The sequence below is a fragment of the Panthera uncia genome, assembly GCF_023721935.1.
Source record: "Panthera uncia isolate 11264 chromosome C1 unlocalized genomic scaffold, Puncia_PCG_1.0 HiC_scaffold_3, whole genome shotgun sequence".
Classification (NCBI taxonomy): Eukaryota; Metazoa; Chordata; class Mammalia; order Carnivora; family Felidae; genus Panthera; species Panthera uncia.
The window spans coordinates 6690269-6832658 of record NW_026057584.1 but is presented as its reverse complement, the minus strand read 5'-3'; the positions used below and the strand labels follow the sequence as shown (position 1 = coordinate 6832658).

Below are 142390 nucleotides of genomic sequence, written 5' to 3'. Positions count from 1 at the left end.
CTGTCGGCCCTGAGGTGGTTATACCCGCCTTGGGTAAACCAGGTTGTGGATAAACGATGAAACCTGGTCTTCCAGATGCGGAGGGCGGGTTACAGCAGTCGTGCAGGAGCAGGGGGCAGGAGCGGGGGTGGTCGAGCTCTGGTCCGCGGACCAGTTCCCACCTGCCGCCTGTTTTTGTACCACCTGTGGGGTTAAGAATGGTTTGTACATGTTAAGTGGAAAAAATCAAAAGACGACAGTTTTGTGACATAAGGATCTTGTCACATTTAAATTTCGGTGTCTGTACATGGGGCATGGCCCGCGGTGGCCCTCGTGCTGCCGGGCGGGGTTGAGGAGTTGAGGAGTTGGGTCAGAGCCTGTCCTGGGTGCCGGTCTCACTGTGATCAGACTGTACACGCCCCGGCTGTTCAGTGTACAGCATGGGGAGCGCTCCGTGTTCGGTCCCAGTGGTCCTGGAGGAGCAGGGCAGCCGCCTCCTCCAGCATGGGAAGCACCGTCGCGAGTGGGGCTTGAAGGTCCGGTGTCTGTTCTCTCACAGTGTGCAAATTTAAGGCCCACAAACGGTGTGCTGTGCGTGCAACCAACAACTGCAAGTGGACCACGCTGGCCTCCATCGGGAAGGACATCCTCGAGGATGAGGACGGGGTACGCATGGGGGCCCTGTGCCGGGCTGCCGACCCTGCGCAGACCTCCCCGCCTTGTGCTGGCGCCGGCCAAAAGGAGCCCCGTCCCCAGGCCCGCGCTCGCTTCTCTGGCTCGCAGGCTTTCGTGCGTGTTGGGGGCCCGGCATGGTCCGGCGCGCCCCTGCTCGTGGCCGGCTCCTGCAGGAGACCCCTGCAGGCCCCGCCCCGCCCCCGCTTGTGTTGTGGAGGAGGCCGCGGTTGAGTTTATTTGAGGACATTTTTGCCTGAGGGCTTCCTCGTCTGAGCGCCCACGTCTTTGCGGTTCGCAGATCGCCATGCCGCACCAGTGGCTGGAAGGGAACCTGCCCGTGAGCGCCAAGTGCACGGTGTGCGACAAGACGTGCGGCAGCGTGCTGCGCCTGCAGGACTGGCGCTGTCTCTGGTGCAAGGCCATGGTGAGCGTGTGCAGGCCCCGTGCCCGATCCCATACACGCCCGGATGGGGTCGGCAGCTCAGCCGGTCCTGGAGCGCCCACTCCCGTGGTGGCAGGGACAGTCGCGGGGGATGCGGTGACCCTTGTCATGCGTGGGTTCTTGTTTCAGGTGCACACATCATGTAAAGAGTCCTTACAGACCAAGTGTCCGCTGGGCCTGTGTAAGGTGTCGGTCATCCCGCCCACAGCGCTCAACAGCATCGATTCTGACGGTGGGTGCCTCACACTCTCCTGCCTCACCTGTTTCCTTGGCCTTCTTTCTCCATGCCCTCTCCCCTCTGCCATGCCGGCATTGGTCACACCGGTGATGTGGGGATGTGGTCGGGAAGAGGTCAGGCCGGGCCGCTGTGGGGAGAAGATACGCGCAGAGGTGGTAAACGGAGTCCTGATGGCTGCGGGGCACATGCGGACGGGAGGCGGCGCACTCGTGCTGTCCCATCTGCTGGCTTATCCGGCAGCAGAAGTGGTCAGCGTGCTGTTCCGTACCTGCTCACTGTCCAGATGGGAGATGATGATGTATGCTAGCAGGTGTTGGTAGAAAGGTGGGAAGCTGGGGGAACTAGCTCCTCCAGACTGAGAGCAAGAGGGAAGGACAGTGGTGAGGTGCACGGTCATGTAAACGTAAGGTCAAACCGGATGGGACTCCCGTCCTTCTTCGTGGGGAATGGCGATGTGGAGATCTGTTTATTGCTCTCTTGCTGGTGACTGGACGTGTATGTGTAAGTCACAGGTCTCTTTGGGGTGTCTGCTGCTTTTTATATGATTGACTGTGCTCCCGGAGTCTTTGATGGCCCTCTGATTTTCTCCCCTCCCTTTCCATTCTCATGTCCAGGCTTCTGGAAGGCCACATGCCCTCCGTCCTGCACGAGCCCGTTGTTGGTCTTTGTCAACTCCAAAAGTGGGGATAACCAGGGTGTGAAGTTCCTCAGAAGATTCAAACAGCTGCTGAACCCTGCCCAAGTGTTTGACCTCATGAACGGAGGACCACACCTTGGGTAGGAAGCTTACAAAATCGATCTTTCTTGGAGTTCAAAACAATTTTGAAGATAATGCATGCTTATGAAAAAAACATTCAAAGATAGAGAAAAATTTAAACAGGAGATGAAAATAGTCTTTGTTGAACCATCCCCTCCCTAGATTCCATCAGCGGAGGTACACACGCTTAACAGCGAGTACAGCTGCGGGGCTTTCCAGCTTTCAAAAGCGTGTTTCGCTTGCGCAGACGCACTTTTAAGCCGGGTTACCTACCGTTGCCTCCTGTGTACCGCCTGCTCTTTGCGTGTGTCGGCATGGACATGTTTTTATGTCACTGGTTACAGATCTGCCTCGTTCTTTTTAATGGTGCATAGTACTAAGGAGGATATTTTCTCCAGTGAGGCCACAAGGGAGATCCTTTATTTTGGGAGGGCACCAGAGGTCTGTTACCTTACAGGTGCAGTGACGCATGCAGATATGTGAAGTCCAGTGTATGGGGCAAACTACCGATGCCTTTTATCCGCCAGCTGGAGGTCTGATGGGTGTTCTTTCTACTTGTGCACATTGTACAGTTTGCGGAGAACATTTGCTGCTGTAAATGGTGTCATTTGAATGAACTCTTAGCTTCTGTGCTTGGCGGCGTCAGTTCAAGGTAGCGGCTCTAAGAGGCAGCCTTGCCTGGAAGGGGGATTGTCCAGGAAGTTTGTCGGGGAAAGTAGAACGCGTTCTCTGGTGTGCATTTGCCTCCGAGGCTCCTCGGAGTGTGCTACTTTGCAGCCAGATGTTGCTGGAACAGGAGCCTGGGTGCCTGGCGGAGGAGAGGAACGTGCCCACTGGCCCGTGGGGGTCTGGCATGTTGCTTTTGCCCCCTGGCAGCAAGTCTCTGTTGGGGAACAGTCACAAAGGGCAGCTTGCTAGCCTGTGCCCCAGAGGCGGTGCTCCGTGGGTTTCTGCGGATAGACCGATGGACTGAGAGACGCGGGAGCGTGTTCACTATTGGCTTGATAAAGAGTCATTAAAAAAAAAAAAAAAAAGTCATTTTGGTTAAAAAGGGGGCAGGCGCAGGATCACAAGCCCTTGTATCCCAGACAGGGCCGGCCGTTACCCAGCACGGCCCCAGGGTTGTTGGGTGGGTGCTGGGGGGTGACGAGGGGCACGGTGAGCCGTACAACACAATCAGGGAATGGCCGTGTGCTCGTCTTGGCGAGCCCCCAAGTCCCCGCAGGAGTCAGCTGGAGACGAGGCGGCTTCAGAAGCCCCCGCAGAGGTGCAGCGGGGGTTGGTTTAGTAAATTCTGGTTGCTGGGAAGCAGCCTTGACCTCCTGTTCCTCACCATGAAACTTGGAGGTATGGCTGCATTTTTCTGACTCCCAACCTGGATGTATCACGTCTTCTCCAGAGAAAGAAGGCCCGAGAGAGGTCAGTGTTCCCAAGGGAACGCCCCCTGCCCATTTCGCTCGCAGCTTGAAGGTCAGGTGCAGCCTTGTTGCTTCAGAACCTCAGCTCTGTTGTGTATACCCGTTTTGTGCAGTGTCACTCACCCCTGCTTGTTTTCTGGGGGACTTCTGGCTTGGACTCTGTGCCAGATGCAAGGCTGAGTGAGGTGGGGTCCCTGTCTTCAGGGTGCACGGCACACATACAGGTAGTCAAGGTCACAAGTCCGGGCGATCTGTCCCTGGCCATGCTGATGGGCACCTTTTTTGGGAACCCAGGAAAGAAGCGTATAAATTAAACTGGAGAGTCTCAGTTTCTGTGCTGAGCTGGCATTTGAGGAGAGTTAGTGTTGTAATGGTAGAGAGGGAGGCAGGGTACCTACTAGACAGAGGGTGCTGTGTGTGTAGGGGGTGTGGACATGGTGGGGTGGCTGGTGGAGTGGGGGCAGGTGGCACTGGCTGAGAGGTTTGAACCTTTCCTAGAAGCGAGTGGCAACTTCTAAAGCTAGACCCCGGATGAGACTTGTTTGGGGAAGGTCATGCTGGTGGCACGAACTGAAGGTGCCCGAAGGAGACACGAGGTAGGTCGGAGGCTCTTGTAGCGACTACGAGAGAGGCGCTCCACTCCGAGGGACGATGGGGTCTGGGCCTGTAACCGAGGTCGATGGTGCTGCCATTCCCCAAGAAAGGAAGCCTAGGACGAGGAGGTGCCCATGGGACACTGGCTGGTGCCTTCTGGCGGACAGGTGCGGGTATTGTCCTTCAAGAAGGCCTGGAGGTCATCATCATTCAGGGTCATCGCTATCTGTGTGGCCCCTGAAAGCCAAAACGTGGATAAGGTCTCTCAGGAGGAGGGCGGGGTGTCAGCAGAAGGCTGTGGGGTGTCCTGAAGGGCCATGCATGTAGTGGGGGGCGACCAAGATGAACACAGGAGGGAGACGGAGATGAGCTTTGCGGGGAGTGGGACGGGTCTCCTGCCCAGGACGGAGGGGCCCATACAGTCCTGCAGCCTGGGGCTCCTGAGCCATGTGAGTGAGGGGCAGTGGGCGCAGAGGTGTGGGTGGGTGGCCCTGCAGGCTGAGGCTCAGCACATGTGGGCACGGGCTCCAAGAGGCTTATTCACGGCAGGGGTGCAGGTCGGCCTCGAGTGCAGGTGGGGCCTCTCGGGGCAGGACTGACTGGCCGTCATTTGTCCTTTAGAACGCACCTCATTCCTTTGGCTTTCTCTTTTCTCTGCAGCTTACGCTTATTCCAGAAGTTTGACACATTCCGGATTCTGGTTTGTGGTGGGGATGGCAGCGTTGGCTGGGTGCTCTCTGAGATTGACAGCCTCAATCTTCACAAACAGGTGCGTGGACGTGGAGGGGCCCAGCCAGGGGAGAGGGATGCTGCGGTGACAGGATGCCCCATGGCCCTCGGCAGGGCACAGCCAAGGGCTCCGAGGGAAGGGCAGGTAGCTTGGTGGCCTCTCAGGGCCCAGGAGCTGTGATGTGGGGATGGGAACTTCACAGCTAGAAGTACAGGGAACTACCAGAGAGCGTTCCTGTCCCCGGAGGTCCCAGGCAGGAGCGAGTTGGGTGGTGTTGGGGCTGCCATCCGAGGTGCCCCCGCTGGCTTTTGTTGGATGGCGATAGATCTGCTGCCTCATGCCTCCTGCCGGGGGGGAGGGGGCGGAGGTAGACTTGGGCATCAAGTCGGGACTTAGGATTTTTGTTGTTGTTGTTGTTGTTTTGCTATTAAATTAAAAATAGATTTTCCTGATTGGAAAAGTGTTCATTGATTTTCCACTCTCTGCTCTGTCATCCTCAACCCACTCCCCAAAGTGAACCACTGCCACTAACGTCTTGAGAACTGTCTTTGAGACCTCCTGTCGACGTACATACACATATGTATGTATGTACATAGGGTAGAAGGTTGATGCGGTTTTAATGTAAACACACTCCCATTACCCATGCTATTCTGTTACTGTGTTTTGCCTTGTGATCCACGTCTGTAAATAGCCCAGCGACGGTTTTCCATCAGGCAGAGCCACGCGGCTGGGTCAGCTCGCCTACCGGCTCTGGCTCCTCCTCCGTGCCTTAGGCTGCTCCCCACCGGGGCCTCGCCCCTTCACGCTCCTGGTGCCACAGAAACCAGCCTTTCCCTTTCAGTGTTGTTCACCTTCTTAGTTTTGCCTAAGTAGACAAGCAAAGATATGTTTTATTTTTATTTCTTTAATACTGTTGAAGTCAATATGTGGATTTAAAAAAAAATTTTTTTTAAATGTTTATTTTTGAGAGAGAGAGAGAGAGCATGTGCACCCTCAAGCGGGGGAAGGGCAGAGAGAGAGGGAGACACAGAATCCCAAGCAGGCTCCAGGCTCTGAGCTGTCAGCACAGAGCCCAATGTGGGGCTCGAACCCACGAACCGTGAGATCATGATCTGAGCTGAAGTTGGATGCTCAACCGATTGAGCCACCCAGATGCCCCCAATACATGGATTTTTAAATGAATCACATGTTCATGTTTTTTGCCTAGTTTCTTTTTTGAAAATTTTTATTTGTTTTTGAGAGAGAGAGAGGGAGGGAGAGAGAGAGAGAAAACGAGAGTAGGGGAGGGGCAGAGAGAGAGGGAGACACAGAATTGGAAGCAGGCTCCAAGCTCTGAGTTATTAACACAGAGCCTGACGCAGGGCTTGAACTCACAAACCTGTGAGATCATGACCTGAGCTGAAGTTAGACACTTAACTGACTGAGCCACCCAGGTGCCCCTTTTGCCTAGTTTCTTATTGGGTATTTGTCTTTTTTAAATATTTATTTTTTAAAAAATGTTTATTTATTTTGAGAGAGAGAGACAGAGTGTGAGCGGGGTAAGGACAGAGAGAGAGGGAGACACAGAATCTGAAGAACGCTCCAGGCTCTGAGCTGTCAACACAGAGCCTGATGCAGGGCTCAAACTCACTGAACGTTAGATCATGACCTGAGCCGAAGTCAGACGCACAATGACTGAGCCACCCAGGTGGCCCTAAAAAATTGATTTCTAAGGATTGTTATATTAGAGATATAAACTCTTTGTTGGTCATATTTTTCCTAGTTTGTCATTTGCTTTCAGCATAATTTTTTCCCAGGTCTTCTACCTGACTTGAGCATATTTTTCAGAGACTTAGCTTTCTCTCCTGACTCTGGTTGAACTTTTTGTGGTCTGTATTTAGCCCTGGGCTCAGGATGATGTTGGAAAGTGGACAGTCTGAACCAGGCCTGTGCAGGTGAATTGCTCAACTCAAGCACATACTGCTCCCTAGTGGTGAAATTGGACTAATACACTTGGCCCAATTTTAAGTTTTGTGACTTCTAGGATTATTTGTAAGTTCATTATCACTAGTCAAGAGGATGGGGCGGGGGGGGCGGGGGGACCAGTCATTTGTTTTCATCCATTCAGAATGCTGAGTTCAGTGAGCATTCAGCTCCTTCTGTGGCTTCTCTGTGGCACTTGGTCAGTCCCCCACTTTCCTGGCTTCCCTGAGACCCCACTCTCACCCTTCTCTTTTTCCTGGCTGCCCTCCTGCCTTCCTAGATGCCTCGTAGAGCCTCGAGCCTGGCATTTCCAGCACTGAGCCCACCACACAGCCCCACCTACCCCTCATTTCTTTCCTTGGAGTCTGAAAATCTCATCCACCAGGCACTCAGGCCAGAAATCTGACAGTTGCTCTGGGTTCTTCCCTCGCCCTCCCTCATTTCTAGTGAATCACTGGGATCATCTGCTACCTCAGAGTGTCTAGGCCACCCACTGTGTGCTGCTGGGTACACCTCAGCTGACCCTGGGCCTCTGTCCGTCTGCTCCTCCATGGGGACCTCCCCCAGGGGCAGTGCCACTCACCCCCCCCCCCCCCCCCCCCCCCCCCCCCCCCCCGCCCCCAGCATTCCTTGATGCCTCTTTGGCTTGAGGATAAAGTCTAGACTTTAACATGGTTATCAGAGCCCCCTGGGGTGTGGCTCCTTCTTCCTTCTCTGCTTCCCTGACTTCCTGTCTCCTGACTTGGCAGGCGGGTCACCTCTCCACCTAGAACACCGCTGTGCCTTCACTGCACTGCCCGCTCCTTTTCTCTAAGGCTCCAGTGCCAGGTCCCCTCCTCGTGGCTTGCTGGGCTTCCTTGTTCTCACCCTCGGGCAGGCGGGGCCTTCCGTCTGACTTGCTGGCCCTGGCAGGGTCACAGGTGGCCCTGTGGGTGGCCACAGGCTGTGCTTCGGGAGGACCGATAGCTCTTTGACACGCTGTGTGGTGGGGCTGGAGGTGGAGATTCTGGGCATCCAGCGTCTGGGGGGCTCCCTGAGACCAGACCGGCCCGATTAGAGTTCCGGGTGGAGGTTGGGCCTGAGCAGTACCCACCATTGCTCGGGGGAGGGTCTGGCGGAAGGCTGTAGGCAGGGCGCTGGCACGTGTTCAGGTTTGGCGACCAGACTGTGGGTGCTCTGGCACCTGTTTTTGGTAGAACTTAGAAGCACTGAAGGTGTGTGTTTAGTGGGGTGAAAGGACACTAGTGATATTTTTGGAAGATTAACTTGGCATTAGTAAGATGTAGTGGATGGAGAGGTGGTGTTGACTCAGAGAATGATTCTCTGTGGGGTTCAGATACTCACAGGGAGGGACAGGACTGTGGCCAGAACAGTGAAAAGGGGAAGGGAGGAGATTTTGGAAATCTACGTCAGAGAGGTCCTAGAGGATTAAGTGTCAGGATGAGAAATGGGTGTGGGAGAGGGTGGGTCAGATGGTTCTGGAATCTTCTCTCAGGTTAGAAGATGCCCTGTCTTGTCCAGCGGGCTCTGCCTAGAGCCTGAGCGCCATGCCACTGTAGATGAGACCTCTTGCTGCATTTAACCACCGTTGTAGGTAACCAGAGAAGGAGAGTGTTCAATGCTGTGTCTTCTCCTCTGTGTCTTGTCAGTGTCAGCTGGGAGTGCTGCCCCTCGGCACCGGGAACGACCTGGCTCGTGTGCTAGGCTGGGGCTCAGCCTGTGATGATGACACCCAGCTCCCGCAGATCTTGGAAAAGCTAGAAAGAGCCAGCACCAAGATGCTGGACCGGTGAGTGGAGGGCGTACTTGTGCTGAACAAGGCAGGCCACCTTGACCAGGTGTATGTCTTGTCTTGTCTTGTCTTGTCTTTTCTTTTCTTTTCTTTTCTCTTCTTTTCTTTCATTTTTGATAGAGGGAGAGAGCGCATGCAAAAAGAAAGGACAGAGGTGGGGGTGGGGTGGGGGGCGGACAGAGGATCCGAAGCAGGCTCTACACTGATAGCAGCGAACTCAGCATGGTGCTTGAACTCACGAAATGTGAGATCATGACCTGAGCGAAAGTCAGATGCTTAACCGACTGAGCCATCCAGTTGGATGCTTGAATATGGGTCCTGTGCAACTGTTTGTAGAAATTGGACCTGAATGAGGAGTGTTGAATCAGTATGTTGTACACCTGAAACTATCCTAACAGTGCGTGCTGTTACAGATCTGAGATGTAAATCCTTGCCCTGTCACAGGGAGTTACATGAACTTGAGCAGTTTCCTCTTCTTGTCAGTAAAAGAAAAATAATCCCAGCTCTTGTTGAGAGATTAGAGTTCGTTCATTTGGTCAGTTCTAATATTTTTTTGTTGTTGAAAAGAGAAAAAATTGGACCTGAGTAGGAATTCTTTTTTTCTAATAGTTTTTAACTTTTCATCAGATTAAGCAGAAGGTAAAAGCCAACAGAACAGATTAGGAACCGAGCGCTTGTGAGTGGTCCGGTCTCGAGAGGCCTTCAGGGCTTTGGAGAAGGCGGCTCTGCCCCCTTCGGACACCTGTCGGCAGAGTCGCCCTTGTCGCATGGCTGAGCGGTCCCACGTTACCGTGTTGTGTTCCCAGAAGAATCTGAAGTTCTGGGTGACTGTCCTGTATGGGTTTAAAAATACTTCGGCATCCTTTTTGAGCGAGCTGCTTTTAGTTCTGAGCTAGCTGTGGGGAAGCCTGCTAACTACATACCTGTGGTGAATTGGTTTCGCCGAAAACTTCAAAGTCTCAGGAAGGATCTGGTAGTTGCGATTCACAGCATGAGTCTGCACACGCTCTGGCTGCCCCTGCCACGTCCTCTCTCTTGAGGGAGGTGTGTGTGCCTTCGGTGCCTGTGGAGCGCTCCCACCCGGCGAGCTGGCCGCTGGCCGAGGGGTGTTCGCACCCTGCAGAAGCGGAGCCCGTTCCTCGCAGAGGCAGACGGTCGTTTGTGGGATCCCTTTCCCCTCCTTCAGGGATGCTGCGGGGCCTTGTTCGTGAAGGTTGTTGTCAGCTAAGGGAAGGGAGGCAGAGTTGAGAGGAAGGGCTTACAGATGAAGTTCGAACCGTGGGCTCGCCTGGGGGCCGGGCCACCTGCCGAGAGCCGCCTTCTTGCGTGCAGGTGGAGCGTCATGGCCTACGAGACCAAGCTGCCCCGGCCGGCCTCCGCTTCCACCGGCACCGAGGACTTCAGCGAGGGCTCTGAGGTATTTGCTGTCGCGCCCTAACCCCCTGCCCCGGCACTATCTCACTGGCCCGCTCACCGGTTCTCGCCGCCTCCCCCACCCTTTGGTGATGAGCCGCTCCTTAAGTGTCCTGCCCTAGGTCAGACCCGCAGGGGGGCAGGGGCAGCCCAGGGGTGCGCTGGACCTGAGTGAATCCTGACTGCCTCGCGGGCTTCAGGGTCGCTTGGGGGCTTCCTGGCGCTACCCCAGGGTTCGGGGGCCCTCATGACAGTCTCCTAGGACTTCCTGCTCTTGCAGTGGACACTGCCGAGGCTGCGCCCCCACTGCCGTTGTCCCCCGCGGGCCCCAGGCGCTCTCTCTAGTCCCACATCCTCTGTGACCACCCTCCCTCCTGCAGCCCGTGCAGTTAGGCTATGCTCGTTCAGTGTTCAACTCTTCTCTTCATTTTACGGATTTAACGGTCCCCTCAGGGCCTAGGTTTTGCCCAGGCTGGTGCAGCGCGGGGCCCTCGGCTGTGCTCCTCCCCACTGGAAGAGCTGGCTGAGCGGAGAGAACACTCTGCCAAGATTTGTCTCCCCATCGGGAGGGTTGGGGACGTGGGGCTAGGGCCTATGAGCAGAGAACGGTTTGTAGGTTTTGAGAGAGGAAGGATGCACGTGCAAAGACTAAAATAGTTACCGTCTGGCTCGTCCCGGGCTAGGGCCGGTTTGTCGCACAGTAATCCCGCTTCAGCAGGCAGCGCTGAGTGGCGAAGGGGGGGGTAATTTACACCGAGAGAAGGAGAGGGGCCAGGGCCAAGTTCCCAGCCAGAACGAGAAACATGTTGTCCGCTGTGAGTGGAACCTCCGTGAGTGAGGCCTTGCCTGTCCACCTTGCTGCTGTAAGGGGCTGGGATGAAAGCCTGCAGTGCCCAGCACCGGCTGGTGGTGTGGAATCAGACTAAAAGCAGCACGAGCTGTTTGCAGGCTTTTATTGGCGTGGCGTTTTTTGTTAAGATCTGTCTGTCCACAGCTTGGGCAAGCTTTTGAAATCTTTGAGCCGGCGCTGGCGAATCTCAGGTTGGCGTGTGAAGTGGACTTGAGGCCCCGGGCTGGCAGGGAGAGTGGGCGAGGAGCTCACTGGGAGCATTCAGTCACCGCACCCCCTGTCTGGGGATAATTGCAGGTGCAACAAATCCTCTTCTATGAAGACTCAGTGGCGGCCCACCTTTCTAAAATCCTGACCTCAGACCAGCACTCGGTGGTGATTTCCTCAGCCAAGTGAGTACCCGGTGGCTTTGGGGGAGCCGGGGGTCCACCTCGCAGGGTGCCTCGTTCCCGGCCAGAACTTTCTCTGAAAGTGTCTTTCCGTGTTTCCTCCCACAGAGTGCTCTGCGAGACGGTGAAGGACTTTGTGGCTCGGGTGGGGAAGGCCTACGAGAAGACCACAGAGAGCTCGGAGGAGTCAGAGGTCATGGCCAAGAAGGTCTGTCCCTGGGCTCCTGGGCGGGAGGGCGTAGGACAGAGAAGCACTCCGCCCCATTCCGTTTGTTTCCCGCCAGTGCTCAGTCCTGAAAGAGAAGCTGGACTCTCTCCTCAAGACCCTGGACGATGAGTCCCAGGCCTCGTCCTCCCTGCCCACCCCGCCCCCCACCATCGCGGAGGAGGTGGAAGATGGAGATGGGGCGGGCAGCGGCTGCGGCTCCACTGGGGAGCGCTCGGTGGGGTCGACGTGCCCCTCCCGGCCGCAGATATTCCGTCCACGGGAACAGCTCATGCTCAGAGCCAATAGCCTGAAGAAAGCCATCCGGCAGATCATAGAACACACAGAAAAAGGTAGTAGGTCGCTTAATGATGAAGTAACTTTCTTAGGCAAGCACTGGCACTCTCTTTCCCCCCAAACGGTGACAGACAACCCACTGTGTAGGACGAAACCAGATGCCCAGGGGTCACTGGCAGCACCTTGTATCCGAGAGCCTGCTGGGGAACATTCTCCCTCTTCACTGCACTCGCTTCTGATGGAAGGACTGGAGGGAGCAGAGAGCGTCCCCAACTGGGGAAGATGCAGACCGGTCCTTGGGTGGGGGTCCGCTCCCTGGAAGGGGCTTGGCCCTGCTGTCACTGCCCCGACCCCGGGCGCAGCTTGGCAGAAACGGGCGGGCGGTGGCCCCAGCGGTTCAGCGACTTTGTGGAGGGGCGGGCCCTGTGGGAGGAGGGCGGGGTCGGGGCCGTGGCTGAGGCTGTCAGCTGAGAGATGGAGAGAGAGGCTGGGAAGTGGAGGGCGGGGGTGGGAGCAGTAGGGGAGCCGTGGGAGCACCCGCACCGTGGGGGCTGATGTGTGGCGGGCGCCAGGCTCTGGTGCCGATGGTACTCGGGGCCTGGCGGCCAGGCTGCTCACTCTACGACAGGCCCGTGGGCCGTGGCGGGGGGTTGGGGACCGGCTGGGTCAGATTAAAGACTTGCCGGCTGGTCACTCCTTTTCTAGACTTGGTTTCTGAGCTTTGAAGGGAACGCTGCAGGCGCACGGTGACGTGGGCGCTTCCTTGCCTCCAGCCGCACTCGGACTGTCTCCTTCTCCGTCTGTGTATGCTCCCGTTACCCTCGGAAATCCCACCCCGTTGCCACTCACTCCATCTTTGTCCTCCAGTGAGAATGATGGGTTGTGACCCCGCACCGGTGTGACCCTCAGGAGGAGGCCCCTTGTCACGTCCCCTCTGGGCACTGTGTGCCCTCACTCCACTCCCCTTTTCCACGTCTTCCAGCCCTCGGCTCTCCCCCTTCTCCCCAGCCCGTCCGCATGGATGCCCAGGTGCCTGGCACTCTTACGGGCACTTGGAGAACAGTGGGGACGGGGTGGCAGTGTCGGGCTGTGAGCCTTCCGCTGAGAGGATATGGAAGAAAGCTCACCGAGTCCAAGAGGAACCTGTGCACAGCAGGCACCGTGTCACTAGACGTCGTCGTCTGTGCACTCCGTGGCTGCGTGCTTAGCTGTGGGCGTTCTTTCCTTGCAGCTGTCGATGAGCAGAACGCCCAGACCCAAGAACAGGAGGGGTTCACCTTAGGTCTCTCTGAGTCGGAAGAGAGAAAAGACCCGAAGGATGACAGAGTGTGTCCCACGGAGAGCTGTGGGGTTGCCAAGGCCAGGAGCCTCCGCAAAGGTACCGGCCGGTCTTGATCCCAGTGCCATCATCAGCCCCTTGGGTTTGCAGTAGTGGGAAAGCCTGCCCCGGAAGTTTTAGGGTGCCTTCTCATAATTGCTTTGGCCGCGGGCAGTATAAAAAGTCACAGACACATGGCCTGTTTCCGTGCACCGCCTCCCTGGCCTGGGGGAGACCCGGTGGGACCCCCGTAGGAAGGCGTGCGCTTTCCTCAGAACCTGCTTGTGTACGCCAGACCCAGCAGGGCTCAGGCCTGTGGTCCTTTCTGCGCACCGCAGCTCCCGACCTGGGGCCCAGGCGTTCCTGGCTGCAGCCTCCGAGCTCTGTGCACCTGTGCAGTTTGCTCCAGGCCAGGCTGCCAGGAATTTTGGCCGGGGCACCACCTAGCCCTTTGGGCGGTCTGCCTGGGGATGCTTATCCCTTCTGGACCGGCCCCCAGCGCAGACTGCCGCTGTGGAGAGACACGGCCTCCCCTCTGTGTGCAGCCCCCTCCCTCATAGCCTGTACCAGCTGCTGGGAGGTGTCTTCCGGAGGGGGGGTTTGCTCTGATCTGCTCTGAGCTCCACTGGGCCCCGCCTGTGACCGGGAGCGAGCCCCTCCTGCCCATCCCAGCCTCAGCCTCGGCTGCACCTGTGTTCCCCCCAGAGGGCGTCCAGACCCACTTGCCTCTGTGTCCCCCTTCCCGTTCCCCTCCTCTTTCCTCTTGCACACTCTGCAGGGGGCTGACCAGTGGCTGGCAACTGTTGTCCAGTCCCCTCAGCCCTCGGAACGGTTGTTTCTCTAATGACCATTTCCAGTACTTGAGTAATGTTCTGTTTTGGACAGTTTTATGGGTTTTGGTTCTGTTTTATAATTTTATAGTGTCCAAATCCCCATGTGAGAAGCTGATAAGCAAAGGAAGTTTGACACTGGGCAGTTCTGCCTCTCTTCCTCCCCAGTCAGGAAACCGGGATGGGCTGCCTGCACTGAACACCAAGATCCTGTTCTCGAGTGAGTGTCCCCCGTGGGTTGGCTGAGTGTGTCTGTGGGCCGGTGCGCGTGGGGCGATAAGCTGCCAACTAGCGAGGTCCAGGATCTGTCGCTTTGGCACTGAGTTGTGAGAATGAATATGACCGGGTCCCTGTTCTCTAAGAGTTTATATACAGGCCTGTGGCAAACAGACAGGATTCCAAAGTTATGTCATGGTGTGAAAAGTGCCCTTATTTAGTGTAAAGGGCAGCAAACACCCATATTGCTGCTTGGGGCCCCAGGAAGATGTCGTTGAGAGGGCAGTACCTGAGCTGGGTACTGAAGGATGAGTAGGAGTTCTCCTGAGAAAAAGGGGAGGGGAGGGTTGTGATGGGGAGCCAGTCGAGTCATCCCATCATTTCTAGCATGATGGTGGGAGGGCACAACTGGCCACCAGGGGAGTTGGGCACAGTCCACTTTTCTGTCTTTGCCTTCATTTTTCCCAGCATTCCCGGCATAGGGTTGAGGCTGACCATACTTTGTGCGGAAGGAAGGAGTAGCACAAGGGGTTGAGATTGCCAGTAAGAGCCCCTTCACCAGCTTCAGGTGACTTCCTGAGGCCTCCTGGGCCTGGCAGAGCCCATGCCATACCATCTGCTCCCATAGTGATTTAGCAATTTCTTGGTGAATCTCAATTGAATAGAAAGAAAATTCCAGAAGTCCTTGGGCGATGAGGCTAACGAGACATATTTGGTTAACGAGAGACATAGATGTTACTGGAAGGGGTGGATTGGCAGAAGGTTTAAAAGCAGGGTTCTATCTCTGCCTTTAAAACTTAAACACAGTTTTTTTAATGTTTATTTCAGAGAGAGAGAAAGAGCACGAGCAAGGGAGGGGCAGAGAGAGAGAGAGAGAGAGGGAGACAGAATCCGAAGCAGGCTCCAGGGGCTCCAGGCTCTGAGCTGTCAGCACAGAGCCTGACGTGAGGCTCAAACCCATGAACTCTGCGAGAGTATGACCTGAGCTGAAGTCGAACGCTTAACTGACTGAGCCACCCAGGCACCCCTGTGACTTAAGGGTGCAGGTTCCTTGAGGGTTCTGGCCACCTGGGGTGTTCCTTGATGTTTCCGTCTCATGAATTTAGCTTCGCACAGCTGTAGGACTGAACGCTGAGATCACTTGTACTGAGAGATCATTTTGGTGCAGCTTCTTACACATAATGAGAACCGTCTTTTTAAGCTGTTTTTTGAACTTTTAGGTGATGGTTTCTACTATGTACCGTGTTTGATTTTGCTCCATGAATATGGCTTTATGATGGTGATTTTTGACCTGAAACACTTAGATGTCAAAATTTGGATCTGTTTATACATTATTTAGAAATATTTAGTCACAATAGTGTTTTGGAGTATGTGTTCCTTAGCCTTGAAGACATGAGCTTCTCTTAATTCATCGAATCCCAACTTGCTCTCTCTTCCTGTTCTCTCCCCTACAGACGTTCGGGCTGGGATGTCTGGTTCCTTGCCTGGAGGTTCAGTCATCAGTCGCCTGTTAATTAATGCTGATCCCTTTAACTCGGAATCAGAAAACCTGTGAGTATGGGGGTAAACCAGGCAAGCGCGATGTTAAAAGAATGTTGGAGCCCATGAGGCACCTGGGTGGTTCAGTCGGTTAAGTGTCCAACTGTGGCTCAGGTCATGATCTCATGTTCCTGAGTTTGAGCCCTGCATCGTGCTCTGTGCTGACAGCTCAGAGCCTGGAGCTGCTTCAGATTCTGTGTCTTCCTCGCTCTCTGCCCCTCCTTCGCTCACCCTCTGTCTCTGTTCGTCTCTCTCTCTCTCTCTCAAAAATAAATAAATGTTAAAAACAGGCAACAACAACAACAACAACAACAACAACGAAAAGAATATTGGAGCCCAGAAAACAGATTTGGAATTGGCCAGAGGAATTCGTGTACAGATGACTAGGTTGTCCTTTTCTAGCTTTGGTTAGCTCATAAGGAAAACCTAGAAATGCCTCAGCTAAGAGTCTGGTTGGAAATGTGTGATGGGCATAGCCTGTCCCGGCTCATCCCAGCTTCCCATGAGGTCACGCGTCTATGGCTCCTGAACATCCCTCCTGGTCTGAGGTTTTTGGCAGGTTCAGAAACTCCTGCTGGGAGCTGACTTGGTCCTTGTTCTCACTGTCGCTCTCCCGTACCCAGCTAGCGCTGCGTTGGCACCTTGTCCCGACATCCTTCCTTCCCCCGCTCTGCCCTATTGGTGCTGCAGTGGCCTGGATTCTGGGGCTGAATCTGGGAGATACCGTCCAGGTTTGCCATCACAGGGAAGAAGGTTCGGTGCTGCTCTGTGGGCTGGTGCTGTGTCCTCTGCCCTGTTTCTCAGGTGGTGGGGACTTTGATGAGGCAGTTTAGTGGACTTCGTTCTTGTGTGTATGGAGGCCGTTATGGAGACAAACGGTATTTTGAAAATCTGGTCTTCTAGATTTCCCTTTCTGCTGGTTGATGGCAAGTTCTGGGCAGTGTGGCCGGTGGCAGTGGGTTGCATGTTCCCAGCCGCGTGTGTCTGGTATGCTGGGGGAGGGGACACAAATGCGCAGCTTGCACGGACCCCGTGGTTCTGAGAGCAGAGCTGGAAGTGTGCAGAGTGGCCGTTTCTGCCGCCCCGATTTGCCAGGGTGGCCTCAGTGGAGTTACCTGCTGCCAGCCTCTGGCCTGGCGAGGCACCTCAGTGTCCCTGTCCCGGGCCCAACACTGCTTCCTGCCTGCCCCACGGGGCTCTGGCCCTGACGCTCCCTGGTGCCGTTTTCCTTAGGCCAGAGCCGCAGCCTTCCGTGAGCAGCGCACACAGGGCCCCCTGAGCCAAGTATTTCGTTTGTTCCCTTCCCCTGAGACCAGAAGTCCCGCACCTGGCAGCATCCGTGTCTTTTCCTCCTCTCCGCTTCAGGAAGCGGGAGCCTAACCCGGGGAGGCCAGCTGCTCTCCTCCCTCCGCGCAGGGCGGTGTGCTGGGGCTGTAGCTTGGGGCCCCTAGACTTGTGGTCATTCTGCCTTTGCCTGTGGTGGCCCCTGGGGCCTGGCCATCCCCCACTTCCCAGGCCCCTGCGCCCGGTCTCCTCATCCCCCTTCCCCTGTCCCCATGCTGGTTCTGTGAGTTGGATGCCTCCGTTTTCCCAGGACCTGTAGATACTGGTCAGCACGTGGTCGTCTTCTCAGAAAACAGTTTCTCCCTGAGCTTTGCTCTCACTAAGCCGGTAGGCACTCGGATTAGATGTGTCCTAAAAACACGTCCATGTGGTGATGGCTTCCCAAATCAGGCTGCACATGCCTGTTAACCTGAAATTAACCTGAAATTAAGCTGAAACCTCGAGTTCTGACCCCAGACGTGTTCCCTGCAGAACCCAGGAGCGCCAGGCACGGACTTTCCTCCTTGCTGCTTCCTCTGGGTGGAGGCTCAGGGACTCCTTCCTTCAGCCAGCCTCCTGGAAGGAAAGGAGGGCCCTGGAGCCCCGGTGTGGCCCTGGTGGCCACAGTGATTGCGGGGGAGGCCGAGAAGCTGGAATGAAATGAGTCTTGTGGGCAGCGGACTCGGGAAAGGGCTGTGCTGGCCCCGGGCCTGGGATGCGCTGCTCTGATCGGATCTCGGGAAGGAAGGAGTGTTGGGAGGCCTTGGGTTGAAGACGCCAGAGCGCGTGTGCCATAGATACGGTCAGGTTCACGCTGCTGGTGGGAGCGTGAGATGGCGCGGCTGCTCTGGGACCCGGTCTGGTAGTTCCTCACGGTACGGTTTCCACGCGGCTCAGAGCACCTGTGGGGCCACGGCCGAGGAGTGAGAACATGTCCACGACAGCGTGCGTGTCGGTGCTCACACGTCTACGGCAGAGTGCCGTTTGGCCATCAAGAGGGATGAGGTCCTGAGCACGGATGCGTTCTGAAAACCTTATGCTCGTGGATTCCGTTTATACGAACCTGGCAGAGTAGGCGCACCATGGAGACAGCAGATCTGAGTTGCCAGGGCTGGTGGGGGGGTTTGGGAGCTGATGGCGAAGGGCTGCGGACTTGCTGTTGGGGTGATGAGATGCCCTAAAATGCATAGTAGTGCACAACCAAATATGTTAAAAATCACCGAGTCCTGGGGCGCCCGGGTGGCTCAGTCGGTTAATGTCCAACTTCCGCTCAGGTCATGTCCTCACGGTTTGCGGTTCGAGCCCCGCGTCGGGCTCTGTGCTGACAGCTCAGAGCCTGGAGCCTGCTCCAGATTCTGTGTCTCCCTCTCTCTCTGTTTCTCCCTCGTTCATGCCCTGTTTCACTCTCTCAAAAATAAATAAACATTCAAAAAAATTTCAACCAAATATCAGAGTCTTAAGTTTTAAGTGGGCGCCTCAGGCAGTATGTGAGGTTGAGCCTCAGTAAAGCTGCTACTGAAGGAAAAGCCACGAGTTTGCCCTCAGGGAGAAATGCTTGGAGGGGGAGGCTGTGAAGCGACCTGCGGTTCTCATGGGTCCGAAACCCCCTTTGCAGAGAGTATTACACGGAGAAGTGCGTCATGAACAATTATTTTGGCATCGGCCTGGATGCAAAGATATCCCTGGACTTCAACAACAAGCGTGACGAGCACCCAGAGAAGTGCAGGTAGGCGGTGTGGCGGGCTCGTGTGCACAGCTGCCCCTTCGTCCTCACTTCCCCTTCCGGGTAGCGAGGGAACCGCTCGAGTCAGCGAGGCAGTGGGTGTCCAGAGCGCGGAGGCAGAAGGCAGATGTGAAAGCCAGGTGCCTCATTGTTGGAAAGAGAGGTGCTCGCACGAGATGTGGGTGGGACCAGGCTGGGGGTCTGGGAGGCCAGCCTGGAGGGGGGTTCCAGCCCTCAGGGTTGGTGTGGTCAGGACAAATTCCACATGAGAACATGAGTGACCGCAGTCAGTCAGAAGGGTCTGCGTCATAAGTCGTGGTGGTGCTGTAGAGGGACAGGTGACAAGTCTGCTAGGAGGGTACTGTGCCAGGTACGTGAGACCCCGGCGGCGTCGGGGGCGGCCCGGCTGCCTCCCCACCACGCCCATGAGGAGACACCCCTCTGTAGGAAGACAGCCACGTGAGAGGCCCGAGGGGTGTCCTTGGGGATGTTCCTTTTTTCCCCCTAAATGACGTCTACTCGTCCCTCCCCGCCTTGGGAGGGGATGCCGAGAAATGGGCAGCTTCCTCCTGGGTTGAGGTGGAGGTTCCGTCTCCCCTGGGAAAACACGAGAAGTGAAGCAGGGAGCTCGCGTCTCCCACCCCACCCTTCAGTAATCACCTGGAGGAGGAGACCGTTCGGCTTTGACATTCTAGAACTGGCAAAGGAGAAGCTGATGTGCAGTTTGGCCAGAGACAGCCGCTGATGCAGGAGTCGGGGCCCCTTGCTGGAGAGCCTACAAACTTGTTCGTCGTCCCATCTCGTCCATGTGCCCCCTGCTTCCTTGGCGTCGTTGTCACTTGGAAGGGGACGCTGGGAGAGCTGGGTGGGAGGGGCTCCCACACCTGAGGAGTTGCCCTGGTGATCACCCAGGTGCTCTGTAGGTGCACATTTCTCAGAAAACAAAATCAAGCTTAAGAATTCAAGAAACCTTTGAATGCTGGGGTTCTTGAGTGGAGGAAAGTGTCTCAGAAGCCCCCCAGGGACATCTCTGTTGTTCAGCACATGATGGCGAGCCCGACTCCTTTAAAAAGGCCCCCGTTCGTTCAAAAATAACTGAAAAGGCATGAAAATGCGTGCAATTTAACAGAGTAAGATAGTGAGTGACAAAGCCATGTGCAATACATTTTTAGAACTGTGGGCCCCTGCTAGGATAATCCCTGAGTTTGTATCAAGAGCTTTGAAAAGGTCTAAGAGGAATTCCATTTCTACGAGTCTATCCTAAGAAGTAACGAAACATTTGCAGAGAGGTGTGTGCAAAGGGGCCACTGCCACGTGACTTACGGAGCCTGGGACTGGGAACCGGCTGGGTCCAGTCACAGGGATTAAGTGGACAAGGGCCCGTAGGGAAAGGCCCCGCTGTGGTCAGTCCGGCGTCTGGACGCAGGGTGCAGGGCCAAGTGAGCAGAGTCGGTCGGCGGACCGTAAACTGGCTGTTTCCCCCGTGAGTCAAAGACTTAGAAAAGACTGAAGAAATACACCAAAGTTTTCACCATCAGGACGCACAGCTGTGGGGATTAGGAGGATTTTTTTTCTCCTTTGTGCTTTTTTGCACTCCCCAAATTTTCTATGCTAAGCATAATTTTCTAGCTGGAAAAAAAAATCATTATCGGTTTTTTGTGAGGTTTGTAATGTCTTTTTTACCTTTTTAGGTAAAATTACTTTCTTGGGAATGTTACTTTTCAGCAGAATTTTCTATCACTAAACGTGTCTCTTTATGCACGTCTTACATCGGCACATAAGGAGGAAATGCCCTTCCTTATTGAGATGTCGGGGCTGTGAGTGGTTGCCGAGTCTGACTGCTGTGTGATGGGACGTCTTCCTGCGGCTGTGGCAGTGGCTGCCGTTAGCCGTATAAAGAGAGCGGGGGTCCTGTCACTTCTTTGCTTTCCATCTCCAGGAGCCGGACCAAGAACATGATGTGGTACGGAGTTCTTGGAACCAAAGAGCTGCTGCACAGAACCTACAGGAACCTGGAGCAGAAGGTCCTGCTGGAGGTGAGCAAGAGGGTCTCCTGCAGGCAGGCCAGGGCCCGCCTGGTCTCCTGTGAGCCCTTCTCCTCACTGGGCGTGGGCTCCCGCCGCCCTGAGGTCCCTCAGTGAGAGCCCAGCTGTGGTGGTGGCCTTCTCCGCCCCGGGCGGGCGGGCGGGCGGGCGGGTTGCCGGTGAAGAAGGACCAGGTTGATGCTGTCATTCCCTTGTTTCCTTCTCCGGCATTTCTGCCGCACAGTGTGATGGGCGACCCATCCCGCTCCCCAGTCTCCAGGGGATTGCTGTCCTCAACATTCCCAGCTATGCCGGAGGGACCAACTTCTGGGGGGGCACCAAGGAAGATGATGTACGTATGGGGGTTCTGGGTGGCCGGGCCCAAGCTGGGTGTGGGTGATCCCTTCAAGGAGTGTCCACCACTTCAGGCCCTGATGGAGCCTTCTGGCTCTTGGGGCTCTGAGGGTGGTGCGGAGGTGTGGGTAGAACTCCTCCCTTGTGCGGGTGGTCAGAGGACAGTGGAGAACGAGACAGAGATGGTCCCCCGCTCGTGAGAAGAGAGGCCGGGCAGGACAGATGTGGTCAGGGGCACAGGTGTGATGCCAGCAGCCAGGCCCGACTCCGATTTGGGGTGGTCTGGGCAGGCTTCTCAGAGGAGGGGACATCTGCACTGAGACCTGAAGGGAGACGCAGGATTGGCCAGGTCCGGTCGGGGGAGGGTGCAGAGGCTGTTCCAGGTAATTGCTGGAACAGCACATGTGAAGGCTTAGCGGGGAGACGGGTGTGGAGGAAGCTCTCTGACGGCGTGTAGTGGGCGGAATGCAGACAAGTCCGAGCCCACGTGGGGTTGTGTAATGCACGGAAGAAGTCTGGGATTACTCTTGGAAAGCGTTTGCTTTTAACCACGGATGCAGCTTCCGTTGTACGTAATAGCTAACAAAATAATGAACGTGAACTGCGCGCTCAGGATGTTCTGGTTGCCGGGGTGCCGGGCTGGCTCAGTGAATGGAGTGTGCAACTTTTGATCTCGGGGCATTTGAGCCCTACATTGGGTGTAGAGATTACTGAAAATTAACAACGAGAAAGATGTTCGGTTGCCGTTCTAAGCACTGTGCGTGCATTAACTCCGTCCTCTTGAGAGCCTCTTGGGGAACACGCTAATTTTGCCCGAAACTGAGGAGGAGAAAATTAAGTACCTTGCTCAAGGTCGCACTGCTAGAAAGTGGCAGATCAGAGATTTGGTCCCAGGCAGCTGGTTCCAGTCAAGGTCTCACTAGAAACCCCCTCAGTGACACAGTCACACCGCAGCTGCTTCTCAGGACACACCAGCCGAGTCGTGCGCCTGTCTGTAACCAGAGCAGCAGCCCCGAGAGTGAACAACAGAGGGCTGTGCAGGGAGGTTTGGAGCAGGGGTCAGCTCCTAACACTGGCCCTTTCAGACTTTTGCAGCTCCGTCATTCGATGATAAGATTCTGGAGGTGGTCGCTGTATTTGGCAGTATGCAGATGGCCGTCTCTCGCGTCATTAGGCTGCAGCACCACCGAATCGCCCAGGTATCGGCCGTGGGCCCGCGGGTGGGAGGGACGTGGGAGGCAGCGTGGCTCACGCGTGTTTGGAGAGGCCGGGCCTGGCCCAGAACCAGTCTCCTCTGTCAGCAGGCTCCTGCTGCACAGAGCCCGGGAGAAGGGGTGCTTTTCCAGGACCGCCCACGGCCCCACTTGCCGTATTTGACAGTTAACAAACACTCTTACAAAACGGGGGCCAACTTGAATCCTGCCTGAGCCCCCTGCCGTGACTTTCTCTGCGGGTGCCAGCCGTGTTGAGGTGGGATGTTGAGGTGGGATGAGATGAGACAGGCCCCACTGAACTCGGCTTGTGGCTGCAGCTTTCGGGAGCCGCATCCTGAGTTTGGGAATGGAGGCCGAGCCTACGGGAGCGGTGGAGAAAGTGTGGCCTCGCGCGGCTGGTCTGAGGCCCACCTGGAGAGGGGAGAAGGGGAAGGGGCTTCCCTGCTACTGGCGATGGGCTGGGGAGGGCAGTGTTCTTAGGCACAAGGAAGCAGGGAGGCTGATTCCTTAGCCCACCCAAGTCCCGGGCTGTGATGTTACGGCCCTTCCTGCCTCAGTCTGTCCCTGCGGAGCGTAGGGTGTTTGAATTTTAAGATCGAACTCTTTGGCAGTGTTTCTCTGTTGAAAAGAGAAACGGTACATCGCTAACCACTTGTTGGGACTGGTTTACCCTGTTCTGGGAGTGTTTGCACGTGAGCAGGGCCCCGTGGCTCTTGCTGGTCGTGAGTCCCCACCCTGGGCCTGGTGCTTGTGTCTGACCACCGAGGTCTCACTGCGGTCACAGATGCCGTGCTGGGTGAGGGGGATGGTGAGGAGGGACAGATCCTTGGGCTTCATGAGCTGTGCCCTGGACGGGGATGCTCTGGCCGCACTGGTGGTTGGCCGTGGGCACGGCGTCACCCCAGATGTCAGCTGGCTTGTGCAGGGGCGTGTGGGACAGGAAGGCTCCTGCAGGGCTGAGATCTAGCACCTTAGCTCCTTGGTTCAGCGCGGCGCACGAGTCACAGCTGTGGTGTTTTCTCAGTGTCGCACGGTGAAGATTTCCATCCTGGGGGATGAGGGCGTACCTGTGCAAGTGGACGGAGAGGCCTGGGTCCAGCCTCCGGGATACATTCGGATCATCCACAAGAACCGGGCACAGACGCTCACCAGAGATCGGGTAAGAAGGGCTGCGTGCGGAGACCCGGAGGGACGTCCCGGGGCTCACCTGCAGGCACACCTGTGCACCTCCTGTCAGGAGACCTGGAGTTTCCAGTGTTTTGTTCTGGGAATTTGCTTTTTCCAGACGCAGAGATTAAGTGAGCAGGGGTGTAATTTCCGGGACGATTCGCCCTCCTCAGTGTAAAAAAGAAGTCTGTGTCTCCTTTTCTGGCTGTCGTCCAGCTGGCGTCCCAGCAGCGTTTGCGGTTGAACACGTGCTCGCCTCTTGAGAGAGGGTCGCACAGTGTGACACCAGGTTTCCGTGCCCTAGGCGTTTGAGAACACCCTGAAGTCCTGGGAAGACAAGCAGAAGTGTGAACTTCCTCGCCCTCCGTCTTTCTCTCTGCACCCGGAGATCCTGTCTGAGGAAGAGGCCACGCAGATGGACCACTTCGGGCAGGCGGCGGGAGCCCTCATCCACAGGTGGGCCCTCGCCTTCCCTGCGTGCTGGGCCTCCCCCCGGGTCTTCCTTGCGGGCCGCCACCGCCGCCTCGAGGGCCCTCGGATAGGGTTTATTTCGCCTGACTTTCCGAGATAGCTCGGGGTGTATGTAGATGGAGGCCTAAAACCCTAAAACCGCCAGCTCACAGATTTTAAAGCCTATCCGGAATTCTTCAGAATCGCTCACTTACTGCCTCTTCTCCTTTATCCCAGACAGCAGGTTTGTTATTAAAACACCTCGTAGGTATTTAAAAAACAAAAAAAGCCAACAGCCGGAGGCATTTCCTGCTCTTACTCTGCCTTGGAGAAGTGGCTCCTGGGACCCTGAGACTTGGAGCACAGAGGTCCCTCTGCCCCTCTCCATCCTCCCCACCTCCCCGGTGTGCCTGCTGCTGGCGTGCCTCACTCCAGAGGGGTCTCTCGGCCGCCACATCCTGCCATCTTCAGTGGTGCCGTTTATGGCTTCCTCTTCCGCTGTCCTCGCCGGGAGCATCGCTGCCCTGCGGGCTCTGGGCTCTGGGCTCTGTGCGCCCTTTGGGGCCATTCCCTTGCCCTTTCCCCAGGCGTCAGGCTCTTGGCCCCCGGCTCTCCCGGGAATGCTGTGGGCACTTCTGGTTCTCGGGGTCCTCCTGGGTCCCCCGAGAGCACGTCCTGTGCTGAGTTCTCTGTCTGGAGCAGCCAGCGCCACTTTTGCAGCCCCCGTTCCCGTGACCAAATCAGTATCCGGGCCTGATGGCTTCGCTTCTTACACTTTTTCTCGGTTCCTTGGTGTGCCACCCACTTCTGGCTTCCTTCTGTCTTCGTTCTTGTCCCCTCAAAGCCTGTGGCAGCCCCACAGATGGGGCCCTGCATCTCACCGTCTTGTTTGAAGTCCGGCAGCTGCTCCTCGTTTTCCCCAGGGCAGGACGAGTGGTTCCCTGGCCAGCTTCCCTGACTCTCATGCTCCTTCTGTCCCTGGCGCTCTGGCTGTGTCTGACCCTGTCACCGCCCCCTCCCTGCCCGTTTGGGTCCCTTGGACAACAGGCTGCTGCCTGCGGCTACTTCCTGGGATCCGAGCCGTCTGAAGCAGGATGGTCCCCACAGAGGAGGGTCCTGTCGTTCCCGTTTATAGAGTGGGGCAGGCCAAGTCCCCTCTCACAGACGATCAGCTGCCAGCTTGCTATTTTACAGGGTGTGAGTCTCATTCTGGGGATTTTTCTCCCTGGTCAAGTTTCTGGAAAAACTTGGATTTTGATGTCATGGTTCCCGTTTAAGACCTTCTCTGTTTGCCATCGGTGAGGGAGTGCCGGTCGGGGTCATCCTGTGCTCGTTCTCATGGCTGGGCTGTGTCTGCATTGGCCCTCTGGGCTGAACCCGGGTCTGTGTTCGAGCGAGGTGATGTCGTAGGCTGCCCTTTGGCCTGTTCTGATGCGTGCCATGTCTCTGTCTTTCTCTAGTATCCGGGAGGTAGCTCGGTCCCATCACGACATGGAGCAGGAACTTGCCCACGCCGTCAATGCCAGCTCCAAGTCCATGGACCGGGTGTACGGCAAGCCCAGAGCCACAGAGGTGCCTGTGCTTTTCAGGTCTTGCTCCCTGGGAGTCCTGTAGCCCTGGGGCCTTCTACATGGCTGTCGTTCTGGTTCCTCTCAGGGGCTGAACTGCAGCTTTGTCCTGGAAATGGTGAATAACATCAAAGCTCTGCGCAGCGAGACGGAACTGCTGCTGGCCGGGAAGATGGCCCTGGTAAGCTGGGGCAGGCTGGCCTCGCGCTCTGCGTGCAGTGACCGTGGTGCCCAGGGCAGCACGTTTTAGTCGAGAACTGCTGGCCGGGGGAGTTCTAGACTCAGTGGAGGAAGGGGCCTTGGAGGTCATCCGATCTGGCCGTATGGTTGGTTCTCAAGCAAACTCTCTGGCCACATCTCAACCACGTCGTCTCTGGTGTGTTAGACTTCTGTGGACAGGACCACCTTTGTCGCTGTGCTCAGAATTCTGCCTTAGAAATCTGCGGGTGTGGAGCCATCTGCCTGCGACCAGGCACGTGGGCCTTGTTCTGAGACACGCGGCACTGTCACCCTTCCTCGTTCAGCCCTGCAGACCTGGCGAGGAGTCCGCCCTGGGCGAGCAGGCAGGTCGGGTCTCACTGAATCGCAGAAGCCAGAATAGGGAGGGCCCGAGGGAAGGTCTGGCCAGCCTTCTTGCTTCAAAGATGAGGACGTGGAGGCCAAGGAGGTGGGGCGACCCGCTGAAGATCACACATCTGGAGAGCCACCCCAAAAGTCCAGTTCCCCGTCCTCTGCTCTTCATCCCCAAATACTCTGCTTTTCTGGGTGTGACAGCCGCCCCTTTGCCGCCTGCTAGCATTCCCTGCACTCTGACGTGGGCCCGCTGGGCCTGTCCTCTTTCTGACACAGGGGTCCCCAGGTCAACCAAAGTAGGCGAGACGTCAGCTCTGCCATTGCAATTTTCAGACCAGCTTGGTTCATTCCGCTCTTTACGAGAGGAGAGTTTTAGTTCCTGCATCTCAACCTACTTAGAAGGAGAGCTTCTGAGCTTGGCCCCTTAGCCAGTGCTGTGTGACTTTCTATAGGAGTTCTTGTAAGGACTCTCTGAGACAAACAGACCACTTCTGCTGGAGCAGCCTGCACGCCTGCGTGGGGGCTTTGCCGTGGCCCCAGCTCCTCACCGCCGATAACCAGCTGTGTTTCTTTTCTGCCCGGAGCAGCAGTTGGATCCCCCTCAAAAAGAGCGGCTCGGGGCCGCTCTTGCCGAGATGGACCAGCAGCTCAGGAAGCTGGCGGACACCCCCTGGCTGTGCCAGCCCGTGGAGCCCGGTGATGAGGAGGTAAGGGGGTCACGGGGCTTCAGCTTGGGCACCGCGGGATGCAGTGGCTTTCCCTTCAGTACCTGTAATCACCGTGACCTGTGCGGCTTTGAGATTAAGTTGGTGGCCATCTTGCAGCCCCTGATACGGCTTCTCAAGACTCCTCTATTAAAACGCCGTGGAGGCGTGGAAAAAGACTGGCAGCGAGAAGGTTGGGAGTTAGTACTGAGCATAGTCCTTGATGACTGGGGCACTCATCATCCTCAGAAACAGAATGGCAGGGCTGGCCAGGAAGTCCCTAGAAGGCTGAGCCTGGCCCCGCTGTTTGCCCCCGGTGCGAAGACACGTTGGTTGGATAAATGGCAGCTTCTTAAGTTTGTCCTCGTCAGGGATGGAGTCGGTGTGTTTTGCTCACAATCACGTTTTTGTTTTGCACGTATTTAGAGACTCCAGCTTGTCACAGGTCCTGTAGCCAGGACAGACAGGACCCCAGGCATATGGCAGCCTGGGATGTCGTTGCCTCCTGCAGCAGGACAGGCAGGAAGAGCCCCGGAGAGGTGCTTGTTGGAGGGTCAGTTTTGTGGGCAGCATCCTGATAAAGACGAACTGTGGATTGCCTTTCTTCTCAGGGGTAGAGCAGAGGTGGGCCTGGAGAAAAGTTCATCCTAGGCTAGGGTTCTGCAGTCTTGCCAGAGAAGTAACTGTTAGACGTTACACGTCTGGCACTCCTATCGCCAATTTTGTTTGTTAGAACCTGTTGGCAGCAGTTAGGTGATGGTACAAAGGAAAGTTCCAACAGTCTGTCCTGCTCTGCTCTGAACATGCAGGCATTTGTTGACAAACGCAGAGGACATTTTGGTTTAAAGGGATAGGCCAAGCTCATCAAAATTAGTTAAATTGTGAATTATAAATACAAAAATTTCATTTAAAAGAAAATTCCTCAAATAATAATATATAAAATAATAGCCTGTAGTTCCAGACTAAGTTACCAAAGCCTGTGAAGTGGACAGTGAGATGGGAGGCTGGGAAGAAGACGGACAGAGGAATGAAGGCCATTAAATTCCTTTAAGGTGGAAGGTTTAAAAAAAAGTTCTTGACTTTGATAATTAGGGAAATGCAGAGTTAGTAATATCTTTAAAAACTTAAAGGTAGTTTCTAACAATTGAAAAGGTGTATGTTTTTCCAAATCACTTTTCTAAAAACAAAAACAAAATATAATCTACACTGTGAAAAAATAAGAGACCAATAAAGATGTAGCTAACAGTGTAAAAGATAAAAAATGGTGTAGCTTCTCCTCTGAAAAGCAAATTATCATAAGATTGTGTTAAAAAGGAAATCTAACCATATACCAATCACAAGAGTCTAACTTTCTCTCCCTACTCCCAGCAAAAACTTAGACACAAAAAGATCAAAACAATTTCAAGAAAACACATAAAATCTGAAGTTACAATATTAATATAAAAATAGAATTGCAATAAATGATAAAAAACGATCACTTGGCAAAATATATTTTTATAATAATAAAATTTATTTTTGTCTTCTTGATCTATCAGTTATTTCTAAAGTCTCTAACCATGAGTGTAGGTAGCTCAGTTTACCCTTGTGGTCTTATTTTTGCTTTCTGTGTTTTGAGGCTATATTATTGGTTGCATGTAGATTTTATCATTATGTAAAGACCCTTAGTAATTGTTTTTAAGTTTACTTGTTTGGTATTTTCATCTTTATACTTTTACTTTCAAGCTTTATTTGTAGTGTCTCTCTTATGACTAGCGTATTGTCAAATGTTGGATTTTTATCCAATCTGTTATTTTCTGTTTTAACTGGAATGTTTGGTCTATTTATATTTATTGTGATTATTAATGTATTTATATGTATATTTTGCCATATTTTGTGTTCTGTATTCTTCTTTTGTTTCTTTTAATTTCTCCTTTTTGATTGAGAAGTCTCTCCTTCCTCCTACACAACTCTCTTTGACCCCTCTAGTAGTTTGGAAATATATACTGTCTATTCTTTTAGTGACTAACTTCCAAATTTTAATTTATATAAAATCTGTAAAGCAAAAACTTCTTGAAATGAGAGAAAGGGACAGAAACCAAACTGTAGTGTGAACCATCACTACCAGTCCATGATTAATGAAATAAATTATAGCATATGAAGAACAACAAAAAAAACTTGGAAAAATACATATGTATAGAACATATATCTATCATGTGTCTACAGAGAGAACTTTATACTCTGTAAAGAGGGCATATATTTTTTCTTGTTGCCCGTAGGACATTAAAAAGTACTGACAGTAGGAATCTCTTTGTTATTCTAGAAATTGAGAGGGAGCGTTTAGAAACTTTTAAGCAATTAACAGAATTATATTTCTGTTGAAAATAATAAAAAATTGAGGTTTATGTTTTATATGTCCTTTTTCGGTTTCATTTTTTTAGTAGTTTATTTTATTGCATTTCATGGGAGTACCAGTCCACTGTGGCCTGGAAATTGTTAAAGTTGGTTCCTTTCCAGGAGTGGTTTCAGCAGCCCAGTGCTGGGCCACAGGAAACCCCAGGTACCATAGCCGTCAGCTGTGGGCCCTGTGTTCCCACGCCCTGCCCGTGATGGGCAGCTCCCCCTCTCCGTGCAGATTCCCTCTGAAGACAGCAGAGGGCTAGGATTTTCCTTGGTTCGTGGGCAGTGTGGCTGCTGCTGCAGCAGGAGGCTCGTGGCCTAGTGCCTGGTTGCAGGGTGACCAGTCAGCTTGGTTTGTTTGGGGACTTTCGGGTCTCAATACTAAAAGCTCTTATTTCACGAACTGCGGTTCCAAAGCTTCAAGCATAAAAATGTTTCAAAACAAATATCACCAAATGTACAGTCACTGCAGAAACAAACCAGCGTGAGTCCCCCCCCGCCCCCCGCCCCGGAGGTCTGACCTAATGAATCCTTCAAGCCATGTCTGTAGGGGCCCTGGTTTCTAGGGTTCCTGGTTGTGAGCTCATGAGACGGTGCAGAGTAACAGGCGGGAAGTTGTATAGATGACTCCACGGGCCGGTTTAGCTGCAAAACCAGAAACCCTCTGGAGCTGGCCAGGGCAGAGCAGGGAGGGCTGGGGTAGTGTTCCTGCAGGCATTCATCTTGTGGAGCCCAAGGCCGAACCTGCAGCCAGGTGTCCTGGGAAAGAAAGGAAAACCACACTTGCTCCTGGGGCCTTCTGGGCCTCCCAGGGCTCCTGCCTTCTCCGGCCTTCTTTGCCGGCTGCCGTTTGGCTCCGTGTTCCCGCCCTGTGGGACTCCGGCTCTGGGGTGGCGTTCAGTGGGCAGAGAGAAGCAGGGGCAGGGCACGGTGCCACATTTCTACTGGCATAAAAATAGGAAAATTATTCGAGAGCAAAAAAAAGTTGACAAATCTGTGAGCTAGTTCTTTGAAAGTACTGACCCCTGAATAATACGGTTTGAACTGCGTGGGTCCACTTACATACATACTACATAGTGCAGTACTGTAAATGTATTTTCTCTTATGATTTTCCTAACGTTTTCTTTTCTGTAGCTTTTTAGTAAGAAAATAGTATATAATACATGCAAAATATGTGTTAATCAGATCATTCAGACTCTTTGGGGAGTCAGAAGTTACACTGGAGTTTCAGTTTCATGGGTGGGGGTTGGCTCCCGTAACTTCTACGTTGTTCAGAGGTTCCCCGTAACGTGCAAGAAATTAATTAGCCTGTGGCAAATATAATCAAGGAAAGTTTGAAAAAATGAAGTGATAAAGGTCATGTAAGAATAGATAAGGAAATAAATCAAGTTATACTATCTTCAAAGAAATGCTGATTTAAAAATCTTGATGAAACTGTTGAGTCTTCAGGAAAAATTTAAACTATACAGATTGAAATCTGAACATATTTTAAAAAGAATAGCCACAGGACAACTTGAAGAAATAAGTATCATCTGCAAAAGAAAAATGTCAGGGAATGTGTAATTTCAATATATAAGGAAGAGTGTCAAAGTTTTTAGAAAACGATGGACATTGTTCCAGTCCTTTTTTTAAATTCTTAAACGCGTAAGATCTGCCATATTTGGGGGTGGCCTGGGTGGCTGAGTCGGTTAAGCATCTGACTTCAGCTCAGGTCATGATCTCACGGCTCATGAGTTCAAGCCCCACATCGGGTTTTGTGCTGACAGCTCAGAGCCTGGAGCCTGCTTCGGATTCTATGTCTCCCTCTATCTCAGCCCCTCCTCCACTCACACTCTGTCTCTCTCTCTCTCTCCCTCGAGAATAGATAAACATTAAAAAAAATTAAAAAAAAAAAGATTTACCATATTTGTTGTTTTTAAGTGTATGGTTTAAGTAGCATTAAGTATGTTCACAATGTTGTGAAGCAAATCTTTGAAACTTTCAAACCGTTCATTTTTTTTAGCACATCTGATTTCAAAATCCAGTATTATCAGGAGATTCGTAAAAATAATTTCTTTAAGTCAAATAATTGAAAGCAGTTCTTTATAAAAGCTTTCTGGCTGGGATGTGCACAGGGATTGAAAGGCCATCCCCCCACCCCCGCAGTGGGAAGTGCTTGATTTCCAGGGGATCCTGGGTGGGTAGCTCTACCTGTGGTGTCCCCCCCGCCGAGAGAGGACAGCATGTCTCCCCTGTGGGGAGGAGGGCAGCGGCAACACCACCGGTGACCTCCTCGTGCCTGAGAGTGGGAAGCCGGATGGAATCGGCAGCTCCATGTGTGGGCGGGAGGGACAGGGGGCAGCGCGGCCGCTCCCCAGGGCCGGCAGGTGGTCAGAGGTCACAGTAGAAGCTGTCTTACAGGACAGACAGCTGGTTTGGAGGGCCGCAACAGCTGAGTGTCACTTGTGGCTCTCATGACGGTCCTGATTCAGACAAACCAGCCATGAGGATAAACCTTTGCAGTGGTCGGGGAGAGTTGATGTTATTAACTGTAAGTGAATTCTTGCTGGTGTCACGAGTGACGATGGTGTTGTGGTTAGAGGCTTTAAGAAGAGAGTATTCCCATCTGTATGGGTGGCATGTTGAAGTATTTGTGAGGGGAGCAGATTGAGGTCTTAAAAGGGAGCCGAAGTAAGATCACATGTTGATAATGAGGCTTGTTCTGCTGGTCTCCCCATTTTATGCGTGGATGAAAATATTCCTACTAAAAGTTAGAAGTAAATGTAATACTCCTGTATGCGTTAAAAAAAAAAAAAAAAAAGAAAGAAATTTTGAGGTTAGGAGTAGGATTTTGTTTGGGCCGTGCTGCGGAACAGCTGCCTGTCCCTGCGGTCGCCGGGCCCCACGGAAAGTGTTGGGGAGCGAGGTGGGCACCAGCCAGTCTCAGGACAGAACAGCCTGGTCACGTGGGAGCTGAAGGTCTTTAATGGAGCTGTTAGAATTGACAGTTGAGAGTTTTGCCAAATGTAAGATGTTTGTGAAAATGGTTCCTGAGCGCTGCAGTCATTGGTTAGAAAATTGTAAGAGGTTTCTTTTGTTAGTTAAGAACCTGAAACATGAAATGCTTCTGATTAAGAGATCCATGAAGGGGCCATCGGGGGCACAAGGAAAATTGGAGGTACGACAGAGCACATTTCCAGACGTGAGGCTGTGGATTATTACCCCGTCTAGGTTTGGTCAGTCTAATGAAAATCCCTTTCAGATCTGGAAGTGCCATAAAGCCGAAAGGCTGACTGTGTGGGTTGGTGTGGGGACGTCGGTAGACGGGGCTCTGGGGCAGGAAGAAACAGGCACAGCTGAAAAATAAGGAAATTATGCTTTATTTGTGAATACAGGGGTGGTACGTATACACAGGTTATAAATACAGTTAAGTGCATTGTGTGTGCAAACATCCTTCACTGCAGAGACCCCTGTCCTAGCTGGCGTGAGAATATCCTCCGACAAGGTCCACAGACCAGCTGGGAAGGGGCAGCGTTAGCTCCACCCGTGTCCTGGGCGGCTCTGTGGGGAGGCGGCTGCCAAGTGGGGACCCGGTGCCCCTGTCCCTCTGGCCCCCTCCCTCCTCGCTACTTCGGGGAGTCGGTCCCAAGGAAAGAGCGCCAAGGGCAGGAAAAGCTTTGTTTAGAAAGATACTCCAGTACCGATGGTCCCCGCCTGCCAGTGTAGCACTAGGTCGGCTGGGAGCCCACTGGATGATCTTTGTACAACATGCTGACATTTAGGTGATATTTATGAAGCTTTTTAATCGTATGAGAAACACGTTATAAAATGAAAGCCGAAGGTGAAGATAGACACTGTGCAGTCACTGCACAACCGCTTTTAAAAGGCTTCACAGATCAATAAATGCCAAGACTAGAAACTGAGGGAAACCGAGTAAATGAAGCAGGGACCGCAGCCCCTTGGCCAAGCTCCCCGCCTGTCTGACTGAGAAGTGGGCCTGACCAGGTCGGGGTCTGACTCTCCGTGTCTCCCGCTTTCCCCACAGAATGTGATGCTGGAGCTTTCCAAACGCAGCCGCAGTGGCAAATTCCGCCTGGTGACGAAGTTTAAGAAAAACAGCAAGAACAGAGAAGCCCGCAGTAGCCTGGGAGCCCCGGGTACCTGCCCTCCCGCTGTCCTCTGGCCGTGTGCGCCTGCTGCGTGCGCCCTCCCGGTCTCCGCTCTGTCCGTGGCCTTGTGGCTCTTCCCCAGGGTCCCCGCCTGCGCCGCGGCGTCCCGTCTGTAGCTAGAGAACCGCGCCTTCTTGAGTCCCATGCCAGGAGGTCGCTCCTGCCCGGAGTCGCTCCCCGTGCAGATTCCTCTGGCGGCTGGCACCGCGCTGCCCGTCCGCCCTGGATCGGGGCTGCAGGGTGGGAGGAGGGCAGCAGAGGTGACAGGACACCCGGAGACACAGAGCTCACACTCGGGTCTTTGTGCTGGGCCCACCGGGCCTGCCTCTTGGGAGGGGCTGCCGATCCCCGGCTAACGAGTCCTTGATCCGGGCCCCGGGCTGGAGCCCAGGTCAGCAGCGACTGTGGTTGGCCAAATCAATAGAACATGGCACTCGAGGACAGTTTTGAGGGAGAGTCAGTAGATTGGGCCTTAAAATCTCTGTCTGGAAGGTCGGCTCTGAGCATGGCTGTTTTCAGTGCCCTCCGGTGCCCGGCAGCCCAGGTTTGGATTTGTAGGTGGTGGTCACTCCCTTTGATTTTTCTTCTTCGGATGCTTGCCCAGCAGTTGGGTTTCTTTTAACGATAGTGGCTCTGTAACAGTGGTCGCTCTGACCACGTGAAATCTCTGCCTGTTTCCCTTCCTGCTGTGGACCAGAAGCGAAGCGAACCCTCTAGAAAGGAGGGCAAGCTGACTGCAGCTGCGCAGTCAGATTGGCGTTTTCCTCGTATTTGGTGGCATCCAGTCTCCCCTGGGACACATGGCAAATGTCCAGAAGGCCGATGGCCAACCTGGCAGGAACAGATAGCAGCTCCTGCTGTGGCTCATGTCCCCTGAATGCGGGTGGCTCCCCTGCTTCTTCCTGCGGAGCTCTGGGTGGTGCGTGTGGCTGAGTGGCGGGTGCCGGCTGCTGGGGCGTCTGGGGAGCCAGGTGCTGGGCCATCGTGGAAGCCGGCTGCCGGGGTGTCTCACGTGCTGGGTGCTGGGACATCTCAGGAGCCAGGGGCCAGGGCATCTGGGGAGCCGGGTGCCGGGGTGTCTGGGGAGCCGGCTGCTGCGCATCTTGGGTGCCGGCTTTGGGGGCGTGTGGGTGCCTGCTGCCGGGGTGTCTGGGGTGCCGGGTGATGGGGTGTCTCGGGTACCGGGTGCTGGGCGTCTGGGGAGTCGGCTCTCGGGGCATCCGGGGAGCCGGCTGCCGGCATTTTGGGCGCTGGCTGCCGGGGCATCTGGGTGCCTGCTACCGGGGTGGCTCGGGTGCCGGCTGCCACCTGCCTCGCACTGGGCTCTGGGCACTCACTGCGTTCGTGCTTTTCCATCTCCGACAGTTCACCTCTGGGGGACAGAGGAGGTTGCTGCCTGGCTGGAGCACCTCAGTCTCTGTGAGTATAAGGACATCTTCACGCGGCACGACATCCGGGGCTCCGAGCTCCTGCACCTGGAGCGGAGGGACCTCAAGGTACTTCCACAGCGGCTCCTGGGAACCCGTCCCGGGCTTCCCTGCACTCCCTTCTCTGTCCCTCCCTCTGACCTGGCCATGCTCTGGTGTCGTCGGACTCTCCTCATGCATGGCTCGGGGTGACACGTGGCAGTGGCCGAGAGGCCACCTCTGCCCCCCAGCAGTGATGTCTCCACCCGCCACAGCCAAACAAAGCCAGAGCAGGAAGTAACAGAGGGGACCTTGCTTTTCTTTACCTGCTTGGACCGATGAACTATTGTAACATTAAAAACCCTGTTGCCGGGCGGGGGGGGGGTCAGTCGGGGCTGGCTGGCTCAGTAGGTGGAGCATGTGACTCTTGATCTCAAGGTCGTGGGTTCGAGCCCCACATCGGGGGCGGGGGCTACTTAAAAGTAAAAAAAACAGCCTGTTGTGGGACACGGCCCTGTGCTAATTGGCCAGCGAAGGGCTGTGTGTGATGACGGCCCCCAGTGCGCGGGTCCCTCTCCCTTTGGAGCCCACACACGGGCACACCGAGCCGCCGCAGAGCACTGCGAGGAAGCGAGTCCCGTGAACTCCTTGGTTTCCTGGTGCGCGTGAGGGTCAGGTTTCTAACACGCCGTAGGCTCCTACGTGTGCTGCGGCATTAGGTCTGAAAAGCGTGCACACGTTAGCCTAAAAATACTTGCTCGCTGCAAAATGCTGTCTGTCATCTGAGCTTTCGGTGAGCCGTCATCACTGGTCACGGGTGACCGTAACAAATTGAACGGCCAAAATGTCTGAAGTATCGGGAGAATTACCAACACGTGACACAGAGACTCGAACAAGTGCCGTTGGGAAAACAGCCCCGGGGGGACCTGCCGGACGCAGGCCGCCAGGAACCCCGAGGTGCGGGGCACGGCGGGGGCAGTGAGACGAGGCACGCCTGTGGCCGCTGAGCCCCCGGGGGGACCAGGCGCCAGGACCGCGGGCGGAGTCCCCTGGGGCCTGCCTGAGCCTGGGGGGCGGGGGCCGGGGCCGCGCCCTGAGAGGGCGAAAGGCCCCCCCCGGGACGTCCTCACGGCCGCGCTCTCGAGTCACCTGCCTCCACCTGCTGCCGGGGGGGGGGGGGGTCTGTGTCTGTCTGGCACGAAGGCGCCGGCGCCTCTGTGGCTCGCGGGAGGGGCGTGGCGGGCGTCTGCACGGCTGTGTGTGTGTCGTTTTCACCTCGCGTCACCGTTTTCGTCCTTCTCACCGCGTTTGTGTTCGGAAGGTCGGGCGGGAAGGCCCGCGGGGGCCCGGCTCCCTGCCCGGCGTCAGGGTGCTGTCCTCTTGTTGCAGGACCTCGGCGTGACCAAGGTGGGCCACGTGAAGCGGATCCTGTGTGGCATCAAGGAGCTGAGCCGGAGCGCTCCTGCCACCGAGGCCTAGCCGTGGCCCTGTCGGCCTGCGTCCCCCGCTCGCCCCGCGACTGAGGCCGGGGACCCGCTGCCCCTTCTCATGGTGCTACTTCCCCTGCTCCGGACGGGAAGCCTCGCGGACGCCCGTTCCGTGACCGTCCCGGGGTCTCGCGCACACCAACACAGCTACCTTCGAAACGACACCTCGTCCGGCCCCGACACCGCGTGGGGCGGACCGCCACCACCTCTCCGCGCCTGCCGACCCGGGACCCGGGACCCGGGACCCGGGCCGGGCCCGGCCTCCGGGCGCCGGGTTGCCCCGTGGAGGCGGCCCGCCTGGGCCGCGCGAGCTCGTCCCGCGGGTCCCCGCCGCGAGCCCCGTGACCGCGCGCCGCGTGGCCTCCCCCGGTGTGCGGACCCCGGCCCGGCCGGCAGCCTCCCGCGCCGGCAAGTTCCGTGTCCGCGGGCCACCCTGGTTCTCCGCGGCAGCCTTGCGAGGCCCCCGCCTGACGTCCCCCCCCCCCCCGGTATTGCGGAGTCTTTGGCCGAGACGCTGCCTCTCCTGCTTTGAAAGCGGCCCAGACGCGCTGCCGTCCCGCCCGTGTTCGCGGCGCGCGGAGACGGAGGACGAAGCGCGCTCGCCCTCCTCGAGCCGAGCGGACGGACGGTGACGACCTCGGGCTGACAGATCCCCTCTCCGGTTGCCTTTGGCCTCGTCCGCGTGGTGCCCTCCTCTTGAGCTGCTGGCGTGGAGACGTGGTCCCTCTGCCCCCGAGATGCCATAGCCTCCCGTCTCCCCGCAGACAGGGGGTGTTTGCGTGGGCTCGGTGTTGGCGAGCGCGAGTGCGTCCCGGGCGCTGGGGCGATGTCTCGCCCCGTCCTGGGGGACCGTCTCTGGCCCTGCGGGCGGCCGTCTGCCTCGGGCCGCTCTCGCCCACGTCCCCGGCCCTCCCCGTCTCCCCCGTCGCCGCCACAGCCCACCCTGCGGGGCTCTGTAACCCGGCCCAGCTGCCAGCCGGGCCCCCGCGCCCCTGCCCTGTAGCTCGCTTCACCCCTCATCCTCGTGAGGGGATTGGGGGGGGAGCTGCAGGTGTCATCCGGCCACCCTTGGGGGAATCTCAAAGGGGGGGAACCTTTGGGGCGCCGAACAGCATCTGCCTGCTGCTCCCTCTGCAGGCCCCTCCCCCTCACTGGGGTGCACGGTGGCCCCTCCACCCCCGCCCCCCGTGAGCCTGGCCGGGCCTCTGCTGCCGGTTTTGGGGCGCTCCTGCTGGGGCCCTGGCGGGCACCTGGCCTGCTCCTGTCCCTGAGGGTGTGGTGGCGGGCGGGGGGGGGGGGGGCGGCCTGTGCTCTGCAGCGTGCTCAGCTGTTGTGCGTGGCCTTCCCCACCCCGACGCCCCCTGTGCCATCAGACGATCAGACGGCTGCTTTGGACCCGGGAAGGCAGAGAGGGATCATCTGGCCACCGGCAGTCACCGGCTTTCAAGGTAGAACAGGCTGACAAAGGAGACCGTGGGGTCCTGAGCCCGCGGTACCAGAACGGCGTCTGCTCTGTCACCTCTGGCCGGGCCCTGGGCTCCGAGGTCCTCGGGGCGAGCCGGGGACAGGCACGTGCTCGGTGAGGAGGGGAGCGGCGGCCGGTGCTGACGCTGTGGGGCCGTCCGGTACCCTCCGCGCCCTCCCTTGGGAGAGCCCAAGGGCTGGGTGAAGCATGGTGTTTAGAATTAGTATGTCGTCAGTGAGTAAAACAACACTGTTTACGTAAAAACCGTTTTCTGATTCTAGTAAGTTAGAGGCGAATGGAGTAAACGTGAGTGTTGCATGGAAGCGTGTCGGCGTCCGGCCGGTGCCGCATCTGCTGCGGCGGCCGTGTCGGTTCCCGTGAGGCCGCTCTTTTGCCTGCCCCCCGACGTCCCTGCCGAGGCTGGGCGCTGTCCCGCGGGGACCCCGGTCCCGTCAGCGTGGAGGGAGGGAGGAAGGGTCCTGGGGAGTCTTGGACGAAAGGTTTTGTGCCCTCGGGCGGGGCTTACCCCTCATATTTATGATCTTAATTTATACGGTGCCCGCCGTGGAAGCAAATGCCTCCTGTATTGCTGTGTACAGACCCAATCTGGGGTTGTAAATAGGTTGTTCTGTGTATAAATAAAACCTGCCATTGTCAGATTTCTTGTCGTCATTCCTCGTCGCCGCCCAGATCTTTCCAAACCGGATTCAGGGTTTTGTATCTTAGCTACTCTGGAAGTAAGTGGGCGTGGCTGAAAAGCAAAATGGAAAGCCACTGTGTCTCTTAGGGTGTGGCCACTCGCATCTGTGGAATTGAGAGCCCAGCCAGGAGGTGGGGCGCCGGTAGGGCAGAGGTTCAGACTTCATCACAGGAGCCCGGCCCAGCCTACCGAGGGAGGGTCATTGAAGCAAGTAGTCTCATCCTCCTAAATCTTTCATATAAAACCAGACCACAGGCTCTTCTGTTTACTCCCAGCACCTTTATGCCAAGGGAGCGGCCTCTCCAAGGTCAAGGTCACTCTGTCATCTCCCGGTTCCCGGGAGGGCAACGAGGGGGAGGGCTCGAGTATAATCCGGTCGCAAGACTCGCCGACGCGGTGCGTGCAGAGGGCGGAGCGGCTCCCGGCTGGGAATTCGTCCGCCCAGACCCCCGAGCTCTCCGCCGTCTGGCTGATGCCATCTCCCCTGGCGAGCTGGCGAGCTGCCTAAACAAGTAAGCCCTGGAGTGCAGTGGCTCAAACCAAGTGTTTTTCTGGTTCCCAGAACAGTCACGGGGGGGTGGCGCTTCAGGCACTCGGGCACCCCGGCCGCGGCCCCCTCCACGTGTCACTTGGGGGTCTGGCCCACGCGGCCACGGCGGCTCCGGTCACCTTCCTGCCGGGGTGGGGGGAGCGCGGACGAGTGCGCGTGAGGTTTCCTGAGGCCACCCGGAAGCGGAAGCCCAGCTGGGGGCCCAGCCGCGCCAGGTGTGCGGGGGGAGGGGCCCCGGGCCGCTGTCACCAGCCGACTCTGCCCCGGGTCCCTTCTGCCTGAAGGTCCCTCCGTTAACGCACGTACCTTGCCCTGCTTTCCTCCCTCAGGTGGTTTCCAGGTGTTCGGAAGGAGGGAGGCCCGTGTCCCTGAGGGGAGAGGAAGGGCGCCCTCCAGCCGCAAGCTGACCCTTGGCAACACCCGGTCGGCAGCGTTCCGTCGGCCGGTGTGGCCTTTACCCGCTGCCCGGGATGCTGACCTTGTACCGGAGGTTGACGTCTGTGACCCAGGGGCTGTCCTTGGCCCCGGGCACTGTTTCTGGTGGTTGGTTTCTGGTGGCTCTGTGTTGGCGGGTGGCCTCGATCCCCTGAACTCTGGCCTCTGGCACAGGCACCGGGGCCACGCTGCCGGCTCCCAGCTCCACGTCTACGCCCCGTGATAGCGGAGGGTGGCGTGGGGGAAATTAAGCTTTGGGCAGGGGGGCTAGAGAGGAAATTGAGGCACATCTAAGCACTTTGCACCCCCCCCCCCCTTCTGTGTCCGACAATCCTTTATGGAATGGAGAACTTGGATTCTCGTGGTTTCTTCTGACCCCGACTGAGTTCGTCCTCCCCGCTAAGGGAAGGCGCTGGGGACGCAGCCGGCACGGCGGGTTGGACGTGTGCTTGCAGGACTCGGAGTTTGTTCTAAAGATAATACCGAGGCTGGCAGGACTTTTAACTTGTATTGATCCTGGTTTAAAACTTTAATATTTTGTTCATTATGGATTTTTCTGCATTAATTTTGATTTCTAAAAATGTTATTCAGTACCGCTGTGTCTTGATTACTGAGTTTTTTGGGCACCTTCAAGTTTTGTGCCCGAGGCCTCCGCTTGCCCAAGTCCCAACCCTTCTGTCGTGTAATCTAATCTTGAACGTTAGACCTCAGACTCTCTCGGCATTTGTAGAAGCCACTGCTTGATGCTTATAAACATCAGTTTCCTGTCTCCTGCCCCACTAACAGAATCCCCGCGCCATCTGGGTGACGCGTTGTGCCCAAATGCGCCCCTGCAAGTGTGACCACATTCTCCAGCCTCCTCTGCAGTTGACCTTAGTGATGTGACCAAGCTTGGGTGAAAGACATACAAATATTAACTGAAGTTTCCAGAAAGTTTCCTTTAAAACATGGATGCCTTTTTCCTCCTGCTGCTGGCCTGGAGGGTGGACCTGATGGGTGAAGCTCTAGCAGCCAGCCGGGGCCACGAGGTTGGAAGCCTACTCCTCGCACCTCCGTGGTCTCCACGAAGCTCCTGGACAACCCCCTCCCCGTACCTGCCACACTTGTATGTGAGTGAGAACTGCATGTGTCTTGTCTCTATGTTGAACCTAATCCCTGTAGCGTTCCTCCCATAAAGATTTTGTATTTGGAAGGCCAAAGCGAAAGCATATAGACACGAGTTACACCTATTATACAGGTGTGAGGCCAGAGAAGGGGGACCCCCGGGGATGGGTGAAGTGGTACGAAGAAAGCTTTGGGGCAGACTGATGCGCACAGGGGGCGGGTGTTTGGGGGGCGTGGAGGCCTCTCTGCAGCCGGGGTCCGAGAGCGTGGCCTGGACGGGGGCCCGCTCACACCAGGGGAGGCCGCTCTGACCCCACCAGACCGGGCTGCGGTGTTGGACGGTGTGTCCGTATCAGGCAGGAACTGAGGCACCGCCCATTCACGGTTTTCATCCCAAAAGCGAACCAGGTTTGCAAAACTCGTAGAGGAAAAGCAGCTGGCTGGGAGTCAGAGGCTCTGTCGCTCACGCTGTTGATGGAAGCGGATCGACCACGAGCCTTCCGAGCGCTCTCAGAAATCGTGTCGCCAGGTCCCTCGCTGGCCGGCAAAAGCCTGCGGTCGCTCGGCCCCAAGGTCATCAGTGCCAGGCCTCCAGGACGTGCACACTCAGGAAAGAGTGCCCAAGTGGCGTCACCCCAAAGGAGAGTCCTTCCGACGTCCAGGTCAGGTGTGCCCACGGGGACAGCTGACCCCGAGGTCGGAGCGTGGCAGGGCGAGCGAGGCTTTGCCTCCTCGGCAGGACGGGGAGCTCGCGGGTCGCTGTCTAGCTGCGCGGGTCCTGCCCGATGCATTCGCGGCCTCCGGAGAGAGCCTCGGTTGTGGTCCTCTTCACCCCCCGTGTAGACTGCTTTCCGCCCCGATTTCCAGGGCTCTTTTAGGCACCAGCTGCCGAACCGTGAGAAGTCTGGAGACCTCGGACGTGGGACGGGAGCAGGGACTGCGTGTAACCGAGCTGCCTCCCTTCGGGATGGGGTTGGGGGACGCGAGTGTGGTTTGGGCGTAGGTGGAGGAATCCTGGGTATCAGGTGGGGCGCCGTCAGCCCCGAACCATCCAGCGGTTCCCCTCTGTGGGCCTGATCTCGGCCCCGTCCGAGGGCTCCTGGCGTTGCCCGAACCAGCCTGGCCTGGGTTCGGTCACCCGGAAGTGAAGGGTCCCGGCCACTACGCCGCGCAGCCAGTGACACGGGCCGCCGTGGTGAGTGGGGGCACAGGAGGAAATGGAGTCAGAAATAGCTCTTCCTCTCGGGTACACTCTGCCTTGGGAGGTGAGCGAATTTCCAGGATGTAAACACACCCGTGGTGAATTTATTTTGCTGACCTGTGCCCCGGATGGGCATGTCACAGAGCACAGAATGTGAGGGGCTGTCGGTGGCCTCTGGTCCTTCGCGATGAAGTCTGTTCCAGAGAGAAACTGGCATCTTCGAAGGCATGATTTTTGATCATCGGGAAATTCTGGTGCCCCACTGCCCTCCCCTTTTGCCAGAAAAATGTCCTAGTGGAATAACTGTTCTCTGTAATGCAACCACCACTGCCCCTTCTCCAGAAACTTGCAGTTTCTTCTGGTAGTCTTCCTCAGGAGTCCCCAGAATTTAAATTTCTGAGGCAGGACTGAGACAGCATTTCTAAATATAAACGTTTAGCCTCTGAAGTGGGTTCGGGAACAAAAGCGGGTGGAGCAGGAAACAGCAGGTGCACATCAGACGTGGAGACGACAGTGAAGAATGGTTTATTGAACAAGGTCTCACAGCACCCCCCCCCCCCCCCCCGGGGCCCCACTCCACCCCCATGTGGAAGGATGGACAGGAGGAAGGCAGGCTCACCGCGGGCCCACGAAGGCACCGTCTGGCAAGGGCTCGGGCTTCTCCACAGCCAAGCTTTTTAGTTATTACGTCACCATTTTATGACCTTACCACGAAGGGACCGACCACGGAGCTCGTGTGAACGGAACAGATTCTACGCCGAGGGGTGGGCTTCCGGCCACGGCCCCCCTCACGTCTAGCGTTGGTGGCTGCGCAAGGTGCATCCGTGGAGCCCGTCTACACCCTCGGGCAGATCCAGCCCCTGGGGCCCGACGCCAGACACGCGCACGGAGGCCCAGGTCTCCCGCGGCGGCTGGGACCGTGCTAGGAGCGGGGCGGGGCCAGGCCGCTCGGAAGCGGCCAGCTCTGTGGACACGCGGCTCGTGCCGCGGCCGGGACGCTGGCCCGCACCTGTCCTCCCGCCACCTCCAGCCACCGAGTGCGGTGGCGGCAGCGGCAGCGGCAGGGAGGGGAGGCGACGGCCTCGCGGCGAGGGCTGCCGCAAAGCCTCATCTGAGGTAAGAGAGCACGTTACCTTCTCGGGAACCCTGCTCCGGCCCAGCTGGAATCTGCGTGCACCGTCCCAGTGTCCTGGTCAGCCGGCTTGGGGACAGATGTAGGTCTGTCACAAATACCGCTGAGGTCTTTGATTATTAGCCAAGCTTAATTAGGAGGAACAGAATCCTGGTTTAGGTTTTCTGTTTTGAAGAAACTCGGGACCATCAGCCCACGCCAGGCCCGTCTGCCGCGGCCGGGCTTCCGGACACACGGAGGCTCCGGCGTTCGCAGCAGCAGCGAGAAGGCTCTGATCACGGACGACACGGGGCGGAGGGCACCTCAGGGCTGCCGAGCTGCCACCAGTGTGGCCACACCCGAGGCTTCCTTCTCTTCAGCAGCGTCCACCGAGCCCGGGAGGCCACCCTGTCTCCTCATCCTGGAAAGAGAGCTAACGCTTTAGAATCGGTTTTAACTCCGGTCAAAGGGGGGGATCACGTGCCGCGTGGGGGCCAGAAACACCCTTTGTGTCCCAGCGTGAGCCTGGCCGGCCCGTCGGCGTGAGCTGAGCTGTCAGAATCCTTGCTGACGCGGGGACAACCTCGTCTGAACCGTGAAGACAGAAGAACGTGAGTGCTTCAGACGGCGGACCCGTCGGAGGGTAGCGACGTGCCTGCAGTTCACGGGGAACGGGTGAACTTTCTCATACAGATGGCAGCCGGGGTCAGGTGTGGTGCAAGGGCAGCGTGGGACCAGCCGCTGTGGGACACCGCCAGGTCTGTGCAAGCCCCCCAGGTGGGGAGGCAGCTCGGCCACGTGATAAAGCGCGCCTCGTCTGGCCGGGGATGGAACGTCCCTCTGCCCGTAATAAACGGAGGGTCTGGAATCCCGTCCGCAGGAGGCGGAAAACCACACGCGTGCGCGCACGGCAGCACCCGGGGAGCTGTGGGGGGAGCAGCGCGCCCACGCCCACCACCCGCCAGTACCGGCACCGCTGGGGTGCGGAGGCCACGGGGACGTCGCTGGCTGCCCGCACTATCTGAAACTCCCGACGTGGATGGAAAGAGACGCTTCTGGTGCTCGGGGCCGGGCCGGCGTCTTGACACCAGAGAAGACGTCACTGCTCTGCACACGGAGGGTTTCTTGGCTGCGGGAGACAGGAGAGGCTGTCATAGACTCACGGTCGTGGACACCACAGGCCTCACCGGGTTGGGGGATTTGGAATGACTCTGAAATTCATTCCAGCTTTTTAAAAAAAAAAACTTTTTTTTTTAGATATTTTTGAGAGAGAGAAAGAGAGACAGAGTGCAAGCGGGGGAGGGGTGGAGAGAAAGGAAGACACAGAATCCAAAGCAGGCTCCCGGCCCTGAGCTGTCAGCAAAGAGCCTGATGCAGGGTTTGAACCCACGAATCCTGAGATCATGACCTGAGCCGAAGCTTAACCAAGTGAGCCACCCAGGCACCCCCGTTCCAACTTCTTGGGGTTAAGTTACGACGGGCCACAGGGACGCGTGTTTGCAATTTGGACAGGTATTTACAAACTGTTCAGTCGGAGGACCTCAATTTATGCCTCCCCTGCCCCCACCTCACCAACCCTATGTCAGGACAATGGGCTTTTGCATGTTGTCCACACAGCGGGTCAAACTTGGGGCCTTTTCCAATCTGCCAGATGAAAACGTCTCATGGCAGAGTGATCTTTACCTTTTGAATCAACGTGTTAAGATCGACAGACGCAAGGATCTGAAACGTCCAGCCCCGTGGACTGCTGCGGGTGTGGTGCCAGAGTGACACTGCCTCCCGCTCGGCCCTCTCTTCCTTGTGGTTTGTTCCGGCCCCGCCGGGTGCCCCTGGCAGCATGCCTGACACATCGGTACCCAAGGCGGGGACGGGTAGGAGGAGGTGAAGAGTAGGAGGTGAGCAGGGGCTCGGGCAGGTGGGTTACGTCGAAGGCTGCAGCAGTAACTCGGGTAAGAAGCAATCAGAACAGGGAAAAGCCAACTGAGGACTCAGACTTCAGGAGCCTGGAAGCAGGGAGCAGATCGGGAGGACCGTGGTGCCCCTGACAGGGCCTGCATGGGGGTGACACGGATACGGGGGTGAGAGCCCTGTTCAGGCACATGGAGTCTCAAGTATCAATACTGATGGAACATTCCAGCAGATTCTGGTAAGTGTACCTGGTTTATGGGTGGGGGGGAGAGGTGAGTGCCACGAAGAGGAACGAGAGTCCATATTGGCAGAGTGGGGAGAGAGCGGGGAGAGAGCGGGGAGGGCGCGGGGGTGGCGTGAACAGGGAGGTGCTGGATGAAGGGCAGTGAGCGGGCAGGCAGAGGCTGGAGCCGCTCTGTGACAGTGGTGCTCATCTGTCCAGGAGACCCAAGGGTGCCGGCGTCTGGAGGAAAAGGCCCAGCAAGTGGCAGAGAGGAGGCGGGAGACCAGACCAGGGTGCAGGGGGAGGGTTTCCTCCTAGTGACTTGTTGCCCATGTCGCCCGGGCTGTGTCCCTGTTCCCGGAAAGCCTGTCAGGAGGTGACCAAAGGAGCGTGTACAAGCACGGACAGCGGAGAAGGATCCCTGTCCGAGCCTCGATCAAGAGCACAGGTGGGAAGAGCTGCCATCAGGGCCTTCGAGGGGACGCTGCCCGCGTGAGAGAAACTGGCCGTACCTTTTCTGTTTTCCCAGAGCGAGCTGCTTCTGTGTCTCTTTTCCCAGGTCATCTCTGACGGTACTGAAATCTTCATCATCCTCAACCAGGAGATTCTACATTTCAAAATAACGAAGGAACAGTGTTTTCGGATCTCTTCTTAGCCTACTTTTAAGACGTATGCAAAAAAATACATCAACAGAAGGATATCTGAATTGACGTAAATTAAACAACGAACGTAAGACATGCTGGTGCTGGAAATATGCTCGGCCAGCAGTGGAAATGTCGCGCCGGCCTCTGAGCGAGCACACAGCCCCACTGATGGCCGGCACAGGGGCTCCGACAGAGGACGACATAGGCACAGGGTCCTCCCCGGCCAGGAGCACAGCTGTTTCAGAAATCCTGTCACAGCGGCCACCTGCACACCTCCACAGTGACACCGTGGGCGTCTGTTAACTCTCCGGTGTCCCCAGATGCTGTCCCCACGTTCTCCCGAGGGACCAGACCTCTCCACTCCTGGCACGTGCCATCGGCTTCGTACGTGGACATCATTTGCCATGAGCCCTGGCCACCCCCCCACCCCCCCGTCCCGGCTTAGCACGTGGGGACACATCACTTGGGTGACAGCACACGGCTCTGACCCTGAGCAGTGCTCACAGGAACATGTGTAGCGCAAAGTGGCCATTCTGACGCTCGCCACCTGCCACCGTCTTGTGTGACTGACCACCTCCGTCGTGTGCCTTTGGGAGGGGCAGCTACGTGCTAAGATACTGAGGACACGCAGGAGGGTTTTGCTGCTTTTACAAGTAGCTCTCAGGTGAGAAAAAGTAACAAATACGATACGATTTCTGTTCCAGTAAGTGCTGCACAAGGAACCTTTATTCAGGTAAGTGGCGTATGATGTGCTTTTTAAAAACAGAAAAGCTGACTGCAAAGTTAAGAGGAAATACAGAGGAAACGGGCTGATGTCCACGTCCTCAGAGCGGTACCTGCAAGACCGCAGGCGTGCGTCCCGAGACCCCTACTCCTACCACGGTCACGGGGAAAAACGGAGGTGAACGTATGCACGTGGACGGTGCCGCGTAGATGAAAAAGCTGCTCAGTGACCGCTGTTAACACCACTGACCTTTGACCACATTTGCACATTTGTTTTCCAAGGAAAACTCATATTCTGCCGCTGGCCCCCCCACCCGTCAGAGGCCAGTGCTCCGTGGGGGTGAGCCTGGTTGTTGCCGTCCTCCCTCCGCCCCGATTACTACCCAGGACTGTGACCCTCAGGGACCCTCCGCATTTTACAAGGCTTTACATTTCCTGTAAATGACCACTTTGTGACTTTGTTTTCAACCCTAAGTAACTGGAGGTCTGTCCGCGTTAACATACGTCGCCCTGATTTATGGACTTTAATTGCCGTGTTCTAGATCACCACGTTAATACCTTTCTTCGTTTTATCTGTCCCCTTTCTGAGGATCACTGAAGTTCTTCCGACCTATGCTGAGGTGAGCCCTCCGCACGTCTCCTCACTCGTGTGTGAGCTGATTCAGGTTGCGTCTAGGAATGGCCAGGGTTTGCTGCGCACAAGATCGTCCTGCCCGGCCTGGACTTGTCTCCGGTGCCAGCCCGCGTGCGCCCCTGCCGGAGGCGGGCGGTGCCGGCCGCTGCTTCACCTCAAAGGCCCTGTTTCCTGGCCAGTCTCCTCCCAAGGGGGGGGGGGGTGTTCATCCTCGCCCCGGTCTCCCCTGTCGGGCTGTCTTTCTGTAACTGACTTACACATGTCCTTCACATTCTGGACCATCATCCTTGTGACCGATCTTGTTCCTCTTTGTGGCTTGCCTTTTTCACTGTCATTTCCTTTGATGAACTAAAAGTTTTACTCTTTGTTTACAGAGAGAGAGAGAGAGAGAGAGAGAGAATCTCAAGCAAGCTCCACGCTCAGTGCGGAGCTCAATGTGGGGCTCGACCCCACGACCCTGGGATCGTGACTTGATTTCAGCTCAAGAGTCAGACGCTCAACTGACCGAGCCCCTCAGGTGCCCCTGTAATTTTTACTTTTAGTACAGATTTATCCATCCTTTTCTTTTGGTCTGTGCTTTTTGTTTCTTATGTTGAGAAAATCCTTATGACTTAGGTTAAGAAGGATTTCTTAAATCTTCTAAAGGTTGGAAATCACTGCCTTTCACATTTGAGTTTTCGTATTCATGTATCTGGTGTGAGCAGAGCTGGATACAGATTTTCCGGGGCCTGAAGCTCAAATAAATTTGGGGACCCTCTTTATGAGAATTTCTCCTGTACGAATAACCCATTTTCCCAGTACCAGTTACTGAATAATCCGTTTTTAATGTCGCTTCAAGTGCCCCCCTCCTGCCTGCCCTTGTCACTTTGTACCTGGTGAGGTGAGCACCCGGACTGCGGTCTTTTATTTACTTATCTACTGTTGGTTTATTTTTGAGAGAAAGAGAATGAGTGGGGGAGGGACAGAGAGAGGAAGACAGAGCCTCTGAAGCAGGCTCCAGGCTCCTTGCTGTCAGCACGGAGCCCGACGCGGGGCTCAAACTCACGAACCGTGAGATCATGATCTAAGTTGGACACTCAACCAACTGAGCCACACAGGTGCCCCTGGACCGTGGTCTTTAAACACCTCAGCTCTCTGCCCTGTGCTCCTGCACGTGAGTTTATGTCTCTTACTGACCAGCACTAACTTCACAGACATGGGAAGCATTCCGCTATCTTTGTACTGTGAGGTGTAATATTGCTGTGTGCCTAACTGAAGCTTCAATACTGCTCAGTGTTTTTGTGATCTCTGGAGAGGTCTTCTAAATCTTTCGACTGGATGCATTCCCGGGTACCTTGTAGTTTTATGTATACCGACCTTGCAGTCTTTTGAACTCTCTTGATCTGAGGGTTTATCTGTACAGTCTCTTGAATCTCCTTTGTAGAACTGCATGTAACGGTTTCATGCTTTCCTTTTAGAATTTCCTTTATTTACTGTTCTTTGGGAAGGGTCCCACTGTTTATTACAATGCTGAATGCAAGTGGTGGGTAAGGGAGTACTGGTTCCTTGATGTGAAAATATCAGTCAGCAATTTAATCCTTAGTCAACTTAATATCTGGAAGTTAATTCTTAAATCAAGGATCGAAATGACTAATTCTTAACCTAGAAATATTATAGTGTGAAAAGTAGGTTTGTCCAAGGCAAGCCAGGTGGCTCTGTCACTTATGTAGGAACAGGACACCAGATGAGAGGTGGGAAGCTGTGAAGCTAATTCAACAGGTGCAGACACAGTAGGGATTTGGTATCACAGTGCTCATTCGGGATGAAAAGAAAAGGAGCAAAGTAGGAACGGAAGGAAAGGTCTTCCCCTAATACAGGAACCTACGAACACCTACGGCAACACACTGAACGACACAACTTCAAAAGCATTTTTTTCATGTGAGTCAAACCCAGATTAAGGTTTTGATACTGAGGTCCTACTGACCTCATAACGAGCTGCCTGGCTTTCTCTCTTCTGCTTCCCATTCTCTGAAACAATTTCTAGAAGACGGGATTATCTGAGCCTTGAAGAACTGATACAACTTCTCTATAAGATCACTTGATCTTGGTGTTTTACTGAAGTGGTACATTTGCTGTTAAGTAACTTACCTTGATACCAACAGTGTCTCCATCTTTCAAGTAATAAGGTGCTCCCTGCAAATTATCTTGCTTTTTCTTCTTCTTCCTCTTGGTAATTTGCTGGTTCTATAGAGAAATCAAGCATCTTGAATAAAGAAAAGTCAATCTCAGGTTCTCACTAAGTTCCCTATCTGTGGGAAAGCGCACGTGGCCTAGTGACTACATTGGCGAGGCCCAGACTCTCTGAGAAAGGCCCACAACTTTACCCAGCTGGAGACTGGAAGCCACTCGAACTTTTCGGGGAAGTACTTGGCGATTTCAATTTTCTCCACGGGAAGAGAGCAGAAGTGGGCGATGCGCTGCCTCAAGGAGCCGGCGGTCCAGCCGCAGGCGGTGTCCCACACCAAGTCCACGTGCGGGGCGTATGCCCTCTTGCCGGGGATGCGCATCTGTGTTCTCAGCACCACGTCGTGGGGCCTGCGCCAGAAAACAGTCGAGTGTCAGACTGAGCAAAGTGAGAACACAGTAACCATGGGGGAGCGTGACGGGCGAAGCCTCCCCTCCCACTCTCCTGGTTTTTCCCAAGACCCTCTAATACTCTTCCCTACTCTGACTTCCTTCGGTGCTGATCCGGCCCCGAGCGGGGCGAAGCTCCCACGCCAGGCCGGGCCGGGCCGGGCCAGTGTGCCGAGGTTGCCAGACAGAGCTATGGAACAGGTGCCCGAAGGCTGAGCTGCTGCGGGGCAGCCAGGGAGAAGCGAGCAAAGGCTTGGCGTGGGGAAGAGGGGCCCAGGGAGACAAACGCAGAAGGATGGGAGGAGCTGGGCGTGTGGGGTGGTACGGGACATGGGGTTCCAGCTGGAAGGTGGGGAGGGGAGAAGCGGGCACAACTGCTGGGCATTTAGGGTGCTGAGACCATGTGGGATTTTAAGTGACACGTTTCTGTTGTGTGGATGCTTTCACCAAAAGAAGGGGTGACATGATGGGGGAACAACTGGGGGCAGTGGCACAGGGAGGGTGCAGGTGTGGTGAGGCTGGGGGTGGGACTCTGGGGGCTGGTCAAGGACAGGGAGCCACCAGGGAGGGGGTCCAAGCAAGTGCACGGCCTGGTCTGCAAAGGGACATGTACCACTTACAACAGATGTGACCAAGGGTCAGTGTCACTGAGAAAGCACTCACAAACCACTTTTTCATATGACCCCGTTATAAAATCACACAAAATATATGAATTCACACTCGCAAAATGCAAATGGCTTATAATTACAAGCCTTTGAGAAATACCCAGTCTTACCAGCAATCAACGAACTGAAGCAAATGAGAGAAGACAACCATTTCTCATTTATCAGTTTAGCAAACATTCAAACCAACACTGAATACTTGCAACTGAGGGCAAAGTAAAGTAATACTACTCATAGACACTGCCCGTGGGAACAGCAATTGGTGTAACTCACCCGGAAAGGACCCTAACTTTTAAGAAGTGTAAAATATCCATACCATCTGATCCAGAAATCCCCCTCCAGGGAACTACTCCTGGTCATATGGTTTGTATTAAGAATGTACTGTTACGGGCGCCTGGGTGGCTCAGTCGGTTAAGCTTCTGACTTTGCTCAGGTCGTGATCTCACAGTTCGTGAGTTTGAGCCCCGCGTTGGGCTCTGTGCTGACAGCTCGGAGCCTGCTTCGGATTCTGTGTCTCCCTCTCTCTCTGCCCCTCCCACTCAAAAATAACCGTTGAAAAAAATGGTAAATTAAAAAAAAAAAGGATGCACTTTTATAAACGCAGAGGGGTTAAATGAAAGTCCTGTCGATGGAGGGCTCCTGGTTACTACACAGCAGGACGAACAGCAGGAATGGTGTTCCCATCACATCAGGTAGAAACAACCTATTTTATGATACTGATAGAAGGTCTTATAAAATATTTTATATTTTTTAATTTATTTGAGAGAGAGTGAGCGGGGGAGGGGCAGAGAGAGAATCCTGAGCAGGCTCCACACTGTCAGCACAGAGCCCCACATGGGGCTCGAACTCACAAACTGTGAGATCGTGACCTGAGCCGAAACCAAGAGTTGGACACTTAACCGACTAGCCACCCAGGTGCCCCTAAAAGACTTTCTTGTAATGAGAATCAAGAAATAGGAAGGTTGATTACAGACCCCTTAGGGGTGTTTCTTTATCCAATAATTAGTGACCACGACGCACCTGTCAGTAACTTGTGTTACTGCGGCAAGAGCAGTGACCAAAACACAAAGGATGTGTTCTCACAAGGCTTACATCCCAGCAGTGGGAGACCAGTAACACACAATTCAGTACGTGTATGTCAGGCACTGTGAAGACGAAAAAGTAGGGTGGGGGGGGGCAGTGACAGGTGCTGTGCTAAGTCAGTCTGACAACACACTATCTCAGTGCACTGGTGAGAGCTGGGAATGAGCAGCTTCTTACACTTTGAGATCATTACGGAGTCAGTATGCATTTGTGACTCACTGTTTTCATGGAAAACTGAGTTCTAAATTCCAGACACCAGGCATACAGACATATTTGCAGAACACAATCTGGTTTAAGCTGCCATGCTACTCAAGCAGTGGGAAAAAACCCTTCACTACTGATCACATTGTTAAGTTTTTCAGGAAACTACCCACCTGACGAGACATGTACATGGAATAGGATGGCTTACCCCAAGTTTTCTTCCTTCTGAAGGGGCTCTAGACAGATCTCCGTTTTCCTTCCCAGTTTATACTCCCTGATAAATGAAACAAAATACTATTGAGTGACATTTAAGTTTTTAGATTTTTGGGGGGAAAATTCTAAGTTTTCTCTTGAGCAAAAGAATATACTAAATAAGAACACTCAATATTTGGGAGGCAACTATGAACAAATGGATGCCAACAAACTGGACAGGCTGGAAAAAAATGGGTAAGTCTTGGAACATACTAGACTTAGTATGCACTAAATAGAAAATCTGAACAGACCAACTACTAGCAAGGGAACTGAACCAGAAAAGTCCAGGACCAGATGGTTTTACTGGTGTGTGTGTGTGTGTGTGTGTGTGTGTTTTTAAATTTTTTAATGTTTATTTTTGAGAGAGAGAGTGCGTGCAAGCATGAGTTGGGAAGGAGCAGAGAGAGGGAGGGAGACACAGTAGGCTCCACACTGTCAGCACAGAGCCCACCGCAGGGCTCAAACCCACGAACTGCAACATCATGACCTGAGCCGAAGTAGGATGCTTAACCGACTGAGCCACACAAGCGCCCCACACTGGTTAATTCTAATAAACATTTCAAGAATTAATACCAATCCTCTTCAAGCTCTTTCAAAAAACAGAATAGGGAACACTTGTAAATTTCTATTATGAGGCCAGCCTTACCCTGATACAAAACCTGACTTAGCAAACCAAATTCAACAGTACATTAAAAGAATCCTACACCATGATCAAGGAGAATTTATTGCAGGGATGTAAGAGTGATTCAATATCTGCAAATCAATCAATGTGATACAGTAACAAAACTAAGGGTATATATCTAATCATCTCAATAGAGGAAGAAAGAGCATTTGACCAAAATTCTACATCCTTTCCTGATAAATATTCTCAACACAATGAGTAGAGACAAAACACAACTTGACATAATTAAGGCCATATATGACAAGCTCACAGCTAACATGCTGAGTGGTAAAGTCTGCAAGCCTTTCCTCTACCGTCAGGAGTAAGAAGACGCCCGCTCTCGCTGCCCTCGTTCAGCACAGTCCTGGAAGTCCTTCCGAGAGCAATGAAACACGGAGTAGAAAAGGCATTCAAATCAAAAAGAAATAAGTAAAACTGTCTCCAGTTACAGAAGACATATTATATATAGGAAACCCTAAACACCAAAGAACTATTAAATGAATTCGGTAAAGTCTCAGGATACAAAATCAGTATACAAAAATCATTTAATGTTTTACACACTAACACTGAACTATCAGGAAGACAAATTAAGAAAACAGTCCCATTTACCAGCATTGAAAAGAATAAAATACGCAGGAAGAGATTTTAACCCAGGAGGCAAAAGATTGATATGTTGAAGACACTGATGACAGAAACTCTCTGAAGAAACAAATAAGTGGAAAAGAAATTCCACGTTTGTGAATTGGAAGAATATTGTTAAAATGTCCACATTACCCAGAGATATCTATAGACTCGATGCAATCTCTATCAATTTCAATGGCATTTTTCACCGAAACAGAAAACCAATTCTAAAATTTGTACGGAACCACAAAAGATCCCAAAGAGCCAAAGCAATCTTGAGAACAAAGCTGGAGACATCACCCTTCCTGATTTCAAACTACAGTAACCAAAACAATATGGTTTTGCCATAAAAACAGACACAAAGACCAATGGAGAAGAACAGAGACCTCAGCAATGAACCCATGCACGTACGGCCCATGAGTTTACAACAAAGGAGCCAAGACTCCGCACTGGGGAGAGGAGAGTCTCTTCAACAGACGGTGTTGGGAAAACCAGCCAGCCACGTGCAAAAGAACGGAACCGATCGCTCTCTTACGCTGCGCACAAAAATCAGCTCAAAAACTCTTCCTTGGAAGCCGAGCGGCTTCGCTCGCTTTCTGCCGCCACCTCGAGGGGAAAAGCAGGTCGTGGGGGCAAGATGCGGGCCGCTGTCTGCTCTGTGCCACGGACAGCTACCGGCACAGCTGGAGCCTCGCGTGCCCCCGCGGCTGGGCGCAGCGCGGCGACATCGGCCCTGTCCTGTTACACCGAGGGCGGTGTGGTCCTGTGCCCAAGTGACTATGGCCGGTGATCTGGGAACAGCAGAGCCTGCAGCGCTTAAGGACAGTCGATTCCTGCACGCAAACTGGGCCCGAGGCGATGCATATCATCTCAGTGTCTTCCGTGGTCCCAGGAGATCGGTTTCACTGCATCAGTGGCAGTTTATTTTGTGGACGTGATAGACCCACAACTCTCATCGGTGGCCATTTACGTTCACTTCAGTGCCATCCACTACTGCCAGACCCGGGATGCTGGAAGGTCAGAGTAACGCCAGATGCGTTCCGACTGCGTTCGTCACAGTGGACCCCGCGTTGTCTTCAGTAGACAGTCGCTTTGGTAGCCCCAGTGCCAGCTCCACGCCACCGCACCTCCGTCAGACCTGACTGCCCTTCCTACATTACCGGTATATTAAAATGACTGAATACGAACATTAAGCACCCCACGAACCTGGGCTGATGGAGAGACTGTAGAGAAAATGAAAAAAAGATCCACGGGGGGCACATCTTGGGTGGGGGGAGCATGGGAGGAGGGAAATGCCTCATGAAGCTAATTAAGAGAATTAAGAGGAGAATTCAAATCTGCTTTCTACTCTCATTAACAATTAGCAGGGCACTGGCCAGAGTCTGTACCCTGTGTTTTACCTTAACAACATTCTACTTACTCTTTGTATATTTAAGCGTTGTAAGGAAATGTGTTTCAATCAAAACTGAACATGAGATAAAGGAAAGAGATGTGGCGTTTGCAACACTCTATCTATCGCAAACGCTTTTGTTGTGTCTCTGTAAAATACAGCGTATGTATGCATGTAAGTGTTCTCGTCCTGATGTTGCTACTTCCATGACAAGAAAAAAAAAGAATGAAAAAAAAAAAGAAAAAAAATTGGAAGAAAGAAATCAGGCTCATAGCAGCTACTGTGTAGAAATTTCCCCCTACTTCTAATTTGCTGAAACAAGAAAAAAAAATCTTTTATTTGTGATATTTTCAGAGACAAGTGCTCTAATATGGTGTATTTAAATAATACAAACTTAAAAAAAAAGCAACTCAAAATGGATTAAAGACTTGAATGAAAGGCCACAAACCACAAAACTCCTAGAAGAAAACACAGGAGGTAGGCTCCCTGACATTGGCCTTGGCGATGACTTTTTTGGATTTGGTACTGATACCAAAAGGAAAAGCCAAGAAAAGCAAAAATAAGTGGGACTGACTGCATCAAATTAAAAAGCTTTTGCACAGCAAAGGAAACCATCAGTCAATGAAAAAGCCACCTATGAAATGGGTGAAAATACCTGCAAATCATCTATGTGATAAAGGGTTAAGAAAGAACCCAGAAAGCTCAAAAGCAAGAAACCTCTGAAACAGTCCAGTAAAAAAATGGGCAGAGGAACCGAATAGACACTTTCCTGAAGAAGATCTACAGGTGGCCAAAAGGCACGTGAAAAGGTGAACATCACTCCTCATCAAGGAAATGCAAATTGCAACCACCCTGAGATGCCACCTCCCACCAGCATCAGGAAGACGAGATAAGTGCTGGCGAGGGTGTGGAGAAAAGGGAGCCCTGTGCACTGTTGGTGGGAATGTAAATTGGTGAAGCCAGTCTTCTGGAGGTTCCTCAAAAAATTAAAAGAATTGCCAATATGACCTAGCACTTCTGGGTATGCACGGAAATGAAAACAAAATCTCCAACAGGTACTATTCACAGCAGCATTATTCACAACAGCCAGGATTTGGAGACACCTAAGTGTCCATCACAGACAATGACGTGGTGTCTATACGTGTAAGCGACAGACTATCATTCGGCCACGAGAAAGGAGGACAGCCTATCGTCTGTGACAACATGGATGGACCTTGAGGCCATTATGCGAGTATCGTGGAGTGAGTGAGACAGAGAAAGATAAATCCTGTGCGATCTCACAAATATGTGGAATCTGAAAAGGCCGGACTCCTAGGAACAGAGAGTACGTGACGGTTTCTAGGGCTGCAGGAAAAGAGGAGATGCTGATCACAGAGTCCAAACGTCCGGGAGGAAGACAAGTGAGTTCTGAGGCTCTAACGTACAGCCCAGCTCTTCCCGTTCACCGTGCTGTATCCCATATTTGAAAGTTGCTAGGAGAGCAGATCTTGAATGTTCTTACCATGAAAAAGAAATGGTAATTATGTGATGCGATGCAGGTGTTTGCTAACGCTATGGTGGCAATCATTCTAAATTTACACAGTGCTAACATGTCAATTATATCTCAATAAAGCTTGAAAAAAACCTCAAAATTCTGTTCACGGTAGCTGAAGCACAGTAAAAACACACAAAGCTACATTTATGCTTAATGTGGCAAACTAAAGGCCCAGAGTTTCTGCTTCAAAGCGTCTACCTGACAACAGGCTACCTGCCTTCTCCCCCGGCCTCTCACCACCTGGTACCACAGCGGTGGAGGAAACGGAAGACAGAGTATCGAGGGGGAACCTACTTGAGTTGCTGCAGGTTGGTCCGTAAAAGCCTGCCAGGGCGCTTACTTTCCAAGGTCCAGGCTCTAAGGAAGGCTGGGGACGGGATGACGAAATCAGAGGAGGACAAGGTCATGGCCTAGAAAAGAAACAAGACGTTTCTCCAATGGTGTGAAAAAGCACTCCCGCAACATGTATTGTTTTGGACGAAACTGAAGCCCTACACAATGTCATCTGAGGGAAAGAGTATCTCGCATAATGATAAAATCTATCAAAAAAAAAAAAAATCTCAGGGATATCGCTTGAATGAAATCAGTCCAGTTACTGTTGTATTCCTCTCTAGGAAAACCAGCTTGTGGGATAAGTGAATTTTCTATTGAGCCATAAGCTCCTTCTAAATCATGTTTTAGAAAATGAAACTTAGAAATTAATTTCTATGAGTATAACTCACAAGAGCTCCAATGAAAGCAAGGAGTTCATCATCCGCTTTCTTTACTGTTAACGTAGTTCTTCAGAGTTTCCTCAGTCAGTGAAAGAACTTGAATTTGAAATGTTTCGGAATCTTTGGATGCAACTGGTAGGCCTCAACTTCTGCACTAATTTTGCAGGGGCTGAGAACTATTTATAGATTTAGGTTGTAGTATATAAAATGGCCAGTATTGGGGCGCCTGGGTGGCTCCGTCGGTTGAGCGCTGACTTTCGCTCAGGTCACAATCTCGCGGTCCGTGAGTTCGAGCCCCGCATCGGGCCCCTGTGCTGACAGCCAGAGCCCAGAGCCTGTTTCAGATTCTGTGTCTCCCTCTCTCTGACCCTCCCCCATTCATGCTCTGTCTCTCTCTGTCTCAAAAATAAATAAACGTTAAAAAAAAAATAAAAAATAAAATGGCCAGTATTCATTTTTTATCTAAAAACAGCAATTTTGGATCTCTCAATCCAATATAAGACAAAAAAGTCTCCCCTCCTGTCCCTCATGGGAATAAGACCATTTGCTGCTTCTGAGGAAGGTTATTTCATATGCCGAGGACACAACAGGAAAGTCAAGATCAGCCACTGATACTCAATTGGACACCCCAATTTTTTTTTTTAAGAGAAAGGGATGCCCAGTAACAGTAAGATGCTTCTTAAGCATTTTGTGTTGTTTTCAATCCAGCCTTTCCATTTGGACCGAATGCCCTTTCTCTACTAATGTTAATACAGAAGAAAATGATACAGTATCCAGTTTGACCCCCTACCGTAAAGCTGATGTCTGGACCTGGGAGACGGATAACACGTCTTTCAACGGACAACATTTAACACATGGATCACGATGATACAAAAACAATGTAAATAAAGGGGTAAAGTGAATGCTTTACAGATGTTTCAATAAATCATGTTTCCTTACAGACATCAAAATGAACATAAGCTGCAAGTCACTGAGGACAAATTGAAATGAAAGCACACAGCATGCCTGTCAGAGTGGGGGGAAATGAAAGGCACAAGGCCAGTGGCAGAAACAAACACCAGGGGCCGTCTGAGCCATATGCGTGAGTCGCCTGTTGGGTACTTACCACTGAACATGGCATATAACACATGCCATATCAGAACAGACTGTAAGTGAGGCAAAAGGAAATAGAAGAAGATATTAATATCTCACTGGAAGAAGCCACGCCACCACTAACGTGCGCCACGGGAGCAAGTCTGACCTGGGACTTCAGCTCCAGCAAGGTGGCCTCTTCTGAGATCTCGAGGTCCCCCACGTGGCGGAGGGAAGCCTCTGCATACAGGTCACCTGGAGCGCCTACGAGGGACAGAGCTGGAGGTTAGAGAGGAGCTTTGCCGTGTGTTCGCTTCCTGTTTCTGAAATATACGCCATGTTTTGATATTACAAACAGGGTTAGTATAGCTCCATTAGAGAAACTACGAATCCGAGTTCCTCAAATTGGGTCCCTGGGGACTTGGGAAGGGAGGAGGCCATGCCTGGTACACTGGCAGGGAGGGAGGATGCTGTGGGCACAATGCCACGGTTCTCTCACTGCAGTGGGTTTGAGGAGTCTCACACTTGTGATGTCCACCTAGAATATTCTTCTCCACATTTTCTCCTTCCTCAGAGAGAACTTTACTGGTAGGATCCTCAGCCCTTACTATTTTACCTTCTTGTTTCTCTCGTAACACTTACCCCAACATGTTTTGTCTGTTTTCTTGTGTGTATGGCTTTCCTACTCTGTCTCCCCAAGACAATGGTCATTTTCCACAGAGGGCAGGCATTCTCCATCTATCCTGTCGGTCTTTCCAGTGTCTGGGATTGGTGGACGCCACATAGTAAATGGCCAGTAAATGTCTACTGACTAAAATTTCCTTGACAGTAAGAAGGACTTTCTACATTTGTTTTAAAAAGGCAAAACCAAAATGTTCTCTTATCTAAAACTCTAGACATAAAAATTGGTAACTAAATTTAAAACTCATTTTTGCTTTGTTGATTGCTGGGCACAGTGCTGATACACAGTAAGATATCAGATTAAGTAAATGAAGTAAAAAAGCTCTTTGTGAGTGGTTCTTCTGTCTTAAGTACACCACGAGCTGATGCCACCAGAAGATACTTTTAGGAAACTCTCAGGAACGAAAACATATTTCCCATATATTGTGATATAGAAGGACTATCAAAAAATGAACTATTTTGGGGGCGCCTGGGTGGTTGAGCATCCGACCGGCTCAGATCATGATGTCACGGTTCCGGAGCTCGAGCCCGGAGTTGGGTGCTGTGCTGACAGCTCGCACTCTGGAGCCTGCTTCAGATTCTGGCCCCCCCCCCCCCCCCTCCCCCCCCCCCCCCCTTTTCCATCTCTCTCAAAAAAAAAAATTCAAAAAAAAAAAAACTTTTTTCTTTACTTTCATGGAGAAAGACACTGCTTTTTAAGTTTGTATCCAATTCTCTATGTAATTAATATTCTACCACCAAAGCATTTTTAGAATTAGTGCGTATGTAATATAACCCAAACAAACAAAAAAACTTAATGCCAATTTCAGAGGTAATTCAACATGAAGTATTTTATTGCTCGTTACGTATAATCCTGACTTCAGAGTAAGGAGACAACAATGTGACTCATCTGTGTTCATTTCAGTACTGAGGCTTTAAAAGGTAAAAAGAAATATTAAGTGTGTAATACCTCAAGGCACTAGAACAGCTAAATAATGAAGTAAAACACAACAAAAGGAAAAAAATATGTAAAGAGTTGGTCCTACCATAAATATATTCTTTATTTAGCTACAAGGAAAATTAACTTGTGTTTTCTCTGTAATGAAGTGAAAATCTTTTTACGACACATTCCAGCTCTCTGCTAGTGACTTCTTGCTCATCACGATGTGCGCGCTCAATTCTGTCCGTGGAGAACAACTTAGAGTAAAACAGCGTTCGCACTCGGGCTTCTCAGAAGTCAGAGGTGAGGGGCGGGGACCTGGCGGGGGAGGCAGGAAGGAGGGAGCCGGCAGGTGTGGTCTCTGCCGTGGGGGCCTCGGAGGAGCCCCTGTGGGGACTAAAGACTCAGTGTCCCAATCTGCTACAATAAATGGGCTAAATTCATGAGGATCTTGTGGGGTGAAAACATCTGATACACTGATTAATAAGGATAATAAGAGCCGGCACTTTATAGGGGTGACAAAGCACTGTAGGAAAATAGGACAGTGTTATCGTGGCATGAGTTATGGAATAAACAGGTTTCGATTTTCAGCCTTACGCTGAAGACACATACTTCCTTTGTCACTTTACTTTTCTTTAGGACACACTGGCTGCCACTGTTCTGTTCTCACCTTGGGTGGAAGTAGCTGTCCAGACCCCACCTGGAGAAGGGGTACCGTCCACCTGGTCCTGATGACTCTTCCAATGACCGGAGGGACCCCCAGGCTGGTACCACCAGATGGGCACCTTCAGGAAACCCTGAAGAATGGAGCATTTCTAACTTCTGTGACGTACATGCATGGAGTGAATTTCTACTTCCACAGAGAGAAATATCTTGATAACAGAAAACGTTCCTGAATGTATTACTTTTCTTTTTAGATTACTAACTGCCATACGCTACATCTGTTTATTGTTTTTACAATCAAAAGTTTAAGATCGGGGCTCCTGGGTGGCTCAGTTGGTTAAGCACCCGACTCTTGATTTAGGCTCAGGTCGTGATCTTGTGGTTTGTGAGATCGGGCCCTGCGTCAGGCTCTGTGCCATCAGTGCAGAGCCTGCTTGGAATTCTCTCTCTTCCTTGCCCCTCTCCTGCTCTCTCCCAAAAAAAAAAAAAAAAAGTTTAAAGTCATAAAAAAATTAGTCTTTGGGATGGATGACTGGGACCCAGTGTTCTTTGCTTAGAAGTATCTTAGTAGATACACTTACTTGTAGTATCTTACCACAATAAATGACAAGTATAAACAAGATAACAAAATATTTAACAGAATAAACTGTACAAATATTTTCAGGCATTGTAAGAGCTCCACTAGTACAATGCACCTGTTAGAAGCAGTTTTCACTCATTAAAATTCCTAAAGGAACTTTATAAAGAAGGAAGAACCTACTGCTCTAAGTTGGATTCCTATATACAAACTACAGGAAATAAAGCTGATATATTAGCCCACGTACACAAAGCCACAGATGCAAACTGTTTACGGTGGCAAAAACCAAACCGGTTACATTATGGTAGGCCATAACCTTTGACAAAGTGATTTCAGTTCTAGGAACTTATCCTGTAGATACATGCGTGCAAATGGCACATATGCGATATTTTTTGCAGTGTTATTTGTATCAACAAGAGACTGGAAACCACCTAAATCCTTGAAAAGAGACTGGTTGGATAAACCACGGTACCTCCACACAATGGACTATATTACATAGCCATCAAACAATGAAATAGCTGTATGTATACTAACGTAACATATATATGGAGATAAAATATTCATGAAGAAAGGGAGGTACAGAAAAAGAATTGCATATGATCTTTTGGGTAAAGAAAAACATGCATGTACACAAACATGTATGTATGTATGTGCTACGTATGTACACATACACACGTGTGTGCATATGTGTGCATTAAACAGTATATACTTCTGGAAGGATACAGTGGAAACTGGTTGCCTACAGAGGGGGGGCACTGAGCAGCTGGAGGGCAGGAGGGATGCTTACTTTTCCTGGCCCCGCTTTTTATACACTTTAAATTTTGTATTATGAATATTACCCATTAAAAAGTTCACTTTACAGGTCATGGAATAAAACAGAATTCTAAGAAGTGATGCAGAAGAATAAGGTGTGTGCTGATATGAGATCCTCAAGATACAGTAAGTGAATAAAAACAAAAACCAAGTGTAAAACAATGCAAAGAATACGACCCCCTTCATGTAAACGTTAGAAGGGAACACACATATCCTTCTGTACCATTCTGCATACAAACAGGCATCAGTTTTTTCTTGGAAGGATATGCAAGGGAAAGTAAATTCATTCTCTCTCTGGGGAGAAAAATATGGGAAAACCTTTTTCATTTTATGGCCTTCCATGGTATTTGAATTTTCTAATCATAACCAAATGGTTATCTCAGTGCTGGAATCTGGGATCATTTTTTTTTAACTTTTGCCTTTACATGTGTCCACATTAAATAACCAAATAAATAATGGTCTTAAAAAGCGGTAATACGGGGGCACCTGGGTGGCTCAGTCAGTTGAGCATCTGACTTTGGCTCAGGTCACGATCTCACGGTTTGTGAGTTCAAGGCCCACCTGGGGCTCGCTGCTGTCAGTGCAGAGCGCGCCTCAGATTCTCTGTCCTCCTCTCTCTGCCCCTCCGCTTGCACTAACATTAAAAAAAAAAAGTGGTAACATGCAGTGTTTATTTAAGAGCTCTCAGATGTGGCTGATTAGGGATGTCAATGTGGTGCAGCTTTCTGGGAAAGCAACGTGGCAAGATACAGACAGTGTCTGGTCTGTAAAAGTTCATACCTTCTGACTTGCTGATTTTGACTCTGGAACAATTTTAAGGAGGATTTGTATTTAAGTATTAACAAATTTAAAACGGGAATATATATGAATTAAACCATGGTAAGGCATACACTGACTATGATGATTATTTTTGGATTTTGTAGTCAGGTTAAAAAATGAAATATGAGAAGTAGGAAATAACATCGTATACAAACTGGTTTTATAAGAGGGAAACCTATAAAGATGTAGAATCTGGCAGCTGTCTGATCAGAGAACTTACCCCAAATCTCATCATTCTCTTCGTGATGGGTCGCATTTCCCCACAATGAGAATATACCATCTTTGTAATCTGAAAGCAGTAACTGTGATTTATAAAATGTCAATTCAGAAGCGAAATCTTACCGGAAGAGGAAGTTTCCCTTCAATTAAAAGCAAGGTATCTCCAGAACATATCGTGAGTTCTTTCAGGGATGCGTCCTGGGGAAAGAAATTCCTTTATCAGTTCTGACAGCAACAAACAGAGATTAGGTTCTTTTCTTTGCACCAGATGCCTCTACTACCCATTCAAGAAAGAAAGAAACAGTAAGGCAGCTATGGGGGAAGACAGGAAATAAACGGAGGCTGTAAAACAGCACATCATTACATATTAAATTATCGGGTATGAACCGTAGTATCATAAAAGATTAGGGGAGGAGGAAGTGGACAGAATGAGAAAGGATGAGAGCCTGAGCTACACAGGATGAAATTCTAGTTAAGCCTAAAGGATGGGTTTGATTTGGAAAAAGCTGGAGGAAACGAGAGAAGGGATTCTCCTGAGAAGAAAAGGGTTACGGTAGAGGTTATGTCAAGAATCCAAGAAGAGCTGAGAGATGGGCCGACTAGAGTGTCAGTTGGAGAGGGAACTGATCGGAGGGCGGGGGGGGGGGGGGGGGGGCGGTGTCACAGGTGGAAGGGCTGTGAACTAGAAATAAAGGAGTTTTTAGGTGCTTTGAAAAAAGGCACTCAAGTTTTCTGAGAAGGGTGTTTAAAGACCAGTCTGGCTGCCACAGAACGACATACTGAAGTGGGGAACACCTGACTTGGGGAAGCCGGTTGGTGTAATTTAGGTAAGAGGCCAAAAAAGAAGAAAAAAACTTGGCTCAGGCAGCCAGTGGTGGGAAGAATCAGGAAGGAGTGGAGGAGTTGAGAGGTCTCCGGAGGCCAAGACCAAATACGAAGGAGGCAGGTAAGCAGGGGAGGCGCCACTGTGGGCTGAAGACACCAGGCTGGGAAACAGCAGGTCTGGGAGGAGGAGCCAGTCATGAGGACACGGAGATGGCTTTTAGACGAACCGATACCGATGTGGGAATTAACAGAGAAGAAAATGCAGAGACCACATGACCAGATACGCTCTCTGACATCCGAACCGTGTGTCCCCAAGATTCTCTGAGGTCCACTTCTTACTCTGGGCAGTCAGATTCCTGGCCAAGACTCAAAGGGGCCTCTCTGTGCAGACTCGCTCAGCCCTGCACAGCGAAGAGTATTCCAGTGGGAGGGCCCCAGTCCACCTGCTTGAGTCAACCTTCTGATGATGTTCAATGCCACCACCTGTTACTGAACAGAGAGCACGCAGAGGCAGACTGCGGGAAGAGTGGCTGGTCACAAATGCCTAAGCTTTCTCACAGAGCTTCATCTTGGGGCTCCTTAGAGCCATGGTTTGATGCTACCTGAATCAGCAAGAAGACGGTTGACCAGTTTCCAACTAGCCTGTGATAACACTGTTTCTAAGGCTACCAGAAGAGTCTGGATGGATCCTGAGATGCAGTTTTGATCAAAGCCTAAGTGACCGGCTGGGAAGATGAATTCTGCCATCGTTAACGTTCAGAAACGGAGATTAAAATATTCAGGTTTCCAAATTCAGAGTGTAGCTTCACATTCTTTCACCGGCTCACATGTTTTCTGTTCTCTGAAGTTCTCTGTCTCTCAATGGGGAACTATTATTTCTAGGGACATACTCTCTGAAGTCAAAAGAGGACTAACACAGCTGTTAGAAACATTCCCACGGGGCTGAGATTTTCCCTCTGTCTCAAAAGCCCACAGTAAAGAAGTAAAAGTAGACCCAGGTACAGATTTTTGTGTCCTAAAAAAAAGATTAAAGTTTTCTCTCGAATGTATTCATGAGGGGGGTAGCTGTCCTGCATGAAACACAAAATAAACAATCATTTTAAAGAACAAAATGTGTAGAAATAGTCTTACTTCTTCACATAAAGGCTCTCCCGCTTCATAGCACCAATCCATTTTCCGTAAATGCCATGTGTCTCCTGTGAAGGAATCAAAATCAGTATGAAAAAAAATGATGAGTATATTTTAAGAGTTTGTCAATGATGTCCCTTTTGGATAAATGAATATCAAATGAGATTTGGTCTAATAACTACTAACTTTTAAAGTAAATGATCTCTTCCAGCCATGATTGCTCTCCATCCCACTAAGATCTGCATACTTGTGAACAGAAATAACGCTTGCTGTGATCACACAATATTTACATTATACCTGTATTATTTACATGTCCACACCCATCACACACAAGTACACATATATGTACACGTATACCCAAGTACAGAATCTCTTCTAAAATCATTATGAAGTTGTTTTATTTCATGGTCTTGGTTGAAAGTATATGCTCGTATCTCTTAGCAACTGATAACATGCACAAACTATTCCCATCCAGTTATCAGTTAATCTAACAAAAAAAGTGATTTTGAAATAGCATTTTAATGGAGTTGTTGTAAACAAACACTTAAAAATGTAAAATATTCTTTAATTAGATTACTGGCTCTCGATATGCTTCCTATATTGAGATGAAATGGGAAATTCTTTGAGGAGGAGAGGGAAGCTGAATAGAGCAAGAGCCGGAAATCCTGGTCATGAAAAAACAAACAAACGCACCAGCCATGTCTTGTGAAGAGTGAGCCACGCCACCCACCCAGAGAAGCTGCAGCCAAAGGAGGAAACCTGGATCTCCTACTTCACCTGCACAGGCCACAGATTTGAGTCCTTACAATACTGTTCTTTGCAGACCCTCTCCTGCCATTAGTTCTAGTTTTAAATACAGTAAGAATTACAGCAATATTTAACTTGATCTAAGTGTGTTTTAAAAACAAGCAGACACCACCAGGAAGCTGAAAGTGAACACCAATACTTCCAAGCATAACCCGGAAGGAAGAACTCAGGTTCTGTGGGCAGAGAGGCCCAGCTACTTGCCATGTGACTCTGAGTAAACCCTGCAGCCAGTCTCAGCCTCTGTCTGTCACCTGTGAGACGGGAACGGGCACTGTTCCCGCACCGGAGTGTAAGCTCCGAGGACAGGGCCCCTTGTGCAGGCCCGTCCGCTTCCCTCCCGGCTACCGGAACCACAGGTCACCCTCCGGTGAAGTCTGAGGACCACAAATGCTCTAAGAGCTGCGTGATGCCCCTGTGAGCTGGCTCGCGTGATTCCACCCAGGTACCTACTTCAAAGATTTATTTTCTTCATTTGTATTACATTCCCTAGTCTCTAGCACAAAAATCCTGGCATGAAGCACAATGCGCTGAAATTCTGAATCCATGACATTAAAAAGAAAAAAAAAAACCCATCAGTGAACAGCCTGGGTAATTCTGGAGGGCATAAATCCTAACTTCGTCTCTGTGCCAGTGTCTGCTAACCCACAGCCAGACTTCTTCGAGCTTGCAAATATGAACCAGTAGACTTCACTATGTACACACAGAGGTGTCAAGTGTAACAGACCTGGCCCAAAAATGTCTGAAAAGCTTTCATTAGGCTTACAGATAATTTATTCTAAGGATATAGATAAGACTGCATCATCGTGGTCCGTAACTCACCTGGTAGGCCAGACTTCTCCAGCATGAGCTTTAAACACTGTTTAAAAAAAACACACACACACACACAGACACACATAGAAAAACCATGTTCATTAGTTTTCTGTTTTTGAGTTACAGTACTGTGAGAGATACCCCTTTTGGACCCTGCGCCTATTTGTATTACATTTAATAATTCCCGAAGAGATCAGGATGTACATAGCCACGGAGAGGATTTAAGCAAGCTCTGCTTCCTAAGAGCTGGAGCAAACCCAGGAGGGAAAAACAAGTTCCTGGTGTTTGCATCTGAGACTTAGATGCACCCAGGTCTAGAGTGTGACCTTCTTCTGCTTGTGAGGACCAACACCACGGTTTTGACTGGATAGGATTAGACTGATTTCACAGATACACACTGAACTGAATCTTACAAAGAGAGATTAGTCTTCATGTAGCACTCAAGAAATACCACTGGTCACCTATAAACTCACAGAGAAAGATCTGTGCAGGTGGCGACCCCACAGCACAACACAATAAGCGAGATGTGATTAACACGAGTTTAAATAATAATAAAAAATAGAAACTCCCAACTTCCTGACGGAAAAAAAATTCTCAAATTAACTGAGAACAAAAGAGTAGATAAAACGTGATTTATACTACACCAGAGTGGAAGGAAGAATAAGGAATAAAAAAAAGAGCAAAGGATCAAAATATCCATTAACAGGGGAACATTTAAATAAGCTGTAAGAGGTCTTAAAACAGCTAAAAGGATACAGGAGATTTATATGCACTGGTCTTAAAAGATCTTTAAAATATCTGAAGTGAAAATTCTAGTATAATACATGCAGCGTGATCCCATTTATGATGTAAAAGAAACCATGCGAAGAAGCCCAGCCCCTCGTCTGTACATACACACACACACACACCTCCCCATGTTGGTCCGTGCATGTCCAAAGTCTGGAAGGACACACATTCACGGCTGTGGTCAGATCACACCTTCCCAAGACAATGGTGACTTCTGAGGGACTAGCACAGGCTGGTGACCAAGGAGGATCTTTAGCACTGCCCAACCCACCCCCAGGGAGTCCCCAAGTAGTTGTAGGACTAAAAATAACAAAGACTGTTTAGAAAAGGAGAACAATGAGAACACATCACATTAACACACAGGGAATGGGGCGAAGCTGCAAAGCAAACTGCGGTCTTCACAACAGGCATTATTTAAGAAACACAAACAGGGATGCCTGGGGGCTCGGAATCTTGATTTCAGCTCAGGTCACGATCCCACGACCCCGCACCCTGAGCGTGCGGCTTGCCTGCTAGTCTCTCTCCCTCTCTCTCTGCCTCTCCCCAACCCATGTGTGCTGTGTGCACACACAAAAAAAAAAAAAAAAAAAAAAAACCAAAACAAAACAAAAAACCACCAAACAAACAAAAACACAAACAGCTAGACATCCACCTTAGCTGTGTTCTAAGGAGGGGAATGGCCGATGTAAAGGCCGTGTTGGGGAACAGCATGGAGGCCAATGTGGCTGAGCAGAGCGAACACTCAGGGCCTCTGGCCGTGGCTCTGAATGAGACAGGGAAGCACAGAAGGGCTTTGAGTACAGTAAAGGGATCACTCAACTCCTCTGTAGGAACAGACCCTGGGAAATGCAAGGCTGGAAAGACAAAGATCCATCAGGAAGCGGTTGGAATAATCCAGATGAGAGCTGACCAAGGTGTGGCAGTGGAAGGAATGAGATGTAGCCAGATCCTAGATAAATTTTGATGGTAGAACCAAAAAGACTTCCTCAAGACCCGGATGTGAAATAAAGAAAAGAATCAAGGACGACTCCAAGGTGTTTTGGCGCAAACAAGTAGAAAAATGGAGTCGCTACCATCAACCGACAGAAGCTGGAAGGGTGAGTGAGGCCCGGAGACAGGTGAGAGGACAGGTGTACAGAGCAGGGGTGTGGTGATCTGGGATGACGATCAGACAAGCAGGCAGCAGCTGGATACCCAAGCATGGAGCTCTGGGGCGAGGTCCAGTCTAGGAACTGAGCGCTGGGGTGCTGACGAGGGGGAAAAAGAGCATAAAGCAAACTGTGAAGGGGTAGGCCTGTGAGGCGAAGGAAATTCTGACGAGTTGTGGTCTCTTGAGGCAAGTGACCAAAGTGTTTCAAGGAACAGAGTCACTGGGGCGCCTGGGGGGCTCAGTCAGTTAAGTGTCCGACTCTTGATTTCAGCTCAGGTCACGGTCTCAAGGTTTGTGAAATCGAGCCCCACACCGGGCTCTATGCTGAGCATAGAGCCTACTTGGGAATCTCTCTCTGTCCTTCCCCTGCTCGTGCTCTCAGAATAAACAAACGTTAAAGAAAAAACAGGAACAGAGAGGCATCAATCGTGTCAAACGCCATGGAGAGTAGGAAGATGACAAGTGAGAACCGCTCCCCGGGCACAGCAACACAGAGGGTAGGAGTCTGCCTGCAGCAGGTTCAAGAGAGCGGAAAGATACGCACATCACATCGCTACTTTGGAAAGTTCTGTGGTTTCTTTTCTTTGAAGTTAAAAAGAACCAAAAAGCTACACGGCAAATGAAAAACCGAGAGAATATTTACAGCAGGTAACAAAAGGTAACAAATAAAAAATGTTCTGCCAGGGTCAATTTCAAACACGTGCAGGGGTGGTAAACACGAACCGCCTACACCCGGCCCCCGATCTCCATGCCTGCCCTGGCCTGGCTGGTGTGTCCATATTCCCCTCAGGTTCTTTGAAGCGAGAATATCAGCCATCGTATCATTTATTAATATTCTGTACTCATCTCTAAAAGATGAACATTCTTTAAAAAAAAACGTGAACCGAGAACAATTATGACATCTGAAAAACTTAGGAATTCACATTCCCCCGTTTTTTCCTTTTTTTTTTAGTAATAAGCTCTATGCCCAACGTGGGGCAAGAGCTCATGACCCTGAGACCAGGAGTCGCGTGCTCCACCGACAGCCAGCAGAGGCGTCCCTACATTCCCTGAGTTTCTCTTAAACCGTGACTAAGTTTTAGTGGTTTGCCCTTGCTCCCCCTAAGTCTCCCGAGTCCCTTTTAACCTCATCCTGCCACCGATGTCATGAAGAGGAGTTTTCCACCTTGGGACTGTGCAGATGGTAGCCCTGTGGTGCGGGAACACATCCCTCTGTCCCCTTATTCCTTATACACTGCTCCTCAGACCTAAAAGCTCAGGTCCGCTATTTTTTTCTGGTTGTTGTTGTTGTTGTTTTTTCCCAGAAGAGCATGGGTATCAATTTGGAACTTCTATAATGTCTAGGTTGTTAGCGGTCTTTCAGGATCATTGTTTAGATCCATTAATTCTCTAGGAGTTAAAAAAAACTGTGACAGTCTAAAATTCTTTCTTCATTTTATTAGCTGAGATAGGTCTATAAAAAAACCTTCTCATTACCTATTTGGTTACCCTGCAGTATCGTCTCCAAAAGAAAAAGGGGAAGAATGCTCGATCCCTTTCCTTATGGCTCACTTGTGTCCACTCTGTGTAACCAATGAAGACGGTCTTTTTAGGATCATTCTCAACTCATGAATTTTATGTATGTGGTATGTGTACTCATCAGCTTTACGATTATTCCTACAAAAGCTCCAACGGTCTTATCTGTGACTAGCAACAGCCTCTTCCAAGGTGGCCCTGGAACTTCTCTGCTGCTCCCAGCAGTCTTTGCTAGTTTACTGCTTCTGTGAGCACAAGACGTTCCAGGCTCACCAGACATGTTCCTGACCTAGATACAGAACCAATGGCTACTTCCAGAAGCCCTAATTCCTTCTAGTAGGAAATGGTATTTAGTAATCGCAATCTGGGCGCTGGGGCTCACTCCCGCCTGGCCAGTCACTGTGTCTAAGCTGTTCTAGGGGACTGAGCTAGAAAAAAAAATTTAAAAAACACCAAGATCATTCTGTCTCTTCTGATCCAAATTCAGGAGTGTGGGCTCTATGCAACTACACCAATGTTATATGTGTTTCCATTTTCCAACACCGAAAGTCCTAGCTCTTAGTGACGCTAACACAATTCTTCGTTTGCTTTACCCTATACACACACACATTCATGAAGTGTGCGTGTCATTATGTATGAATATAACCTAAAAACACCAGTAGGAAATATGCCAAAATGTTAACATTAGTGAGATAAAGGATAATGAGGTTTTAATTTTTTTTTTAATCCATTTCTACATAGCCCAGATATTTTATTTTTATTTTTTTATTTTTTTTTTAAAAATTTTTTTTTTTCAACGTTTTTTATTTTTGGGACAGAGAGAGACAGAGCATGAACGGGGGAGGGGCAGAGAGAGAGGGAGACACAGAATCAGAAACAGGCTCCAGGCTCCGAGCCATCAGCCCAGAGCCTGACGCGGGGCTCGAACTCACGGACTGCGAGATCGTGACCTGGCTGAAGTCGGACGCTTAACCGACTGCGCCACCCAGGCGCCCCTATTTTTATTTTTTTAAATTTACATCCAAGTTAGTTAGCATATAGTGCAACAATGATTTTAGGAGTAGATTTCTTAATGCCCTTTACCCATTTAGACCATCCCCCCTCCCACACCCCCTCCAGTAACCCTCTGTTGGTTCTCCATATTTAAGAGTCTCTTATGTTTTGTCCTCCTCCCTGTTTTTATATTATTTTTGCTTCCCTTCCCTTATGTTCACCTGTTTTGTATCTCAAAGTCCTCCCAGATTTCTGTAATAAACAAGTATTATTGGTAATCAAAAAAGAAAAAAAATAATCTTATTTTAAAACTTTGGGTTGGCTCACCAATTTCCGAGTTCCCCAAATTACTCTTTTAATGAATGCACAGAATTCTTTAAAATATATTATGTGAATCCTAACCTCAAAACCCAAACATGGGTTCCCACAGCTCCCTAGACCAAATGCCCACAGACCTTTCCCCACGCCAAAAATAGTAAAATTACTTACATCTCTCGCAGACATTGTTTCTTCTATGATGATCTCCATCTCTGTACCAGGCTGAACATCACTCCCCACAGTGAAAAACAGGAACAGCTAAGATCAATGAATGCAATTTAATCTAAATTTTAAAATTTTATACATGTATTATTTTCTTCCAGAAAAGACAAGCCAATGGCCCATGGAATTTTAATAAAAAACTCATACTGTATACAAATAAAGATGCAATTTAAACAATAATCTCAACCACCTAGAAACGTAAGATGCTTCACACCAATGTTTTTACTCCTGTAGGTACTATTATGTCAATGTTTGTCTGTCACAGGTATTATTTATTTCACTATGATCTTCACTTCTTTCTCAGTCACTCCTCAAAAGGATTTGCTACACACTGTAAGCATTAGCTGGGTTTTTTCTCTGTCATTTGGTTGTGATCTTGTTTTCTGTCCAGGGAATCTGATCTGTCAGTTCATTTCCTTTCAGACTCAATCTTACTTGTCACATTCCCCTGCCACAAGCTTGTCATGCACTCCGACGTGCTAAAGTTCAGGGGAGGAACGAATTAAAGAGGAGGGAGCTGGGCACTAATGAAGTGGCTCCAGGAACCACAGGGATCCTGACAGGAGTCTAGCTTCCCTGGATACAGTCTTAACAGTAAGGACACTGACTTTTGGATGGTAATAAAAGTTTATTAAAAAAGGTAGGGCTTCTCGCAAAGGTCGACCTAATATCTTACACAGAAAATGAATACTGATTAAAAAGAGAACTGCTATGAGACCATTAGACTCCTGCAGAGAGTAATTCGGGGCAAGATCAATACGCTGTTTTCATTCAATCTAAGAAGCCGTGGCGGTTACTCATTCCTTTCTGTACCTCTAAGAAAAACAGTGTCAGAAGCAATCACAGATGCTACAGATCTTAAGATGGATCCTAATCTCACGGATGTCAAAATGTGGGGGGAAAAGGGTGCATTTTAGATTCAAGTAGGTGGCCACTCAACTTTAGAGGCCCCCCTTAACACAAAATTTTCACAGGAAAAGAACTTTATGAATATACTCTGACAGGATATTCTTGATTTAAACACGAAGAACCATATGGATGTATGCCTAACATAAAAGGTACCATTTAAGAAAGAAACTTCTATGAAAAACAATTACTGCTGCAGTAGTTAAGGTAAGAATTATGAAATTAAGAACTTCTGGGAATGCCTGGGTGGCTCAGTCAGTTAAGTGTCCGACTTCGGCTCACGTCATGATCTCGTGGTTCTTGGGTTCGAGCCCCGCGTCGGGCCCTGTGCTGACAGTTTAGAGACTGGAGCCTGCTTCAGATTCTGTATCTGCCTCTCTGCCCCTCCCTTGCACACGCTCTCTCTCTCTCTCTCAAAAACAAATAAACTTTAAAAAAAGAAAAAGAAGTTCTGACTCTGGGAAGGCTGATTCTGTACCTGGGAGGGAGTTGGTGCTTTCCCAGGACACAGTCCCAATGAACTGCCCATCTTCAGTTCCGCTTCCTTCACGGTGTAGCTGTCTGGCACTACAAAGAATGTGGATAACATGATGAGTGTTATGAATTCCTACCTCTCTGGGCAAAATAACATACTGAAATCAGTATTTCTTTGAAAATCAACAGTGTCAAGAAAGAAAAAAAATGAGGTGCACTCCATGCAAAAAGATTACCTATATGATAGTTACGTTTGATTTTCAATTTCCACACTCTAGAGTTATCTGTACGACAATGCTAAGAAGTAAGAGGCAGCTATCTGTGAGCCACTGTTTACACGGATTAAAAGCGAGATATTCCCCACCGATTCATGAGTGATGGACCAGCCTCTTCCACATTTAAAGCTGCTGTAGTGACCGCCATTGATTATTTAAGTCGAATGACAAGATGCATTAGGCGAGAGCAAAAACTATTTCAACTGCTCTCACGATAAAATGAGCAACACAAATAAAACACTTTGACAATAAAACTAGAAAGATAGGACTCGATCAAAACAACAGCCTAAAATGAGGATCAGCTTATCAGAAAGGCAGGCGTTTTCCTTTAGACGACAGAAGTGTCTGAATTTTTTTCTGTAACACGTGAAGATGGCACTGGGACCATAAAATGTCCTAAAAATTAGTTTCCAAAAGGTAAATTTAAGGATGTTAAGCACTGGAAGCCATTACCGGAAGTTAAGTGTTAAGAAGGACCGGTGGCACGAGTGTGCGTAGGTTCTGAAGGCTCCCGCGATTTACCTGGACAGAGAAGCTTCTCGTTTCTACCAATAGGTCTCAAACAGCTGTTCTCAGCTAAAAATAAGAAGAAGCTGGTTAGTGCACCAAACCAAACTAAGGAGAGATGCTCTACTGTGTTAATTAGCAGAAAGCTACAATGAGCTACAAGACAAAACCCAAGTACAGACAGCGTTCACTTCGCGGGAGTGAGCACCGAGGGAGTGCAGGTCAAGGTGAAACTGCGCAAAGCCAGCCTAGTAGCCATGAGGGCCACTGCAGACGTCCTGTGACCTTTCAGCACTGTTGTTAAAAAAAACATTTAAAGGGGTGCCTGGGTGGCTCGGTCGGTTAAGCGTCCGACTTCGGCTCAGGTCACGATCTCACTGTCCGTGAGTTCGAGCCCTGCGTCGGGCTCTGTGCTGACTGCTCAGAACCTGGAGCCTGTTTCAGATTCTGTGTCTCCCTCTCTCTGACCCTCCCCTGTTCATGCTCTATCTCTCCCTGTCTCAAAAATAAATGAAACGTTAAAAAAATTAAAACAAAAAACATTTAAATCTCTGTTGGTTATGAGTGTATAGTGAAATTAAATAGTAAAACTAGTATTTAAAACACTAGAGACCCTGAGAATACTTTTTTTTTTTTTTTTTTTTTTTTTTTTTTGTAAAAAACATAGCAAGACGAGTTTACACAGGGCTCTCTTCTTGTCGGAGAGCTTACAATCCGGAGGGGGCATCTGGTCTATCCCCTGGCAAACGTTCATAATCTAAGTTGGGTCTGCTTCCAAAATTTCCTACGTTGTGCTCAACCTCATGAAGTCCTCCAGGAGCTCCTTTTTTTTTTTTTTTTAAGTTTTTTATCTATTGATTTTGAGAGAGAGAGCCTGGGTGAGGGAGGGGCAGAGAAAGAGGAGACGGTGAGAATCCCATGGCACTGGCAGTGCAGAGCCCGATGCGGGACTTGAACTCACAAACCGTGGGATCGTGATGTGAGCCAAAGTCAAGAGTTGGCCGGTTAAACAACTGAGGTGCCCCTCCAGGAGCTCCTTTAACGTGAGGTTCTCTGCCAGCACCACGTCCTCTGGAATGTCGCCATCCTTTCTGTCACAACCACTTTCTTCACATTCATTCACGTCCTCTGGCTGCACATCTGGTCTCTAGAGCTGCGCAGTGCCATCGTGCCCACGGTTAGCTACTGCTATCCCTCTGTGTACCTTCTTGGCTGCACCCTCATTTTGTGGAGCGATCGGTTAGCCATTACTGCAGAAAGCGCACAGGTCGCCACAGAAGGGGGGACAGATCGCACGCTGTGCTGCGGTGAGATAAATCCCTGATCGTGAGGCACGTCTGCTGTTTAAGCAGTGATCTGTGCAATGAAGGGCGAGTAGCAAAGTTTGTAGTTCATGCAATTACTCAGTTAATGTCCAGTGTAGCTGGCATTTGAACCATGTTGCCGGGTGGCTGATGTTACGTAATGAGCCACGGTAACTGACATTCGTGCCCACTGCCTACGTGTAAAATACATTAAGTGACTTTTATGCTTATTAAACGGATTAGGCCCCTACTTTTGTGGGGGTGAGGATTCCTGCTTTGTGGGGAGGAGCCCACCAGGTTTTGAGTCCAGACAGAATTCTTAAATGGCCAGATATGAGTAAGGGGCTGGGAGGATAAGAACAGCAGGGGCCTTCCCAGCTCACACTTTGCCAGACCACAGCAAATCTCTGAAATTCTGGAGTTCTCCATGTTACGCGGTGGTAATATGAAGCTAGCAAACAATTCTAACACAAGTTTCTTGACAACTGAAACACTTTACGGAGAGTTCTTCAACTTAAAAACATGCATTTTAAATACCATCTCCTTAAAATAGTCCCATTTGATTCCACGAGCCGCATCGCCTATGTGCCAGACCCGCTCTAGAAGCGGACGGTGCGGCGGGAAGCGGAACAGCTATGGAGCCTGTGCTCAGAGGCTCGGCTGCTGGGGAAAGGGGTGCAGGTAGGGCCCCAGCGCTACAAGGGAGGTACGGGGTATTAGGACAAAACAGACAGCAGTGCAGACCGCGTGTTCCGGGACGACGGGAAGTAACGTTTCTGCTGGGGCAACTGAGTGAAGTGAGTGAAGAGGAGGGAAGGGGACAGAGCTGAGGGAGGAGACAGCCCTGAGAAGTTGGGTGAGGTGCGGCACAGCTGGCGCACTGGAAACCCAGAAAGCCAGCACGGGGAGTGTGTTGTGAATAAGCAGAGGAGGGGACCAGAAAGAAGTCGGAGGCCGCGGTCAGAGGTGGCCAGGTCTTGGAGGAGAGGGCGGAGAAGGAGGCTCCAGAGAGCTGGGCGCAGAGTGATACGATCGGATTTGCATCCATTTAAGAAGATCACTTGCTCAATGGAGAGCGGCTTGGAGGGGAGCAAGAGTGAAGGAAGGGAGGCCGGTTTCACGGAAGAGGGTGAAGTATTCATTTTAATAAACCAAATGCTTTCAATTTGAGGTGCAGGTTCCAATAAAACACATCCAGTTTACGTGTACAAAGAGTGCGATTTAAACAGTGAGCAACCACCTGCAAACGGAGCTAGATTAGCCACATCCCTCAAACCCCTCATGTTACCTTGCAGTCAACCTCCACCCCCAATCCGATTTTCCACCCCTGTAACTACAGCTTAGGTTTTCTTTTTTGAAAACTTCATGTAAATGGAAGCGTAAGAATACGAACTCTTCCGTGCCTAGTTTCTGCTCTGCACTCCGAGAGTCTACATGTTCCGCAGGTGGTGGTTGTCTGCGGCTCTTACTGATGAACGGCATCCCTCTAGAAAGCTACACCGTAGTGAGCTCACCCATTCACTGGCGCGTGGGCTTCTGGACTGTATCCTGCTTTCGTTACGAACACTGTATAGTGTTTGTAAGGATAAGTTTGAGTTCTCTTGGGTAAGCACCTAGGACGGATAAGTGAACGTTCAAATTCATACTAAGCGGACTCTCTACCAAAGTGGCTACCGCTTTTACACCCCCACCAGCACCAAGCGGGGGCTGCACAAGCCCCACATCTTCGCCAACACCGGGTTTGCCAGTGACCGTAACCATCCCGCTGGGTGTGCGGTGCTGTGTTGTCACGGTTGCAGTCTGATGGCTGATGACACCGAGCATCCTTCCCCGGGCTTCCCGGTCATCCACAGAGAGACGTGCTTTTGTAAAGCGTCCTCCCAATGTGGGGTTGGGCTGTCTTCTGATTACGGTACAAGCACATTTTATGTGACCTGGATGCAAGTCTACTGTCAAATGTGTGTTACACAAATTGTTTTCCTCGCAGTTTGTGGCCTGTCTTTTCAAATGTCTTTTAAATACAGAGGTTTTAAATTTTAATATTGCCAATTTGTTAGTTTTTTCTTTTATGGTTTGTGCCTGTTGAGTCCTGATTTAAAAAAAATCTTTTCCTTATGATAAAGTAACAAAGATTTTCTCATAAGTTCTCTCCTAGAAATTGTATATAAATGGTTTCAACATTTATGTCTATGATCCATTTAGAATTAGTATTTTACATGATATAAGGCAAAGCTAGAGTATCCAGCACCTTACCTTGAAAATATACTCGTTTTCCCCAGGGAAACACTTTTGCTCTTTTGTTAAAAGTCAACGGATTACGGGTGCCTGGGTGGCTCAGTCAGTTAAGCATGCAACTTTGGCTCAGGTCATGATCTCGTGGTTCCTGAGTTCAAGACCCACGTCAGGCTCTGTGCTGACAGCTCAGGGCCCGGAGCCTGCTTCCGATTCTGTGTCTCCCTCTCTCTCTGCCATCCCCCCTCATGCTCTCTCTCTTGCTCTCAAAAATAAATAAACATTAAAAAAAAAGTTAACGGACTATACATATTTGTACCTATTTCTGGATTCTCATTGTGGTCCCAATACAAATATTTTAAGTTCAAAACCACATACAGTCTCTATTCCACATTCTTCTTAAAAGAGTCCTTTAAAAGTATGAAAATTATTCTCGGCTCACTGACTGCAAAGAAACAGGTTACAGGCTTAGGCAGCTTGCTGCCCTATGTTTACTCCTATGCCAGCACCCACTGTCTTGATGCCTACAGCTTTGGACTGAATCTTGAAATCAGACAGGGTAACTCTTCCAACTCTGTTCCCCACCCCCACCTCCAAACTGTCAGGATACTCTAGGTTCTTTGCACTTCCATGTAAATTGAATCAGCCTGTCAATTTCTACACACACACATACACAAGCAAAACTCAATAGCATTTTGAGTGAGGAGGATGCATTCAATCTACAAATCGATTTTGGGAGAATTCACCTCTTAACAATGTCGTCTTTTCTGATCCAAGAACACGATACAGTGCTCCGCTTATTTAGGTGTTCTTTGACTTTTCACAACAAATTTTTTTTGTCGTAAGTATATATATACGTCTTGCACATACTTCGTTAAATTTATCCCCAAGTTTTTCATGATATCTCATGCTATTGTAAATGTTTTCTTAATCTCATTTTCCATTTTTTTTGTTGCTAGTAAACAAACAACGGACTTTTGTGTATTAATCCTGACTTCTTGCTAAGCTTGCTAATTTTAGTACCTTTTTAGTAGAATCCTTTAGATAGACAGTAGGCACATCAAAAGTGCTCACAACTGCTGCATTAGGAAAATCAATTAAACACAATGATAGCAATTCATATCCACTAGAATGACTATAATCAAAAAGATACTTACAAACACTGGCAAGGATATGGACAAACAGCAATGCTGATACATTGCTAGTGGGGATGTAAATGATTCAGCCACTTTGGAAAGTAGTATGGCAGTTTCTTACAAAGTTAAACATACATTTGCCATATGACCCGGCAGTTATAATCCTATATATCTACCCAAGAGAACTGAAAACATGTCCACACAAAGACTTGGATGGAAATGTGTACAGTGGCATTATTCATAAAACCCTAAAACTAGAAACAATGCAAATGTATATCAACTGATAGATGAATAAGCAAAACGTGATCCATCTGTACCACTGAGTATTTAGTCAGCAATGAAAAGGAACACACTTCTGGTACATGCTCAATCATGGATAAACCTCAAAATGGTATGCTAAGTGAAAGAAGTCAGACACAAGGGACTACAAACCACATGTCTCTGTAAGTCTACAGAGACAGGAAGTAGACGAACGGCTGTCGGGGTTTGGAAGGCAAAAGGTGCATGAGGGATCTTTTTTTTTTTTTTAAGTTTATTTATTTATTTTGAGATTGAAAGAGAGAGAAAGAGAGCGAGCGAGCGAGCGAGAGAGCAAGAGCAGGGTAGGGGCAGAGAGAGGCAGGGAGAGAGAATCCCAAGCAGGCTCCACGCCATCAGCACAGAGCCCAGTGCAGTGCTCGAACCCACGAACTGTGAGATTATGACCTGAGCCGAAATCAAGAGTCGGATGGTTAACCAACTGAGCCACCCAGGCACCCGGCATAAGGGATCTTTTCGGAGCAATGAAATGTTTGGAAACTGGACTGTGCTGATGGCTGTACAACTCCATACATTTACTAATCATCGCTGACACTTAAAATGCATATTTCATAGGATGTAAATTATACCTCGATAAAGCTGTTAAAGAAAACCTAATCCTGAGTGAAGAGTGGGTTTCAGAATGTTATATTCAGTATGACAGAATTAATTTAAATGTGAAAATACACACATACATCTCTATGTGGAAGCATAATATAGAAGTACAATACGAACACACACACTAGACACACACCCAAATCAGATACACTGGCTGCATCTGGGGAGGGAGAGGGACTAGGTCTGAGGAGCAGGACACAGAGAATTTTAACTGTATTTGCAATGTTTCAAACAACAATAAACACATGACAAAATGTTAACAATTGTCCATTTTGTGTGGTAGGTGCATGAATTTTCCCTGTTACTTATTTGAGACAGAGACAGAGACAGAGACAGAGACAGAGACAGAGACAGAGAGAGAGAGAGAGAGAGAAAGAGAACACGAACACACATGCACGAGCTGGGGGAAGGGGCCAAGAGAGAGAATCTTAGGCAGGCTCTATGCTCAGCGCGGAGCCCAACGCAGGGCTTGATCCCACGACCCTGGGATCGCGACCTGACCCAAAATCAAGAGTCGGACGGTCAACTGACTGGGGCCACCCAGGCACTCCTGAATTACTTTTTGTATTCCCACAGTTTTTTCAACCAAAAATCAAAACAAAACTAAATTAAACCCCAAAACCCGAAAGCAAACGTAAATGATTACCTAGTTCCTTCATTAATTTTAATTCCTTTATGGCTTTAATTCGAATCTCATACACCACCTAAAATAGAGAAATGAACTAGTGACTCTGCAGGAGAACAACGGGAGGGGACAGCATGAGGTCATCAGTGCGCACGTCAACAGGTTAGCTGCCTTACCAGTTACTGGGCAGGGTTTCGGCCTACTTGAAAAAAGATTTTTTTTTTTCTATCCCTGAAATTCATTTTCTATCTTCTACCAAGTTAAAAATAAAAACTCAGATCTTAATAGTTAAGATTTTACCAAACTGATGTTAACTGGGGCAGAAAGAAGACACTTATGGAAAAACTTAAAGCAATTCTAGCTACAAGGGCAAAAAGCTGAAAACCCACTAACCTTTTTAATGAGAGCAAACAAAAGAAAACAAAGTTAATGGTATTTGTTTATGTTAAGAATGACGAACTCAGGGCCAATGAGCATAGAAAATATAAAAATGTACAGTGCTAATCCAAGGGCACTATTTAAATCTGTTTAAATAATTTTATCTATATTGTTTTTTTTTTTTCTTTTTTCCTTTTTGGTTTAGGCTAATTGCCTCTAGGGCATAAAACTGGAAATTCAGTGGTAAAGTGATGTCAGCGATCACGGACAGGATCCTCCCAGCAGCGCCCCAGAAGGTGCCAAGAAGGGACAAGGACTGAATAACCAGGACTTCCCAAAGTCCTCACTTAGGGTCAGGATGGCAGGTCTCTCGAGCTTCAGGGCACCAGCCTTATCCTGTCCCCTCTACTGTACCAACAAATATTAATGCACCGTAAGAAATTAGAGTATTTAAAGAAAACATTCTAACAGGTTTCTTTTGATGTTATAGATAAAAAACCTCAATGAACTGAGAATATGTGAATATAAAAAAAGAGGTTTCCTGGAATGATGTTTAAGGAAATGAGGGTCACGGTCTTCAAGTGGAAAAGTGAAGAATTGCTTTGAAGAGCAGCTGGCTTTATACGGAGCACGGAGTATAATGCAGAGCAAATGAAGATCAACAACAACAACACAACACAAAAGTGAAACATACATGCCTGGTTTAAAAAAGAGAGAAAAGGTCATAGGAAAACAACATTTTATATTTATCGAAGCTGGCAGATTCCATGAACGAATTAAATAGGCAAATCCTATATTCTAACTCCAGCCTCTAGAGGGAAAAAACGGCCCATATTTTCTTGAAATAAATATGCCACTGACACAGGTAAACGAGCAGTAATCAAATGTTAGTAATAAAATGTTGACTTCCTCCCCCCTCCCTTTTTTTTATTAAAGTAGGCTCAACGCCCAACATGGGAGTTTGAACCCATGACCCTGAGATCGTGAGTCGCATGCTCTACTGACTGAGCCAACTGGGTGCCCCCAAAAGTTGATTTCTTTAGATCTAGAAGCCCACTGAGACAACTGTCCTGAAGATTTCGGGTACTGCTTTCCATGTCAAATTCTGTCCAACTAGAAAACCGTCCTCCAAACTTGAAGTGTAACCTACTCACTGTGTTCACAGTGGCTGATATTTTAACTTGCTTCTCCTCAGACTCCACCTCGCATAAATTTTGAACTTGGAGCCAGCTGGTCTCACTCGCACCAGTGAACCATTTCCCTTGTCTGAGCAGCAAACTGTAGGGAAAAAGACATTAAAAAAAAATGGGTTTTTACACAGCACTTCTACAGATCAGAAAGGATCGGAAAATTAACACTTTCCCTTATGCACTATTTCCAAAATTCCGCAGGCATCTCTGACGTGACTGACTGTAGGTAACCAGGGCGTACGGAGGTGGCTTTAAGAAAGCAGACTATGCTTCTAGGGCAGCGTTAGGCAGTAGGTCTACAGGGTCTGTATTCAGGACTCCAACTATTCTTTGGCTCATACAAATAACCTGGTGCCACGTTTTTCGTCTTGTGTGTTGCCACCGTTTTCAAAGAGAAGTGTCAGAGCGCTTAGACCTGCACCTGGAACCACCAGGGAAGCCGGCCCAGGGCACGGAGGCTCGGTCTTCGCTTCTCCGTTCCCCAAGTCCTAACACACATATGTTATTTTTCATAAAGGAACGTATAATAAACTTTTAAGTTAAATCAACAAAGTGTGGAAATAAATGCCTGGAAAACACTCGTCCCAAAGAGTGGTAGTGATAGATGTAATACAAAATAAAAGCAGTTCCGAGCGCCCTGTGTCACGGCCACCATTACTGATAATACGGAGCCTGTAATGTAAGCATATTTGCGGCACTGGTCAAGGAGCGAACTCATTTGTTGCTGGCAACCTCAAGTCCTCAGTAGACAGAAAGCTGGTGGGTGACGGTGCAGGACGCACTGACCACAGAAAAGCACCACAACCGACGTGGGTGACAAACGGAGAGATGCGGCACTTTGGAGCATCCGTGTGACTCATGGGGACCGAAGTTATAATTCCCCACATTAAGTGCCATATCTGGGCAGATGGGAGGGTCTCAGGAGTCAGAAAAAGGATTATGATGAAAACTGGAGTTGCCTTCTGGGAAACTTGTGACAAAATGGACAAATTTAGCTGTATCTTAATATCCTCCTCATGAAAAAATTCAGGAACTTTGTGAGAATGTGCCTTCGGTTTTGTAGTGAGTGCTAATCAGAACTGATTTGCGAAGATTCTGCTTTATAAAAAACTAGACTATATCTCATCTACACCTATATTATCGACCATACTTACTGGAAAAATTTAAAAAGAAAAAACCCATTTCAGTATCATCTTTCCTCCAAGCTGCCTAACCCAGAACACTCCTGTATACGGTGCACAGAACACGATGTTTAGAAACAAAAGGAAAATACTGAACTCTTACCATTATTAAAATAAAGCTTTAGAGTTCTAAGAGATAGAAAAACTATAATTAAAATTTCTTAAAAAGGAATTCTCTTATGTTTCAGCAAGCTACCTCTTATCATCTTTAGACTCCTGAACGAGAACCGAGCTCCCGTTCCCGAGGCCCTGTTCTCTGAACGTCTTCTTCAGATCTTCCTCAGGAATGGCGACCCAGTTCTCTTCCCCGACAGAGTCGGTGGTGCTGACGAAGAGGACGGCTACGGGCATTGCCAAGGCTGTGAGCACAGCCCGCACTTCTGCATTGGATGGGAACACATGTGGGGCCTCTACCAACTGCTGACACTTTTCCCCCTGGCTGCTTGCTGCGAGATGAAGAACATTTATGAGCACAGGCTCACAGTCGCTACCGGTTGGAATGTGGATGCCACCAACCTACGATGATACCAAGACAAGTGTTAGTATAGTTTCTATCTGCCACGATCAAGTCAACAGAACAACACAGTAAAAGACTACTCTTGAAGAATTCTCATTCTTTTTCAAGTGAAATACAGTTTTCACAAATGTCTTGTATATATCAGAAGAACAACTCTAGATTTTTCCATTGAAACTTTCTCTTAGCCATTTTTTACTTTCTAGGACAGAAATCTGGAGTGGAGACAGAGACGGACGAGTCCCCAGTAGTGGTAATAAAGCCTTGGGGGAAAAACAACAACAGAAAAAGAGCCTTGGAAATACAGGAGATGAACCAAGGGCAGTCCACTGAGTGGGTGAGACGTTCCTTGCCCCTTTCCTGACTTAGAAAACTCACTCTGCTCTCGTAGGGAACTCCTAGAACTCAGTGTAAGTATTTGCCCCCGTCTGAACTCCCTCAGGGAATATGCACAGATCCCTACTTCAGCACCCGGATCAATACAATTATTTACACGGAATGGAACGCATGAAGGACTATTTACTTTTGAATGGAGCATCTGGCTCGATGGAGGCACTCAATAAACGTCTCTTTAGCATATAACTAACACTGATTATACCTACAATTTATCAGACATTTCAGACTTTTTCTAAAATCTAGCTGCCTTCACATATGCTGAATAAAGTTTTTATTCAACAACTGAAAAAAACAGAACCATCACAAATATTTCTTCAATGTGTTTTTACCTCTACCCCATTCCATACAAAGATGTCTTCCCCATCCTCAATTTCCATTTCACACAGTGCCAGGTTATCTCCTAGGAAGAAGAGGCCATCAGTGAGACCATCTGTCATGATCACCAAAGACAACCTAACAAAAACAAAAACCTGAGACACTTAAATATTTGTTTGAAAAAGCATTCTCATAAAGGAAAATTAAGGAAAAGGCAGTCATAATATTATACTGGTATTATTTACTATTACTTTTATCTTAAATTTTTTTAAACATTTATTCATTTTTGAGACATAGACACATAGCACGAGCAGGGGAGGGGCAGAGAGAGGGAGACACAGAATCCAAAGCAGGCTCCAGGCTCTGAGCTGTCGGCACAGAGCCCGACGTGGGGCTTGAACTCACAGACAGTGAGATCATGACCCAAGCTGAAGTCAGACACTTAACTGACTGAGCCACCCAGGTGTCCCGATATTACGTTTATCTGTATTCTTCTCATCATACTCTTACGGTTGTTTTTTTTTTTTTCCATTTTATGTAAGCATTTCTGCACTGTTGTTATGTAAGCCTCCCGAGCACGAGAGCAGGGGAAGCACTGACCGTAATGAACACCGTACAGGAGTGAGCTTAGGCATCACATGGCCCGGGACCCAGCACTAATTAGCTATCTGTCCTGTGTGCCTCGTCCCCAAGCGTCAGTTTTCTTGTTTAGGAAATGGAGATAAAAGAATTTTGTGAAAATCAAAGGATACAATTTACAGAAAACTTATCTCAGTGTTTAGCACAGTGAAGTCCAAAATAAATGTCACTGCAGCTACTGCTATTACTATTGTTTTGTTGTTATTCACAGGTAGCAAATACTTTTAAGTTCTCAAAGTATTTTTGTCTGCTTTGCTACAAAATCTGTGGTAATACAAAAAAAAAAAAAAAAAAATCCAAAGCCTCTCAAAAACTTGTTTTGGTGGAGAGGTGCCCTTAATTTGAAAAAAAAATATAAACCACGTCTGTGCTAGCAGAATTCACACAGAACATAAATCAGATAAATTAGTTCTTTGAAAACCGACAATGTGATGATAGCCTAGTTAAGGAAGTAGCAAGTAGGGGGAGAGACCGGCTAAGAGAAGACAATCACAGAGGAGATGATCAAAATATAAATATATGAGATGAGTTGTCGTATTTCAGTTGTTTATCTTACCATCCAGCATCTGATAAACGTGAAGTCCTGCAGGAACAAGCTTTGCCACACTAAGCACCAGATCTCCTTCCCAAAATTCTAACAGCTACAGAATATTAGTGGAAGAAAACAGAACGATGGGAAGTAACATTAATTTCACATTTCCAGGTGAAAGAATCACACTGTGCAATTTTACATGTGTTTAGATGAAACGGGGAGCTAGCGAATGAATACACCCATCCCACCCAGCACCAAAGATGTGGCAAGAAGGCATCACTCGTTGCTAAATAAGCCAAATCCAAAGATGGCTAATCTCAGCCATTAGCGACCGGAGAATGCTGCATACGCAGTGAATGTGATGACCACCCCAACGACTGTACTTAATTCACGGGGAAGGCCACTTCCTCGGGAAGGCACACTGATAGCATGCCAGCCCAAAAATCTTTGTCCAAAGAGCAAGAATCATTCGTTTCACTAGCACTGTGCAGGGAAAAGCACACACCAACATTTTTGTTAACTTGAAAGGAATGTTTCCCACTATAAGTTCAAAAAGCAGCATTGCCAGTTTACAGAATAGTATCACCATGGATTTTTTTTTTTTTTTTAAGTTTCTAGACCTAAGACTCTGGGGACTGGTCATCTCACCAGGATAACATCGCCTGTAAGGGTCAGTCCTACTTCATTCCTCTCCACAATACCACAAGGTAGCTCCCTTAAAAAGAAATTTCCTCTTTACAGGTGATTAGTTAACTGAGTCAACCCTGCAGCCTCTTGCCAATGTCTTACCTCCAGAATAACAGAGATGTGCACTTAAAACACCAGAAAGCAGACTGCAGCAAATTTGAAACTTACGAAGGTGAAGAGGTCTTTTCCATCTGAAAGGTCCCCCTAGACGGGGTCCCCTTCCCAAACCTACCTGTAACAACACTGCCTGGACTGGCTCAGGAGTGAACTTTTAATGCAAAAATTCAGAAACACTAGGAAATTTCAGAAATCCTGATACGAATCCAACATTTAAATATCATTCAAATCCACTAAAGTTAAAAAAGACATTGGCCTGCTTTTCTTTGTACAAGAGGAAAATCAAGAGAAAGTGAATAATTTTGGGAACTGATAAGTGTTTTTTTTATTTTATTTATTTTGAGAGAGAGTGAGAGTGGGAGCATGAGTGGGGGAGGGGCAGAGAGCGAGGGAGAGAGATCCCAAGCAGGCTCCACGCTGCCACAGAGCCCCATGAATCATGATCTGAGCTGAAGAGTCAGATGCTTATAGACTGAGCCACCAAGGTGCCCTGGGAATTGATACATTTTTTCAGAAAATTCATTTATTCCTGCAAGAAATTAATGCCTACATTTTCTATTTCCCTTTTCCTTGAGTATGAGTAGGAAGTAGCACAAGGTGAAAAGGTGTGATTAAAAGGAAGGAAAGAGTAAGGAGACCAGGGCCTAGTTCTACCACAACCAGAAGCCCGACCGTACACAAGCCATTAGATGTTCCCAAACCACAATTTTTGCACCTGTAATATGGAGTTAGCTTACCCTGGGTTGCCGTGAGATTAAGAACCAGAGGACATGATCTACATGAAGGCACTGGAAGTAAAGTAAGCAGCACTGTTCTCAGTAAAGCACACCTGGACCGGTTACTCAGAGGAAATGACCGACGACAAGGCTCGTTTGTACTGCACACCAGGAGCGATTTTCCTTCACTGAAAAGCTTTAGTAATAATGCTATTCTCAGGGCGCCTGGGTGGCTCGGTTTGTCAAGCATCCGACTCTTGATTTCGGCTCAGTTCGTGATCTCACGGTTTATGGGTTTGAGCCCATCGGGCTCTGTGCTGACAAGTGTGGAGCCTGCTTGGGATTCTCTCTCCCCACTTCTCTCTGCCCCTCCCCTGCTTGCGCACTGTCTGGCTTTCTCTTTTTCCTTAAATTTTTTTTCTCTTAAAAAAAAATTTAAAACAACAAAACGCTCCGCTCTACTTAGGAAAGGGAGAAGTGTTAGATGCTTTTGTTTGCTTAGCTCTTGGTTTTGGGCAACATGCTCATCTTTATTTTTTTCTCCTCTTTTAACAAATAGTTTTCCAAAAAAGGGATAGTCTTATACTCTTTCTCCCCAGATAAAATATACCAGGCTTGATTCTCCCCCTGAAAACCTGCTGGCAGGACAGTGTGGGTCTCGGCATGCAGAAAAGCCTCTCTGAAAAATGTACACAGAGAGAACATCTGGGGCAACCCTCATGAAGTGGCAGCTGTAGGATTTTAAGTGGCTTTGCAAAAGAAATAGTTGTCTCCCAAACAGGGTTTTTGAAAAGGAGAGTCCAGCTTGAGACGGACCTTAATGTCTGAATTAGTAAGAGGAAGCAGGGCTAAATTACCTGCAGTATTGACTGTCGAAGATCTCCTAAAGTTTTTCTTTTATCAAAGGTGAAATCCCACGTGCTTTCTGCTTGAGAGACTGTCGGGTGCAGAGCCCCATTGAAGAAATGATAATGAGGGCCCAGGTGCAGATGCAATTCAAAACTATTGTTTGCAGAATCACATTCTGCCCTTTAAAGAGGCATAAAAAATACACAAATGCTAAGTTTTTATAACACTGTTTCATCCCCAAACAAAAATACTTGATTTACAATATAAATAAGTTCTCTATTCTACCTAATTATCACTAATGTCCTTTTCCTCCATGCTCCAAAAGTAACTCATTTTAGTCTCTCAATGAATAGCAAGTTTTCAGCTCTGCCACCGTGAATTCCAAGGAAAACGAATTTTAAGACACACTGTGCAATATTATTCTGAAAAAGTATCCACGCTCAGAATCTTCCAACCCTGAGACTACAGTTACAAATATGCTAGAAACCTCTTCCTGAGTGCGTTAAGTGCCAGATTTTTAAACTTCTGTCTCACCCTTACTTTCACTAGACCCCGTAGACTCTTCCGTAAAATATTCAGAGTGGATCTCAAGATCCTCCAGAGTCTACTCTCCCCAGGTTGAAGGTCCTCAGCTGCAGCCTGGTGCTGGCTGCTTTTCTCTGAATCCGCTCGGCTCCCCTAAGGCCAGTGCTGGCTACTCCACTCCTGGCAATCTGGCCAAGGGAGAGCTGGGTGAGGCCACTGCTCAGGTTCTCCAGACACAATTCTAATGTGGTCAAAGACAGCACTAACTTTTCTGATGGTCACATAAAAAAGCTTAGTGCTGGCTGGCTAAACCCGTTACGTTGTTGCTGCTGTTGCTCTGAACACCCACTGCTAATGTGCACCCATTCATGCAGGTTATCTTTCCCGTTTAAGATGTTTTACTCTAGGTTGTATATTTTTAGTGTCTTGATTTCCTTTGACAGCGGTTTGCCATTCAATCCATTTGCCACTTTTTTCCCCCCAGCTTCAAGTCAATGATAAAAATGCTGAACACATCCCTGCTACATAATGAGCCAGCCACGTGGAGGCCACGAGAACATCCACTTCCCTAACCCAATACCCCACTGACCCTGTCAGAGAGCAACTAAAGATCCAGTTTTTCAGGGTCCAAGCTGACACCTCAAAAGAGAACAGGAAATCATCAAGTTCTCACAAACCGCGCTTGGGATAACCCGTTATGGGTTTTTGCCAGAGAGTTTGAAGAATCCACATTCCTTCCTTTTACCCACCTTCGGTCTTCTGTCACTACGTGTCACTTCTCCACAACTAAAATAAGGAGGGGTGATTTTCACAGCGGGCTCTTTGTACCTAGAGCACCACCTGACAGGCCAGGATACAATTCATTTAGCATCCTGTGTGTTTACCAAGTTCTCCAGTGTTCCCAGGCTTCATCCCTACTCAGCAACGGCCATTCGTGTGACATGATTGCATTCGCTGTCACAGAGAAGGATCATTTCAAAGTAGAAGATACTCTCACTATAAAAATTCAGCAGCTACACAGACACTGGCATTAATTGACTTTTTTTTTCTTTTTAATTTTTCTGATTGAATACTTAAGACCTAAATTAGATCCTCATTGTCCAGAAAAACCACTCGAACTCTAAAAGTAGGTCAAACTCACCTTTTTCTTTGCAATTCAATGTTGGCCGCGTCCATTTCATTCAGCAAATGACCTGGAACCCCGTACCTTGGATTGGCTCGAGCTGTGGAAAAAACGTCATTAACTTGGGCTGACTACACGAACTCTGGTTGCTGGACACTTGGTAGCAGAGAAAAGGAGAAAGTGCTGGAAGCTAGGAAAGCTTGTACTAACTATCTCTGTGAACACGAACTTCTCATGGATCTAAGCTCTCCCATCTGAAAACCGAAAACATTACGACCAATGAAAGATACATGGCTCTTTAAGCCAAGCTAGTAGAAGGAGTCCATTGCTTTGATTCTCTTTAAATACACTTTTAAAAAAGAACACCCACTATCTTCTCCCTGATAACAAATGTAGTAACTGGTCACTGCAAAAATTCTGGAAAGTATTTTTCCAATATAAAAGAAATAGATATCACCTGTAATCCCATTCCCAAGAGATACTCCTAAAATTTATTATATATACTTCTGGTCTCTCTTCTATGTACCTGCGCAACGTGTCTGTACGTGCACACACACATGTGCGCACATACACACGCTTATTTAAAGTGACTGGCACTGTATTTAACAAATCTGTTACATGCTTTTTCATTTCACATTTGTGTTTCTCCAAAGTTTTAAATGATTGCACAGTAGTCCATTCTATAAATAGCAGAATTAATCTTACCAATCTTTTCTGTTAGACATTGGGGTGATTTCTAGTCATTATTATAAGATAATGGGAGTAACGAACATCTCTGACATCTTTGAACATCAATATTTATACACAACTCTGATTATTTCAAGACCAATTTGTAGAATTACTGGTTGAAGGTTTTTAAATACACATAACCTAATCGGTTATACTACTTTATATACCTAACCAGACCAAGTGCCAACTATCGAGAACAAGATTAGCAGAAACATTTTACTTGGCAGGAAAAAAGTGGCGTCTCACTGCCGTTTCAATGCCTGGTTTTTGATTATGAGTTAGGCTGAATTTGTTTTTCCTTCACTTTATTGGTTGCTCTTCTTCTTTTGTACATTTGCTTATTTATAGCCTTTTCCCAATTTTCTATTAAGCACAATGGAATATACACGAGAGCACTCTGCAGACTGGAAATAAATGTCATATATTTTCCTGTTTCCCACAGGGCTTGTCATTTGCCTTTTAGATTATTAAATGTTTGTAACATTTTTCCTTAAATTTTCTTTTTTTCCTTTTAAGCTTAGAAAGGTCTTCTCTACCTTAAGATCAGAAAATATATGAGGCGCCTAGGTGGCTCAGTCAGTTAAGCGAACGACTTCAGCTCAGGTCAGGATCTCACGTTTCACGAGTTCAAGCCCCACATCAGGCTCAGTGTGGACAGCCCAGAGCGTGGAGCCTGCTTTGGGTTCTGTCTGTCTGTCTGTCTCTCTCTCTCTCTCTGCCCCTCCCCCACTTGCACTCTATTGCTTTCTCAAAAATAAATGAGCATTGAAAAAATTAAAGAAAGAAAAAGAAAATATGCTTATACATTTTAAGGTTCCCTTTTAACAAAAACATTAAAGGAACTCGAATTTCATTCAAGCGACGAATACAGTCACTTGATTACACTGCTAATTCAAGTGATTAGTAGTTTACTTCCAGCTCTATTTCTTGCGTGATTTCCCTTTCCTCCCATTTAGCTGAAAAGTTACCTTACCACGGGTTAAAACCTTAAAAACCCTGGACGGGTATCTGGGCTAGCTCTACTCCAGTGATCTGCCCACCTCTCCACATTAAGCACTGTGCTGTCTAACTGCTGGAGCTTTTACAAACAGGTTTTTACTGATGGAGTAAGTTCCCTTCAGTAGGTCCTGCGTCAGTTTCCGTTAACTCACCTCTCTGGGTGAATTTAGAATCATTTTGCCATGTTCCATCCCTTTACTCCCCCCAGAAGTCCATTAAGATTTCAGCCAGATCTTTATTCAATTCATAAGCTAACTAGAAAACTATCATTTAGTACCTAGTCAAATCATACACATACTAAAATTCAATTTGGGGAAAAAGAAATACTCCATCTGAACACGTTCTTTTTTGTTGTTAATATATATTTCTAGAACTGTGAATTTTGCCTTCACAGTATTTTTATCAGAACCATTACCGTATTTTCTCCCCCTTCAAAAAAATAAAGCCTAGAATTTCTGGTTACACAGAATAACTGTGTAACAGTTTTAGATCCAGAAATTTTATTTCCTTTGACTCATGTGCAAATTAGTAACTGCTCTCTTCTTGTTCTTTATAAAAACGATTACTATTTTCATTCTCTAAGAACAGTGTCCTCATTTGCAACCACAGATTTGCCTCAATCCAAGGAACTTCCCTGGTTAGGATTTTTACTTTTGAGTGGACTTTGGGAAGTGACCAAAGTCTGCACACTTTGATTCATGTTAGTGCTTTCAATGAGCCACCCAGGTGCCCAAGAGTAAACTTTCTTTTAAAAGGGTAAAAATTCAAACAGCATTACATATTTATCACCTAACGTCATCAACTTAAACAAATAGAACATTTTTCTTTCCATACCTTCGGGGGGTCTCTGCAACTGGGATTTCCGATAAAACAACATGTAGGCACTTTCTTTACCCTGAAACTGCTGTTCAATATCTTTTTCCTTGATTGGTTGGACTTTGGAATCATTTATATCAAACCAGTGGGGACAGGAGTTTCTGTCATTTAATCCTGGGGATTCTGAAGTATGCATCTGGAAAAGGTGTTGATTCTTCTTTTGGAAATCGGACTCAGCCTGGAGAGAACCATTCTTCAAGAGACTAACTGTACTTTCATCTGCACTGAGCAGAAATATCTGAGAATGAAGCTGTAAGAACTACAGAGAGACAAAAAACAAATACTAAGGTTAATAAAAAAAAATTTTTTTAAATAAAAAACTACATCTTCCTTTCTGTGACTAAATATTTGAACTTCACCTTTATTTTTGGCCTACCCAGCTAAGAAGGGAAAAAAAAAAATCCGTTTGAGTCCTGATGAGACATTTAATAACAATCAGAGTGCTCTCCTTTAAACAGTCTAATAGTCACATCAAGGGAGAAAGCTGCCGTGCCACAAGCCAAAAAATAATTATACCTCAATAACACTAGTTTTGAAAAGTACTTTACTAAAATAGATTAGGCAGAACAAACACTTTTGAGATGTTTCAAACAGAATATAAACAGAGCATAAAACAAAGGCAATCACAACAGTGAAACGTTACGGAAGAGAATTTCAAAACTAGTGACTCAGACAAACTCTGTCTGAATAATAAAGGAATAAAGTAATAAAGGAATAAAGTAATAATCATAAGCTGAAATTGTCATTTAACATGGACTAAATTGAATGTTGCCTGTCCAGGAAGCTGACAGGTTAGCTCAGGCAATCAAAGCACAGAAGGCTTAAGTCTTAATCCTAAAAACTATTAATCAAGTTCTCGCTAAAGGGTTAGAAAGAAAAAACCACTCTTTCCTCGTTGCCTATCCCCTCTTTCAGCCCTACTCTTGTCCCTTCTCACTGCCTGATTGCTGTGTGGCCTTGCCTCACAGCACGAAGTTACTTTATGCAGGAAACCACCTGGGAGGTATGCACAACATCTGCTTAGTCCATCAGTCAATATGGAAAGGTGACTCTCTCATTTTCCACTTGGAAGAATGAATGTGCAGCAATGCCAACTCTCTCATCAAAGTAGGATGGTATCACCAACAGAAGGGAATGAGTATATGACCCAGACAGTATTGTTAACACTGTGTATAAAAGACAGTAAAAGAGTTTTGTAGCTGATTTGTTTAGGTACAATCAAATAACAGTTGGAAAACCTGGAGTAATGAACTTTCTGGTTAGCCATTTTTTTCTTTGTTTAATAATTGAGGATTAATTCTTTTAAGCCTCAAACTTGGCACAATCTGGTCCCAGTAACAGCAGAGAACTTTTATTGGACTAACTTTCCTGATAAGAAATTATAAACTCTAGACAAAATAATGAAAACAAATGTTCGGAGAGTAACCAAAAACAGGCATAAAACAGGGGACATAATCCTTCAAAGGGAAGCAAACTCGATGAGTTTTACATTAACCCACTGCTTCCCAGTTTGTAGCGGTAGAGGGGTTCAAGCAAAGGGCAGGAGTCTTACTGAGCCAAGGAAACAGAATTTGAACATGCCAGAGAGGCTAGAAAGTGAAAGAGCCGTATAAAGGAGCCTCAAATCTACTCCAAATCCCCCTAGAATCCTTGGCTGACTTCTGAACAGTATATGCACAATCCAAGATGCACAAAACCCCACAGGAAGCAACAGCTGGTAGATTCTATCTGAGCACAGCCTTTAGCATCCTGCTGCTGGATAGAAGAACGTGGAACTAAAGTCCTGGCAAGTTAGAGGAGTATGACAAACATCTCAGGCTTTCCACTGAAATCCCAGAAGGGCCATACCTTAGGCTGGGGGCTGGCAAACTTGTAAAAGGTTGGACAGTAAACACCTTAGGCTTTGTGAACTTAAGAGGCAAACTTGAGGACATTATGTGGGCACCTATATAGCTTTTTAAAATAAATAACCATTTAAAAATGCAAAGAGAGTTCTTAGCTCAGGGCTGTACAAAAACAGGCAGTGGCCATATTCTGGCAACCTCTGTCTTAAGAGGGAGGACCAGGCGTGTCTCAGGACTAACAGCAACACTGCAATAGGCCCACCCTACAAACTGTAAAATGAAGCTACCAGAGGATCAAGACGATTCAAAGGTAATTTAACAGCCTGGTATGACATACTGTGAAACTCTTTAGAGAACAGCACCCATAGGCAATATAAGACTAAATGACATGCAAACAGGACAGTGTTTCTCATAATCAAGAGATGACACGGTCAATTCACAAGAGAAAAAAAAAGTTAATAGAAATAGACCCAGAAACGATCCAGACATTATGATACTGAGAAATTATTACAAATACTTAATTTATATAGCTTAATAAAGCCAATTAGACTTTCAAAAATGTGGGGCGCCTGGGTGGCTCAGTCGGTTAAGCATCCGACTTCAGCTCAGGTCACGATCTCGCGGTCCGCGAGTTCGAGCCCCGCATCGGGCTCTGGGCTGATGGCTCAGAGCCTGGAGCTTGCTTCTGATTCTGTGTCTCCCTCTCTCTCTGCCCCTCCCCCGTTCATGCTGTGTCTCTCTCTGTCTCAAAAATAAATAAACATTAAAAAAATTTTAACAAAACAAAAAAAATGTATTTAATTTATAAGAAAGGATGAACAGAGTGGGTTCAGATAGGGAGTTTCAGTGGAGAAACGGACACTCTCCATTACAGCTAAGTGGAAATTCTAAAGCTGAAAAATACAGTATCTAAACAAAAAGTTCACTAGCTGGGCTTAATGGAAGACTAGATATAGCAGGAGAACCAATGACCTTGAAGATGAAGCAATGTAAATTATCCAAATTGAAGGAGAGGTAAAAATTTTCAGAAAAAGAAAAAAAAAACCCAGTTATCTAACATCTGTGAGGAAATCCAGAATGTTCTAATACATATGTAACTGTAGTCCTAGAAGGAGAAGAGAGATAATGGGGCAGACGATAAATTAAGAAGACAGTGGCCAAAACTGAAGAAAGACTTTAAGTTACAGATATAAAAAACTTAGCAAATACAAAGCAATTAACGCAAAGAATACCATACTGAGACACATTATTGTTAAACTGCTAAAACCATGGGGGGCCTGGGGGGCTCAGTCGGTAAGGGCCAACTCTTGGTTTCAGCTTAGCCATAAAACACTGCCCTGACAGTGTGAAGCCTGCTTGGGATTTTCTCTCCCCTCTCTCTCTCTCTGCCCCTCTCCAACTCACACTTTGTTTCTCTCAAAATAAATTTTAAAAATAACAAAAAAGAAATAAACTGCTAAAAATCAAAGAAAGAGAAAAAAAATCTTAAAAGCTGGCAGAGAAAAGGACACATTACGTTCAAGTCACGGAACCAAAATAATGGAAGCCAAAACATAATGGAGTGTCATCTTTAAGGTACTGAAAGGAAAAAACAAAAAACAAAACCTAAACCAGAATTTTATATCCTGCAAAAATATCCCTTAAAAAAACTGAAGACAAAATAACAATTTCAATCAAACAAGCCGAGAATATTTTCACCAAGACTCGAAGAGGGACATTCTCAAAAGACTTGAAGTTCTATTACATTCCAGGGCAGTGATACCAGATGCACGGCTGAATGTGCAAGAACCAGTGAACACCAGAATAGATAAGCATAAAACACGATTTTTTCATTCAGTTTTTTAAAAAGTTGCTTGGGGAGCCTGGGTGGCTCAGTCACTTAGGCCTCCGACTTCAGCTCAGGTCTCGATCTCACAGTGCTTGAGTTTGAGTCCCACATCGGGCTCTGTGCTGATAGCTCAGAGCCCGGAACTTGCTTCGGATTCTGTGTCTCCCTCGCTCTCTGCCCCTCCCCCATTCGTGCTCTCTTTCTCAAAAAAATAAACATTAAAAAAAAAAAAAGCTGCCTGAGTGTTTAAAGCAAAATTTAATAATAATAAAAATAAATAACGTAGAGTGGAGTTTACCTGTAATGGTAAAACATAAGACAACAGCAGAAATGCAATTACACCACTGTGAGCATGTTACACTGTTCATGAAGTGGTGTGCCATGAATCTGTAATTGGTAATACGAACTTACGGATAATATGATCCCTAGAATAAAAAAACTACAGAAATACAGCTATTAGCCAACAGAGGAGATAAAGATGAAATACTAAAAATCACCTGATTAATCTAAAAGGTAAGTAAGAAGGAGCAAAAAACGGGTGGCAAATAAAAACCAAATACCTCGATGGTAAATTCAAACTCAACCATATTAATGCATTAAAACCAAATGGACTACACATTCTAATTAAAAGAAACTTATCAAACTATTATCTGATAGAAAACAAACAGCATAGAAGAATCAACACATACAAAGTTACTTTCTTAAAGAGTTTAACAGATGTGATGAACCCCTAGCAAGACTGATGAAAGAGAAAGCCGAAACACCCAAATTATCAAGATCAGAAATGAACCAGGGAACATCCGATCCTATGGACAGTAAGAAGGTAACACGGTAATACTTCAAACAACTTTATGCTAACAAATTATGCTTTAAATAAAAGGAGAGATTACTTAAAAATCACAATTATCCCAAATAAAAAAGAGCCAACTTCACACTGCAAGAGACACACTTATATAAAACAGCTTGCAAGGTTACATCAATACTAGACAAGGTAAATTTCAAGGCAAGGAATATTAGCAGAGATAAAGGAAGGGCACTGTATGTCAGCAGGCCATAAAAATCCAAAATGTGTATGCACCTAACGGTGTCACTTCAGGGTACATGAAGTAAAGTTGTCCAAAGTAAAAGGGGGAGGGAGAAATCCACCATTGTAGCTGGATATTTAAACCAAAAGACACAACCAAAAGACAGAAAAATTAGTAGGGACAGAGAAGAAAACAGAACACTATCAACCAAAGTGACACAGTTGACATTTACAAAATATATCCCGCAACTGCAGAAAATAACTTTTATGGTAAATTCTGAATATTCAGCAACACAGACCATATTCTGAGGTGTGGAACAAATCTCAATAAATTCAAAAGAATTAAAATCAGGGAGAGCATGTTCTCAAGAGTACAATGGAATTAACTAGAAATCAATTTATGGATATAACAAAAAGATAAAAAGAAATCCCCAAATATCTGGAAATTAAGCAACACATTTACACACACACACACACACACACACACACACACCACAAGGGAGATTAAAAAATATTTTGAACAGAATGATAATGAAAACATGTCAGATTTGGCTGCAGCTAAATTAGTGCTGAGAAGGAAATTGACAGCTTTAAAAGCATCTATTAAAAGGAAGGTTTAAGGGCGCCTGGGTGGCTCAGTCGGTTGAGGGTCCAACTCTTGATTTCGGCTCGGGTCATGTTCTCATGGGTTCATGGGTTTGAGCCCCAAATTGTGCTCCATGCTCTATGCTGGCAGTGCAGATCCTGCTTGGGATTCTCTCTCTCTCTCTCTCTGCCCCTCCCCTGCTCATGCTCGCTCACTCTCTCAAAATAAATAAGTAAACACACATTTTAAAAAAGGAAGGTTAAAAGCAACTCAGATACCAACCCAGGAAACTAGAAAAAAGTTGATCAAATTAAATCCCAGAGGAAAAAGGAAGGAAATAATTAAAAACAAGAGCAGAAATCAATGAAATAGAAAAGAGATGATCCATAGAGAAAATCAAAAGAGGCAAAAGGTTTTGAAAAAGTTTAATAAACCTGATAAACCCCAAGCAAGACTGATGGAAAAAAGTGAGAAAATACAAATTACTAATATTAGGAATGAAAAAAAGGAAACAACTTCAGGTTCTATAGACACTACAGAAAACACAAAATATTGTGAATAATTTTATGCTAATAAATTTGACATCACAGATAAAGGAACAAACTCCTTAAACAACAAAATTTTCCAAAATAATGCAAGAAGAGAAAATCTAAAGAACTCTACAATAAAACAAATTTAAACTATAATTAAAAAACCTTACTCCAAAAAAATTTCAGGTCTCAAGAGAACAGAAAGCCCAGATGTAAAACCACAATTATATGGCCAATTAACCTTTGACAAAGGAGGCAAGAATATGCAATGGGAAAAAGACAGTCTCTTTAACAAATGGTACTGGGAAAACTGAACAGCCACATGCAGATGAATGAACCTGGACCACTTTCTTACACCATACACAAAAATAAAATGGATTAAGGACCTAAATGTAAGACCTGAAATCATAAAAATCGTAGAAGAGAGCACAGGCAGTAATTTCTCTGACACTGGTTGTAGCAACATCCTTCTAGGTATGTCTCCTGAGGCAAGGGAAACAAAAGCAAAAATCAACTATTGGGACTACATCAAAATAAAAGGCTTCTGCACAGCAAAGAAAACCAACAAAACTAAAAGACAACCCACCGAATGGGAGAAGATATTTGCAACTGACATATCTCTGATAAAGGGTTAATATCCAAAATATATTAAAAAACTATATAATGCAAACACCAAAAAACCCCACCAAATAATCCAATTAAAAATGGACAGAAGACACGAACAGACATTTCTCCAAAAACATACAAATGGTCAATAGATGCATGAAAAGATGCTTAACATCACTCATCATCAGGGAAATGCAAATCAAAACCACAATGAGATATCACCTCATACCTGTCAGAATGGCTAAAATCAAAATCTCAAGTGTTGGCGAGGATGTAGAGAAAAAGGAATCCTCGTAAACTGTTGGTGGGAGCTCAAACTGGCACAGCCACTGTGGAAGACAGCATGGAGGTTCTTCACAAAGTTAAAAACAGAACTACCCTACGATCCAGTAATCACACTACTGGGTATTTACCCAAAGAATAAGAAAACACTAATTCAAAGGGACATAGGCACCCCTGTATTGACTGCAGCGTTATTTACAAGAGCCAAACTATGGTAGCAGCCAAGTGTCTCCATTAATAGACGAATGGATAAAGATGTGGTACTTCTATACAACGGAATATTATTCAAATGAAATCTTGCCTTTGCAACAACATGGATGGAGCTAGAGGTTATTATGCTAGGTGAAGTCAGTCAAAGACAAAAACCATACGATTTCACTCATGTGGAATTGAAGAAACAAAACAAAAAAAACAGAAGAAATGAGCAAAGGAAAAAAAGAGACAAACCAAGAAACAGACTCTTAATGAGAGTGAACAAACTGGTGGTTACCAGAGGGGAGGTGGCTGGGGGGATGGGTGAAACAGGTGAAGGGGATTAAGAGTGTACTTATGATGAACACTGAGAATACAGGGAACTGTTGAATCACTATATTGCACAGCTGAAACTAATATTAACACCGTATGTTACTTACACTGGAATTAAATAAAATACCATTTCAGGTCTCAATAGCTTCATCAAACATTTAAGAAAAAAATTATCAATGTGAGAGAATTCCTCCAAAAATATAAAAAAAAGGAGTATTTTCCAACTTCTGAGTCCTATATAACCTTGATACTAAAATCTGACAAAGACTTTACAAAAAAAAGAAAATCAAGACTCGTATCTCTCATAAATGCAGACACGAAAATCCCGAATATGAGCTAAATGAAGACAGCAATATAGAGAGTATCATGACCAAGTGGGATTATTCTCAGAAATATAAGATTTGTTTAACATTAAAAAGGTCAATCAATGGAATTCATCACATTAACAGAAAAAAAGGTGTACAAGACAAAAAAAACCCACAAAACTGAGTCAACATTTGATAAAATCCAACCTCTACTCAAGATGAAATGATCAGTCAACTATGAATTAAAAGCTAACTCCCTCAAAATTACAAAAGGTATTTATATTTTTCTTTTAAGTATTCTGTTTATTTTCGACAGAGAGAGAGAGAGGAAAAGGGAGGGAGGGAGGGAGGGAGGGAGGAAAGAGGAGAGGGAGAGGGGGAGAGAAGATCTAAAGGGCGCTCTGTGCGCAAAGCAGAACCCAATGTGGGGCTTGAACTCACGAACTATGAGATCATGACCTGAGCTGAAGGCAGACGCCCAACCGACTGAGCCACCCAGGTGCCCCAGGGTATGTATATTTTTTAAAAATGTGCACAACTAAGATCATACTCAAGAGTAAAATACCGAGACACTGACCCAATTATTTTTTGTTTTCTTAAAAATTTTTAATATTTATTTTTGAGAGAGGGAGAGAGACAGAACACAAGTGGGGGGGGGGTGGTCAGAGAGAAGGAAACACAGAATCTGAAGCAGCCTCCAGCCTCTGAGCTGTCAGCACAGAGCCCGACGTGGGGCTCAAACCCACGAACCATGAGATCATGACCTAAGCAGAGGTTGGAAGCTTAATTGAGCCACCCAGGGGCCCTTACCCAATTGTTTTAAAGGAAAACCTGGAGGGGGGGGCGGAGTTAAGATGGTGGAGTAGTAGGGGGAACCTGGCCTTGCCTTGTTCCTCGAAAACAGCTAGATCAACATCAAATGATTCTGAATTCACACCTAGAAAATCAATCGGAGGATTAAGAGAACATTCTGCGCATCTTGAGGGAGGAAATGTGGCAGGTGCAGGTGCAGTGACATGAATTAGGGGACAGAAGAGCTGTGGTGCACGGTAAGGGAGGAAGCCCTTTTTGCGGAGAGGAAAGGGAGAGGGGTTAGAGAGACGTCATGGGGTTCGTGCAAGAAAAGCACTCCTCCAAACCCAGTGACTGGGGAATCAGGAGGAATGGACTATATCACCAGTTTCTGCAGAGTGGAACTCAAAGTTGGAGGTTATCAAAGTCTACAGCATTCACAGGAGTTGATCTCGGTGGGCAGCTGTGCTCCTGGGGAGGAGGAGGGCAAAGGCCTGGGAGAGGACAGTGGAGTGTGGGGATGCCCCAGGTTATACTGGGAGAGAACGTTCCATTCCCTGGAGTGCATTAGGAAGAGAATATATTGCCTCTTCAAGGACAAAAGACCTGGCTGGCGCCTTTGAGCAGCCGTTCAGCACCAGGGGACAAAGGTGCAAACAGAGGGTGGATAACCTGGCCGCAGCTTTTTGCTGTGCTTCACCATAAACTCCAGGCACCTGCTCGGCCGTGCGACTGCTTTTCTGGGACAGGCCGGCACCAGGCGCAGCGCTGCAAGAATGCGACGCTCCCTGGAGGGGAGTGGATCCAGCGTGTGCAGGGTCCTTTAAAATTTGGAGTTCCGCATCCTAGCTGCGTGCCAAAGATAACCACAAGAGATAAACCAAAGGCTGTGTGTTGACGGCCTGGGCACAGAAGGGTTGAGAGCAGGGATCTGACAGAAACCTGGGACACAGAAGGGGAGATTGTTCGCTGGTCTGTGAGGACTCCCTGAACAGTGGCAGATGTGAGTTCCTCTCTCCTCTCTGGGGAAGAGAGCAAGGTGACACCATCTTTCTCCGCCCGCCAGCAAGGCCAGCACAGCGCCCCCACCAGCGGAAGGTGGTACTGCTTACACCAAACCACACATCCTGTCCCCTACAGGTGCATCTTTTTTTTTTTTTTTTTAAATGCTTTATTTTTGAGAGAGAGAGAACCAGTGCAAGTGGGGGAGGGGCAGAGAGAGGGGGACAGAAAATCTGAAGCGGGCTCTGCACGGAGGGCAGTGAGCCTGATGTGGGTCTTGAACTCTGAAACCATGAGATCATGACCTGAGCCAAAGTCGGAGACTCAACTGACTGAGCCACCTAGGTGCCCCTGCAGGTGCAGCTTTACTCGGGCAGGTCTGACTGTGAGCCAGCACGGCAAGACTCTCCCCCAGAGGACCAGCACGCCCCCCAGCTCCACATGCACCAAGTCTATGGAACATAAAGTGCTCTGAAGCATCACCTTCAGTTCTGGGGGAAATAGGACCAGGTTTGTTTTTTTTTTGAATCAGGCTTATAGTTATTTGTTCATTTGTTTTTTCATTTCCTTTTCTTGTTGTCTGGATCAGGCTTTTTATTTTTTTCCCCTTTCCTTCTTTTTTTTGGAACTAGGCTTACAGTTTTTTGTTTGTTTGTTTTTTTTGTTCCTTTTCCTTTTTTGAATCAGGCTTTTTAAAAAAATCAGTCTTATTTTAACAAACAAATCAAAGCACACCTAGTTAAAGGTCCAAATGCTCCCCACTGCAAGCAAGGATGAACTCTGCATAGGACTGACCTGGGGGAAAGAGCAGCCAAATCACAAAGCAGAGTGCACACAGCATACACCGGAGTGCTTCCTGAAGCGCTAGGCCTGGGCAGCCCGGACGTGACCCCTTTTCTTAACACAGCATTACTCTCAGGAGCAGGACGTGTAAGCTTTCGTAACATGCAAAAAACAGAAACCTAGACAAAATGGCAAGGTGGAGGAATTCTCCCCAAAAGAAGTATCAAGAAGAAACCACAGCCAGGAATTTGCTCACAAAAGATGTAAGCAATATATCTGAACAAGAATTTAGAACAACAATTTAGTCATAATAATACTAGCTGGGCTTGAAAAAGCATAGAAGACACCAGAGAAACCCTTGCTGCAGAGATAAGAGACCTAAAAATCAGGCTGAAATAAAAAATGCTAACTGAGATGCAAAACTGACTGGATGTATTCACAAGGAAGATCAAAGCAGCAGGGGAACGAATAGGTGACACAGAAGATAAAACTACGGAAATAATGAAGCTGAAAAGAAGAGGGAAATAAAACCACTACATCACAAATACAGACTTGGGGAATTCAGCAATCCATAAAGTGCAATAATATCCGTATCACAGGGGTTCCAGAAGAAGAGCAGGAAAAAGGGACAGAAGGTTTATTTGAACAAATTATAGCTGAGAACTTCCCTAATCTGAGGAAGGAAAGAGGCATTCAAGTCCAAGAGGCACAGAGAACTCCCCTCAAAAATCAGCAAAAAAAACTCAGAGCACCTGGGTGGCTCAGTCGGTTGAGCGTCCGACTTGGGCTCAGGTCATGATCTCGCAGTTTTTGAGTTCAAGCTCCGCGTTGGGCTCTGTGCTGACAGCTCAGAGCCTGGAGTCTGCTTTGGATTCTGTGTCTCCCTCTCTCTACCCCTTCCCTGCTCTGTCTCTCTCTCTGTCTCTCAAAGATGAATAAACGTTAAAAAAAAATCAGCAAAAAAACAGGTCAACATCAAGACATACCACAGTAACACCTGCAAAACACAAAGATAAAGAGAGAATTCTGAAAGCAGTTAGGAACACAACGTCCTTAACCTACAAGAGCAGACACATAAGGTTAGCAGACCTGTCCACAGAAACCTGACAGGCCAGAAGGGAGTGGCAGGAAATATTCAATGTGCTAAATGGGAAAAATACGCAGCCAAGAATCCTTTATCCAGCAAGGCTGTCATTCAGAATAGAAGGAGAGATAAAGAGCCTCCAAGACAAGCAAAAACTAAAGGAGTTTGTGAACACGAAACCAGCTCTGCAAGAATTATTAAAGGGGACCCTTAGACAGGGAAAGAGAGACCAAAAGCAACCAAGACTAGAAAAGAACAGAGACAATCCACAGAATCAGAAACTTTACAGGTAATACAATGGCACTAAATTCATATCTATTGATAATTATTCTGAACGTAAATGGACTAAAATGTTCCAATCAAAAGACACAGGGTATCAGAATGGTCACAAAAACAAGACCCATCGATATGCTGACTCACAAAAGACTCATTTTACACCCACAGACACCTCCAGATTGAAAGTGAGGGGTGGAGAACCATTTCTCATGCTAACGGACATCAAAAGGAAGCTGCAGTAGCCATACTTAGGCAAACTAGATTTCAAATCAAAGACTATCATAAGAGATGAAGAAAGGCATTAGATCATAATAAAGGAGGCTATCCAACAAGAAGATCTAACTACTATTTATGCCCCTATCTTAAAAGCAAGCAAATGTACAAATCAATTAATAACAAACTTAAAGAAGCTTGTTGATAACAACACAATAAAAGTAGGAGACTTTAACACCCCACTTGCAGTAATGGGCAGATCATCTAAGCAGAAGATCAACAGGGAAACAGGCTTTGAATGATACACTGGACCAGATGGACTTAACAGATATAATCAGAGCATTTCATCCTAAAGCAACAGAATACACACTCTTTTCGAGTGCACATGGAACATTCTCCAGAAGAGATCACATGATGGGTCACAAATCATGCCTGAACCAGTACAGAAAGACTGAGATCCTTACCATGCATATTTTTAGACCACAACACTATGAAACTTGAGGTCAACCATAAGAAAAAATTGGGGAAGCCCTCAAATACATGCAGGTTAAGGAACATCTTACTAAAGAATGAATGGATTAACCAGGAAATTAAAGAAGAAATTAAAAAAATAAATGGAAGCAAATGAAAATGAAAACACGACAGTCCAAAACCTTTGGGATGCAGCAAAGGTGGTCATAAGAAGTATTATATATTGTAACACAGGCCCTTCCTCATGAAGCAAAAGTCTCAAATACACAACCTAACCTTACACCTAAAAGAACTGGAAAAAGAACAGCAAGTAAAGATGAGAGCAGAGACAAATGATACAGAAACCAAAAAACCAGCAGAACAAACTGATCAATGAAACTAGGAGCTGGTACTTTGAAAGAATTAAAAAAACTGATAACCCCCCTAGCCAAATTTATCAAAAATAAAAGAGGACCCAAACAAATAAAATCACAAATGAAAGAGAACACAACCAACACCACGGAAACACAATTATAAAAGAATATTATAAGCAATTACATGCCAACAAATTTGACAATCTAGAAGAAATGGATAAATTCCTAGAAACATATAAATGACCAAAACTGAAACAGGAAGAAATAGAAAATTTGAATAGACTCATAACCAGCAAAGAAACTGAATCAGAAATACAAGATCTCCCAAAAAACAAGAGTCCAGGGCCAGATGGCTTCCCAGGGAAATTCTACCCAATATTTAAAGAAGAATTAATACTTACTATTCTGAAACTGTTCCAAAAAATAGAAATGGAAGGAAAACTTCAAACTCCTTCTATAAGGCTAGCATTACCTTCATTCCAAAACCAGACAAAGACCCCACTAAAAAGGAGAATTACAGACCAATTCCCTGATGAACATGGATGCAAAAATTCTCAACAAGATCCTAACAAATCCAACAGTACATTAAAAGGATTATCCACCACAAACAAGTGAGATTTATTCCCGGGCTGCAGGGGTGGTTCAGTGTCTGCAAATCAATTAACGTGATACACACCTTAATAAAAGAGAGGATAAGAACCACATGATCCTCTCGATAAATGCAGAAAAATCATCTGACAAAATATAGCATCCATTCTTGATAAAAACCCTCAAGAAAACTGGGACAGAAGGAACATACCTCAACATCATAAAAGGCCATATACAACAGACCCGTATCATCCTCAATGGGGAAAAACTGAGAGCTTTTCCCCTAAGTTCAGGAACACAACAGGACGTCCACTCTCACCATTGTTGTTCAACATAGCACTGTAAGTCCTAGCCTCAGCAATCAGACAACAAAAAGAAATAAAAGGCATCCAAATTGTCAAGGAAGAAGTCAAACTTTCACTCTTCACAGATGACAGGATACTCTATGTGGAAAACCTGAAAGACTTCACCAAGAACTTCACTGCTAGAACTAATTCAGCAAGGTTGCAAGGATATAAAATCAATGTACAGAAATCTGTTGCATTTCTATACACCAATAATGAAGCAGCAGCAGGAGAAATCAAGGAATCAATCCCATTTACAACTGCACCAAAAACCATAAGATACCTAGGAATAAACCTAACCAAAGAGGTAGAAGATATGTACTCTGAAAAGTTTACAACACTTATGAAAGAAATTGAAGACACAAAGAAATGGAAAAACATCCCGTGCTCATGGACTGGAAGAACAAATATTGGTAAAATGTTGATAGCACCCAAAGCAATCTACACCTTCAACCCAATCCCGATCAAAATAGAACCAGCATTCTTCTCAGAGCTAGAACACACAATCCTAAAATTTGTATGATACCACAAAAGATCCCGAATAGCCAAAGTAATGTTGAAAAAGAAAACGAAAGCTGGAGGCATCACAATTCTGGACTTCAAACTGTATTACAAAGATGTAATCATCAAGACAGAATGGTATTGGCACAAAAACAGACACATAGACCAATGGAACAGAAAAGGGAACCCAGAAATGGACCCACAACTATGTTGTCAGCTAATCTTTGATAAAGTGGGAAAGAATATCTAATGGAAAAAAGTCTCTTCGACAAACAGCGTTGGGAAAACTGGACAGCGACATGCAGAAGAATGAAACTGGACTACTTCTTACACAGTACACAAAAAATAAACTCAAAATGGATAAAGACCTAAATGTGAGAGGAGGAAACCATCAAAATCCTAGAGGAGAACACAGGCAGCAACCTCTTTGACCCTGGCTATAGCAACTTTTAACTAGACACATCTCCGGGGGCAAGGGAAACAAATGCAAAAATGAGCTCTTGGGACTTCATCAAGATAAAAAGCCTCTGCACAGCAAAGGAAATAATCAACAAAACTAAAAGGCAATCCACAGAATGGGAAAAGATATTTGCAAATCTGATAAAGGGTTAGTATCCAAAACCTATAAAGAAATTAGCAAACTCAACATCCCCAAAACAAATAATTCAGTTAAGAAATGGGCAGAAGACATGAATAGACATTTCTCCAAAGAAGACCTACAAATGGCTAACAGACACATGAAAAATGCTCAACAACACTCATCATCAGGGAAACACAAATCAAAATCACAATGAGATACCACCTCACACCTGTCAGAATGACTAAAATTAACAACTCAGGAGACAACAGACATCGGCAAGGATGCAGAGAAAGGGGAACCCTCCTACACTGTCAGTGGGAATGCAAACTGGTGCAGCCACTCTGGAAAACGGTATGGAGGTTCCTCAAAAAATTACAAATAGAACTAACCTATGACCCAGCAATTGTATTACTAGGTATCTACCCAAAGGATAAGAAAAATACTGAATCAAAGGGGCACATGCACCCCAATGTTTATAGCACTACTATCAACAAAAGCCAAACTGCAGAAAGAGCCCAAATGTCCACTGACTGATCAATGGATAAAAAAGATGTGGTGTAAACACACACACACACACACACACACACACACACACACACACACACAGAGGAATACTACTGAGCCATCAAAAAGAATGAAATTTTGTCATTTGCAACGACGTGGATGGAACTGAAGTATATTAGGCTAAGTGAAATAAGTCAGAGAAAGACAAATATTGTATGATTTCACTCATACGTGGAATTTAAGAAAACAAAACAGATGAACACAGGGAAAGGGAAGGAAAAATAAAATAAGATGAAAACAGAGAAAGAGGCAAACCATGAGAATCTTACCTACAGAGAACAAACTGAGGGTTGCTGGAGGGGGTGTTGTGTGGGGGATGGGCTAAATGGGTGACGGGCATTAAGGAGGGCACTTGTGATGATGCTATTGTATTACAAGCCCTTCTTTTTCTGCTTACTTCTTGATTCTATAAATTATTTGATTTGATAACTTAATAAGTAACTTAACTGAATTTTAACCATTAAATAAAAAAAGTGATTTTATTTTCACCTAATTCAAATTTCCTTTGCAAAGCAATCATAATAAAATTTCCCGGGATGGGACCTCCTATACAGATGTCATGTATTACCTTTCGCAGTGGTCCATACTGTTTTCTGTACTTCTTGTTCCAAGATATTCCTATCTTTTTCAAGAGTTTCTGGCCCAGCTGATCAACAGGAATCAGATTACTCTCCTCCTTGTGAAAGAAACACAAGATCATTTAGGAAAATTTGATGAGATGTAAATGTAACATTTACAAGTTCAAAGGGGCCAATAGGATTATATCTAATTAAATGTGCCTATGACAGCTGAACATGGAAGTGGATTAACCATAACTACTTTAAAATAAAAAAAGTTTTTTACAAGTAGATTAAGCCTCAGTTTAGAAAACCTGAATTGTGCTTTCCTGTGCCAAAGTTCAAACATTTAAGGAGCCAATATCCAAAGAGTATTCTGAGGTTTGGTAAATTCCTGATATTTTATGGGATGTTTACAAGAGATATTTAAGCGCAAAAAAGGATTATCAATATCTTTTCCGAATGTTTCCAGATATAAAGCAGTTCTAAAAGGGAAGAGGAAGTGACTGTTTGGGGCTGAAATGTACCCCCTCCCCACCCCCACATTCATACATTGACTCCTGAACCTTCAAGATCTCAACTATGACTATATTTGGACAGGACCTTTAAGGAAGTGATTAAGTTAAAAATGAGGTCATTAGAGTGCGTCCTAGTCCAATCTGACTGGTGTCCTTATAAGAAGAAGAAATAATGGACACACAGAGACACTGGGGATGCACATGCACAGAGGAAAGGCCATGTGAAGACACAGCGAGAAGGCAGCCATCTGCAAGCCAAGAAGAGAGGCCTCCGGAGGAAACAAACCTGCCGGCACCTTGATCTTGGACTTCCAGCCTCCAGAACTGTGAGAAAATAAATTTCTGTTGTTTAAGCCACCCAATCTGTGGTATTCTGTTACGGCAGCTCTAGCAAACTAATACAGTGGCCACAGACCAATGCAGTTAAAGGACTCAGACTAGGTCCGTGGTAAAGAATTAAGAAAAATTGTTCACAGGAATGAATAAATACATAAAAGGAGACCTACCACCTTTACAACACAGCACTAAGCAAACGTTAAGAGTCACAGACTTGAGGTATTATCAGCGTATCAGTATTAGGAATGAAAAAGAGGACATAACTTCAGGTATTACAGGCATTAGGAAGGATAACGTGGGAAAATAGCAAATTCCAAAACAATATGTGAAGTGAATCCCAATTCCATTCAAAAGGACAGTAGTACCAAAAAACCCTATAACCCAATCCCAATATATATATATATGCATAAACACAGAGAAAAAGCAGAATGTAAAAAATATGCGTCAAAGTATTAACAATAACTGGATATTTGATTTATATTTTTATTATCTTGATATATTTCCTAGTATTTTTTCTCTCAAATTTTCTACCACAAATATGAATTTTTTTATAACCAGAAAGTCTCCAATAAAAAAATTATAAAAATAGACACAGAGAATGTCCCAAAGGAAAAAGACTGCCAACAGTACCAGAATCAGTTCTATCAATGAAATTTCATGTATCTATGTGCATGTCTGTAATACACACACACGAAAATATAAACTCTACCTGTAGTAAGATTGCTTTTAGAATTATCAATGGATCATCGTCAATCTCCTCTTTATTCTGGAGATCTGGTTTACTTTTTTCCTCCTAGAAAGGAAAACAATAAAAAGGTTTCTATCATTACTCCCTTAAAAGGTAACTAACAAAAGAGAAATGTTTGTGCCACGGAAGTTTCAAGAGGGAGAAGGGATAGTAACAGCATCGTAATAACTTATATATACTTTGGAATCAGGCAGACCTGGCTCTGAATTCCAGTTTTGGTTGAATAATCCTGAATAAACTACTTAATCTCTGCAGATCATTATCTGCAAATGGAATTATGAGATAAGCCTCCAGCACAACACACGCTCGGCAGGTTCTGACATTCTCCCAGTAAGCACCACCCCAGCTGCACCCTACAAATCTTGACAGGTTGTGTGTGAATCACTAGCAAGCTCAGCTTCAGGCTCCCTTCTATTTCCCAGTCGTCTTAAGTTTTCACCCCATTCTATGAAGTTATTTGGGAACATATCAAAATAAGGTATTTTTTTTTATTGAATTTTTGGTACATGCCATCTTGCAAAAGCATTTTGATTTGACTTAAAACCATAAACACAAATAGACCTAAACAATTAACACAAGACCAAAATACAGAAAGAGTAAAACAATATGGTACATTAAGTATAATCATCTTTACCAATTACTAAAAATGCTGGATAAAGTAAACTCAACAATAAAAAGCAAAGGCATCTTTTTAAAACACACACTGAATTAGCAAGAGAGTATCAGGGAAATCCTGAGGGAAAAAGTGAAACGGGAATCCAGGGAGGAAATCCAGAGCTGAGGCCTCCAGCCGTCCAACCTGGCCGATGCAGCTTCCACTTTGATGCTCATACAGGACATGGTTTGGGAGGCAAAGCCTCAAGACCTCCAAAAGTACGGAGTTGAATGACTGGTTTTCCAAACAACCAGTTTTGCAGTTCTCTGACACCATCTGGGTGTCCTACAATTCAGTCCAGTTCTGATACGAACTTCACTCAGTCCCACAGGACTGTCCCCACTTCAGACAACAGCCACAAACGGGGTCCTGCGCAGGGTCCAGGCCACCTGTGCTTTTGCCTGGCTGATTACAAATTCTAGGGTTCCTACAACCCCCACTTCAGGTTTGAGAATTTCCTGGAACAGCTCACAGAACTCAGGAACTTGTACACCCTGTGGACAGGGTGAGGTCGGGAAGGGTCCTGAGTACAGCAGGAACCTCTGTCCCTGTAGAGTCGGGGTGGGCACCCTCCCTGCACATGGATGTGTTCACCAGCCCACAAGCTCCCTTAGTCTCCTTGCTTCAGAATTTTAATCAAAGTTTCAGTATGCAGGCATTACCGATGGACTGAATTCAATCACCAGCCCCTCCCCGGGTCAGGGACTGGGGCTAAAAACACCAACCCTCTAAGCATGTGGTTGGTTCTGCTGCTGATCAGCCCTCATTTCGAAGGTATCTAGGTTCCCACCAAGAGTCACCCCATTAGCATGAACTCGGGTATGGTTGAAAGGGGTTCGTTATGAATAACAAAAGACAAGCCTATCACTCAGGAAATTTCAAGCTCTATTCCAGGAACCTGGGGCAAAGACAGAATATAAATATGTATTTTTTAATTATACCACATAGACAGACTTCAGCAAAATGCTAGAAACCTGAAAAGAGCCACCCTCTCAGTATAAACATGGCCTAGAAAAATCCACCCCACAATAAAAAACAATGAGAAACTTGCTTTTACTTTGATACTAGATGAAGGTAGAAAAACACCTCCTCTAAATTTATAATCACAAGTCCCCGCTTGGGTTTGTGGCCCACATGGTATGGCTCCAAAACCACTAGGTCAAAGTTAAGGGTTGGAAGGGACCCTAGGCATGTGGTAGAGACAAAAACTTATCTTTCTCAGAGGAAGGCACTTTCAACCTAGCCCATGAATTACTCCAGTAAATCATGTTCTTAAAAAAACCACCAATCAAGCAAGACTACAGTCTAAAATAACAAAATCCCAAGGAAATAGAAGCAGTAGATATCCAAGCAGACCTACAAAGTCTTCAGATACTGCAATTATCAGAATAATAAAATAATATGTTTAAAGACATGACTAAAGAATAAGAGGTTTAAAAATGGTAGAAGAGGAAAGGCAGGCCAGCACTGCCCCTACGTGTCTCGCTGGTGTGGGTAACCGACAGGCTAGGCCCAGTCCTCCTCCACTCTGCCAGTGTCCAACCTTGGCCTTGTCTGGACAGTAGGAACTAGCTCTGGGCTGCCTACTGGGAGTTGTTGTGAAGGCTTCTCTGACCCCTTTCTTCAAATGTGCAAGGTAATATTCAAAGTGATGTCAACAACCATCAATGAAGCAAAAGGTCTCTCCGGAAGCAAAAAGCAGGGGCACCTGGGTGGCTCAGTCGGTTAAGCATTTGACTTTTGATTTTGGCTCAGGTCATTATCTCACGGTTTGTGGGTTTGAGTCCTATGTTGGGCTCAGCGCTACCAGCACAGAGCCTGCTTAGGATTCTGTCTCTAACCTTCCCCTCCTCTCTCTCAAAATAAACAGGGGGGAAAAAAAAAGGAAGCAGAAAGCAAAGATCAGGCTCCTTTTTACAACCAGATCTAGAGTCACATTTTGCAGTGAATGGCCTCCATACTAGAAGAAAAGGGATCATCTTCTAGATACACTAAGGAGACTAAAATGTTGCCTTTATACACTATACTATATTATATCATATAATACATAATTATTGTTTTTTAAAGTAAACTCTACCCCCAACGTGGGGCTTGAACTTACAACCTTAAGATCAAGAGTCCCATGCTCTACCAACTGAGCCAGGCAGGCACCCCTGGAAAGCTGACTTTAAACTCATGAAAATTATGTCAGATTGGTCATGAAAGTTATTCCTTTGCAGACAGCAGCTACTAAAGAACTCCATGAACGCAGGGAACGGCTCCTTGAAAGGAAGAAGAAATTGCCAAACTATAAGCAGAAAGAACATGCAGCTATGATTAGAATATTTGGAATCCTATGTCTCTAGGCACAAGCAGTCTCTCAGCATAATGGCAATACAAAGATAAGCAGTGTGCAGATGTACATATTGAGGTTGAAATTTTTAAAGCATTAATCATTATTTGAACATCACAAAGCTCTGGATGAAAAAATTAGTGATTCTGAAAGAACAAAGGAAAAAATTTAACAAACGGGATGCTTCATAGAAGGCATGAATAGTAAAATATACCAAGCACGAAGGGAAGCATTCTGATTGTTCTTTAAGCCCCAAGAAAGACCTTGCTAAAGTAACAAAGCGTCAAGTGTAGAGAGGCAGTGCAGAGAGCAAAACCAAACGAAAGAATGCCTGTCTCTCTTCCCCAGTCACATAACAGAACCAGGAGAAGAGCCCAATGATGCTAGAAAAGAGCTAATTAACTCTGAGGAAATGAACACAAAAGGGCAGGGATATCCAAGGAAGCACAACCCAAAACAAAGACACGGAAGACAGCATCAATGCTTGAGACACACTACCGCAGCACTGCAGGAGTCCACCTGTGTGTGTGACCTCCACGATAAACTTGAAAATGAAACTGCAGAAGAACAAAGACTGATGATAAATCTCATCAACTATAAAAGTGCCGGAAATCAGACAGCGGCTGAAGAAAATCTGCTGTGGGTATTGAGGGGAGCGGAGACACGCTCCCTGCCCTGGCATCTGACCGGTGCAGAAAGTGGGAGTGCTCTCTCGGACTGAAGAGACAGGGCAACACTGGAAAACAAGGTTACACAGACGAGGGCGGAGCTGGAAAAAAGAAGTCAAGACCACGGCGGGCAAGGCAAAGAGAAAAAAAATAAATGAACAACCCGGTATTTATTGGATCTGTCCTCAAGCTTGTATCAGAAACTAAGAAAAACCTTCAACATCATCTTTTAGAGAGAAGGGAACTGAGCTAATTTAATCGTCTGAAAAGGGTGGGGGGAGAACGGCTGCTTAGAGAACCAGAGGTCTCTGCTACGGGACCCCGGACACTAAAGACAGCAGCATGAAGAAAGGTAGTATGATAAGAATCGGCGCGAACTAAGTACGGACACACTGAGGGCTGAATTAGAGCAGATGAGGGCAGAAGAACTTCCCTTCACCTGACTGGGAATGTGCCCCACACCTAACGTCTTGGCAAACGTGGCACAAGCACCCGAGAGTGATGCTTCCGTGGCGCTCTCGGCCCAGAACGAAATGGAAGGTAACGGACCGGAAAGGGGGACACAAACCAGTCCTTCTCCAAACATGTCTGCAATATAAGAGGCGTTTAGCGAGATGGTTGGTTGTAAAAATCAATAAACTAATGGTAATTGCATTTCGTACGCTAGCCACAAATAGTCCAAGAAATACAAAGTATGGCCACAGCCCCACAGAACATCTTCTTGGTGGAACAGTGTGACTTTTTAAACATCCAAATGCTTTTTAATATCCAAGTACAACTGACAGAGCATCAGAAATGCAGACAGGTGCTCTGGAAAGCAAACACCAACAGGTAGAACATGCATCTGCAACACTGCTGGCACCAAGAGAAGCGATACCACTGCGTGTGGCCAACTATTCACGAACAACCCCAATTGTCTGATCGTCAGGAAGCTGTCGTAAGCATCCTATTCCTACCATGATGGCTTGTAACTTACATACTGACATTTCACTGTGTTCTAGTTATACGTTAGAAAGCTGGCCAAGAGGCTGGGGTTGGTGTGTTACACCTTACTTTTCCCACTGCAATTAATTGGAACTAAGACTTCAGTTAGTGCTTTCCTTCAGAACATCTTAAGAAAATTACAAAGCTTTTTTGTAAGAAGCTCTAAAATATGAAAAGATCTATCTGGTTTACATATCTAGATTCAAAACTCTACTACTTCTGAGAAGGTGTGTACATGTGTGAGAATACTGACAAGCTGGTTCTAAGGAATGTCTGCAGAAGAGTAAAAGGCCAAAACAGTAACAATACTCCTGAAGAATAACAACATACAGGGAGACTTGCCTGGATCACGACTTAATGATAATGCTACAGAAATTAACAACGTGGTATCTGCCTACCAACAGAAAAAAGAACAATGAACACAATAGATGCCCAAATGGACTCATACGCAAATAACTGACAGAACAAAACTGGCACTGGGGATTGGTGGGGAAAGAATGGATTATTCAATAAATGGGAATGGGCAACCAGATACCTAAACGGGGGGGAAAGTCACACACCATTCACAGGAAACCATTCTGGGAAGACTGAGAAGTTTTAAGTTTTTTAATGTTTATTTTTGAGAGAGAGAGAGAGAGAGAGAGAGAGAGCGTGAGCGGGGAGGGTCAGAGAGAGAGGGAGACACAGAATCTGAAGCAGGCTCCAGGCTCTGAGCTGTCAGCACAGAGCCTGACGCGGGGCTCGAACTCACGAACTGTGAGATCATGAGCTGAGCCGAAGTCGATGCTTAACTGACTGAGCCACCCAAGCGCCGCAAGACTGAGAAGTTTTAAATATATAAGGCAAAACTATAAAACTTTTAGAAGACAATACAAGAAGAAAATCTTTATCATCTTTGGTCGGTGCCATGAAAGACAGAAAAGCCGAGGAACAGTTACCAATTAAAGGAGACTTAAGAGATGTGCTAACTAAGTATAACGTGGGACCTGCACTTGACGCTAGAGTGGGGAAGAAATGCTGTAAAGGATCCGGAAGACAACTGGTAGAATCTGAATATAAACTCTTTATTAGAGAGTAGAAATGTTTCAATGTTAAAGTTTCTGATTGTGATCTATGCTTGTGTAAGGGAACATCCTTGTTCTCAGGAGATAAATACTCAAGTGTTTAGGAGTAAAGGGGCCTAATGTCTTCAGCTTAATTTCAAATGGTTCAGCACTCCTACGATGTTAGCTGTGTGTTTGCACAAATTTGGAAAATTGCTGTTGTTTTTAAAATGTTTATTTTTGAAAAAGAGGGAGAGAGAAAAGGCCAGCTGGGGAGCGGCGGGGAGGGAGGAAGGGCAGAGAGAGAGAGGGAGACAGAGAATCCCAAGCAAGTTCCACAGTCAGCGCAGACCCCGACGCATGGCTTGATCTCACGAACTGCGAGATCATGTCCTGAGCTGAAATCAGGAGTCAGAAGGTTAACCGACTGAGCCACCCAAGTGCTCCATTGTTGTTGTTTTTTAAAGTTTAAGTAATTTCTTTCTTTCTTTTAATTCGTTTTCTTTATTTCTGAGAGGCGGAGAGAGACAGAGCACGAGTGAGGGAGGGGCAGAGAGAGAGGGAGACACAGAATTTGAAGCAGGATCCAGGCTCTAAGCTGTCAGCACAGAGCCTGACGTGGGGCTCGAACTCAGAAACTGTGAGATCATGACCTGAGCTGAAGTCAGACGCTCAACCGACTGAGCCACCCAGGCGCCCCTCTTTAAGTAATTTCTACCCTCAACGTGGGGATCTTGAGATCAAGAGCCACGTGTGCTTCCGACTGAGCCAGTCGGGTGCCCCAAATTTGGTGAATTGTTAACAACTAAAGAATCCAGGTGAAGAGTATATAGAAAGTGTTTGTACTAGGCTGGTTTTTCTTCTGTATGAAACGTTTTAGAAATAAAAATTTCAGGGGCGCCTGGGTAGCGCAGTCGGTTAAGCGTCCGACTTCAGCCAGGTCACGATCTCGCGGTCCGTGAGTTCGAGCCCCGCGTCAGGCTCTGGGCTGATGGCTCGGAGCCTGGAGCCTGTTTCCGATTCTGTGTCTCCCTCTCTCTCTGCCCCTCCCCCGTTCATGCTCTGTCTCTCTCTGTCCCAAAAATAAATAAAAAACGTTGAAAAAATTAAAAAAAAAAAAAGTAAATAGAAATAAAAATTTCAAACTTCTAACTATTAACTTTGCTTCCCTATAAAAATTTTCTAGGGTAAATACATATAATAAATGGCAAAAGGTCATTTTCACCAAAACAGTAAGACCAAAAAAGGGAAAAAGTGCAAAGATACTTCTAAACTAATTTCTATGCTTACTTGAAATTGCCAGTTTCCCAAATGATCGACATCTTTAATATACACGTGATAATGTCCTCCATAGCAACCACCTTGGTGGATAATAACCGAAAAGAGGTCATAAACATACTCCAAGTCATCCAATTCACTCTATAAGAGAAAAGAGCATAAACATTGATAGTTTACTTGAAAGGTGCCAATTATCTGAGAAACTTATTTACTTGGAAAGTAACTAGTATTTCTGGTTCAGGCAAAAGATGAGAGATACAAACAGATGCAAAGTGATAATTTTTTTCATTAATATAGAAATCGAAAAGTAAAATTATGGTCAATTTCCTAGCTAAGTGCTCAATGTTTTACCTATTTCACTTCTGTTATTTCAAAGCATGTTAAAATAATGTGACAAACTACTGTTTTAAAAAGGGCCTAAAGTTTTTCTATAGGAGACAGTGGCTGTTAACTAAACCTGTGGTGGCCATCATTTCGCAATATACGTAAATCAAAACTTATCATGCTATACACCTTCAACTTACAGAGTGATGTCTATCAATTATTTCTCAGTAAAACTGGAAAATAAAAAAAAAGAATTAACTCAATTATCCTGTTTTATTCAGGCAGTAAATGGAGGGGGACAAGTATATTAACTTATGCTGGAAAAACTGTTCATTCCGTATGTCCCAATAAAATAAAACCCAAAAAGCTCAGAAATTAGGCTTGAAGTAGAGGAAGGCCCATCTGAATTTAAGAATAAATGAAATATTACTTTTATACATAGAAATTCAGTAGTTAATTAATAAATGTCCTGGTCTTAATGAACATATAATGATTTGTAAATAAGAAACACAGCAGTCTCGTGGCTCTGATGTTGGCATGTATAGTGATTATATAGACAATAGTTTAAAATGGCTTATAAAGTAGGTTGCTTGTAATAATTTGTTTTTAAATTACGTGTCTCAAGGATTATCAACTCTAGCGAAGTTCCCATTACCTGTTCACTTTCTACATGTGTAATTCATTACTGCATCTCATGTAAACTAAATCCAAATAGCAAAGTACGAATTAATGGTAATCTCTCCTAACGTAGGGTCATTTCTAATTTCGTTCTTAAATTTTCCTTTCAAAGATCTTCCAAGGAGAGTTTAATAAAAAGAACTGAGAACAAACCATACTTCAGAAATTCAAAAGGACTGTAATAAACCAGTGGTTCTCAGCTGGGACTGATTTTACCAACCCTCTCCCCCCAGGAGACATGGACATTTGGCAAGGTCTGAAGACATTTTTGTCACTACTAGGGGTGGGGTGGGAGGGTGGGATGCTACTGTCATCTAGTGGGTAGAGGCCAGGGATGCGGCTTAAAATCCTACAATGCATAGGACATAGACCTCACAACAAAGAATGACCCAACTCAAAATGTTAACAGAGCCAGGTTGAAAGATTCTGCAGTAAGTCAACTGAAAACCAGGCCGATAAAGATTAAATCCTGACAGGGTAAAAGAAAAAATTTCAAAATAAAAGTTCAAACCTGTTCACAAAAAGGCTTGAGATTGATCCGGAGAGGGAACGTGTAACAGCTAGTTTCCTTGTATCGTTCGTGCTTCACAAAATCAAAATTAAATCTTAACAATGAAACAGTAAGAAAGGGAGGCAGCTTACGTAATTTGGCCGACTGTTAAAAGAAAAATTTTTACAGTTTTTTAAAAAGCAGAGTTATAGAAAAGAATATGTAAGATATCTTAAGATCTGAAAAGGCAACCCATGATGCAGTTTTAAGAGAAATAATGTCCTTAAATCACATAAATTCATCACCTTGGATTCAATTCAGCTGACATGAACTCATCTATTTCATGGGACCAAAGGTGATTTATCACTTACTTATGTTTACAACTAAAAAGTTACAACCCGAGTTCATGTTTTTAGCGCGGATATCCCAAAATCAAAGCTGTCCAACAAACATGTTGTAACTGGTGCTCCCCATTCTAACAGTGCTCCCTCCCTGCATGAGCCCTGGCGTTTCACCTTCCTCCTTTGCCCAGGACAAAGGACCCAATGATTGGGGTTTTATAATGAATGCCCTTTAAAGCAGATAAAAAAAATATTTTTGTTTCCTTGTTTTAAGACAAAGCACTAAATGAAGCTGCTTTTTATTTAAAAGTCATCAGCTTCCCCCCAGTGTCTTAGCTCTAATGGTATGCTGGCTAGGGGGTGGCAAAAAAACCTTCTCATCTGTTAAATCATCGTTAATGGTATTATCATCCTTACATACAAATATCTAACGTTCTTAAAAATATATTTAAGACAATTCCACAAATTGGGGGTTAAAAAAAAAGTTAAGTGAGAAAATGGCAACATGACATGGCAGATTTTCCAAGAAGTTTAAAAAAAAAAATACACCTAAAAAACCCGAGTATCTCATCTACAACAAGGCTGAGAAAAGTGACTGTGCTCAGAATAAGGAAATCTACATTAATTTAGGTAGCACGACCAAACTGAAATTTAGGATGCAATTTAAAAAATATCAAGATCAAAAAATTTCCATTGAAAAAAAATTAAACCAATGACATACCACTGACATACAAGAACTGCTTTTGTTGAGCTCAGGGTTGTTTTACTAATGTGCTAATTAAGTTCAACCAAAACAAAGAACGTGTTTACGTATCTTTCCGAGACCTTTCATCCTCTGAATTTTATATTTATTTTACTAGACTGTAGTTGTGATACCAAAGGTGAAATACCAAATAAATAAGCAAAACAATGAACCTCTCCGTGTGTCACAAAAAGGCAAAGGCTGGATGGAAATGCATACTAAAGAATGTCACATTCACACTGGTTTCAAATCCTATTGTGAAAAGCTACAGGCGTGGAGTTTGTTTTTCGTTTTTCATTTGTTTTTTACATTCTCACCTACAACCTCCAGGAGCTAAATCAGTATTCTGTGTTATCGAAATCAGTCCTCATTTTGTTGGAAAATTTAGTAACTGTCAGCTCCAGGGATGGTGCTCTCTGTCACACAGAATACCTGCAAAGACCCATCTTCGGTGGTGGCTCCTGAAGCCAGTGCTCAGTAACCACTGACCGGGCAGCCTATGGCATCATCTGGCAGCAGTGGCTTAGTCACTAAGGCTTAGCCCTCCTGTCATCCCCACAGTGAGAAAGGAAGCACTCTGGCTGAGTATTTCCCTCCTCTGTGGGAGGAGGAAAGGGCTTATTCGATTTGCTAGAGTCAGGGAGGTGTTATCTGTCAATATCGTAAAATAACCACATGTGCAGGAAATGAGGCCGTCTTTTGTCACAGCAGGAGGCAAAGAAAGAAAAGCGCAATGAGCTTTTTGGCAGAAACAAAAACATACCGCCTTCCTCCTAGTGGTACTTTGCCAAAAGCAAGGATATGGGCAGTCTATTAAAAAAAAAAAAAAAGTGTTTTTAAGAAATGCTGAGGTACAGATATATTTTTCTTGGGAGGGAAAGAAGTTGTGAGAACTGTTGGGTTGAAAACGTAAAAAAATGCTTTACTGTAAAAAATTAAAATACAGATTTGTGGAATGGAAAGGTGTTTTCGCTCCTCGGTTGCAATTAGGGGCTTCCTGTGTATCCTCCAGACTTTCTCACGCAAGTTGGCTTCACTTGACAAACCTTGGTGCTGCCGAGTGCGGAGGGGGCGCCCAAGAGAAGGCAGGTGTCTGTCTTTACCTTGGCTGCTTTAACCAGCCTGTCACAAGTCCCACAGTGGTACAGGTTGTCACAGTCAAAAACTTCCTCTTCTACATACATGTTCCAGAGTGCATCTTCCAAACCTGATACGTTTTTGACTGCTACTGTGAGATCTAAGAAGTCTTCCTGAAACACACATGAATGTCATATTGAAAGAAAACAATCTCACAGTGGTTCACAAACACATCACCAACTCCTACATATGTTGGGAATAACAGATAACTTTTCCCTAAAACACTGTACGTAGTATGAGGGGACAGATGGCCTGATTGGATACTGTGAAATTCATCACACAGTATTACCCTAAATCAAACTGTAATTTGGCCTAAAATATGTCACGAACTAGTCTGTAAGTTCCCGGCAGCTACAGTAAAACTTACTTTAGTTGGAAATAAGCCACTGAACACACATCTGGACTGACAAGCGTATGTGTTCAGTGCTTACGAGTTCTGTCTCGTCTCTAGGCTAGAACGGCACAGGCAGGGCTGGACCCTCTAATGTAAACCCCGCTTCTTCATCTTCTGCTAGGGCTGGTTTACGGGAGTTGTAAGAAAATTAATTATTTTGAGCCAGCATAAAAAGGTATTTTTCTGAAAAGAGGACAGTATTTTGCAAACAGCAGTCTGTCAAGTCTGCTGTAACTACATTTCAATTGCAACTTATAACTTCTAAACACGTGAAATCTGATCAGTTTCAATCATACATAGTTCTGTGGGTGTAACAGCATTGCCCTAAGGGATTACAGGGACTGTAAAATAATAGTACTAACTAGCTCATGGTGGAAATCTAAAGGAACAGAAACAACATTTATATGTAGTTTATAATATGTACCTATGAAAAGTTGATGTCTATAACTTATTAGGTGCCTTCATGTACATTATGTCTTAAAATTATTTTGTGAATTATTACAGTGTAGTTAAGTCAATCATATGGTAATCCAAAGACACACAACGTCTTAATATTTCCAAATTAAGCTGACCAAATCCTCTATCAGCACAGGCAAAAAGGACCAAAAAGTTTTTTTTTTACCCCAACTCTTTCATTAAAAAAAAGGAAAAGTATACATATATCCAAAGAAGCAATTAATGCAACATTTAGAAAATGGCATTTAATATTTTACTCATACAGTCAAATACAGCAATTTTCTAGAACTCTTGCCATAATAAAAAGAGGCTATTAAGGGACAAACTGTTCAGTGATGCAACTATGTGCTGGGTAAGATTTATAAAGCAAGCAGAGACATTATATTTACAGGAGCAAATTTCCAATATCTAATTTTCAAGTAGATTAAATGGACAACATAAGCTCACACATACAAATGAATTTTCTAAAGGATATTAATAAACTAAATCCAATACTTAATTATAGGTGTTTGTCAATGTAAACATTCTTTAGTATTCTCTATTTCTATCACTTCCTTAATTAACTTTTGTTACAATACTCCAACCAACCATGAAATTGGGTCTGCTCATGAGGCCACAGATCTCTACCTATAAACATTCCCCAAATCTATTTTCTAAAGATTAGAGTACTGAAGAAAAGATTAAAGCTACGTTTTAAGATATTTGCTTCTTTTAGTTTATATGAAGAAATCTGAATCATAAACTCAGGATTTAGGTGTAGGTGGAGTAAAAGAAAATAACTGATAAAGTTATTTCTAGTAACAAACGCTTTAATCCTCATGTGGTATTACAGATCACAGACTTAATTATGTGAATTATAATTTATGATATAACTTATTACTAAAACACTCTTGTATATATATTCACCTGCTTTTCACTGACATTCTTACATTCTTTACAAACAACCTGGTTAACAATGGTCCCGTGATACAGACGATTGATGAGGTCATGGCCGGAGGTCCCGACTAAAGAAGTTTCCAAAGCACTAAAGAGAATTCGATTCAGTTCTTGCACATCATGTTGCCTCATTTCCTATAAAACAGGTAACTTTTAAATGTGATTTTGTGCTTCAGGTTTTTAAAAACAGATTTTTAAAGTGGTATTAGTTACAAAACATAAGATTTATCTAGAAATCCAAAGTTAAGCCTTGATCAAATACAAGGATGACTGGGCTAAGCAAACGGAGAGCAGGTGAAGAGATCACCACTGTTTTTACTTTCACTACAAAATGAAAACATGAACAGGGGTGTTCAGTGTGTACATACAACTCAACTCACTTGAAAACTGGAAAGTGCTTTCATTCTTGTGGGAAACCACACACGGCCACACCACAGGAGAGGAGGGAGAACACAGCAGGCACAGAGCAGTGTCTAAGAGCCGGCAGTGTATGCACAGCAAAATCTCCCTTACATCAGGGGATCCGAATTACCAGCATTTGAAAAGAACCAGAATTTACTGTTTGCACATGCAGACCGACTAACACAGTGCTGAGAAAAATTCTGAAGCAACTTGCTTCACTCCACCAGGGGTCATGCAGCTGTGTGTGAACACACCGAGCGCCTTAAGCACAACTGATAATCCAGAGCCAAGGGGACGCCAACACTCAGAAGTGGAGCAGAGGAGGAAGAGCCAGGGCCGGGGGAGAGTCACAGGAAGCAGCAGAAGCTGGTGCGTTAAGGGGGGGGCAGGCAGGGAGTGCTCTCGAGAGCCCGCTCAGAACAGAGAAGTGTCTCCTGGAACTTGGCCCGTGGATGTCATGAGTGACTTGGACAAGAAGGTAGAAAGGAGGTAGAGGGACAAATGAAAGGTGCAGAAGTAGAGACCATGAGGGAGTGAAAAGAAGCTGATAAAGTGGATGAAAGCTGGAGCAAGAAGTGGGCTTCAGGATCTTTTTTCTTGATTTTTTGAGATACTACAGCATGTAAATTTCTCCAGTATCACTGGCTCTGAAGGGACCGTGTGGAAGTGTGCAGGCTCTGTTTCTGAATAATTCTGAGGCTGCAAAAGGTGCCTCAGAGTCCCTCTCTACCAGTCCTAGAGGGTTTCCTGAGAGGTTTTATTTAGAAAGTAATAAATAATGTTTTCAGTGCTTTAAGAGTATGAAATCAGCAACTCAGTGGCAGCTCATGATCTAAAAGGAAAATCCATCAGCAGATGACTAGATTGAAACACAGCGTGGCATATCCCTCTTGTACAGTATTACTTGGCAATAAAAATGGATGAAGTGCTGATGTGAACACAAACGAAACTGGAGACATGATTTAAGTGAAAGAAGCTAGTTACAAAGGATCACATATTGTATGACTCCCTTTCTGTGAAATGTCCAGAACAGGCAAATCCATAAGGGTAGAAAGTAGATGAGTGGTTGCCAGGGTCTGGGGGGAGAGTGTCTGCTAATGGGTATGGGGTTTCTTTTTGGGGTGGTGAAAACGTTCTAAAGCTGACCGCAGTGATGGTTGTACAAGTCTGTGAACATACTGAACAGCTGCTGACTCGTACCCTTATGAGTGAATTTTATGGCATGTGAATTACAGCTCAACGAAGTGGTCATTTTTAAATGTTTTTATAATTATTATTTTTTTAAGTTTATTCATTTATTTTGAGAGAGAGCAAGCATAAGCGGGAGAGGGCAGAGAGAGAGGGAGAGAAGTCCCAAGCAGGGTCTGCAACTGTCAGCGCAGAGCCCGATGTGGGGCTCAAACTCGCGAACTGAGAGATCATGACCTGAGCCAAAACCAAGAGTAGGACACTTAACTGACTGAGCCACCCGGGCGTCCCACAAAGCTGTCATTTTTAAAACAAGGAAAGAAGAAGGACTTGACCCTAAACGCCTGCTCTAACCCAGAAACTTAACTGCGTAATACCCCACTTCACTTCAAAACCCAAGCCGTACCTCTTCAACCTCACAGCATCATCTGGTTTAGGAGTTGCTCGTCATTAGAAGACCACAGTTCAAAGTTTATCTTTGAAGGCAATGTTACGTTTTTCTGGTCATTGCCTCTTTAAATTCTGCAATAGTCTCCCACACCTGTCTCTTGTAAGAATACATCTACTCCATTAAAAAATCACAGCTCATCAATATCGACAACAAGCACCTTTACTCGCTGCTGACATGTTTCGTGTTTGCATGTAGTGAAGTACCCTTTAGAAACTCCAACAGAAAACGAGAGAACGTGCACACACAGTAGGATACGGGAAGAAAATGAAGAGTCAGGAGGGAAGCAGGACAGAAAAATGAAAAGACCAGCTAAGAATGTTTTCACCGTTTTCCTTGAAGCAAATGTTCCAATGAGAATACCCAGATTCAAACACAAAAGGCATGTCATCAAGACAGACAGAATTGTTGTCGGCCGCTTTTTAAGCTGGTTAGCAATTTGTTACATAAATGAGAATTTCCGTGTAATAGACACCGTTATCTCAACTAGACTATATAAAGGACAGGGACTGTACAAGTCTCCCTGTGTCCTCTCCCTGCGTCCACAACCCTCTCTCCGAAGCCAAATCACACCCATTCATAAAATCTCGCATAGAGCAAGTGTCTAGAAATAGATTTCTGGCTTGTAATTATTGAACGTGAAAAGCAAATATTTCATCTATTTCTTGAGACTCTAAGACAAAATGAAAGGAAGTCAGATACTGTTATTAAACCAACATTTACTCTTTATTGCTGATAACTCTGTTCCTTGGAGAAGCTGACCTTCGTACCTCATCGCTGGTCCACCCGAAGCTGTCAGTGAGGTCCGTGGTGGACGCTGCATCCTGGTCTAAGAGCAGAAGCTGAGCAAACATCCGCTGTAACTGTAAAGGGATGATTCGAACCTGAAAGAGAAGCAAATGAGGTGTGCATCTCTAAATGAGGTCCTTTAAGTGTCTCTGGGGGCAGGGAGCTTAAAAAGAACGGCAAACCAGTTTTCTCCTTTCTCCTAGTCCATTCACTTCAATCAGGAGGAAGTTTATAACTATTACACAGGGTGAACTAAGATTCACTTTTTATTAAGATTCTAATTCAATCCAAAAAGCTTTAGCTATCTGGAGTTTTCTACCTCGACACGGTACACGATCATTACTAACACCCAAATAGTTCTAAGAAACCACCCGATTACTCGCAGTGGTTTCAGTCTCTACTAGTTCGCTCCCTCTCTAAAATCTCTCAGAGACACACTCCCCAGGAGGAATTTTCCAGTCACGATTTTCACTCACTCTGGAGTCTGGACACCTCACCTGCTTCCTGCTTTATCTGGTGTGGGGCAGGTTAGGGCAGGCAGAGAATGTTGCTCAGAGCCTCGTGGGCAGACTGGACTTAAGTATCTAAAGTGAGAGTAAGACTTTACACACCTTTATGGCAATCTGACATCATTGCCGCCACATTTTTATTACATGTTACAAAGTATGACGTGCAGGAGATGGGGAAGAAAAGGAAATAGGTAAAAATTGCCTCTTCGCAACACAGGTGGTCTCAGAAGAACTGGGCTGGATCACAGAAGACTACTATTACGAAGTGCAGATGTTAGCCTGAAAGCAATAAACTTCTGAATGGTGTTTAGGCAAGGAGGGACACGATTAGAAATGCACTTTTAATAAACCAATTCCTCACGTGGTTTATTTCCAGACTACTAAATTAAAACAGCACCAGTGTCTAAGTTTTGTTGTTGTTACATATGTGAGTATTAGGGAGATTTTTTGGTAGGCTAGTGTGGGTCATTTGCGAATATCTTCTTGATCAGGTTGTGTCTATAAAGCCACTCCAGCACTATATTTGGAGAAATAATTCTTTTTGGGGAGGAAGATTCCCTTACCAGTACGGTGTATGAGCCAAATCACTTTTCTGAAAATAAAGATTAATATTCAGTAATTAATAAAATTATGGATTTCTATGAGCAAGGAACTTAATTCCTTACTCAGAAAAACATTTCCTCAGGGGCGCCTGGGTGGCTCAGTCGGTTGAGCCTCCGATTTTGGCTCAGGTCATGATCTCATGGTTGATGAGTTCGAGCCCTGCGTCAGGCTCTGTGGCTGACAGCTCAGAGCCTGGAGCCTGCTTTGGATTCTATGTCTCCCTCTCTCTCTGCCCCTCCCCCTGCTCATGCTCTGTCTCTGTCCCAAAAATAAATATAAACATTAAAAAAAAAATTTCAATACTCCAAAAAAAAAAAAAAACCCCACAAAAACACCTGTAAATCACAGATTTAATACCTTTGCATCAGGTTTATCCTTATCCTCGAATGAACCAAGCTCTTCTGGGCCAAGGGAAAATAAGGCTTCTAAACAAAAAGGTAGAATCAGTGATAGAGAAACGTCATTATTTCATTTTAGAAAACTGTTTTAGAAAGCCAAAGCCTCCAGTAAATAAAATCAGTTAGAGATTCTGAAGTATGATTGTGGCAATGTTTATACTGTGACTCCATACATTTTATTTCCTGATAACATTACTTTTTTTTTTATGTTTATTTATCTTTGAGACAGAGAGAGACAGAGCATGAACGGAGGAGGGTCAGAGAGAGGGAGACACAGAATCTGAAACAGGCTCCAGGCTCTGAGCGGTCAGCACAGAGCCTGATGCGGGGCTCGAACTCACAGACCACGAGATCATGACCTGAGCCGAAGTCGGACGCTTAACCAACTGAGCCACCCAGGCGCCCCATGATAACATTACTTTTAACCACTGACTCTATAAAGTGGCATGCTAAGGTTTCAGTAGGGAAGATCTACACAAGGAAAACGATGCTTATGAAAGTACAAACGGTAATATCAGAAATCTTTGAGGGTTTTATATTGCCTATGGCAGTGGGTCCCAAAAGCCACATGAGGAAACATACAATATATAAAAGTATCACATGTTCATTTACAAGCCACATGTGAAGCTTTCAACCATCTTTGAAGAGAAAGACCACCTTGATCTCTGAGATCACACCCTTCGTTTTTAGTATAACAATGTCTTTTCTGTGTTAAGGGTAGTAACAGATGGTAGTGACCTTACCTGGAGTGCTAGTCTCCACAACTGTTTTATACTCCCAAGTCTAGGCATGTCGCTCAATGGGGCATATCTGAATCTTATGGGAAGTCGACATTCAAACCACATGGGAACCCCTACTAGGACACTTTGATCTACTCCAGGGAGAGAATGGATGGGATGGGTCTTGTTTCCCTCTGCAGACCACTGCTGCCCAGGTGATTACTATTACGAATGTTACACTCCTTCTGAGCTCCAGGCAGGAAATGGGAAGAAACGAGCTACCAATCTAAAGGTTAAAGCATAAAACCATACAAGGACTTTTACGATCATTTCCCACTACTCTCCGTCACCCTGAACCAGTACAGTGGAAACCAATCCAGCCCTACTCAAGGTACTGTGCCAGAAGATTCCAAAATTATTCTCCCCCCAGTACTCTGCCAATTCCTACCCCTTCTAAAACTGTATCTCCTCTTCAGTTGGCATCAGGATCCATGCTAAGCCGTATAAGGAATGCACAGTCCACACTAAGATATGTGCTTGGCCAGTGACCTCCTTTGCTGAGAATAAGATGGCCTGGGCTTTTGCTCAGTGGCCATCTCCATTCAGCCCTATCTTTGCTCAGGTGCCCTCTCTATGACCTGGACTGCCTGCCCACCAATCACCTTCCTCAGTCTCTTTTCAAGGCTACTTTTCTACTGCAACTGTATTAAAGTTTGAAAGACTTTTAATCTCCTAGGAATCTGCTGAAATTTATGCTGAAAATCTCTAATGGTGGAATAACTGCATACATTAGGGAGATATGTTTACGGACAAGATGGAGTCAAGGACAAACGGCTTCACTCTGAAATCCCACATGCAGTTTCATCCATTAGAATGGCCCTGGGAAGGGGATGATGGTAAATATTTACTAAATCTCTGGAGGCAGGAAGTCTTTCCAAGCTAAGAAGCAACAGAAAATGTCAAAAAATTTTGCTAAATTCGGTACTGATGGGAAGTGGGGGATGAGATACTGGACACAGGATGAGCCAGGTTGTCTGTCCTCAGCATGAGGGGACACTGTGGAGAGCTGAGGCACAGTCATGCAGCTGTGTGGTTCAAGGCCCCAGTAGGGGCCACGTGAAGGTAATGTTCATATTGAAACCAAGAGACTAAGACCCTTGTGGAGGAAGCTAGTTTGCAGAGATGGGAATGGTACAAACATAAAGAGAAATACAGTGGCAAGAAATCAAGGTCCAGTGAGGTCAGGCTGGCTCCCTGTAAGCGGTTTCAAGGAGATTCCCTTATATTCTTGTAGTAAACCCCCCCTTTTAATTGACCTAATTGAGTGTGTTTCTGTTCCTTGCACATAGTCCCTTGTCTAACATCTTGGGTCTTTGGAATTTCCAGCTTTGAGAAAGGTAATAAGAAGAAAGCTATATATATGTTAACATTACATCCCCAGCAGGATCTGGGATAAACAGTATCCATTAATTAAGGAGTTCACATTCCTGGAATAAATGTATGAACATCCACCCAAGTGAGACAGCTAAGACTATAAACGGCCTCACATGTGGTTGGGTTCTGAGGCTAAACAAGTTCAGACCAGGTTATTGGAATATTCTGGATTTCAGAATTGCACATAAACGTTTGTGGACTGTATAAATAATGGGACATCCCGTCCTTGCTCCAAAAGGCAGGATTTAATTGTTTTAGGTAACTTGAGTGTTTATTACTTTAGTGAAATTAAAAATTTTTTTTAATTTTAAAAATACAAATAGCATAACAATAATGAAGGCTGGCGCTCACGACAAAATTGTCTTTATGTGGTATTTTAAATTATAGGAATCAGAAAAGCAATTCATCGTCTTATTTTTGTTACTAAAAACTACCGTGATCACACAGAATATATTTAAGATAATGTAAGCTTCACATTTCTCTAGAGAGAATTACCAATTTACGTCTTTCAGCAGCAGTAATACACCCATGCTGTGGAATACAACTTTAAGATACTTTTGTAATTTTGCACAATTGATTACAAGTAGAGACAAGGGTACATATTACTGACTAATCAAATGCATGTAACACAGCATACCTCTGAATTCGGGTGTGAAATGAAGAGTCTGAAGAAGGGAATTGAGGTAACAGGTTCCACCCTGATTTCTAATTCCGCTTAAACTGGTGAATTCTCTAGGAGCCGGTGGCTCCAAAACCTTGGTCTTTAATTTCTTCTCGTTTCCATACTGATAATTTGACACACTGGAATAATCTTCTTCAAACAGATCCCCAAACATCGTGACACTAAATACTACCCTTTAAAAAAAAAAAAAAAAAAAAAAGACAGGTTATACAAATGCTTTTATTTTTAAAACACATTTTCCACACACCTCCCTATCTTATGCTTGGGAATGTCTCTTTTAAATCGTTCCTTACAAAATTTATCCAGTAGTTTGGGGTTTTGGAGACTGCAAGACCTGGATTTTCTCATCCTTGCTAAGACACCCTGCCTGTGTTACCGCAGGCAAGTTACCTAACCTGTGTTCTTTAGATATACAATGGGATACCACCTATCACTCAAGGTCCTTTAAACCAATTGAGAGAATTTAAGAAAGGCACTTGGTGCATAGGGTTTGGCTCGCAATAAATAATAGCTGTTTTAAAAGAGGCATATTGGGGTGCCTGGGTGGCTCGGTCGGTTAAGCGGCCGACTTCGGCTCAGGTCATGATCTCACGGTTCTTGAGTTCAAGCCCCGCGTCAGGCTCTGTGCTGACTGCTCAGAGCCTGGAGCCTGTTTCGGATTCTGTGTCTTCCTCTCTCTCTGACCCTCTCCCATTCATGCTCTGTCTCTCTCTGTCTCAAAAATAAATAAACATTAAAAAAAAAAATTTTTTTTTTTTTTTTAAATAAAAGAGGCATATTGAGGGACACCTGGGTGGCTCAGTCAGTTCAATGTGAGTCTTGACTGCGCCTCAGGTCATGATCTCACAGTCGTGAGATCCAGCCCCAGGTCGGTTCTTCCCTGAGCGATCAGCCTGGAGCCTGCTGGAGATTCCACCCCTCCCCCACTCACGTTTTGTTTTCTCTCTCTCTAAATAAACAAAAACATGTATATAAAAAAAGTAAAAAGGCATACTGGAATCCCTAGTGAAAAAAGAAAGAAAACCCTTCATTAACCCTTATCTACTGCTGGGGTGGCAAAGCCAATCCTAGACTCTTGCGAGTTAATAAGGGCCTGGGGACGTTCAACCACCTCCTGAAATCTCAGCTTCTCACACTCCTTGTGCCAAGTTATGCCACTCGAAGGAATTAAATGGAACAAATTCATCTCTACGGCAGTTTAGGACATGGTCCCAAAGCTAGAGGGCGGGAAGGAGGTTCACTGGGAGAAAAAACTGCCATTAAAACCAACGAGCCTAAAGGCCCCACCAACACGTATCCAGTGATGCCAACATTAGGTCTGGGAACCTACAGGACCCGCTCAAGGTCTCACCTCGAGAGTGGAGGAGGGTCACTTGGAGATGAGAAATATAAAGTGCCTAGCACAGTTGCTAAGGGACAGGAAGCGCTGAAATGCAATATATTCCTTTTCAACCCGTTCCTCAGAAGAAGAAAAAAAAAAAAAAAAAAGCACAAAAAAATGGAACTTGAACGTCCGGCCTCGAATTCGTGGTCTGGATTCCGGTCTCCCCCACGCCGGGGCCCGAGGCCAGGCCCTCAGGCCCTGCACGCCACCACAGAGCCCAGGGGCGCGAAGAGACAGGGGTCCCCGCGGCCGCGCACCGCTGACGCCACGCCAGGAGGGCGCCGCGTCCCGAGGCCGCCCGGGCAGTCCCTCGCTTCGCCGTCCTCAGGTGTGCCACCCACAGCGTCCGTGCGCCTCCCACGTCCCCACGCCGGGAACCCCGGCCGCCAGCCTCACTTACTGCCTAAAGCCCAGCCCCACGAGCCGGCCCAGACCCACGGTCGAAACAAACGTACGCGCCCCTACTGCGCGCAGCCATGCTTGCGTGGGCAGCTGCCCCGCGGCCCGGAGCGTGAGGGATTTATGCAACGCGCGGACTACGCTTCCCAGGACGCCCCGCGAGAGCGCCGGCCCGCCGCGCGGCGCCTTATGGGCAATGTAGTCTCTTGCCCGCAGAGTTCTGGAGTCGTGGTGGGAGGGCTACGTTGGAGATGCCATCTGTTCAGGGGTGCGCGGGTCAGTTTGGTCCGCCGGCCACGCGTGCGTTCACGTTTTAAGAGCTTATATTGACTGCTTTTCGCAATCCAAACTAATCTTTTCGCATGGCTAATTTCCAAGTTACCTGCACATTGGAAACTGTAGGGCTTCAAGTTTGCCACGCTCTTTCATGGAAAAATGTTTCACATAACCGTAAACCTTTATGACATCCTCAGTGTTTATTTTGTCTGTACCAACTCTGAGTAGCATACCCAGGAGTACGTAAAAACCTCAAAATTTCCCTCTCGTCCCCTTGGAGAGCTTCAGTGTGGACTATTTCAATAGCCTGTTCAGGCTCTACTTCTGGCATCTTTCTCTTATCCAGCTTCCATCCAGGAATCAACGAGGAAGACAGGGAGAACACCGTTTTTACATCAGCAGGAAGGTCTGAGAGATTGAGAACAGCAATAGCGATAGATAAAATGGCAAAGCCGGTGTCAAAGTAAATCCTAAGGGATTTGTACTTGGAACTTTTTCTTTTTTCTTTTTCTTTTTTTGTTGAGATTTTAGTGTTTTAAAGTAATCTCGAAACACAACGTGGGGCTTGAGCTCACAACCCTGAGATCAAGAGTCACCTGCTGTACAACTGAGCCAGCCAGGTGCCCCTGTACTTGGAACATTTTAGGGAGATGAGTGTGGCTGCACTATTCAGGGAGTGTTCGTAGAGGAAGAACCAGAGGCAGAGGACCAGTGGGAGGAAGCTAAAGGTTTAGATTAGGAAACCACAGTGGGAATGGCCATTCCCTGTTATCATCAGTCATCACTGGGTAACCTTGCCCCCTTGATAGCCTCCTCTTCATGACTCTGCTCCCTGGTTCCATGATATTCTATCCTGCGATATTCTGCCCTTTGACTCCTTCTCCCTTGTCTGCTGTGCTTCATCCTCCTTTTCCTAAAAGTAGATAGTCCTCAAACTTCCATTCCCTGACCCAGAATGAACGCCTGAAGGTCAGCTCCGTGAAGACACAGGCTCTCGGTTCCACAGAGGTGTATCCCAGCCACCTCAACAGTGCCTGGCTCATCACAGGCTTTTAATAAATATTTGTTGAATAAATGAATGATTTCTTAACACCATCATCCTTCTCATACAGCATCAGAGTCTTGCAGCTATATTTGAAACTTCATCTTTTGTCCATGAATCCGACCATTTGTGTTGCCTGGACAATACTTCGTTCATTTCCTATGCTCCCCCTCTGCCCATCAGACCTTCCCTGAGCCTCACCTGCATTAGGATGACCGCCTTTTCAGTGGAATCTCATTTTATCCATCCCATCCTACATGTCACTAGGAGATCCACCCTGAGGTCACACTTCCTATCGAGAAGCTTCAGCGTTTCCCCAGTGTCTACTCTAGAAACTCCTCATTGTTCGTAGTTCACTGTGGCCCCAGCACCCTTCATGCTGTATTTCTCACTACTCACCTGTTTTCTACTTAAAGTGTTCCAGATGTGCTGCTTTCTTGCTTCCGTGACCTGCTTCACGTTGTCCTCTCTGTGAGGGATATCTGTCTTCTCAGATCCTCCCTTCACTCCCTTCCAATGAAAACCCATCTCAAACCCTGACTCATCCATTAAGTTTTCCACATCTCTCTAGACACGACATGGCATTTTCTTTCACTAAGCCTTTGGGATTATATGTAACACTCCTGTAAGCCGTGAATCTCGCAAAGTCACGTATGATCATTTTGTCAGTGTCTCCAACTCAAGGATTGCGCCGTATCTGCCCTGTCACCCCTGCAGCAGTTACCCTCCAATTACAAACCCAGCGGACACCTTTGGGTCTAAATCCATCTCCCCATTCCCCCTGCCCCCATCGACTTCCCTTCTGTGTTAGTGAGTGATCCCATCACCTCTCCCTCTGCCTGTGCAAGAAACCCAGAAGCCATTCTTGAATCTACACCCGTCCTTATAACTCCACCCCATTCAAACCACAGTCCTGCCAGCTCTTCCTCCCCCATACTAGATTTGATCTCCTGTTTCCACGCCCCTGCACAGATCAGGCCCACACGCTACAGTTCAGCCTTCACTCGGCAAGTGCGCTCTGGGCGGTTGTGGGTGCTGGGCATGGCTGCAGGTGTGCTGGCCTCCAGCGATGGACGCACCTGACAGGTCAGCTCTCGCTGCAGCTGACATTATCTGGGCCGCCGAGAGTACTGGGAAAGCTAGCAAACATGATCACATCAGACAGCAACAGGTGTTATGAGACGGAGTGATATGAAAGAGCACGGTGGGGGTAGGGTAGGGTGGCAAGGAGAGATGAGCTGCCCTTTATTTTTCCATTCATTCCTTCACTCATTCTTCAATGAATATTTCCTAAGCATCAACTATATTTAATAAGCATTCAGTAGCAAGCACAGGGCTAGCTCGATATCTAAGATGTAATATTAATAAGATTGACATATTGAGGTGCCTACATTCATGGAGCTCAATTTTGAGTGGAGGAAACTGAGAAAAGGCTATTTGAGAGCTGTGCACGGTGATAAGTGGCTCCAGGGAGACAATAGAAGGGTGTGACAAAGTGAGTGGCTGGCATGAGGGTGGGGGCTGTTTCTGATGTCGTCCTCAGAGTAGACTTCTTGGAAGAGAGCTAACAAATGAAGAGCCCAGGGAAGATGACTCCAGGCAGAGAGAAAAGCAAATGTTAAGGTCCTGAGGTGGGAAAGAAATTGTCGTGTTCCAGATGCAGAAAGGAGGCTGAGTGGAGGGAATAAGTGGAGTTGGTTAAAAAAGGTGGATGGAAGCCAGGCTCATGCAGCATCTTTTGGCCAAGGGAAGGCATTCAATGGTGTTATGCAAGAGATAGCTTAGTGATCGATGTTGGAAAAGACCCCTCTGGCTTCTGTCTGCAGGGCGAGACTGAAGGCAGGACCTTCAGTCAGGAGGCTACTCCTGGCATCCAAGCAAGTGATGGTGGCAGAATGGTGGAGGTGGAGGTCGAGAGAGGGCAGATCGGAGATCTATTTTGGAGGTAGGACAGGACGCGGCGATGGGTTGTGTGGTGGCTTTGTAATGAGTCAGGTGGGTCAGGCTGGATTTCATTTCTTGGAATTCCCTTCCTTGGATGTTCCTGATTAGGATGTGTCCCCGATGTTTTTGCCTGAAATTACAGGGTGGAAGGGAGACAGAAGCCATTATTGTCTTCTTATGTGCGGATGTTCAGGACAGGTGATTTTGTGGCTCCCACAAGTTGTCGCCTATCTGTGAGCTCCTTCCCTGGCTCCTCCTACACCTGAACGGGTGTGTTTAGCTCTGTGAGGAAGAGCGCGAGCTTCCCCTGCAGGACCGCCGGTCATCAAGGTTCGAGGCACTGAGCACACTGCAGGTTTCTAGTCCCTTCTTCTGGGTTTCAGCCCATTTTTGTGTGTCCCAGCTTGTCTTTGCTTTCCCTCACTTCACGCCCATCCACCCTTTCTGAAGACCCACCCTGCTGTCCTTAAGCTCCAGCATCAGACATGAGGACTGTTTATAGAAATTGTCCAACCAGCTCCCACTTAGTATAAAATCAATTCCCTGTAACAAATCCTTGACCATATGTATCTTTGGTGGCTTCACTTCTCTGATTGAGCCCTGTCTGACATAGGGCGAATGGTGGGGCTTGTACACTTTGTGACCTGAAGTACTTGGTAGATGGAAATATCATTACTGAGCCTGGAAACTTGGGAAGAGAAGGAAGAGGTCATGTAGGGAAATCGAGAGTTGGATAGACTAAATTTTAGAAGCTAGTGAAGTAGCATCTGAATGCCATTAGAGTCTAATCTGTACTGCCAGAATATATAGATCAGGACCAGGGAGAAGTTTTTGAGTTGTTTTCATAAGAAAGAGCTTCCCCAAAGTCTGGGATGTCTACAGATGGAACAGGTTGTCTCCAGGGTGGGTTGAACAGCTGACGTGTCGGCCGGACGTCCAGGCAATGGGCAGAGGTACAAAGCTACATACTTGTTTTCAAGTAATCATCTAAAATCTTTTCTTCACTAAAACTTTAAATAGTGGCAAAGGATGTTTTAAAAGTTAATACTTTAATTTTTTTTAAGTTTATTTATCTATTTTGAGACAGAGACAGAGAGAGGGAGAGAGAGAGTAGGGGGATTAGAGAAAGAGGGAGAGAGAGAATCCCAAGGAAGCTCCCCATTCAGCATGGGTTTAAAAGACTTGGTATGAAAAAAGGAATATAAAACATCTCATTCCTAGGGGCGCCTGGGTGGCTCAGTCGGTTAAGCGGCCGACTTCAGCTTGGGTCATGATCTCGTGGTCCGTGAGTTCGAGCCCCGCGTCTGGCTCTGTGCTGACAGCTCAGAGCCTGGAGCATGTTTCAGATTCTGTGTCTCCCTCTCTCTGACCCTCCCCTGTTCATGCTCTGTCTCTCCCTGTCTCAAAAATAAATAAATAAATAAATAAAACGTTAAAAAAATTAAAAAAAAACCCCATCTCATTCCTATTTGATTTCATGTTGAAATGATCATATATTGCATATACTGGGTTAAGTAAAATATATGATTAAAATTAATTTTACCTGTTCCTTTTGTTTTCTTAATGTGACTACTAAAAAATGTAGAACTATGTATATAACTCATGTTGTATTTCTAGGGGACAGCGCTGGGATAGATATTTGTACCTAGGCCTTTTCCATAGATCCTACTGATCAGGAACTAGATCTTAAGTGCTGTTATTAGGGAGGGGACAGGCAGGGACCTGGGTATGAGAGGATGGAGAATTTTTGTTTCATGGATTGGGGAACACCAGGTTAGTCGATTTATGGTCCAACCCCCAAGATTCCTGATTCTGCGCTTGGGTGGAAGTTTTTCTTCCTCTTGGGTACTGCCCACAGACATTCTCCAACAGGGCATCCTGCATACAGTGGAATGACACCACACCTAGAGGTCCACCCCGGCCAGAAACTGCACAGAGATCCCACAGATATAGTAATAGATATAAGCAGTAATTGCTTAAGGCCAGCTCTGTCAAGGTTCATAGTTACTTTTACAAATACTCTGGGATTTTTGCCCCAAATGGTTGGCATCAGGTAAAAGATCCTGACCTGAAAAACTTATAGTTTTATTTAACATATTATGAGTTTCCTTATCTACACCGTGTCATTTACTGTACAATGTATTTGTTATGCGGTGCCATAAATAAGAATCTTTTCAAACAATGGGGCGCCTGGGTGGCTCAGTTGATTAAGTGTCCAACTTCAGCTCGGGTCACGATCTCACGGGTCGTGGGTTTGTGCTCCACATCGGGCTCTATGATGACAGCTCAGAGCCTGGGCTCTCCTTTGTATTCTGTGTCTCCCTCTCTCTCTGCCCCTCCTGTGCTCATGCTCTGTCTCTCCCTGTCTCTCAAAAAATAAAATAAAACATTAAAAAAAATTTTTAAAAAAGGTTCTTTCCAACTGAAAGTCATGTCTTATTAGTGGGTTATAAAATCTATCCAGAGGGGATTGTAATCAGCATTTAAAAGGAGACAGAGGTAAAAGAAAAGAAAAGAAATAGCATAGGATGGGATTAGATGGAAAAAAACAGAGTCATGAGGAGATCCATATCTGTGTACTGTTTGAATGTTATGTATAAATTATCTCTGTGAATCCTCACCCAAATTCTTTGAAAGCCACTGTCTTCGACCACCTGTTGACCTCATGGAAAACATTTGTGCAAACTTTTTTTTTTTAATTTTTAAAAGTTTATTTATTTCGAGAGAGAGAGCCAGCAGGGGAGGGGCAGAGACAGAGGGAGAGAGAGAATCCCAAGCAAGCTCCATGCTGTCAGCACAGACCCTGACATGGGTCTTGAACTCACGAACCGTGAGCTGAAGTCAAGAGCTGGGCACTTAAATGACTGAGCCCCTTAGGGGCCCCCATTTATGCCCACTTTATACAGAGTGGGCCAGTGGTCACCAAAGTGGAGAGGACAAGACCGTGTGTTGAAATACTAGGATAAAAGAGTAGTTGTCCTTTCATGTATCAGGAAGTCATTCCTTTTTACTGTCGAGAAGCGGTTCATTTATGGACATACCACAATTTGTTTATCCAGTCACCTGTTGATAGGCCTTTGTGCTGTTTCCAGCTCTTTACACTGCAAATAAAGTGGCTGTGAATATTCACATGCTGTGGCCGTGCACTGAAGAAAAAGTTCTCGGACACTAGACTGAGCAGACATGCAGGGCCGCCTCCAGGAGACAGCAGCAGCAGCAACAGTAGGCTGCATGTAGCTTTTATTTTCTATTTTATCAGATATAAGTATTAGAGAGTATCAAAGTATGGAAAGAGAAGACAAATGATCTTAGTGAAAGCGTGCAGGGAGCACGTGCAGCTCCGAGGAGTGTCAGGAAGTTACAGCGGGTTTTGGATCTAATGCCCTCTGTGGGATCATAGGGCTCTGTATCTCAACGCTATCGCGTTCGACAGCCTTGAGCCCAGAACATCGCTGACGTTTCAGCTACTGCCCCATTCACCCTCCAGGGCTCACAATATATTCTCTAGCAATAACTCCACGTCTCCCCGCTTTTGTCTTTTGGTTGTAGGAACAGGGGTTGCAGAGGAAGGGGCGAGCATCTGGGTATCGACACAGAACACCTTAGGTGATTTGGAGCAGACAGACATCATCATTTTGAAGACTGCAATGGGAAACAAAATCATGACTAATACTATAATAGTAGTAAACCAAGAATGAAGATTGAACGCAGAGAACCAGTTTTTGGGGTTGATCCAATGAGAAAAGTCATTGACAACATCAATCACTGCTTGTTGGTTTTCCCGTTGAAGCTCTCGTAATTGTTTTTGTAACCTAGTTTTTAGGTTATCAATGGAGACATTTAGGGGTGAATCGAGTACCCGATTAAGATATCGATGTATTTGATCCCAGGACTTGTATCAAGTGGGGGCTGGGGATAGCATAAGTCTCTAAGGAATTTGAAAGCAAGGTTTTCAGGATCTTGAGGGGCTAGGTAATGTTAAGATAACGTTACTTTTAGTCTCTAAAAAAACAAAAACATTAAGGAAGTAAGGCAGCCATGAGTTCTTTGAGCAAGGTCACACTCTGCATGTATCAGTGGGCTGCGAGCTATAAGGAGATTTGATTTGTGTTACGTTTCTCTTGCCTTTGTTTCCCTCATCATTTCTGCCCCCTGAACAACCTTGACCCTTAAATCTTTAAGGCTGTCAAAGGCGGAAGGTCTCATCCTCTTTAGCTTCTTCCTGCTGAATAGCGGGTGTAGAAATGTCCCTACCTATGGGCCAATGTTGGCCAGTTGAGAATTTAACAGGAGTTAGGAAAGGTTCAGGCAGCTGTATCTAGACTTGATAATATATGAGTGTTCTCTTGAGCCAAAAGGATCATCTGTTGGCTTGAAGTTGTGCCAGTGAAGGAGTCTTGGCATCAGGTGGAGAGACATGGGAAAAAACAGCAAAACCTGATTAAAATAACAAAAAGAAAAAGCTCAAACAAGAGTCCTTTGACAGTTGCAAAAATTTTTCTTTAGTCTAGGAGTTTAAACAATTATTAAAGGAAAGAGAGGGATCATTTAAAGGACCGATTTATATACTCGTCAGTTAAAACCTTAGACGTATTCTTGTGGTAATCTGGAATGTGTACATAGTGTTCTGTTTTTATGAGAGTACAAGTTCTGTGTTGTGTAGCACTTAAAACATCTAATGCCATTTTATTTTGTAGGGCTGTTTAATGCATTTGAGTTATTTTAGTGTTTAATAATAGAATGTTATTTTGAGAATCATTTAAGGCCTTCATTGTGTAATAGGTGGTGTTAACCATCATATAGACTGTCTTGTTTAGTAAACAATCAAGTAATTAATAAGAGACACTTTAATAGAAACAAGAACAATAGGGGTTAATGGTTAGAGCAAAATTATAAACCCAGTGTCTGCCAGCGAGAAGAGTTTTAGATGTCAGTATTGAAGCATCCTCAGATGGCATGTGAGTAGGCAGAGGTAATAAGATGGTTTTGTTTTTTGGTTTTTGGTTCTTGGGGTTTTTTTTGGGGGGGGGTCTTGTGATTCAAATGTCTGTGGTGATCTGTTTGAATGGCCCATAGAGCAATGGGCACAAAGATTGTCTATCTGTGAGTTTTGGGATATTTTTCTGAAGTTTACCTCAAGCTGTCTAGTTTAGGCAAACAACAAACATTTAAAGACAATCAGAACTAGAATGTAACATCCATAAATGTGCATTATTGAGATATAGTTTTTCTCTCTAAAAACCCTCATTTCCAGAGACAGCCAAATCAAGACTAATATGTTTGTAGGACAAGTCCAGTTTTTAACAAACTCAGCCTCATTGTTTACATAAGCTTAGCAAGAACAGTGATTGGTCATATAGATCTTTTAATGTTTGCTTTGCTGGAACTTTTTATAAGGAATCTCTAGATTGAACTTTTAGTAGTCTCTCCAGGCCAGGAGCCAAGCCAAATACTTGCCATCAGACATGCCTGCAATACCTGTAGATTTGGGTGAATTTCTCTTCATGAGGTTACCAAGATATCCTGAGGTTTCTGCACCTGCCAGGAAGTGCCATTCTTTATCACCTTGTAAGGCTGCTGGGAACTCAGTAAGCAAGGTATTGGGCCAACATTTCCAAGGGGCTTTATGGCTCCATGCTTCATAAAGTCAACCCTAGTCCATCTGAACCACATATAAAAAAGTTTTCCCAAAGATTTCCCTTCATGAAACGTCTACAACTTTCCTTTGCATTTAGATTTTGTCCCAAGCCATTTATCTCCAAATAGCCAGTCTCATTTAGGACAAAATTACTTTGTTTTATCTTCAACAAAAATGTGTTCCCATTTCTTATATCTTTTTTACATATCTCCTTCTTTTCTACATGCAGAGTCGCTTTCCTTATTTCCGTCAGTCTTAATTACATTTGGCAGAATTTTAACTCTTAGAAACCTTAGTCTCCAGTGAAAAGTAGGTAGTAACCAATAGTGAACTGTCTGCTGCATTAGAATTTTTTAGATGCCAAATTTCTGAATCAATTAAGCACAAAGCATGTTTTTTAGCAGATGCAAATATCCTTAGTCTTTCTGCAATAAGTTAAAAATACAAACCTATGTTTAATGATCAGTGTTTCAGCATTCCATCCAATTTGGAAAAGGCCTAAATGTCCAATGAATTTAATCTAGTGTATCATCCAAACAAAACCGTAAAGTTTCAGGTTACCAAAAACCTTGAAAGCTATCTCAACAATTACCCATGAAAACTTTTGAGACAGAATTAACCATCATTTTAAGTCATCTTTTTGTTAACAAATTGCAACAGAGATAACACGAGCTTATTTGACCTTCAGTAAACATAGGTGGAAAAAGGTCTACATTTAATGTTGATAATTCTAAAGACAGGTCTGTCTTACTTAAACCAACAAACTTAAATTACTTTAAATACAATACCAAATATGTTGCATTTGTGTCCATTTAAAAATCAAGAAATTTGTTCACCATTGTCAATTTTTACCTGGGACATTGGTGGGGAGATCTGAAGTGGGCGGTGTAGGTGCAAGGGGGTGTTCTTTGTTCCTGGACAGTGGGGGGAAGAAAGAGGAGGAACCCACGGTGCCAGAGACACCCAGATGGCAGAGGAGTGAGTTATGCAGGTGGCACCTGAGATGATGTAGAAACAGGTGGAGGGGGAGGGGAAGGCAGAAGAGCTGAGGTGTTGCCAAGAAGCCTGGAGGCAGATAAAAGGCCAGAGGACAGAGAAAGAGCTCAAGCCTGTCAGCTTGGACAGATGAGCAGGAGCAGAATTTCAGACGTGAAAGAGAAAGTAAAAGAAACAAGAAGACAAGGGATTCTGCACGCCTGATTGGAACAGAAGAGATTAGGGATGCTCTTATCATCTCATCGCAGGCATTGAGTGCCATAGTTCCCACCTGGATGAGTGGACGTCCTTTCCCTTCCTCGGACTTGAGAGACGAGGTACGTGGCCAGGAACCAGTCAGACTCTTCTGGTCCCTATTAGAGGGCCACTTGTGGCCGCGCACTGAAGACAAAGTTCTCAGACACTAGACTGAGCGGGCATGCAGGGCTGCCCCTGTGAGACAGCAGCAGCAGCAGCAGCATTAGATTGTATGTAGCTTTTATTTTATATTTTATCAGATATAAGTATTAGAGGGTGTCAAAGTCTTGGAAGAGAACACAAAGGATCTTAGTGAAAGCATGCAGGGGGCATGTGCAACTCCCAGGAGTGTCAGGAAGTTACAGAGGGTTTTGGATCTAACTGTCCTCTGTGGGATCGTAGGGCTCCGTATCTCATAACACTGTCGCGTATTGTGTTCAACAGCCTTGAGACCAGAATATTGTTGACGTTTCAGCTATGACCCCATTCACCCTCCAGGGCTCATGATACAGGGCTCTAGAAATAACTCCACGATATGCCAGTTTGTGTATGGCAGAGTTCTGCGTCCTCTTATATGGTGTTCCCTTAGGTGCGGCCACAAGAGGAGACACAGGAGAAGCTCAGGAAAACAAAGTGTATTATACTCACAAGTCCTACAGACAACAGGCATGCCATGCAGGGCTACGTGGGGGAAGTACCGGGTTTGTTCAGGAGGCAGAAGAGCCAGGGGAGGACCCAGGCCATGGAATGGCAAGGCAGGGCAGGGCAGGGCAAACAGCTTAGGACTGCCTAGTTTGAATACTTTTGGTAGGCTATAAGCTATAGGGGTATTCCTTGGTTACCTGGTCTCTAGCCCTGGGATGATTATGGCAGGGGAATATTGCCTGCTATGGTTCTAGGTTGGTTACTTTGGATATTAAAGGCATGCACTGGGCTGGGCACGTTGCTATCTCTAAGAATTAGTGCTAGTGAAAGTGTGGGAAGGGGTAGTCTCCCCAGCCAGAAGGTTTTTTAAGATGTCAAAACTTCACCATATATGGAAAATGGAAAGTATAAGCAATTCAGGAAGTATGCGTTCTTTTCTCACGGATAAATACCTAGGAATGGCAAACTTGGGGTTATATGGCAGGTGTATGTTTGTTTACATTCCCAAGAAACTGCCAAACTATGGCAAGGTCTCACTGGCAGCATCCAAGAGGTCCAGCTCTTTCGCACCCTCACCAACAATTGGTGTGGTCCATCTTTCAAATTTCAGCCATGCTCTAAAATTAACAACACAGGAAACAACAGACGTTGGCGAGGATATGGAGAAAGGTGGGAATGCACCTGATGGGATGCACCTTCCACTGATGGTAGGAATGCAACCTGGTGCAGCCGCTCTGGAGAACAGTATGGAGGTTCCTCAAAAAGTTAAAAATAGAACTACTTTATGATCCAGCAATTGCACTACTAGGTACTTAGCCAAAGGATACAAAAATACAGATTTGAAGGGACACATGCACCCTGATGTTTATAGCAGCACTATCAACAATAGCCAAACTCTGGAAAGAACCCAAATGTCCATTGACTGATGAAGGGAGAAAGAATATATATACATATATATATATATAATATATATATAATTTATATATATATATAAATTATATATAATTTATATATAGTTTATATATAATTCCTCAGGCATCAGAAAGAATGAAATCTTGCCATTTGCAACAATGTGGATGGAACTGGAGGGTATTATGCTAAGTGAAATAAGTCAGAGAAAGACAAATAACTCATATGTTTCACTCATACATGGAATTTAGTTAACAAAACAGATGAACATATGGGAAGGAAAAAAAAAAAACAGAGAGAGAGGGAAGCAAAGCACAAGAGACTCTTAACTATAGAGAACAAACTGAAGGTTGGTCGAGGGAGGTGGGTGGGGGGATGGGCTAAATGATTGATGGGCATTAAGGAAGGAGCTTGTTATGATGAACACTGGGTGTTATATGTTAGTGATGAACCACTAAAGTCTACTCCTGAAACCAATATTACACTGTATGTTAACTAACTAGGTTTAAATAAAAATTAGAAACAATAAATTAATTAAAAAAATTTTAACCATGCTAATAGGTTTGCAAATAAATTATAGTTTTAATTTGACTTCTGTAATGACTAATGATGTCTGTATATATTATATATTCTGTACGTAAGTTCTTTATCAGATATATGCTCCACAAATATTTTCTCCCAGTCTGTGGAGTCTCCTTTTTTAAAAATAAAATTTTAATTTTAGAATAGACTTAGATTTACAACAAAGTTGCAAAAAGTAGTTGAAAAAACTCCCATATATTTTGAGTCCAGGTTCCTATTGTTAATAACTTCTGTTTATGATGCATTTGTCACAACGAATGAACCAATATTGATAAGTTATGATTAAAGTCTGTATTATATGCAGATTTCATTAATTTTTACCTAATTTCCTTTTCTTTTCCAAGATACCATCCAGAATAAAATATTATAGTTAGTGGCTCCTCTAGATAGTGACAGGTTTCTCAGACTTTCATTGTTTTTGAC

General features: G+C 46.7%; 2 protein-coding genes and 2 long non-coding RNA genes across 14 annotated transcripts in view; 3 read left to right on the top strand and 1 right to left on the bottom strand.

Annotated features, from left to right (window-relative positions):
- Positions 1-38286, top strand: part of DGKD (diacylglycerol kinase delta) — a 111843-nt gene extending 73557 nt beyond the window's left edge. For 3 of the 4 annotated variants that reach the window (XM_049614651.1, XM_049614654.1, XM_049614653.1), the window contains 24 exons: positions 539-645; positions 953-1078; positions 1226-1328; positions 1949-2111; positions 4764-4872; positions 8445-8584; positions 9920-10004; positions 11148-11242; positions 11348-11447; positions 11524-11797; positions 12973-13119; positions 13981-14109; positions 15560-15656; positions 18583-18693; positions 20630-20726; positions 20959-21066; positions 22154-22267; positions 23307-23441; positions 23754-23905; positions 25360-25471; positions 25556-25648; positions 26628-26747; positions 33145-33256; positions 34634-36047. In XM_049614651.1, coding sequence (XP_049470608.1) covers positions 539-645; positions 953-1078; positions 1226-1328; positions 1949-2111; positions 4764-4872; positions 8445-8584; positions 9920-10004; positions 11148-11242; positions 11348-11447; positions 11524-11797; positions 12973-13119; positions 13981-14109; positions 15560-15656; positions 18583-18693; positions 20630-20726; positions 20959-21066; positions 22154-22267; positions 23307-23441; positions 23754-23905; positions 25360-25471; positions 25556-25648; positions 26628-26747; positions 33145-33256; positions 34634-34887 — 3083 coding nt within the window. In that variant the 3' untranslated portion in view covers positions 34888-36047. The other variant, XM_049614652.1, reaches the window with a different exon arrangement.
- Positions 38287-41903: 3617 nt separating this feature from the next.
- USP40 (ubiquitin specific peptidase 40) lies at positions 41904-130074 on the bottom strand. Of its 8 annotated transcripts, XM_049614645.1 has the most exons (33): positions 129267-129693; positions 127871-128088; positions 125040-125107; positions 123552-123665; positions 120714-120878; positions 118924-119070; positions 116759-116902; positions 115258-115386; positions 108247-108330; positions 106695-106802; positions 91004-91304; positions 88460-88541; positions 86802-86973; positions 84449-84533; positions 83268-83338; positions 82225-82544; positions 80812-80935; positions 79301-79358; positions 73083-73136; positions 72290-72378; positions 70855-70941; positions 65931-65967; positions 64308-64372; positions 62475-62549; positions 59931-60057; positions 57830-57924; positions 56171-56286; positions 51627-51692; positions 49223-49433; positions 48987-49082; positions 45371-45465; positions 43696-43856; positions 41904-43382 (listed from the first exon to the last, which is right to left on the bottom strand). In XM_049614645.1, exons 2-32 carry the CDS (start codon positions 128067-128069, stop codon positions 43745-43747), a joined length of 3696 nt encoding a protein of 1231 aa, XP_049470602.1. In that variant the 5' UTR covers positions 128070-128088; positions 129267-129693; the 3' UTR covers positions 41904-43382; positions 43696-43744. The 8 variants fall into 8 exon arrangements, with proteins under 8 accessions (XP_049470602.1, XP_049470600.1, XP_049470601.1 ...); XM_049614643.1 differs by lacking the exon at positions 129267-129693 and adding an exon at positions 129700-130074 and having other exon boundaries at positions 41904-43856; XM_049614644.1 differs by lacking the exon at positions 129267-129693 and adding an exon at positions 129759-130074 and having other exon boundaries at positions 41904-43856.
- LOC125911054 (uncharacterized) lies at positions 51690-59986 on the top strand. Its single transcript, XR_007454240.1, has 3 exons — positions 51690-51865; positions 59455-59563; positions 59900-59986. It is a non-coding gene; the product is annotated as an uncharacterized LOC125911054 (long non-coding RNA).
- Positions 130075-132581: 2507 nt separating the features above from the next.
- Positions 132582-136591, top strand: LOC125911048 (uncharacterized). The gene is made up of 3 exons (XR_007454238.1): positions 132582-132647; positions 132843-132961; positions 136510-136591. It is a non-coding gene; the product is annotated as an uncharacterized LOC125911048 (long non-coding RNA).
- Positions 136592-142390: the final 5799 nt, after the last annotated feature.

Excerpts from the sequence above, each read along its gene's own strand:
- USP40 (XM_049614643.1), bottom strand. The coding sequence starts at position 128,069 with ATGTTTGGGGATCTGTTTGAAGAAGATTATTCCAGTGTGTCAAATTAT. Across the intron at positions 65,968-70,854 it reads AAACAATGTCTGCGAGAGAT|TGTTTAAAGCTCATGCTGGA; the intron begins GTAAGTAATTTT and ends TTTTTTAAACAG. Across the intron at positions 43,857-45,370 it reads GCTCTGGGAAAACAGAAAAG|CCAAGAAACCCTCCGTGTGC; the intron begins GTACGGCCAGTT and ends TGTCTCCCGCAG.